Source organism: Labeo rohita, chromosome 24, assembly GCF_022985175.1.
Source record: "Labeo rohita strain BAU-BD-2019 chromosome 24, IGBB_LRoh.1.0, whole genome shotgun sequence".
Lineage (NCBI taxonomy): Eukaryota > Metazoa > Chordata > Actinopteri > Cypriniformes > Cyprinidae > Labeo > Labeo rohita.
The window spans coordinates 27,583,201-27,716,664 of record NC_066892.1 but is presented as its reverse complement, the minus strand read 5'-3'; the positions used below and the strand labels follow the sequence as shown (position 1 = coordinate 27,716,664).

The window sequence follows — 133,464 nt, the reverse complement described above, 5'->3', positions numbered from 1 at the left end:
TTTTTCTACATTTTTTCTATTTTTTAAAATGTTGACAACATGCAGCTAACATGTTTAGCACTGCTAAAGTGTTTTAGCACATTTCCTGCACAATGCTAACATGTTTTAACACGCGGTTACAATGTTTTACCACGTTTTTAACATGTTTTTACCATGCTTTAACATTTTCATAATGTGCTAATACAATTTAAAACTTTGCTAATGCTTTAACATGTTCATAACATGTTTCTACCATGTTTTAGAATTTTCGAAATATTCTAATAGGAATAAACTTTGCTGTTTTAAAATGTTAATAACATGCTGCTCATGTTTTAGTACAATGCTAACATATTTTAGCATTTTGCTAATGTTTTAACATGTATACGTACTGCCAGAATGTTTTAGCATATTGATAGCACAACAATGCTAACATGTTTTAACACCTTGTTAAAATGTTTTACCATGTTGCTAGCATGTTTCTACCATGTTTTAGCATTTTCATAATGTGCTAATGCAATGTAAAACTTTGCTAATATGTTAATAACATGTTGCTAACATGTTTTAGCACTGTTCACATATTTTAGCATTTGGTTAACATGTTTTAACATGTTTTACCACATTACTGCCACAATAGTGGTAACACATTGCTAACATATTAATACACCGCTAACACATTTCTATCTTGTTTCAGCATGCTCATAAATTGTTAATGTTTTAACATGTTAACAAGCTGCTATAATGTTTTAGCACATTGAAAACATTGGTACATGTTAGAATGTTTATACCATGTTTTACCATTTTCATAACATGTGGTAATGCTTTAACATTTTCAGTGTTTCTAACATGTTTTTCCACATTTTTCTTTTAAAATGTTGATAACATGCTGCTAACATGTTTTAGTACATTGCTAACACAATGATAACATGTTTTATCACGTTGTTACAATGTTTTACCATGTCCATAGCATGTTTCTACCATGTTTGAGAATTTTCATAATATTCTAATAGGTTGGAAAACTTTGCTAATGTTTTAAAATGTTAATAACATGCTGTTCAAGTTTAGCACATATTTTAACATTTTGCTAACGTTTTAACATGTAAATGTACTGCCAGAATGTTTTAGCACATTGATAGCACAACGCTAGCATCTTTTAACACCTTGCTAAAATGTTTTACCATGTTACTAGCATGTTTCTACCATGTTCTAGCATTTTACAACACAACTCAGTCCCAACAATGTGCTAATACAATTTAAAACTTTGCTAACATGTTTTAACATGTTAATAACATTTTATGTTTTCTAACATGTTGTTAACAAGCTGCTAAGATATTTTAACATATTATACACATTATTATTATGTTCAATTGTATACACATTTTTTAATGTTAACATGTTTTAACACATTGCTAGCATGCTGTTAACATGTTTTAATAGGTTTCTAACTTGTTTTAACATGCTGTTATGGATTTCTTAAAGGGTCATGAAACCCCGGACTACTTTTTCTGAGATTTCATCAGAGGGGTTTGCAGCCGTTCATCCGTTCAGTTTGCATTCTGTTGGAGAAAACTGGTTAATTTTGAGCTTTTTTGCACTATTTTCAACTTTTGGGTTTATAATCTACATTGTGCTGACGTCACAGTTTTTGACGTGGCAACAGACCATAGTACATCGATGACGCGTCGGTGTCTCATAATTATTCATGAGGCTGCGTGTTCTTATCCTATGAGAAGACGCTTCGCCTAATTACTCACGACAGCGTGTGTTGATTTGCTATGGCAGACGCTTCAGACTTGAGATTGCGTATATTAACTGAGAGAACCGTTCATGGATGGAAGAGTGTTTGTTTTTGTTTGCTTTGTAAGAGTTTGCACAAACGCGATTCATAAAGTGAGTGTAATAGCGGTTTTTACAACTCCTTGATGCAACCCGTCAAAAGAATTATAAACGCAGCAAAATAGCCTTAAAAAGTTAATAGAGGTACAACAGCATGTTCATATATATATGTTTTCGATGTGGCGTGCAAATGGCTGTGCATTTATTTGTGTTGTTTACTCAATGGGAGCGAAATGAAACTGTCTGAACCGTCTGAACCTGAAGTTGACTCTCTCCCCTCTTCCCCCTCCGCTCCGCAGCGCACCACGCCCTCTTTTGCAGCATTTTTCAAACCTGTGGTGAGAACTCACTAGTGCTGAAACGGGGGTTTCATGACCCTTTAACATACTGCACGTATAACAATGCTAGCTTGTTTTAACACATTGCTAGCATATTGACAGAACTTATCAAAATGCTTGGCCAATAGCTTTTAGTTTGCATTCCAAAAAGCCAGCCTGCAAACCAGCTATGACCAGGCTGGAAGACCTGGTTTCAACAGGATTTTAAGTTCTTCTTCTTCTATACATGTGGATAAATCAAGGCATGGGCTCACCTTCTGAAACACATCTTTGTCGTCAATGTATTTGAAGACTGTGATGAAGCTGGTCAGTTTGTCTTCAACCTCATTCTCTGTCATTCCTTTTGCAGATTTCTTCAACAGATTGTCACAGTACTTAGCCAGCTGTGCCACAGCATGAGAAACACCGGTAAAGAGGAAAAGGAGCGTTAATGTTCTGACTGCATGTGTTCATTAGGTTCATTCAGAGTTTATTTAGTCATCTTGATCAAAAGTTGGTAGTAGCTGAGGATAAATAGCAATTACACACCAGCTCAGGCGCTTTGCAGATGGATTTGGGCTCTCTGTAGTTCACTACTGAAGTCAAGGCCTGGAAGGAAATGAGCAATAAAATCACAAACCACAAACCAGTGTTTCTAAACACACACATGAACCTGAGGGCAATGCATACTGATGCCAGATACCCCCTACTGGACTAAATGGAGAAGAGTGCCAAGTATGTATTATACTATTTTTGTATTCCATAATTGCATTTGTATTAATAAAATGTTTTATGCATTTAATATTACTGTTCTATTATATTATATATTAAACATTTCCATAATTGCATAATTGCATTTGTATTGTTTAAAAATCAGTAAGACTTGTAATGTTTTTTGCATCAAGGCTGTATTTATTTGTCATAAATACAGGAAAAAAAGCAGTAATTCTGTGAAATGTTATTACAATATAATGGTTTCTATTTTAATATACTTTAAAATATAATTTATTCCTGTGATGCAAAGCTGATTTTTTAATCAGCCATTAATCCAGTCTTAAGTGTCACATGATCCTTCAGAAATAATTTTAATATGCTGATTTATTATTTGAATTATCTATATTGGCAAAACTTGTGCTTGCCAAATATTGTAATACTTTTTTCAGGATTCTGATGACTAAAAAGTTAAAAAGAACAGCATGTATTCAAATAAAATCTTTTCCAATAAAATAAGGCTTTGCTTTCACTTTTTATCAATTTAACACATCTTTGCTAAATCAAAGTATTAATTTCTTTCAAAAACTATTTTACTGACCCTAAACTTTTGAATGGTAGTGTATATTGTTAAAGATTTCTATTTGGAATAAATGCTGTTCTTTTTAACTTTTTATTCATTAAAGAATCCTGAAAAAAAGTATCACAGGTATCACTGTTTCCAGAATGTGTACTATTTAAAAATACTGTTTGATTATCATTGTTATACTATATTTTATTATATATCAATAATTACCATAAATGCATTTGTATTGTTTTAAAATACTGAGGCTTTTACAATCATGTCATTTTATTATATTACATTAAATTATATATTGAAGGAGAACGCCACTTCCAGAGCAACAATTTACAAATAATTTACTCACCCCCTTGTCATCCAAGATGTTCATGTCTTTCTGTCTTCAGTCGTAAAGAAATTATGGTTTTTGAGGAAAGCATTTCAGGATTTTTCTCCGTATTTTTCTTGAAAGGGCTCTTAACGATCCTAGCCGAGGAAGAAGGGTCTTATCTAGCGAAACGATCTGCCTTTTTTTTTTTTTTTTGAAAAGCACAAAGCACAAAAGCTCGTGTAGCACAAGCTCTGGGATGTGCGTCCACGATGCTACGAATTAGTGATGGGTCGTTCTTGAACGATTCTTTCATTCTTTCGATTCGAGTCGTCTCGGGGAGTGATTCGTTCAGTCACGCATGCGCAACATCCTATTAGGTTCTGTACTGGAATTAGTTCACCTGTTTTGAGTCTTCGGGTTTTTCGAGTTGTTCGTTCATCTTATGGGGCTGTCATGTGGTGAACGAACGACTCGAACCCGAAAACTTGAAGTGAAGGTGAAGTGAGCTAATCAAAGACTAAAGACCCAGGTAAACAATGAATTAATCTTTTCTGTTTCTTATAGCATTATAGTTTTGTCTTGTTCGTAGTGTGATCAACGTTTGTGTAAGCAGTAGATGTGTTAGGGAAGTAACATGTAACATTTTAATTATATTTTGCTAAAATGAACGAAAAGACTCAAAAAAAGATTCGTTCATTTTGCTGAACGAGACTCAAAGGTCCGAGTCGGTAAAATGATCCGAACTTCCCATCACTACTAGGAATTACATCTAACTTCATTGTCTGTATACTCCGGTTTAAAAAGACAGAGTATGGCGAAAACACCATCTTATTTTCTCCTACAACTTCAGAATCGTCTGACATTGTTGTACCTTTTTGTCTGTAAACAGCGTCTGACTTACTTGCACTTTCTTAGTCTTTGCACCTTCGCTTTGACCTTTCGACATGATTCAATAGTACGTAGCGCCGTGAACGCGCATCCCAGAGCCTGTGCTACACGAGCTTTTGTGCTTAAAAAGTATACACATTTTTATTTTCCGAAAAAAATGATCAATCGTTTCGTTATTAAGACCATTCATCCTCGACTGGGATCGTTTAGAGCCCTTTGAAGCTGCATTTAAACTACATTTTGGAAGTTCAAAATTTGGGCACCAGTGAAGTCCATTATATGGAGAAAAATCCTGAAATGTTTTCCTCAGAAAACGTAATTTCTTCACGACTGAAGACAGAAGACATAAACATCTTTGATGACAAGAGGGTGAGTAAATGATTTGTGAATTGTTGTTCTGGAAAAGTATTATATTATATTATATTATACAAATTTCATAACTGCATTTGCATTATTTCAAAGTACTGATGCTTTTACTATTATTCTGAAATACGGAAAACTGTAATAATGAGTAAGCGTGTCCAAATGCTTAATACTGTATATAAACGGTGTTGAACTGTAAGTGTACCTTATCAAGCGCACTCATGAAGTGTTGGTCCCCATTCAACACTGTGTTAATCAACTGGACAAATTTACTATGAACCTCCAACACCGACTCCACAAACTGCGTTGGCATCTGCAGGACAAAGATCACTGCAATTAATACTATATACAAATAATTCTGTGCATACAGCTGTTTTACTTAGCTGTACATCACGTTTAGACACGTTTAGAAGTATTTTTAAACAACCCAGAGCACTCACGTTTTCCTGAGAGAGGTTACTCGTGGCTCTGAGACCCTCATCGTGAATGTGAACCTGGAGCTCCTGGATCATGTGAGGTAAGCCGCTGGACACGGCCCGCAGTAGCGTGTACATATTCGCCATATCTAAAACCAAACAAACCATCAGGACGTCCTACAGTTATAACACGCCAACTGAAGCACATACATAAAAACATAAAGCAATAATTAGAATTGTGCTGACCGTCTCTCTTTTCCTGTCTGATGATATTTTGACACTCCCCGTGCAAGAACTGCAGGTGATCGGCCACCATCCTCTGCTGACATTCATGGATGACTTTGGCGTAAGAGCTGGGGTGCAGATACTTCCGACATCTCACCTCCTCGTCTTTCAACCGGCCTAAAACCTGCAGAATCAGAGAGCATCAGCCACTGGCCAGCAAGACCACAATAAAGCTAGATATCAACCAGCAACATGGACCAAAAATCAGAGAAACCATGTTAAAGTAATGGCTCTAAATGTAAAAGATGGTCATGCTGTGGTTACACCTTCTCACCTTCTCCATATACTGGGAGCAGTTGGACTCCTGCAGTAGATTGGAGGCTTCCTGTTTGTAATACTCTCCGGTTTTTGTCAGGAACGGCCCCTCAAAGATTTCCTGATAAAACTGGATAAAGAGAAAAGAGGGTGTGGCCTTTAAATGAGATGCATGATTGCTGATACACAAACTCTAAGCATGCAAATATGTACACAAATATGTACACAAATGTTTGCGGTCTCTCTCACCAAGACTGCAATAATTTGATCAAAAATACAGTAAAAACAGTAATATTGAGAAACATTATTACTATTTAAAACAACTGTTTTCTAAGTGAATATATAGTAAAATGTAATTTATTTCTGTGATGCAAAGCTGAATTTTCAGCATCATTGCTCCAGACTTCAGTGTCACATGATCCTTCAGATATCATTCTAATATGCTGATTTGCTGCTCAAAAAACATTTCTGGTTATTATCGGTGTTGAAAACAGTTGTGGAAACTGTGATGCAATTTTTGCAACACATTTTAAAACATTAAAAGTACTATTTGTCTTTAAAAAATAAAAAAAAAAATCTAACTGACCGCAAACTTTTGAACAAAATAAAAAAAAAAAAAAATGAAATATTTTGAAAGCTTCATGTTTGCACAAACACAAAAAAACTGACCACACTTACCTTTAGAGGAAACTTTTTCTTGTACTGTTCAACATGAACAAAGGAGTTGATAACCCCATGGATTACCTTCTGATTGGGGTCTTCCCCACATCGGTCGCTATAACAAAAGAAAACAAAAACAAAAACAAACAAAAACAAAAAAAAACATTGAAACTGAATAAATCTGCAAAAGTTTCCTCAAACAATGTATAATGGAATATAATCAATAAAACTGAACTTGGGTTCAGGCCATGCAATCGTAACAAGTCAATGGAAAGTATCTGTGGTACCAAAGATAATTACATTTTTTGTTTCTAAAAACAAACCGTAAATGCATTTACAGTAATACACAACAAAAACAACAAGCAACTGGGCAAAATAAAATAAAATAAAATAAAATAAAATAAATATTTCAGGTCAGAGTAAAAATGTAGTGAAATAAGCAGCAAAAAAAAAACAAAAAAAAACAAAAACAAAAAAAAAGGTTTACTGTTAAAGTTGTATTTAACCTGAAAACATTTTCAAGTTTAACCTACTTCTTGATCTCTTTCAGAAGCATCCCGATCAGCATCGGTTGAAGGGGCTCAATCATTAACTTCCGCCACATGTCAAGTGCAAGCTAAAAACAGAACAAAAACACTACTTATAAACCATTATACTGTTTATGAAAGAATAAACACCAAGCTTGACATTTAAAATGTTAACAGTGTGTCAACATGAGTTCACATGCCAACAGCCTGTGTCATAAGAAACTGCTTACGAAACCATGCATACCTCTCCAATCTCCATTAACGGCTCATTCATATCCACCCCTCCATATCCATACTGCAGGTCTGCTTCGGTCAGCTTGTTCTTCTTAATAAACTGTGTGTTAAGATACCTGCGGGAAATTCACAAAAACACTCATTAAGGAGGCTATTATTTTAGATGAGTATGTGCGTGTGTTGATGCACATTAAAGCTGTGGATGACGTCAATTCAATAGCTCCTTGTTTTCACAGCTGACCAAGACCAGCGGGACAGTGATGGGTTCAGTCCAGCATGGTGAAATCAAGCTGAATTTGACCAAAGGCCTTGGTGAGGCCGAGGTCTGCATGCCAGAGAAACAATACCTTGTGCAATCAAACTAGCACATGATAGTAAACCATCAGCTTGAGTAATAACAAAATGTATGACTTCAAATAGAATATAAAAGAAAACAAATAAAATATTGTCCCCAAGTATTATCAACCAACAATATCAAAGTATAGGGAGTGTGTTTTCACAATGGCATTCAAATGCACTCTTACCTAGAATGTATTATGCATACACAGTATGCACATTTTTTGCATAACAGAATAACCAGATTAACTGCTAATACGTTTGCCAAAATGTGAATGAACCAAAAGCAACACCAAACGTGATTTTAATATCTCTTTGATGACATATTCATTTGTTCCATCAAGATTTTACTAAACTAGATTAAGGATTGCAAAACTAGTCTATTACTTTAAGTATTTATCTTTGATAAGACAACTACCATTCAAAAGTTTTGGGTCAGTAAAACATTTTAAAGAAATTAATACAAAATGATCAAAAGCGAAAAAGACATTTATAAGGTTACAAAAGATTTATATTTCTAATAAATACTGTTTTTTTGAATTTACCATTAATCCTGAAAAAATGCATCACGGTTTCCACAGAAATATTGGGCAGCACAACTGTTTTCAACACAGATAATAATCAGAAATGTTTATTGAGCAGCAAATCTGCAATTTACAATGATTTCTGAGGATCATGTGACAGTGAAGACTGGAGTAATGATGCTGAAAATTCAGCTTTGATCACAGGAATAAATTACATTTTAACAGATATTCAACTAGAACATGAGTTTTTTCAAATTGCAATAATATTTCACAATATTATTGTTTTTGCTGGATTTTTTAACAAATAAATGCAGCAGAATGAGCGGAAAAGACTTCTATATCAAAAATATTTACAATTTACTGACCCTAAGCTTTTGAACAGTAGTGTGTACTAATATACTGCAGGTTTTACGTTACTACTTAATTGAAATTGACTGACTTTCTTATTCTAAAGCCCAAGAAAGTGTTAAACTAAGGTTAAACACAAAAAAACAATCATCTAATTCTTCAACATCCACTCAGTCATGATATAAACACTTTTAGACCATTATTAAATAAGCATTTGCCATTTAAGTATCACACCCGCATTAACAAGAATACCATTTACCACACAAAAACTCTGGAGTCAGTACAGTTTACGTGCAACTTAAAAATGAACTAGCCATACCAAACAGAACTGCAAAAATAATGGCCGTTCCAAACAGATCTGATATTTTTGAGCAAAACCAGTCAACCTATGAATTGCTTATGTGTAGGCGTCTCTGACATTAAAGGGATAGTGTGAATGTTCTGTCATCATTTACTCACCCTCATTCCGTTGTTTCTTTCTTCTGTTCAATACAAAAGAAGACATTCTGAAGAATGTTGGTAACCAAATTGTTTTACTTTCCCCTTTGACTTCCATACTAATTTTTGGAATGTATGGAACTGTTTGGTTACCAACAGTGTTGGGAAAAGTTACTTTTAAAAGTATTACAATTTTGCGTTACTCCCTGAAAAAGTAACTAATTACTTTACTTAGTTACTTTTTTGGAAAGTAATGTGTTACATTACTTTTGCGTTACCTTTTAAATCTGGGCAGGACTTGCTTCTTTGTTTTTAATATGAAACAATTCTAACGTACAAACCCTTTTATACCAAAAGTGAATAAATTCACCTCAGGCTGAAATAAAAGTACATTTATGCAGGAGATCACAAAAAAAAGATTAAAAAAAAATGAAGCACAAATGTTAGTTTATCTAAAGTAATTTTTGCTTATTAGTATGGTTGAATTGCATCATTGAAGGTCAGCAGCAAAGACACTGGTTCATAAAATGGCATTAAATACATAAAGGATATTTGTTTTATTTAACATATTTAATTATTGCATGGTGGCGTCATATTCTGAGTTTGCATTTCACTGTTTTTACTCATTTTGAGGAATACTCAATCCTAAAATACAGTAACATCATATTTACTCCCAATTTCCTGACAGGGGACTTGTCAATCAATGAATGGGGGAAAAAGTAGCTGGTGTTACTTATTTGAAAAAGTAACTCAGACATTTTCTTAGAAATTCAAAAGTAATGCGTTACTTTACTAGTTACTTGAAAAAGTAATATTATTACGTAACTCGCGTTACTTGTAATGCGTTACCCCCAACACTGGTTACCAACATTCTTCAAAATATCTTTTGTGTTCAACAGAAGAAACTCACACAGGTTTGGAACAACATAAAGATAAATGATGACAGAACTTTCATTTTTAGATGAACTATCCCTTTAAACTTGGCTAGGAGAACTGTAACATTGAAAAATATTGCACACATCACCTTTAATTTCCACAAGAATTCCCTGTGCTGCAGTAACTGAATTTACCTGTATAAGCAATCCATGTACTCAGCACCTTTGCTGTATTCCTCCCAGTATCTGTGATACATCACCAAAACCTTTTCCTCCGAATCCAGGACTCTCTGAAAGACACAAACCGCAATGATGGAACATATCCACAGTTAAACCATAACGACACCGGTCTGAGCCACGAGCATCGCCCGTTCTTACCTTGAACAACTGCCGGACGTGATTTTCCAGAAACACCTTTGTCTCAGTGTACAGTTTTTCCCCTAAAGGCTCTGGATATGCAACACACAGCGCATATATGTCACTAAAACGCATGTTAAGGAAATTTTAATCCAGGATACATTAAGTTACACTACTGTTCAAAAGTTTAGGGTTGATAAGAAGTTATAATTTAAAAGAGCTGAGTTCTATTTTAATAAAAATGTAATTTATTTCTGTGATGTAAAGCTGGATTTTCAGCATCATTAGTCTACTGTCACACAATCCTTTAAAAATTATTCTAATATGCTGATTTGCAGCTCAAGAAACATTTCTGATTAGTATTAATTTCTTTTAATATCTTACTGACCCCAAACTTTTGAACAGCAGTGCACATAAAAATGAAAGTAAACTAATTATGGCTTTGCACAGTCATAAAATGAATTTACAAAAAAAACTAATTGCAAGAAACGAAAGGAAGAAAAAAAGAGGAAGCAGTAGTTTCATTGCACTTTCATCTAAATTAGGAAAGATGTGTCTCTGCTAGAACTCGAATCAGCTCAGTGAAGGATACGAGAAGCGGTCGTTCCATGTTGCTCTCTCCACGTAATCAAGCATCACAACCGCTCTGATTGTCGTTAGGAGCTTGTTCCACGTCTCATCGAAATCCACCACCCGCGGTTTTAAGGACATGGTGTGTGGCTTCGGCTTAAACTGGGGGGAAAAGACATGAAAAAGTGGGTGACAATGAATTCATTACAGCATTCTCATTAGTGTTGTTATTGTTAACTAAAACTATAAAAAAAAAAATAAAATGAAACTAAATAAATCGGAATAAGTTTACACTGAAGTAATAGTGAAACTAAACTAAATGACCAAAACTTAAACTCAAATTAGAATAAAAAAAACTAAATACGAGATAATTAAAAATATAAGGGTCCAAGATGAAAAGGGGTTTTAGTTTTTTTCTCCCATACATTTGAATGCATTCAGATTTTTTTTTTTTTTTTTTATCATATACCAAAAAAAAAAAAAAAAAAAACCACCATATCACCATATCACACCAAAAAATCTTATCAGGTATATTTAGAACAAGAATCATTAGATGACATTAAAAGAGTCTATCATTGACCCTGGACCACAAAACCAGTCTTAAGTCGCTGGATTATATTTGTAGCAATAGCCAAAAATACATTGTGGGTCAAAATTATACATTTTTCTTTTATGCCAAAAATCATTAGGAAATTAGGTAAAGCTCAAGTTTCATTAAGATATTTTGTGCATTTCCTACTGTAAATGTATTGAAACTTAATTTTTGATTAGTAATATACATTGCTTAATTTGGACAACTTTAAAGGCGATTTTCTCAATATTTTGATTTTTCTGCACCCTCAGATTCCATATACTGAAATAGTTGTATCTCGGCCGAATATCGTTCTATCCTAACAAACCATATATCAATGGAAAGCTTAATTAGTCAGCTTTCAGATGATGCATAAAGCTCAATTTCGAAAAATTTACACTTATGACTGGTTTAGTGGTCCAGCGTCACATATAAGATCACAAAAACCAATGAACTGTAACTTTTACCGATCAGAATAAATAAGCTTTCCGTCGATGTATGGTTTGTTAGGATGGAACAATATTTGGTCGAGATACAACTATTTCAGTATATGGAATCTGAGGGTGCAAAAATATCAAAATATTGAGAAAATCGCCTTTGAAGTTTTTAAATTAAGTTCTTTGCAATGCATATTACTAATCAAAAATTAAGTATTCGTATATTTACAGTAGGAAATTGACAAAATATCTTTATGGAACATGATCTTTACTTAATTTCCTAATGATTTTCGGCATAAAAGAAAAATCTATCATTTTGACCCACGCAGTGTATTTTTGGCTATTGCTACAAATATACCCCAGCGACTTAAGACTGGTTTTGTGGTCACATATTGTATACAGACCCCCCCCCCGTTCTCAATATTTCGACACTGGTATCACCCAGTGAAAAACCTACAGCACTTGTGCTGTTTGATTTCATTTGACAGGTCTGTTAGAAAGAGTTAGAAGACATGCAGATCTTGCTTCTACACTAAACAACCATAAAACCAGGACCAAACCTCACTAGCAACTACAAATTTAAAGAAAAACTAATCATTAGAGTAACTGATCAGTGATCAGTGCAGATCTACGTTTATAATCTCAGTGTCAACATCCAGTACAGCTGTCAAACCACATCTAAGTACAAATCTCACCTGATTCACGTAGAAAAATCTCCATAATTAGTCAAAGCAAATGAGCTTACATCTCAAACAAACCCACATCACAAATTCTGGATCTAAAATAGAGTCACCCCCAAACTGCAGAGGCCTAACAGTTAGTTACACATATCTATGACATAACTGGATGAAAATAGCGGCTGCTGAGCTATTATAAGCACGAGCGATTGAATAACAGCCGTGTATCGTTGTAAACAAACGCATACACGTGTGTTTATAAGTGCTCGGTTTGTGTTTATGACATAAATACAGTGTTGTGGAGCAGAAACAGGGGCTAACGTCTGTGCTAACATGAGCGCTGCTCATTCACACACACACCTGAGATTAAGAAAGCCCTGCTGAGCTGCGAGTCGCGGGCGGTCGGGAGGCTCGGGTGTGTCGGGTCTGGATGTGCTGTCCACTGGTCAGTGTGTCAAAGGTGTTGAGTTTGAAGTGAAGCTGTCAGGACGCTTGATTCCTCTCTCTCCCTCTACACCTCTGCCATTGCCTCTCACGGACCGCACCACTGCATCAGCTGGAGGGGTGGACGAGGGCGGTTAAGGATGGATACAGTTACTGGAAGCTTTAATCAACGCGAGGCGTTTAATCGAGGTTTGTTCGAAAATGTACATAAGTATTTTGTAGGAATGCGGTATGTTGTGCATAAAATTAATGATAATAGAGTAAGGCAGGTTTTACCGGACTCCCCCTTTTATTGGTGGTACGAGCGAAAAGTACGGCGACTGTTTGCGGACATTAATCGTGACAGAAGAGGTGTGAGATGAGATGGCATTATGGACTCGATGTTAGAGATGGGAATCGACTAAAATGTAGCAATTCCTCTGAACAATTCCAGGTGCATTAACGATTATTAAAGTCTTTTTTTTAGAAAGTAAAATGTTTGAAAACGTACTTACTGCATTAACTGTACTCATCAGTTTGTTGCCAAATGACATTTCAGTCGTAAACAGAATATAACAAACCACAAATAAACTGAATTCCGTCAGAAGGTCTTTATTATGGCTTTTCACAGCACTTTAAATGTGGTACAAAGTCATATTTCTTTCTACAGTGTGTGTCCTAACATTAAAAACTCTGTTTTTGTGTGAACTTTTTGTTTAAAGTCAAATGTGCAATGCTTTGTAGGACATAAAGATATTATCCCAGGTGTTTAAATATTACTGAGGTATATTAAAAATTAAATAAAAGCTTAAATAATAATAAAAAAAAAAGATGTTAATCACTGTTAACACCTGCTGTACAGATTAAAGCACCTTAGGATATGTGCATCATTTTATTTGGACAGCAGTATATGAAGAGTTCATTTGCAATAACAGAACTCGGTTTTCAAAAATCATGTTTTTTCATTGTGCATTTCAGTTAATCTCAATCAAACTTTAGTTGGGTTATTCTGATTAAGTAAAAATACAGCTAACACAATAAAACATGATTTTTGAACATTTAAAACAACAGAGTTATCTGTTTTTGCAAATAAACTCTTCATATTCAGTCACGTCTAGGAACCAACAAACATCAAGAAGGATTTATGTAACCCTGGACCACAAAACCAACCATAAGGGTCCATTTTTATGATTTATGTTTATGATTTATTCATCATCATTTACAGCCGATATACAACTATTTAAAAATCTGGAATCTGAGGGTGCTAAAAAAATCAAAATATTGAGAAAATCGCCTTTACAGTTATCCAAATGAAGTTGATGCATATTACTAATCAAAAATTAAGTTTTGATATATTTACTGTAGGAAATTTACAAAACATCTTCATGGAACATGATCTTTACTTAATATTGTAATGATTTTTGGCATAAAAGAAAAATCAATAATTTTGACCCATACAATGTATTGTTGGCTATTGCTACAGATATTCCCGTGCACTGTTAAGCAAACATATATTGTTTTTCATAATAACTATACACAATTTACACATTCACTGAGAAAGGTATAAGCTGAATGTGCCATTAAATTATCTATAAGAATGTTAAAGATCAGAGATTTCCTTGCAAACCAATTGTATTAAACTCAGGATGAAGAAATGTTCTTCTTTGCACTTTTATTGTATGAAGTTATTAAACCTGTGAGAAAAGGTTTTCTGTAGCTTCCTCTAGTGGACAACATATTTCAGTCATTCACTGATATAAATAGCCGATCAAGTGCTGGTCAAGTGCTGTACCAAGTTTTATGAACTTCTGACATTTTGTTAACGAGAAACTGTAGTTAGTCATTACAGGCCACAACACAAAAAAATACTGGCACGTATCTGGTTGGTAGACATTTAAATGAATCTAAATTCTTTTGATATAAATAGCGAATAGTAATAGTAGTAAAGCGTCAGGCCAAACTTTTCAGAGATTATAGATTATAGCTCCAGTGATGTCAGGTGGGTAACGCACATCAAATTGCTAGCCCATTGGCAGGTTATGATTCATAAATTATGACCTGTTAAACATGCCGTTTTTGTCCCATATTTTTCTAATGGTATTATCATGAACTTTATCATTTAACATTGGTGAAAAAACAGCATATGCTGGTAGGCATGTTTTGATGCTGGTTTAAGATGGTCCTTTGCTGGTTTATGCTGGTCATGTTGCTGGTCAAGGACCATCATAAACCAGCAAAGGACCAGCTTAAACCAGCATCAAAACATGCCTACCAGCATATGCTGGTTTTTTCACCAGGGAACTGAGGCCTGTAGAGTCTGAGGTGTAGTTGTTGGGTTGTCTGCCATTTCTCTGAGCTTTACACGGTCTGATCTTGGGGTGAATCTTCTGGGACGTCCACGCCTGGAAGGAGAGGTGTCTGTTTTAAATGTCTTCCAGTTGTGAATAAACTTAAAGTTGTTTGGAAATGGCCATATTACTCTTCTCAGATTGATGGCAGCAACAATTGCTTCTCTAAGATGATTGCTGATGTCTTACCTCCTTGACATTGTGTTAACACACACCTGAAGGCTCCAGACCAGCAAACTGCTAAAGCTTATGCTTTTATAGAGTCGCTCAGACTTGCCGATGATCAGTTAATCAAAGGTATTTGATTAGCAGTGCTTGACTGTTATTTACCCTCTTAATTCCAATGTTAACAGTAAGGGTGTCCTAACTTTGTCAAACATGGCTTTTCCATTTTGGATTTATTTTTGTTCAGTGAATAATGACACGGTGCAATTTGTCATGTGTTGTTGTTCATCTGAGGTTTTGTTTTCAGAATTTTAAGACCAGCCAAGGACCAGTTTTTTTTAATGATGTCCTGATACGGAAAACCATGGAAAACCACGGGGTGTCCACTTTTTCACATGACTGTATGTGTATTGTGCATTTTACTAACAGGTTTGTTTTGTACTATCTTTAAGACCTGTACACTAACAATTGCAAAACTACTTCAGTAGTAATGATTGATATTCAGGACTTGTCAGCCAGTACCACTGTAGACTTACTTACTTACTTACAATTAACTAACTTTCACATTTCAATATGCTCCTGACTTCTAAGGGGTGTTTTTAATTTGTGACTAGTCCCAAAAGCATAGAATACTATCAGTAGAGCTTCACTTTTTTGGCTCAATTTGAAAAAGGGGATATTATTTTTACAGATTAATTAAAAACCACTGCGTGGATTTTTATCATTATAGAGTAGATTTGTACATACACTGCCAACACACATTAATGTTCAAACAACATGTAAAAGTAAAGTTTGCATCCGTTGACCTCTTTAAGGTTTTTTAATGTTTTATGAAAGAAGTCAAACCACCAGATCCTCCTGTCAACCCTATTGGCAAATGGCATCTCAGGAACCACACTCCAGCGGTTTCAGTCTTACCTCTCAGATAGATCCTTCAAGGTATCTTGGAGAGGTGAAGTATCCAAGTTGCAACATCTAACTACTGGGGTGCCCCAGGGCTAGTTCTTGGACCTCTTCTCTTCTCTATCTACATGGCATCATTAGGTTCTTTCAGAAACATGGCTTTTCATATCACTGCTATGCTGATGACACTCAATTCTGCCTTTCATTCCATCCTGATGATCGGACGATAGCTGCTCTCATCTCAGCTTGTCTAACAGATGTTTCTTGCTGGATGAAGGACCATCTCCTCAACTCAACTTTGGTTGTGGTTCCATCAAACCCATCGTTTCATCATGGCACAACCATAACTCCTTCAAAAACAGTCAGAAACCTTGCAGTTGTGATTGATGATAGCTGATTTACTCAGAACACATTTCTAAAACTGCCAGGTTCTGCAGATTTGCTGTATTTATTTATCATTTATTCAACATCAGGAAGATCAGCTCTTTTTTTTCAGAACATGCTTCACAACTCCTTGTTCAAGCTCTTGTTCTGTCCAATCTGGACTATTGCAATGCTCTTTTGGCAGGTCTTCCAGTCAGTTCTATCAAACCTTTACAATTATCCAGAACGCAGCTGCAGAATTAATTTTTAAAGAGCCAAAAAGAACGCACGTCACACCTTTGTTTATCAATTTGCACTGGCCACCAATAGCTGCTCACATAAAATTTTAAGGCATTAACGTTTGCCTACAAAACCACCACTGGCTCTTCACCCTGTCACGGTTCATGAATCCACTGTGTTCTTCATGTCTCGTGTTTTGACGTGTGTGTGTGTGTTGTTGTGTATTACGTCACCGCTCATCAGCGCGTCTGCTGATCTCGTTACTCCGCACCAGCTGTTGTCTATTATCTCTTCTATAAAACCTCACTGCAATCTCTCCCGTTTGTCAGATCGTTGTTTGATGTCCGTGAGTGCATGTCTTCAGTGTGTTTCGTCGTCTTGGATGTTGATCGTGATTTCGTCTCTTCGTGGATTCTTCCCTTGGATTATTACTCACCGCTGGATCATCACTCTTCTCTGCACTTCACGCTGACCATCTTGTCCCTGCACCACCCATCCGAGAGACATTATCTGTGACTGTGTTCTTGCCCATTTCATCTTTCTTAATAAACCTGGTTTAACTTGCATTTTTGCTTCCTCATCCTTTTCACGCGTTACAGAACGATCTGACCAACATGGAAGCAGCAAGTGCCACTCCTTCTTTGTTGGAGGAGTTTATTCGGGCTAGCGTTTCTCGGATGGACGCCCAGGATAAGAGCATGAATGAGTCGGGCAGGCTATTCGTGCTCTTGTGGTGCAGGTGTCCGAGCTCACCCAACGAGTTCAACAGCTGCAACTTCCCGCTGCGCCGCCCATGCCGGCCACTCCCCTCGTACCATCCAACGCTGTCTCCCAGTCAGAGCCCCGCCTTCCTACTCCGGAGCTCTACAGCGGTGAGCCGAATTTTTGCAGAGCTTTCCTCACTAGGTGCTCTATGCATTTTTCGTTGCAGCCACGAACTTTCGCTAGTGAGGAGAGCAAGGTGGCGTTCGTGCTCACCCTGTTGACTGGGAGAGCAGCACTCTGGGGAACGGCGGTGTGGGAGAACCAGGATCCATGCTGTGCCTCGTTCCAGACACTCTCCGCCGAGATGAAGAGGGTGTTCGACCGCGCGGTCGCGGGGAGAGAGGCCGCGCGGGTTCTGGCGGATCTCAGACAGGGGGAGAGATCCGTCTCGGATTACTCCATCGAATTCCGCACCCTGGCGGCAGAGTGCCAGTGGAACGAGGAGGCGCAGTGGGATATGTTCCTGCATGGGCTGGCTGATCGCGTCCAAAGCGAGATCTACGCCCTGGACCTACCCGCCACCCTCAACGGGCTCATCGACCTGGCACTGCGGGTAGACTCTCGACTCTCCCGAGCCGAACGGCGGAGGTTACCCGTTCGGCTCCCCCCTGGGGAGACATCCACACTTCGAGCCAGCGGCGGGGACGCGGTCAGCCCCGTCTATGATCATGAGCCCATGCAGGTCGGACGAGCTTGGCTTTCTCGGGAGGAGAAGGAGAGGCGGAGATCCCAGGGATTATGTATGTACTGTGGGGCGGCGGGGCACTTCGCCTACAGCTGTCCGGTAAAAGGGCCAGCCCGGCAGTAAGTTTGAGGCTACTGTCGGGTGGGATCTCCGCTACGAAGACCTCATCCAGATCGACCTCCACACTCCTCCTGGTAAGACTAAGATGGTCAGACCACTCACACGACTGTTCAGCACTTCTTGACTCAGGGGCCGAAGGTAATTTCATGGACTACACATTTGCACACAAGATTCAAGCTGCACTTCTACCCCTCACCCACACTATTGCAGTCCACGCTCTCAATGGCCAAACCCTACCCACCATTTCATTTACCACCGAACCCATCACACTCACTGTGTCTGGCAACCACAGTGAGATCATATCCTTTTACATTCTGGACTCCCCCCTTGCACCCATTGTATTAGGACACCCCTGGCTCACTAAACACAACCCCAGGATTGACTGGCAGCAGAAGTCGGTATCAGAGTGGAGCAATAAGTGTCATGAGTCATGTCTTGTGTCTGCTTGTCCGTCTGTCGCTGTTTCTGTGTTTCAGGAGAAGGCAGTGAATTTGTGTAACGTGCCCACGGAGTATCTAGACCTGAAGGAGGTGTTCAGTAAGTCTCGGGCTGCTTCTCTTCCTCCTCATCGTCCCTATGACTGTGCTATAGAGTTACTGCCAGGTACGTCTCCGCCCAAGGGCAAATTATATTCACTCTCAGTTCCCGAGAGAGAGGCTATGGAGAAATACATTTCTGATTCTCTAGCAGCGGGGTTCATTCGACCCTCCTCTTCTCCAGCGGGGGCGGGGTTATTTTTTGTGGGGAAGAAGGACGGTTCTCTGCGACCTTGTATTGACTACCGGGGGCTGAATAATATTACGGTAAAGAATACTTATCCTTTGCCGTTAATATCTTCAGCCTTCGAGAGATTGCAGGGAGCGTCGGTCTTCACAAAATTGGATTTAAGAAATGCTTATCATTTGGTCCGCATCAGCAGGGGAGATGAATGGAAGACTGCCTTTAACACCCCCAGGGGGCACTTTGAATATTTGGTCATGCCCTTCGGTTTGTCCAACTCCCCAGGGGTCTTTCAGGCACTCGTCAACGACGTGCTGCGAGATATGGTCGACCGGTTCATATATGTTTACCTGGATGACATATTGATATTTTCCTCTTCTCTCCAGGAACATGTGCAGCACGTTAGGCGAGTGCTTCAGAGGCTGCTAGAGAATGGGCTTTTTGTCAAGGCGGAGAAATGCGATTTTCATGCACAGTCTATTCCTTTCCTAGGGTACATTGCGTCGTCTGAGGGTATGCGCATGGATCCTGAGAAGGTTAAGGCTGTGGTGGATTGGCCAAGTCCAGATTCCCGTAAGGCCCTACAGAGGTTTCTGGGGTTCGCCAATTTCTACCGGCGTTTTATTCGCAACTTCAGCCAACTAGCCTCTCCTCTGACCGCCTTGACCTCCCCCAGAACTACGTTCAGGTGGTCAGACGCAGCCGAGGCTGCGTTTGCCAAACTGAAAAGCCGCTTTGTTTCGGCTCCCATCCTTGTCACCCCTGATCCGTCACGTCAGTTCGTGGTGGAGGTCGATGCGTCAGAGGTGGGGGTAGGTGCAGTGCTATCCCAGCGCTCACCGACAGACGACAGGATGCATCCCTGCGCGTTTTTTTCCCACTGTCTGTCGCCTGCCGAAACTATGATATTGGTAACCGAGAGTTGTTGGCAGTTAAGTTAGCATTGGAAGAATGGCGCCACTGGTTAGAGGGGTCGGGGGTACCTTTTATCGTATGGACCGATCATAAGAACTTAGAATACATTAGAACTGCTAAAAGACTGAACTCTAGGCAGGCTCGGTGGGCACTTTTTTTCGGACGTTTTGATTTTACTCTCTCGTACCGCCCGGGTTCCAAGAACATCAAACCCGATTCTTTGTCACGTATTTTTGACCGTTCCGATCGCCCGTCTACTCCCGAGTGCATTTTTTCTGAGACGTTAATTGTCTCCACACTCACATGGGAGGTCGAATCGAAGGTCAAAACAGCCTTACAAGGGGTAACGCCCCCGGTCGGTTGCCCACCGAACCGTTTATTTGTGCCCGAGGGATTACGGTCCGAGGTCATTCAGTGGGGACATTGTTCCAATGTGGCTTGCCATCCAGGAGTCAATCGCACCACACATTTGGTCAAGCAACGATTTTGGTGGCCACTCATGGCTCGTGACGTTCACAGTTTTGTTTTGGCTTGCTCAGTTTGTGCCACTGGTAAGACTTCTAACAGACCCCCTGAGGGGCTCCTTCAACCGCTGCCGATCCCTTCGAGACCCTGGTCCCATATCGCTCTAGATTTTGTTACCGCCCTCCCACCCTCCCAGGGTAACACGGTAGTTTTGACCGTGGTGGACCGGTTCTCGAAGGCGGTCCATTTCATTCCCTTGCCCAAATTACCCTCAGCCAAGGAGACAGCGTTGACTGTTGTTAACCACGTCTTTCGGTTACATGGCCTCCCGACGGACGTGGTTTCCGACAGAGGTCCCCAATTCGTGTCCAAATTTTGGCGAGAGTTTTGTAAACTACTGGGTGCGACTGTTAGTCTGTCCTCTGGGTTTCATCCCCAGAGCAATGGTCAAACTGAGAGAGCCAACCAGGGCTTGGAGAGAATGTTGCGATGTCTGGTCTCCAAGAATCCTTCCTCATGGAGCCAACAACTATCAATGGTGGAGTACGCCCACAATTCGTTACCAGTATCATCTACGGGCCTTTCTCCGTTTGAATGTAGTATAGGTTACCAGCCACCAATTTTCCCTAGTCTGGAATCCGAAGTCGCGGTTCCCTCCGCTCACGCATTTGTCCAGAGGTGTCATCGCACTTGGACTAGAGCCCGTGAGACTCTACTCCAAGTGGGAGCGCGCACCAAGGCTAAGGCCGATCGCCACCGGTCTAGACCTCCCGTATACGTCGTTGGTTCCAAAGTGTGGCTTTCTACCAAGAACATTCCTCTCCGATCCGTGTCTAATAAACTTGCTCCTAAATTCATTGGCCCGTTCTCTGTCACCAAAATCATTAGTCCGGTGGCAGTCCGCCTTAATCTTCCTCCAGTGTACAGGAGAATCCATCCCGTGTTCCATGTATCCAAAATCAAACCCGTGTTTTTTGCCCGTATTAATCCGCCAGCCCCGGTTCCCCCACCGCCGCGACTCGTAGAAGGGGAACCCACTTATTCGGTAAATCGCATTCTGGACTCTAGGAGGAGGGGACGCGGATTCCAGTACTTGGTGGACTGGGAAGGTTACGGTCTGGAGGAGAGAAGTTGGGTGCCTGCTAGAGACATCCTGGATCACTCCCTTATTGATGATTACAATCAGCAGGTAAGGGAGTCTGGAGAGGAGGGTACTGTCACGGTTCATGAATCCACTGTGTTCTTCATGTCTCGTGTTTTGACGTGTGTGTGTGTTGTTGTGTATTACGTCACCGCTCATCAGCGCGTCTGCTGATCTCGTTACTCCGCACCAGCTGTTGTCTATTATCTCTTCTATAAAACCTCACTGCAATCTCTCCCGTTTGTCAGATCGTTGTTTGATGTCCGTGAGTGCATGTCTTCAGTGTGTTTCGTCGTCTTGGATGTTGATCGTGATTTCGTCTCTTTGTGGATTCTTCCCTTGGATTATTACTCACCGCTGGATCATCACTCTTCTCTGCACTTCACACTGACCATCTTGTCCCTGCACCACCCATCCGAGAGACATTATCTGTGACTGTGTTCTTGCCCATTTCATCTTTCTCAATAAACCTGGTTTAACTTGCTTTTTTGCTTCCTCATCCTTTTCACGCGTTACACACCCCTTTACCTAAATTCACTACTTCAGACTTACGTGCCCTCTAGAAGCTTGCGTTCTGCAAGTGAGCAGTGCATTATTGTGCCACAAAATCACTTTCATGGACTTTTATATTACATTAACTGTTCCCTGCTGGTGGAAGAGTCCTTATCCGTCTTCAAGAAATGGCTATAAACACATCTCTTACATCTTCATTGGACCCTATAACTCTAGCACTCTTTATTCTAATTCTATTCTTATAAAATAAAAAAAACTAAACCCAGTAAATACTAATACTAGCTTCTCTAACTGACTTCTTTTGTATTCTATCTATTTGTTTTCTTTTTATTTATTCTATAATTAACAAAAGGCTAAAATATGTATATTATTTTAGTTATTTATTTTTACAGACTCTCCAAGGAAGGTGATTATCAAGGGATTGACAGGGCGTCCTGTTTCTTGACGTTTCCACAGCTTTAGATCTCTCTCAACCAAGTTATTTGGTGAAACACAGATTTCAGATGTCTTTGTGGTGTTTTTGTGCTGCTGTATGACGAATCACATCCGCCTCACTGTAAAAACAAATAAATAAAATTGTTAACAGTTGTGTACATTTTTCCCCCAGGATGGTTGATAAAATAGAAAGTGCAAACAAAGAGCTTTTATCTGAAATAGAAAGATTTTGTAACAATATGTACTATTGTTCAAAAGTTTGGGATCAGTAAGAATTTGTTTTTTTTTTTTAATAAATTAAAGAAATGAATACTTTTATTCAGCAAGGATGCATTACATTTTTTAAAAGTGACAGTAAGGACATTTATAATGTTATTAATGATTTATACTTTTTTGAGCAACAAATCACGATCATTATTAGCATAATTTCTGAAGGTTCATGTGACACTGAAGACTGAAGTAATGATACTGAAAAGTCAGCTTTGATCACAGGAAGAAATTACATTTTGACATATATTCAAACAGAAAACAGTTATGGTAATATTTCACAATAATACTGTTGTTAATGTAGCCTTGTAATACATGTAATAAATGCAGCCTTGATAAGCAGAAGATTCATCTTTCAAAAAATATTTCACAAAACCTTAATGTTTCCATATAACTGTAAGTGTGTGTTTCATATGATATTTTTATGACCTTTGCAATGCACTGTTTTGAGCATAGTCAGGTAGGTTACCATAGAATATGACTCAGATTAGAACATGGTCCCTTTTAGGTGTTTTTTAAGCTTTAATGTGAATTACTATTACTATTACTATTACCATTACCTTTCTCCACAAAAGTTGCCTCCTCTATCAACACCAAATCTTTTTCCTGCAAACAGAAAAGAATGTGAAGTTCAGCTGATAGACTTCTAGGCTGTTGGGAGTAGTCACAAATAAAATAAATTAAAGTATCATCAATAAAAAAGTAGCCACAAAGAATAATAAAGATTTTCGAAGATTTAAGATTTTTTTTTGCAATCTTTTATTTTTTTAATGACAAAAATATATATATATATAGTTTTACTCTCATACACATTATGTTTGATTAATCAAATATGTGTCATTTGTGATGTCAATGTAGTAGTAAGAACAGGACAAGGGAGGAACTGGAGGAACTAAGTTAACATTCAAGTACATTTTAGACCATCTGTATGTTTGTGGCAAGATTAAAATGAACATTACGTATAAAAACGTATTATAAAAAAATAACGATAAACACGCTCCAAATGTTTTTGCGTTGACTTTTATTTTGAAAAGTCAATAACGTCTCCAGTCATTTCCGGGTTGTCAGTTCGTGCAGACGTGCATGATAATTGTGTGATGAGACACAGGAAAGGTGAGGCTTCTTCTGCATGAACTTTACATCAGTGTCTGAGTCTTGTGGCGCAACTAATGTTTATGTTTCTCCTTCATCTGTCTGAATAACAGCTAACGCATCCTTTACTGTGTGTTGACATGTAACTAAAGCGAAATGCAACTAAAGGAGGTGTGTTCAGTCTCCAGCTTTGATTTTGTTATTATATATATATTAAGACATGCATAAAACAATATAGTGCAATATAATATAATATAAAAATTTCTAACAGATATAGATTGTTTAGAGTATTACCATTTCTTTGAACGTGTACCATGGTAATACTATGGTATTATTTCAAGTATTATGCAATTACCACATGACAATGATAGTAATTTAATGCCACACTGTTACACATTTTATACCACAACCAGAGTACTAGCCTAGTATGCTTTCTAAAAAAGAAAAATACAAAAATGTATTTTTTTTTCCTCTAGATTTTCAGTGAAACATGGATCTGAGCATAAACTCATACAGTGATCCGAAGGAAGTGGGCGTGTTTCCATCAGCTGCTCGTAGTGCTGAACCACAGGAGTCGGATTTAGAAGAAGCAGCAAGGACACTTGATCTGCACCCATCAGGTGTTTCCTGTGATCTGGGTGAGAATGCATGGGTTTACGTTATGCATTATGCAAAATGCATTCATGCATTGCAGTATGTGAACCTAGAGATTTTGATACTGCACCACCTATTTGTGAAAAGTCCAAACTGACCTTGCTTTTGATTTCAGTTGGATAAGCTAGAGTGATAACTGGATTCCGGCATATTTTAGCTGTCAAGTATATTAAACACATCCATATGGGCTATTCTACAGAATTGGTGGAAACTGCTGTCCCACAACCAAAAAACACATTTAAAGAGCATTCAAGAATTCAAATCTTAGATGTTTACTAAGATCCTTCTATTATCTATTGAACCCACAATAAAATTTAAAATGACAGTAAGCTTAATATATATAAAAATCATAATTTAGTGGGGACTTTCAGTTGGCTGTCCCGAACTCTAACCCCTAAATTACAATTTATGAAAATTATATTAAAATTAAATTTGCATTTTATTCCATTGTTTTTTTTTTAAATATATTTTTTGATTTATATATTTTATTCAAAAAAAGTTATTTTCTTTGTAAATTATGAAACTTTATGTAAAAAATTCATGTCATGTCACATTTTCATGTCACTACTGAAACAAGTGTATGTTTTAGTCCATTGGCCGAGACTGATTTGAACTACACCCCTACATTTATGATCAGGAAATATTCCTGTGTCTCTCATAGCTACAAGGTGTGAATAAATAAGTCTCATCATTTTGAGGTAAATGTGTTCAAAAGTTTGAGAAACCTGTGTGTAACTTTAAAGTGTCACTACCAAACACCATTTTTGTATAATTAAACACACTTTTTTGGAAGTTATTCCATAACATTTAGTTTTTATATGTGTACAAATGTTCAGAACTGTGCTAGATAACCATGTGCCGATTAGCATCTTTGAGCTAGCTTCAAAAGTACCTAAAATTGTTACTACTGAGATTTGGTGAAGTTTTTTTTGGGGTGTTATCCCATGAAATTGTCTTGACTAAAACATGTCATTAGTGTTTCGGTAGTGACAAAAGGGAACACATAACCCTTTATTTGGGGGAAATAAACAAAATTTTTGCCATTTTTTGTATTTTAGTATGTTGTGGGTTAAATTTCTGTGATTCTGTAATTCTGTGATGTAGTTGCTACCAAAAAATTACTGTCACTACCAAAAATGTGCTGTCACTACCGAAAAATGGGATGTTTTGTCAAAAATAAAGTATACTAAATTATCAACTAAGATGTTATTATAGTGTTTGGTTCAGTGTATATTCAAACAAAAGAATCCTTAAGTTTGAAATCAGTGTGATCAACCTTTTTTTTTTTTTTTTACAAAGAAAAATTTGATTCAAAATACAACAAATCTCATAAACCACACATGCAGTATTGATAAAATTGTAATTGTTTTTGATTTAAACACTTTTTAATAAAATAGAAAAAAATAAAAATATATATTTACAAGGAAAATGTAAGCAAAATCTCAATAGTTCAATATAACCCTTCTTATTAAATTAATTAGTGTATATATTACTGTGTTTTGGTAGTGACAAATTTAGGGAGAGGACAAATATTCTAAAACTTTCTGAAAATACAATATGAGAATTAGCTGCACAATTGCTATACTGACCAAAATTATAAACGCAACACTTTTGTTTTTACCCCCATTTTTCATGAGCTGAACTCAAAGATCTAAGACTTTTTCTATGTACACAAAAGGCCTATTTCTCTCAAATATTGTTCGCAAATCTGTCTAAATCTGTGTTAGTGAGCACTTCTCCTTTGCCGAGATAATCCATCCACCTCACAGGTGTGGCATATCAAGATGCTGGTTATACAGCATGATTATTGCACTGGTGTGCCTTAGGCTGGCCACAATAAAAGGCCACTCTAAAATGTGCAGTTTTGTCACACAGCACAATGTCACAGATGTCACAAGTTTTGAGGGAGCGTGCAATTAGCATGCTGACTGCAGGAATGTCCACTAGAGCTGTTGCCCGTGAATTGAATGTTCATTTCTCTACCATAAACCGTCTCCAAAGGTGTTTCAGAGAATTCGGCAGTACATCCAACCGGCCTCACAACCGCAGACCATGTGTAACAACACCAGCCCAGGACCTCCACATCTAGCTTTTTCACCTCCAAGATCATCTGAGACCAGCCACCCGGACAGCTGCTGCAACAATCGGTTTGCATAACCAAAGAAATTCTGCACAAACTGTCAGAAACCGTCTCAGGGAAGCTCATCTGCATGCTCGTCGTCCTCATCGGGGTCTCGCCTTGACTGCAGTTCGTTGTCGTAACCAACTTGAGTGGGCAAATGCTCACATTCAATGGTGTCTGGCACTTTGGAGAGGTGTTCTCTTCCTGGATGAATCCCGGTTTTCATTTTACAGGGCAGGGAGTGGCAGACAGCGTGTATGGCATTGTGTGGGTAAGCGGTTTGCTGATGTCAACGTTGTGGATCGAGTGGCCCATGGTGGTGGTGGGGTTATGGTATAGGCAGGCGTATGTTATGGACAACGAACTCAGGTGCATTTTATTGATGGCATATTGAATGCACAGAGATACCATTTGGGATGCTCTGGATCGGTATATACGACAGCGTGTTCCAGTTCCTGCCAATATCCAGCAACTTCGCACAGCCATTGAAGAGGAGTGGACCAACATTCCACAGGCCACAATCAACAACCTGATCAACTCTATGTGGAGGAGATGTGTTGCACTGCATGAGGCAAATGGTGGTCACACCAGATACTGACTGGTTTTCGGACCCCCCAGACCCCCCAATACAGTAAAACTGCACATTTTAGAGTGGCCTTTTATTGTGGCCAGCCTAAGGCACACCTGTGCAATAATCATGCTGTCTCTAATCAGCATCTTGATATGCCACACCTGTGAGGTGAATGGATTATCTCGGTGAAGTGCTCACTAACACAGATTTAGACAGATTTGTGAACAATATTTGAGAGAAATAGGCCTTTTGTGTACATAGAAAAAGTCTTAGATCTTTGAGTTCAGCTCATGAAAAATGGGGGCAAAAACAAACGTGTTGCGTTTATAATTTTGGTCAGTGTAGAAATATACACCTTGGATATTATACAGGATATTTGTGGAAAAATTGTGTGAAAACTTTTTTCAAGATGTTTCCAACACTGACTAATTTTGTAGAATGGCCCATATATTTGTTCAGAAAGACAACTTCACATTGTGAATTTTCTTTCAAAGTTACTACAGACGACCACGCAAAGAGTCTTTCTGCCAGAGCGAAGCCTTTTCAGTGCTCTCAGTGTGGGAAGGGTTTTTCCCGTATACAGCATCTGTCCGAACATGTCCGGATTCACACAGGCGAGAGGCCTTTTGAGTGCTTGGTGTGTGGAAAGACTTTCACCAGGGAAAGAGACCTCAAGACTCATCAGATTGTCCATACGGATGCAAAGGCCTTTCACTGCACGATCTGTGTTAAAAACTTCGCCCTCTTATCCTCCTTGAGAAGACATTTGCGCGCATTTCATCAAGGTATGAAACGTTGCCATGCACTGAATGTGACAATAAGACATGGCAGTAGTTTTATTTTTGCCATGTATTGTTGTTAGGCCCAAAATGAAGTGGACTGACAAAACTGTTGTGGTATGTTTAACTCTGTAAAACCTACTTGAGGTAATAAAAACATCTGAAAATAAAAAAAAAAGTGATTTTAGAGTCAGAATGAACCATTTTATAAAAATTTACTGTTACAATGTATTTCCAATTACATTCCAATTATATATAAACACAGAAATTTGTGATTAAATTTGCTGAAAGTAAGTATATTTAGATGAGTTTGATTTCTTATTGGAACACATTTGTTGAAAGAGAAAACAGATTTGAAGAAATGTAGCATTACATCACTTGCTCACCAGTGGATCCTCTGCAGTGAATGGGTGCCGTCAAAACGAGAGTCCAAACAGCTGATAAAAACATCACAATAATCCACAAGTTAAAGGAGAAGTCCACTTCCAAAACAAAGATTGACATATAATGTACTCACCCCCTTGTCATCCAAGATGTTCTTTCTTCAGTCATAAAGAAATTATGTTTTTTGAGAAAAACATTTCAGCATTTTTTTTTCCATATAATGGACTGATATGGTGCCCGATTTTAAACTACCAAAATGCATTTTCAATGCGGCTTCAAACAATCCCAAATGTGGTTGTAAACGATCCCAGCTGAGGAAGAAGGGCTCGGTCGGTTATTTTCATTAAAAAAATACAATTTAAATACTTTTTAATCTCAAACCCTCGTCTTGTCTTGCTCTTCCTGAACTCTGTGTTCTGCCTCAAGACAGTTATCAAGGGTATGTCAAAAAACTCTGATCGTATTTTCCTCAACTTCAAAAATCATTTCAAAATCATCCTACATCGCTGCAGAAGTACCGACCCAGTCTTCGCAAAGTGAACATGCAAAGAAGATCAAACACCCTTAACAAAAACGGTAAAACAGCGATATAGGACCATTTTGAAGTTCTGTCATGAACCGGAACAAAAACAGTTCAGGCAGAGTAAGACAAGATGAGCGTTTGACATTAAAAAGTATATAAGTTGTATTATTTTTTTATGAAAATAAGCAATCATTACGCTAGATAAGACCCTTCTTTCTCGGCTGGGATCGTTTACAACCACATTTGTGATCGTTTGAAGCTGCATTTAAACTGCATTTTAGAAGTTCAAAATCAGGGCACCATATCAGTCCATTATATGGAGAAAAATCCTGAAATGTTTCCCTCAAACAACATAATTTCTTTACGACTGAAGAAAGAAAGACATGAACATCTTGGATGATAAGGGGGAGAGTACATTATCTGTTAATCTTTGTTTTGGAAGTGGACTTCTCCTTTAATAATGCACAAGTCCACCAATTCATGTCTTATGAAGCGAAAAGCTATATTTGTAAGACACTAATGCATCATTAAGACATTTTTAACATTGAATTGTTGATTCTGGCTAAAATATGAGTGAAAAATGAGAGAAAAATGAACAGATCAAGCACTGTTTACAAACCAAAACAGTGCTCTAAACAAATCTGTGGGTGGATTTTGATGTGAGAGACAACAGGAGATGGACTTTTTCAATGCAGGAAGCATTATTATAGATAATGGACTTTTTGGATGGTTTACCGATACACTGCAGAGGATCTATTAGTGAGCAAGTGATGGAATGCTGTTTCTCCAAATCTGTTTCTGTGAAGAACTAACTAAAACTTAAGTCTCCTCTGTCTTTGCAGGTCAAGATGTCAGTACGGAGGGAAAGTGCTTAATTTGTGTCGAATGTGGGAAAAATTTTGAATGCCAGCTGGAGGAACATGAGCTGACACACACAGGAGAGATTTCCCACCGCTGCCCCGACTGCGTCAACAGCGTCGCACATCTATCCAGTCTCGTATCTCCTGATCAGACCTTCTGTGAATCCGACAACATGTGCCATTTGGATGCTAATGACAGTGAGAGGCCTTGCAGTTCTGTGGCCTCTGAAGGTCTACTCAAGCACATACAAACTAATGCACTTAAGGACAGTAGCGAATCACACTCTGTAGAACTTATAGATAATATTGAGAGCAAGGCACCTAATGAAAACATTTCTCAAAGTCAAGAGAAAGAGGCTGAGAGAGCTCCATCTCCTTCATCCGAACTCTCTCACGACTCTACACATTCTGCTGAAAAGGGTGAGTCTAATAATTGCAAAAACCTTACCATAATCATAGTTCGTACCAGAATACCATATGTTAAAAATGTTAAAACTGAACCAAAATCTCACTCCAAATAACAATATAATCTCTTCCCAGGCATTGAAACACCAAATCCTCTTCAAGAGGAAGAGTTTGCAGCTCACCAGCAAGCGAGTGATGAAAACAAGCCGCACCAGTGCAATCACTGTGGAAAGAGATTTCATAAGCAAGCAAAGCTTCGGATCCATCTGCGCGTTCACACCGGAGAGAAGCCGTACCAGTGCTCCCAGTGTGGGAAATACTTCAGCCAAGCAGTAAACCTTAGAAAACACCACCGTACTCATCATACGGAGGAGAGACCGTACCACTGTACACTCTGTGACCGGAGGTTTTCTCTCTCCTTCTCCCTGATAAAACATCAACGTGTTGCTCATCCAGGTGAGATCAGCCTATTAAGTTTTTAACTAAAGCTGAGAAATAGCAGAGCCACCAGAGTATGGATGTCAAACTGCCAAATTTGAGTCCTCTAAGGTTATATGGCGTCGTCTAGCATTCAAAAATGACATATGTTGGTTAAATCAGGGGTTTTTAAACTTTTTATGCCACGGACACCTAAACATGATGGGACCCCCTTCCTAAAATATTAAGGCAGCATTAATTCTGTCAAAAATATATAAAATATTTACTTTTTGTTAGGTTTCTTTTTTGTAACTTTTTTTTTTTGTTAGTAGAATAAACTAAATTGTCATTATTAAAATGATCATCATTAATCATATTCTCAGTAGTTTTATTATTATTATTTATTTATTTATTTATTTATTTTTTTTTACTTTTTGAATCTATGGCACAACAATATTCAAAGGCCCATTGAAATTTATTTATATGTATAAATTTTAAATATTTTGTGTTGTCATTATATAAAACTATTAGAGCATAACTGGAAAAATGTATATACATATAAAAATGCCATTTTGTTTTAAAAAGTTTTTAATTGATTTTTTCAGGTCCAAAAGTCATTGCCACTAAGCCCAAAATTCCTGTCCAAAATGTTAAAAAATAAATACGACCTTACGTTGTGTAGATCATGTTTACACACTGCCTACAAAACTTTTGCCCATCATAAAAAATGTTTTGATTTGGTTCAGTTGTCTGCGTTTTCGCATCTGTAGCAAGCATTTTGAGGTTCTGTGCATGACTTAGTGTGCAAGGACCTTAAAAAGCAAAGTTTTAAAATTAGGCTTTATATTTAAGTTAGAATCCTGGTTCTTCAAAGAAAAACAACAGTTGATCCAAAATAACAAATATTAAAATTTTTAAGTTGTTTTAACTTAATGTTCATTTTAAGTCTTCTTGAGGCCCCCTTGAAGCTTGCTGAGACCCTGCTGGCCAGTTTGCAAACCATTTTGTTTAAATCACCAGTAGCATTGGTACAAATTGTATGGTTTGATGTTTTCCATTTCATATTATCATTGAAAATCCTGTTGATTCATTTCTTTCAACAGAACATTTGAGTGTTGCTGAAAGGACTCGCTTTACCTGTCCGTACTGTGGAAAAATATTTGGACGACATCAAGATATGGAGCAGCATAAACGCATTCACACTGGCGAGAGGCCGTTTCGCTGCACCGTGTGCAACAAAAGCTTCAGGCAGCGTTCTGTGTTGATCGTGCATCGGAAAATTCACACTGGAGAAAAGCCTTTCGAGTGTTTCATATGCTTCAGGCGGTTTTATGGTTCAGGAGATCTGAAGACACACATGGGAACTCATACCGGCGTGAGACCTCACAGTTGTCCTTTGTGCTCCAAAAGCTTCCCGCGGCCCAGCAGCCTGCAAGCACACATGCAGTCCCATCTGAACAAGCTGCAGGAAGGTGATGATGTGACCGGCGGAGCTGATATGCTTATTCCTGAGGAGGAGGACGAGGGTGAACTTGATGACGTGGAAGGAGTCTGCGGTGTTTCTGCTTCATCGCAGCTCTCAGCGGTGCTTTCTGGAAATCTTGGAGCTTTTGAAGACAGTATGATCTCTAGTTGTTTATTTATGGTTAGATTATTTATGTCTCTGTCACATAATACTGTCTTATTATGTTTTCAGAAATAAGCATAGGGGAGTGTCTATCAGAGACGAGATTCAGTCCATCAATGAATCAAGATGATGATGCTGATCAGAGTTCCAGTTCAGAACTGACAGATCATCAGAAGCCATATCATTGTGCCATATGCAATAAAACCTTCTCTCTCGCAATTTCCCTGAAAAGACATCAACTTATATTTCATCCAGGTAGGATGGAACTGCATGCACTAATTGCAATTTTGGTATTCATTTTGTTAAATGGAGATGTACAGTTGTATTGTTCTACCTTTAAAGAGTTCACTCTCACCCTTGTTCCAAACCTGTATGAATTTCATTCATCTGCTGAACAAAAAAAAAGAAGATATTTTGAAGAATGTGGGTAATCAAACTGTTGCTTTTTATGTTGGGATGGTAACAGGGTTTGCTGATATTTCTACAAATATGGAGTAATTGTCATTTGATTACAATAATAACTAGTAATAGGGTTGACATTTCAATAAGTTTATGGTAAATAGGCAAACAAACCTGTCATTGGCAATAAAAGTGTTTATTAGAAACAGAATTTAATATAGGTAACTCTTAGAATACCCCCATTTTTAACAATCATTTGTTTAGTATGCAGAATCCTGGTAACAGGGTTGACTTTTTAACAATTCATGAAAACTAGGCAAAAATACTTGTCTTTGCAGAATTCAGTTCCTGAAAAGATGAAGTATTTTTTGATATGTAAAATACTACAGTATTGTAACAGGGGTGAGGTGCTGATGGTATTAGGACTAGCAGCCATTTCTTAGTCTCGACACTACAAATGTTTATTAAAAAGATAATTTAATGCTGATATTTCTACTAATATCCATTTTTCTACCAATATCCATTTTTCAATAGTCGTTTGTTTACTAAATTCTGGTAACAGGGTTGTCTGTATAATAAGTGATGAAGAATATTTGTCTTTGGAGAATACACATTTTGAAACGATAGTTTTACAACACTGACAGTCATTTATTTGTCTTGGCACTAAAAGTGTTTATTAGCAAGATGATTTAATTATGATATTTCTATGAATATTCATTTGTTTAGTATAAAAAATCCTCGTAATAGGCTTGACTTTTTAATAATTGATGAAAAATAGGGATAGGGAAATATACTTTTTTTTTGGAGAGCTTAATTCCTGAAAAGACAGACAGAACTGTTGTGTAAAATACTATAGTATTGTAACGGGGGTGAGATGCTGATGGTAATTGGACTGACAGCCATTTCTTAGTCTTGACACTACAAATGTTTATTAGAAAGATAATTTAATGCTGATATTTCTACCAATATCCACTTTTCAATAAAGTAATTTGTTTACTAAATCCTGGTAACAGCGTTGACTTTATAATAATTAATGAAGAATATTTGTCTTTAGAAATTACGTTCTGAAAGGAGATTTTTACAGAATTGTTTTCTGTAATACTGCAGTACAGTAACAGGGGTGAGTGATGATGGTAACAGGACTGACAGCCATTTCTTTGTCTTGGCACTAAAAGTGTATATTAGAAAGAGGATTTAATGATGATATTTCTATGAAAAGTCACTGGAATAATCATTTGTTTACTATACAAAATCCTCCTAACAGGGTTGACTTTTTAATAATTGAAGAATATTTGTCTTTGGAGAATCATTTCCCAAAAGGATAAAGTAGTTTTACAGGATTTTTTTTTCAATACTACAGTACAAGGGTAAGTGATGATAATAATAGGATTGTTGTTTCTACAAATAACTGCTTTTCCATATTTATATTCTATATGAAACCCTGGTAACAGGGTTGAATTTTTTGTAATAATTGATGAAGAAAATTTGTCTTTAGATTCTAAGAGGATAAAATAGTTTTATAGAATTGATTTCTGTAATGCTACAGTGTTGAACAAGGGTGAGTGACGATAGTAACAGGGTTGATGCATAACCTGGAGTTTCAGTTATGCTCAGTTTAAGTTTTATTTGATAGTGGTTTTGTTAATATGAATTCTTCTTTGTCATTTGAACAGATCAACATGTTGACAAAGAGGGGAAGTGCTTCCCCTGCTCTTATTGCGGAAGGAAGTTTGGTCGACGCCAAGGCTTGTTACAGCACGAACGAATTCACACAGGTGAAAGGCCCTTCAACTGTCCCACCTGTAACAAAAGCTTCCGTCAGAGATCGGCTCTGGTTGTGCATATTAAAACGCACACAGGAGAGAGGTCGTTTCTGTGTTTTGTGTGCAGTAAGAGCTTTTATACCCCAGGAGACTTAAAGAAACATCTAGAAATTCACACAGGAGTGAGGCCGCACAACTGCCCTGTGTGCTACAAGGGATTTGGACGTCCCAGTTTCCTCCGAGCTCACATGCGCATCCATGAAAGTAAGTTTGTCTGTATGTATCTTTATGAATTTCTCTTTTTTTTTTTAAAGATTCGTTTGATGGATTGTTTTCTCTTTGTTTTCCAGAAGCTCCAACAAAGAAGCAAAGTGAAACAGAGAAACCGACAGGTGGTCCAAAAGTCGACTTGCAAGAGAAGCCGTTTGAATGCTCTCATTGTGGGAAGAGATTCAGTCAGCATTGTATGTTAAAAATCCACCAGCGGATTCACACAGGAGAGAGACCTTACAAGTGCTCTCAGTGTGGCCTGAGTTTTCGCTGGAGGAGAAACCTGATAGCCCACCAGAGCGGCCACCCGGGGGGAAAACCCTCTCCAGTGTTCAATGTGTGATGAAACATTTGTCTCTGAAGCAAATCTGAAAAAACATCAAGATGCATTTCATTCAGGTAGGAAATTATGAGATGGCTAGGTATATGAAGCATGCATTCCATGAAAAAGTGTTATTATTGTTATTAATAATAATGTTTTATTATATTACATCTAATCATTTCAGGGGTCTCTCATACATGCAGTTTGTGTTTGAAGACATTTACTCAAGCAGCTGGCCTCAGGAAACACGTGCGGTATGTTCACGAAGGAGAGCGACCGCACAAATGCTCTGAATGCGGGAGAGGATTTGTTAAACTTTCCGACCTCGCACGTCACCAGCGCCGCCATCATTACGACCGGGGCGACGAACTCTTTCAGTGCTCGCAGTGTGAGCGAAGCTTCAGTCATCCCAGCAGCCTGGTTCTGCACCGACGGACACACACAGAAGAAAAGCATGAGTGCCCACAGTGCGATAAGATTTTCAGTCAGGCGGGACACTTGAAGGTCCACCTGCGCACTCATACCAAAGAGAACAAACCCAAATTCGAGTGCCCTGAATGTGGGAAGAGTTTTGGCCAAGCTAAAGATTTGGTAGTTCATCAGAGGGTTCACACTGGGGAAAAGCCATACCAGTGCCCTCAGTGCAAAAAGAGCTATCGACAGTTTGCGCATTTGTCTGTACATCTACGAAGTCACACGGGGGAGAAGCCGTACCAATGCCCCATATGTCTCAAATTCTTTGCTCATTCATCATCCATGAAAAAACATCTGCGTGTAATGCATGCAGGTACAGGATAGTTCATTTAGAAATGAAAATTCTGTCTGTACGACTTTGTTTTCTCTCTAATTTAAAATGAATGTTTTACAGAGGGGAAAAATTTACCCGTACCAAAGGAAGTTGTGAAGGTCACTGTTGGCGTAGGCCCATCTAACACAGCTGTAGAAGTTAAGCAAGAACCAGAGTCTGGGGATGAATATGGTAAGTATGACAAAGGTTATCTACAAACAGCAAATGTTGATTAAGGTATGTGTATTTTGAAGACTTTTCTTACATCTTGAATAGGTGCTGGAGGGTGTAGCTACCAGCCTCTCCTTCAAAACCAAAGAAATGTGTCTTCATAAAGTAATGTGTATTTCAAGAAACGTCACCCTTTTCAGCCTTTCTTTTAACATAAACATGCTATTGTTGTATTTCTTGGGTACAAGAATAGTATTATTTTCTTTATGTCTAAAAACAGCACTGACGTTACTCTGCTTGATCCAACACTTCATTTCAATAAAGTTTCCTTTGTGCTTTTGAAATAAATGCTACATCATGCACCTACGAATATCCACTTCTCAAAAATAATTTGTGTACTAAATAAAATCCTGGCAACAGGGTTGACTTTTTTACTAATGATGAGGAACATTTGTCTTTAGAGAGTTCACTTTCTGAAAGGAGAATAGTTTTCAAATACTACAGTATGGTAACAGGGTTGACTTTTTAATAATGAAGAGGTATATTTGTCTTTGGAGAGTTCACTTTCTAAAAGAAGAGTAGATTTAAGATACTAGAGTATGGTAACAGGGTTGACTTTTTTTAAAATAATGATCAGTAATATTTGCCTTTGGAGAGTTCACTTTCTGAAAGGAGAATAGTTTTCAAATGCTACAGTATGGTAACGGGTGAGTAATGATGATAACAGGGTTGACTTTTTAATAATGATGAGGAATATTTGTCTTTGAAGAGTTCACTTTCTGAAAGGAGAATAGTTTTCAAATGCTACAGTATGGTGACGGGTGAGTAATGATGATAACAGGGTTGACCTTTTAATAATGAGGAATATTTGTCTTTGGAGAGTTCACTTTCTGAAATGAGATTAGTTTTCAAGTACTACAGTATGGTAACAGGGTTGACTTTTTAATGATGAGGAATATTTGTCTTTGGAGAGTTCACTTTCTGAAAGGAGAGTAGATTTCAAATACTACCGTATGGTAACAGGGTTGACAATTTAATAATGATGAGGAATATTTGTCTTTGGAGAGTTCACTTTCTAAAAGGAGAGTAGTTTTCAAATACTACAGTATGGTGAGTAATGATGGTAACAGGGTTGACACCCAATTTCATTGTCTGCTTTTTGCATTCAACTTGTTACAATTTGCACCTCATTCACAATATAAAAACTTGTAAAATAATTTGCATGTGGAAATCTGCCTTCACAGACAATACCACATACAGAGCATGTCAAATTAATTATCACTTTTTGCAATATAACTACACTGGTATGTTTTCACAGAATGTCAAGTGAAATCTGAAGAAAACTGCTTTGCTATAATGGACGATGTGAAGGCTGTTACAGTCTCTTCAGCTCCTTCCAGTCCAGTATCATCAGTGACTTTTAAAGATGAAAAATGAATGTGGATGGGAATGAAGGTTTCTCACCAACAATCTGCCAAACATGAGTGCGTTGAAGAACCTGCAGCATCAACTAGTTTACTGATGCCAAAAAACTGTTTTAATAAGTAGAATTACATTCTACACTTACTCCAGGAGGTGATCTCCATCTTTGAAGACTGCAGCCTCCTTAATTATGAAGAGTCCATGCTACTGTCAGTGCTCCTGATCAGAACTATTCAACCTAAAGAACTTTGTTGTGCTATACATGCACTTTTGCCAAATGGGAGATCTTAACCAAACTCAATCTGGAGAGAAGCTTTGACATTTGGTATCTACTGTGAGTACAACTTCCATCAGGCAGAGCACATCAGACTTCATCAGAGAAATTTCCAGTTCTCAGACATGCAGAAATGACATTGATATAGTATAAGATTCTTTGTTTATGCTCCTGGAGGTCCACTTAAGTTCCAGCCCTGATTAAACTCACCTGCCTGTAATTTTTAAGTAATCCTTAAGACCATGACTGGCTTCTTTGGGAACTAAACACTCTTTTTGAATAACCCTAATATAGTAGGAAAACTTGGTCATGTTCTAGTATAACTGTTACGAACAGGCCCACATTGAATCTGTGTGCTTGTCATCCTACACATTCAATGCCCTTTACATTTTCATCAATTAAGTATTTAAGATCCATTCAACATAAATCCATTCCACTGAATTTTCCTATAAAGTCAGTGTGGAAAATGTGAATTCTGCAGATTCTAAATCTGCTTAGAAGCCATGCAAATATACATCCACCAACTCATTTCACTAATATGTTGTGTTACAGCACCCACCCAAGTTTTTGTAATCATTTATTTCTTGTATACGCAACATCTCAGATGTAAATTAAATGAACAAGTTCAAATGTTTAGTCTGAGAAAGCTATTATTTTGAAACATTTCAGCTTATTGTCTACCTGCTTTTATGTCAAAGTCAGGGTTGTTTACATAATGGTGTAGTTACAGCATCTTCCAGCAGGGGCTGAACGCTGAAACCAACCAACCAATCCTGAACCCCTACCTGACACCTGTTGGTGTGGATGCAACATCACAAACTTTATGGGAACAATCCCAATACAAAAAACGCATACTTGCGTACAACTCAAACCACTTCTGTCATAGCAAGATACAGTAAAAAGTGTAGTATGCAGTTCTGAAATGAGCACCTTTGTCCGAATGTGCCTTCCTCTCTACTATGCACTACATAAAAACAGTGAAATTGAAGTGTCCAAATTTACAGTATTCATAAAACACCCAAATGACATACGTTTGCAGGGATTCTGAAGCGCATATTCTATGTAAGTTTGTTCCTCATCAAATGTAGCCCCCACACAGACAGTATGTGACTTCAGACACACCTAGTGTCAACATTGGCTGATAAAAATTTATAGACCTTCACCGCTTGTCAAAAACATTACCAAGCCCATTATAATTGCAGACTGCAGAACACGAACTTGTGCATTAAAATGTCAGATTGCCTTTGGGAGAAAATGAAAAAAAAATCCTGCCACACCTTTCCTTTAATATATCTTTATTGCTTGAATAGTTTTGATACAGAACAGCTTACATTTCTGATTCTGAAGCACTCATTCGAAGAACAAGAGTAGTGTACCAAAAATGTTCTGGTGATTCTGGTTCCATTCAAGTCCAGTAGAATTATTTTTGGGGATGTAGCAGCGACACAAAGCTCCCTTTTACATCGGTCAGCACGTCAAACAGTGACAGGTCTCCATTCCTCTGCATTTTTCCAAAGAGACAGGGAGGATTTAAAAAAAAAAAAAAAAACAAAACAGAAAAGGGAAAACATGTCTTGTAGAAAACCCATGAGTGGAATGTGGATTTGATAACTCCACCCTGTTCATCTGAATTCACAGTCAAGTGCTAAAAAAAGTAGTGATTGACGATTCAACATATTCAGAAATCATAGGTGATTTTTGTTGCAAGAAAAATGACGATGAGAAAGCCTTTTGTATGAACCCTGAGAGTGAGACAGAGCGGGGCGGCAGGTGGGGCGAAAACAGAAAAACAAAAATGATAACTGAACAACATAAAAGGTTATCATGCAAAACTACCCTACAGATTCACCCATAGCAGAATAACAGTAAATTTCACAGTTTTATATGCAAAAGAATATATCAATGAAAACAACTTGTATCTCTCTGACAAACTGAAATAATCATCATAATAATAATATAATAAAGATAACAGAAACAGACCACACATTCTAAAAAGAAAAAAAAATGCATACAAAGATCTACATAAAGCTTTCAGATCAAAAGTGATTATTATCATCATCATCATCATCATCATCGAGGACCCAGATCAAAGCTGGGATGCTAAGTATTGAATTTGAATAATTTTTTATGCAGCATAATTGTGTTAATACATGGCTTCTCCACATTTACTTCTTCACCCGCACTGGGTCATAATAAATACATTAAAAACAGTCTGTGAGCATTCTTACCAGGAAACCAATCACTTCGGCACACAACCAACACAAAACACACTCACGTGAACCCAGGAAAAGGCATTGGGAGAAGCAGAAGTCCCGGAAAACACAGATAAAGAAAGCGATTGCAATTGCATTCAAGTTCATCCAATACTACAAGTCTCGTGCCTGAGCAGAGATGTTAGATCTTCACCACTAGGGGGCGCACACAACCTGATCTCCAATCGGGGGCAAACCCTCTCTCACCATCCCCACTATTGGTTCAATATGACTTTTCCTTGCTTTGCTTTCTTTACGCATACTGTCGGTGCAGGCATCCATTTGGTAGACAGCTGCTCCAGGAAGTCAGGAGACCTATATTCGAAGATGCTCGCCAGTCCATACAATTTCAAACAGTCTCCATGCCCTTTGAGGTTTGCTTTGTTTGTGTCTTGAGGTTTCTTTACAACACGAGTTCATAAAACTGAGAGGTCAAAGAGATCCAACACTACAAAAGAACTTGTGATTGACATGGTGGTCCTCCTAGTTGAGGAGCGCTGCAGGACGACGTCCTGACAGGAGGCAGCAGGGCGACAGGGTTCAAGTACACCATGAATTCTAGCTCGTGAGCCCGGCAGAAAGCGAGAACCTGCCTGAAACTCAGACGAAAGAGTAAGGCTTAAAAAGTGATGTTTTTGGAAGACGGTAACCCTGGATGCAGGTACACATTTCATTGTATTTTTGTCAAGTAAATCAGATTTGTAACTCATGGGCTTCCTGTAATTCCTTATTGCGTTCGCTTTTTTTTATATTTTCGTATTCTTAAGTAGCTGAGACAGGGCTTGAGCCCTTAAATTAAAAACATTGTCTTCCCTCATTAAAAAAAAACATCCTTTTGTGCCAAAAAATGGAACGGTAATGCTAAGGACATTGACACAATCAGCACAGCTGGACATTCATCACCTGTTTTGGGCAAACATTGCCCATATAACTTTACGCGACAGCTGCTGAACATCTTTCCGAGGATGACTCTCGGATGTTTTGCTTGGCTGTTTCCCCAAAACATCTTTACACGACGCAGCACCCAGAACAACAGAGCTCTATAACGAAAAAAAGGGGAAACTCCTGGTAAACTAAAGAGGACAAATGGCAACAAAGAAGCTCTACGATGAACAAATCTTCTTTGCGTATTCCAGTTATGCACTTGGGTGCAAGCCTCTCAGCAGAAACATGTCCTCTTGGTAATCCCAGCCGTCGCTGGATGAGGGTATAAACTTGCTTTTCAAAAGACAGGTTTCACTGTCGCTGAACTGTACAATATGATATGCAAATTTGTTCATATATTGTTTAAAGTAGTTCTCTCAGGATTACACACAAAAAATCATTGTAAAATACTATAAAAATCAACTTTAGATCATGATAAATGCTGATAAAGATATAGCAAAAAAGTAGAAAGGCACTTGGAAAGAGTCATTGCTTCTTTTTTCTCATTGCAATGTACTTTTGTTATATGGCACTGCTTCTTGTTGCAGCACGTTTCACCACAAGACAAGATAAACTAGAGATAAAGAGTCGCTCTTCACTCCACGCCAAGAAGTGGCGGCTCGGGGGTGGGCAAAATGTGCTCAGTAGTGGGCTCGGTGTGGATCTCCAGTAAGCCTTGGACGAATCCCTCCGACGGCTCTTCGTCGGAAGCGGTGGGTGAATCCGATGCTTGTTTCTCTACTGGAGGTTCTTTGGGTTTAAACTCTTCAGATTCCACAGCGGGTACAGAGGGTGCACAATCCTCCTCTTTCTCCTGTGATGCTGGTTCCCCCTTCACAGTGTCTGTTAATTCACTTTCGTTCTCTGAGGGTGGATTGGTGCTGGTGGGTGTGCACTCGCTTTCGCTAGCCGAACGCCCACTGAAGCCGTCCTCGTCTGGACCAGCTGTGACCCCACAAGTCGAACCATCGCTATCCAGTCCACGTAGTTTCTGGTGGATTCGCTGATGTCGGACCAAACTGTGCTTGAGGGTGAAAGTGCGCTCACATGTCTGGCACTTGTAAGGCCTCTCGCCTATTAGAAACAAAACATTTTAATAAGAAACAAGACCTCTATGTTCTGATGAATGATTCTATACCAAGTTAGTATTGTCATTACCTGTATGAGAGCGCATGTGTCTGGTGAGGTCCTGAAGGCTCCAGAAACGTTTGTTGCATATACTGCACACCTTTTTCCTCTTGTCTGGCTTGCTGCCAGGTTCTTCGGCCTCTCCCTCAGCACTCTTTGGTTCAGTTGCAGCTCCCTCTTCATCACTTCTCTCCTCTTTATCCTCCTCAGACCCACTCTCCGCCACACTGCCCGTTCCCTCGTTCTCAGCTGTGCCCTTCCTTACACTCTCCACCTCTTCATCTGTAAGCTCTTTCTTGTTTTCACAAGGCACAATTGGATCTTCTGATTTCATGAGGATTTGTTCAGGTCCATTCGCTGAGTCTGATGCTACATCCAGCTGGTGAACTTTCTCATGTCTGGTCAAGGTGGCAGCGTAGCGGAAGCTCTTCTTGCAAGTCTTGCAGGTGAATTTGGACTCCTCCTGAGGTGTTGCTTTGTCAGACATATCACCATCTGTTGCAGGGGAGGACTGTGGCTGGTCTTTCTCAGTGATCTTGAAATCCTTTGGCTTGGAAACAAAGGTCAAGTCAAGACTCTTATTGCTATGGGAATCGGCATCATCTTTTTCTGTGTCAATGTGCTTCAAAGACTCGAGGGCTATTGGGTCTTCATCTTCTTTGTGAGGAAGAGGCTCTACCACGGCTGCCTCTGTCGGCTTAGCTGGTGAAGGTTTCTCAGCATCAGATGCTACAGATTTCTCAGGGTCTGATCTTGTGAGATCCATTGCCTCACTCACAAGAAGCTCAGTCTCAGATGTGCTCTCTGAAATATACATCGATTCATTACACTTCAGGTAATAAAGTGCAGTTAACTTAGTCTAAAGTACATAAGCAATACAAAGTTTCTATTGTATATACACACATACATGTATATACATATACATACACATACATTATATATATATATATATATATATATATATATATAATTTTTAATACCTGCACTCTCTGGTGAGCCTTCCTCTGCTTCCTTAGTCTTGGGTATTGCACCATTGCGTCTAAGCACTCTGTTGGAAATGCCATGCTTGCGTAAAAGATGCCGCTCACAGTTAGACTTGGTCGAGAAGAAGGCATCACACTGGGGACAAGGATATGGCTTCTGACCTGTTTAAGGAATACAAAATAAAATCCCGAAAATGAATTACACATACTATAAGGGTAAAACAGAATGTGTACACATTAAAACTTATAGGACTCACCTGTGTGTGTTAACATGTGGCGTTGAAGTGAGCTGGCCCAAGGGAAAACTCTTGGACAAAAGGGGCAAGTCATCTTTTGCACAGAATTTGAGTATGCGTTCTTCTTTCCTTTGGACTGTTGGGGTTGGATAGTCTGCTGGGCTGGCAAGTGTTTCTCATCTTTAACCTCTTTCTCGTCACTAGCACCTGGCTGCTGCCCGCCTTTTCTTGCCAACTCAATTGTGTTGGTCTGAAGATAGGCGCTGAACTTGTTGGCATCAGTGGTTGCCAACATCCTCTCAACACTAGCAAACTCCCCACTAGACTCCAAATCTATACTTGGGTCTGTGGCATTCATCACAGGTTTTTCTTTCAGTGTGCTGTTGGAAGGCCTTTTCCTGGACCTCTTCTTTGAGCTCTCTAGTGAGAGCTCTTCTGTCAAAATATCCGGTGATTCTTGCTTGCCATGTGTTTCAGAATCAGCCTGAAGACTATTAGTGTTGTCTCGTTTAAGAAGGTCAGGGGCACCAGAAACAGAGGAAATGATCTGAGCAATGGATGCTAGTGGTGGAAGCTCCTTCACAGCAGCAGAGGAAGGTTTAGGAAGCAGGGGTTTCAAACGCAAGAGCCTTCCTGCAGCATTAGTGCTACCAGACAGGGACGACAAAGCAACAGGGACCTGGTAGCATCCAAGAGGTTGGGACTTCTCATCAATGGACTTTTCGGCCTGGAGAGCCTGTGCAAGTATGCTAATGGATGACTGTTCTTTCTTAACCTCTCGTGGCAATATGGCCTCAATGTCTTGTTTAAGCTTCTTCACAGGATTCTTTGGAATAGAGAGGTCAATTGGTTCCATGCTAGAGTCATAGTAGACAGGTTCAATTTTGATCCCAGGAGATCCACTCACACTTCCAGCACTGCTGCCCCCGCGACTTTTGTTAGAGAAGTCCAGAGGTTGATCCATATCTACGTTGTAAAAGCTAAGGTCCTCAACTTTGATAGGCTGCATTACAGTGCTAGGAGAAACCCCATTGAGAGGAGATGGGTTTGGGCTATTTTGGGTTGATGGCGCTAGAAGAGTGATTATGTGCTCTTCAATATCCTGCTCTTGGACCTCTGGATGTTGTTTGAGAAGGTGATGGATACAGTTGCGCTTGGCAAGGAAGGCCGCTCCACAACGCTTACACTCAAATGGCTTTCGCTGGCAGCCATTGTGTGTGCGCAAGTGAATCTGCAGGGCCCGGAAGGTCTTTAGGTCGTCCCCACAAAAGCGGCAAGTAGTTTCACTAGTTCCAGCCTGCTCCAGTACGTCTGCTGTGGAAGTGGACGAGGTAACATACTTAATGTTTTTCTCGATCTCCTTGCGATTGTTTTTCATGTGCTTTTTGCGAAGGTGCCGCTCACAGTTAGCCTTGACAGTAAATGGGTAATGACAGAGCCGGCAGACATAGGGACGCTCACCACTGTGCGTTCTCAAATGGCGGATCAGCGTTGCCTTGTCTGGGGCGACATAGTCGCAGATATTGCATTGGTGGGGTAGGATGCCCAAATGATATCGCATATGTGCCTGCAGCACACCAGAAAACGCAAACACCTGGTCACAAAATCGGCAGGGGTACGAACCTTTTTGAGATGTTCCCTTCTTTCCAGTGGTCTCTTCTAATTTGCCATTCTCCTGTTTGATATGTCTTTCATCCATGTCCATTGGGGTATGGGCATCTCCCATGCACTCGGCCTCCATTTGTATCCTCTCTGCAGAAGCTTGCTTGTTGGCAGAAGAAGATGAGGAAGATGAGGAGAGGTCCCGAACTGTCTTGAGAGGATGGCTGGCAGGGGGTGGGAGGCTAGGGCTGATACAGCCCAGGGAAGCTTGTTGGGTGTTCAACAGGGGTGGTGGAGTTGAAGCTACCAAACTGGTTCTGGGAGCCACCAAGGGTTTTGGCTTAAGCGGAGGCATTTGTTTGTAGCCCGACTGCACAGCACTACAAGGCGCCTTGGATAAGGGTGGAAGAGTGATCTGGTTAGGAGCAGCGGAAGCTACTTTGATTATTTGCTGTATATCAGCAAGTTCCATACTGGATTCACCACAAACTGGCTTCACTACCATGCCACCATCTGGCTGCACCAGAAAACCAGTCTGGAAGGGCTGAAGGGACAGCAGTTTGAGAGCCTCCTGATGGGACAGACCATGAAGAGTCGCTGGGTCTACAAGGGACAGGTTAACCCCTCCAACAAGGCCAGCCTCCTGAGGTACACTGGACTGATTCTGGTCCACGTGGATAACCCGAATGCTATCTAGCTTGGCCTGCAGGATATCCTCTTCTGAGGGGGCAGGCTTAGCCTGAGAGATGTGCTGCAAGCCCAAGGAGTCCATGAAGCTGCTTTTCTCAGGAGTGGGAAGCTCCTCTTTTATAATTAAGGGTGAAGTTGTCTCTTGGGTGCCACTGGAAGTCTCATGTGAGGCTTTGTGCAAGTCCAGAGCTGAGCTAAGAGGGAATGCCTTATCGCATGTGTCGCATACAAAACGATGGAATTTGCCAGTACATCGCCGAAGGTTGGTTTCACACCAAATCTGTGGGATACAATAAAATTGAAACTTAACAGAAACTCTCAGATATGACAGACAAGATAAAGAACTTTTGCAAACTGTGCAGATCAACCACAGTAAATTTGACCGTGGCTGTTACCTGGGCAATTTGAGGGAACTTCTGGCATGAGAAGTCAATGAAAGCCAAATCATTAAAGCCAAGAGGGATGGATGGGTTGTTCTGAATAAATGGTCGTCCACTGGGGTCTGTGGGTAGCTGCTTATGAGTAGCTGCATTATGGCGGAGCAAACTTCGGTGTGTCCGGAACGAGATGCAGCATAAGTCACATCTAGAAATAAGAATACTAACGTGAGGTGTTGCATGTTATATATGCAAATATAAGACTCACTGCTCAAAAATAAATACAGCGTCCAATCTACAGTGTGCTGTGGAGACATCCATACAGGAAAAATAGAGCTGGGATTTCCTAAGTGAAGAGCTGGAAAGTTGATGATAACCACACCCTAGCCTACAATGGCTCTCTCTCTCTCTCTCTGCTTGTAGGGTGCAGCATAAGACAGCTGGCTAATGTCTGTGACGCTGTGCATTGGTTTGTCACATGCCCTGCCCTTGATCAAGATGACGACGTGTCCATAGGAACACTGTAAGCTGCTTTTATCTTAGTAGACATACACAATGCAATGCAAGGCAGAGCATGGCATCGCATCCACCTGAGAAGTTGAGAATGTTTAAATTGTCAGTTTTGTATGAGAAAGCTGTTAGTTAAAAAGGAGAAGCAAAATTTAGCTTGCCTGTTACAAAGAGTTCAAGCACTGTTACCTATAATTACACTAAGCACTAAGTATTCCCTGTCCAGGATGCTGTTGTTTCTATTGGCTATTTTGCAGTGGGTTCATCCAATCAGAGTTCAGAGTCAGAACTGTTCATTATATTATAGCATGCATGTATGGGAGTGTCCGTCTTGGCTGTTTGGCTAAGACAGATAACACGTCTGTATCTTGAAAAGCATTCTTTGGTCTGTTTGTATGTGCATTTGTTGCTTTTAGAACTCTTCAGAGTGGAACCCAATTCACAGCAGTCTAGATCCTCTTAACTAGCACTCTTAGCTCTTGTGATTACACAGGATTAGTGCTAAATTTGCAGTACTTCAATACAACAATAATGCTGCTCTGAAACACAATCAGACAGGCCCTGCCAACTTCCTTCTTTTAGAGCTGTGCCGTACAGCTATCCATTAACTAGAGGGGTGACTTTAGAGGGATACTCTGCAGTGACGTCTCCAGGGATACAGCTACAACCTTACACATGCATGCATGCATGCACACACTACTACAGAGATGTCCTGCAGAATGCATCTTCCTGAAGTCTCCTCCTGTGTCTCATTAAATCCCCCCCAGCCACACAACCTCAGTGGTCCCACCCTCCTCCATTTTTCCCTCTTTCCCCCTACATGCCACTCCCTTGCCCTAAGCCTGGGGGCCACATGCGGGGGGGAAGGGAAGAACCTCTTAGACCTCTCACGAGTGGGAGGGGGACACGTCGACAGGATTACAGCCATGTAGGTATGATCGTTCTCAGCCAATAATGTTTCGGCATAACATTTCAATAAGCAAAACAAATACAGTTCCAAACTCTCAAGGTCTAACCTGTTCAACGAGATAAAATATTTCTGAACCAAACATGTACCACAATGTGAAAGGCATATCCCACTGAAACAAAATCCCTTCGCATAGTTTGTAAGCAAGAGGAGTTGCTCCGTCTGCATTCGGATGTGTTAAATTATGACTGTTCCAGCACAAAGCATGCCACTATATCTCCCAGCAACTGCAGGGATTCGGCCTAAAGCCCCAGCTACTGGCGTCCCCCTGCAATACAACTCTCACCTCGAACAAAGGGACAACATTCCTGTCTGAGCTTAATGGACAGCTATAATATAGTGAACGGAAAACTGAGTGTAGGAAGGGCTAGAACTGTTCCATTATCAAACCCTAAACAGGCCTTTGTTACTAAACCTGTCAGTTCTGAATTAAACTCATGCCTTTCGTATTTGTGTTCGTGTTACATGGTTTTTGGAAGCACTTTTCAGTTAAATTAATCCACTGATGTATGGGTTTGTACCTCAGTGTAGTGTCAGGATGGGTTTCCATGTGGGCGTCAAAGTCGTTTCTGCAGGTGAGGTTCTTGAAGCAGATAGGACAGGTCAAGACTTCTTCCTGTCCTTTGTTCAAACTCTGCTCATCTACCATGCTATCCTCCTTGACCTGCAGCACACAGGTCATTGTCAGCCCAATCTGAAAGCACCATCTTGGGGTGCAGGTAGCACCATGGGAAAACGGTGGGGCTACACTTACCTTTTTGCTGGAGGTCTCTTCGGTCTTCTCAGTGTCTTCATCATGGCTTAGTTTGCGTTTGTGTGCAGAGGGACGCCGTCGCTTAAGTGGAGACAGAGTTGGACTGTTGGGGATGGAGCTGGCCGCGTCCTTCTCGTGGATCTTCATGTGTCTGAAAACAAAAGAAGTGTTTTTTAGCATTTTGTTTCGATCACCACAAATGTTCCAGTTCTCTGACGACTGGGAACTACAGGGTTAATGGTTGTGGAACAACCATTGCATCTTGAGGACATTTACAGATGCCTCCCGCTTGTTTGATGGACGAGCAGCTTATGAATAATACTCTAGAAATTAGGGTAGAGGAACCCCTGTTCTTCCCTTTGGGAGCCAACAAAAAGGGCTGTAATGGGAAGATGCTAATGGTCTGGAAACTCATGCAATTATCCCACAGCCTCTATATGTGCATATGTGAGTCCAAGATGGCGGGTAGAGATCAGCGGAAAGAGTGGTAATGTTGCATGGAGAGTGCCAGAAGTTGATGCTCTATTTTCCGGAGAGATCTTGAGGAAACCAGTGAGGACTGGAAGGAATTGGATGACAAGGATGTCAGACATTAGTAAAAGTTTCAAGCCCAAAATATCACACATACAACATCTGATAAAAAAAAGATTTATTGTACTATCAAAATGAAACAAGTGTGCTTGGTGAATCCAAGAAGGGCTCTAACCAAGGTTTATGTGTGTGTACCTATAAAAGTTTATCTCATAAAAGTACTGTATGTATGTGCAAGTGTAAAAAAGGTCAGACATCCCATGGTCTTGCAGGTCTCAGTTTTCACTCTGCAGTCAGTGGTTTATTAATAGCAGGCAGCATGTTGGACACCCGTGAGAGGACCTGACAGGCTGTTATATCTCTCTGCTCTGGACTCTGACCTTGCCTCTGACCAATCACAGAAAACCAGCTCTGCCAAGTCAGCAAACTCTGATTGGATGGAAATCATCACCACAGTAACCTCATATAGGATGATAGCTTCTCCTCTAAAAAATACTAACTAGTTGAGTATTGCTAGTTTGAGTCAGTCATGCAGAAGAGTTTCAATTGTAATGTGGCAGCAGTGTTTTTTCTAACAGCACCAGACTGAAGTTTCCTGTCCTTGAATGAAGGATGTCAGTATGGACATTTCATGAGCAGCCTGGCTAATCTGTAAAGGATCATAAAACTTGTTGATGCATAAACAGGTTCATTCCATCCAATCCAAGCATTCCATCGTGCTCCCGCAGAGCACAGACAGAGGGCACTGTGGTGCCAAAAAGTTTCTCTTTTCCAAGCAATGTCAGAGCAAGGGCACCCCCTGCAAACCTGTGGCTGTTCAGTGGTGTAACTAAGACTGAAAGAGTTAAAGCAAATAAAAGCAGCCAATCAGAATGCACACTGCTCTGTGAAGTTGTGATCTTTCTCTATGGCAACATCGACTCCCTCCTCCTCACTGCCACTATCTAACCATGTGATGCTTTGACACAAGATGGATGCCTGTTTGCTAACTAGATGAACAGCTTCCTTGGACATGTACGAGGCCTTAAAACTATCAGTCAAATATTTAACTTTTTAACACTTTTGGAACTTTAATACTACTAAAATTAAAAAAAAGGAAAACAACAACACTATGGAAAAGATGAGATGTTATCAGGACAGTAACAGCTGATGTTGTAAAACCAGATTCCCTTCACATCCGTCACAGCCGCACATTCCATGCAAATTAAACTTAGCGTAGTACTTCCAATTCCGCCCTACTATTTCACTGTACTTCTGCTACAATTTACAAAGCGTTTATTCAAGCTGTCTTACCCAGGGGCCCTTTAACAACTGCTAATAGCCATCCACGCAAAAGCACACATACACTGATCCCCCATATGCACTTCACCATCAACCTTCACAACCTTGGGAGGAAGTTCATGTTTACCCCCTCCATCAGCAAGGCCTGCTGGGAGAAGATACCATGACCAAAACTGGGGGAAGCGACGGGTGGGGGAGGTGTTTTAAAGTCGCTCTTCACTTCCTGCAAAGCTCTCTCTCCTTAAACAAAAGCAAAGGCTGACGAACCCCAGCAGTAGCACACGTATGCGAACACCAGCATACACACACAAATCGACCAACGCCTTTTCATTTATCTTTGTGGCGCACTCATCCTCTGGGCAACTCTTCAACACAGGCAGAGGCTGGGTGAGGCCTGAGGGATGTAATCAACCAACAAGCTTTCACTTCTCTAAAAACACCAACATACATATCTGAACTTCTCAAATGATGCTTTTACAAACGGATGTTATTCTGCACTGTGCTGCAGATATAAAAGAAACCTCTAATGTACGCACATAATCTTGGTGGTGGACTTTTTTTTGGCAACACCCTAGCAACCACATAGAAACATTAGCAAGCTGTACAGCAATGCATGAACAACCAGGTAAAACACTGTAGCAACTCTAAAACACCATACTAACCACTTAAAAAAATCTTAGCAACCATAGAACACCCTCGCAACCACTCAAAACACTCGAGCAAGCTGTCCAGTAATGCATTAACAACCAGGTAACACACCGTAGCAACTCCAAAACTTAAAACACCTTGACAATCCTAGAATGCCATAGTAACCACTAAAAACACCTTAGCGACCACCCGAAACACCCTAGCAAGCTGTACAGCAATGCATTAACAACTAGGAAAAACACTGTAGCAACTTTAGAACACTATAGCAGCCACTTAAAAAAAAAACCTTAACAACCCTAGAACGCCATAGCAACCACTTAAAACACCTTAGCAACCACTAAACACCCTAGCAACCACTCAAAATACCATAGCAAGCTGTATAGCAGTGCATTAACGGCTAGATAAAACACTATAGCAACCACTAAAAACACCTTAGCAACCCTAGAACGTCATAGCAACCACTTAAAATACCTTAGCAACCACAGAACATCCTAGCAACCACTCAAGAACAGCACAGCAATGCATTAACAACCATGTAAAACACTGTAGCAACTCTAGAACACCATAGCAACCACAGAACACCCTAGCAAGCTGTACTGCAATGCATTAACAATCACTGTAGCAACTTTAGAACACTATAGCAACCACTTAAAACACCTTAGTAACCACAGAACACCCTAGCAAACACTTGAAACACCATAGCAAGATGGACCGGTGTGCATTAACAACCAGGTAAGAAACTGTAACAACTCTAGAACACCACAGCAACAACTTAAAAAAAAAAAACCTTAGCAACCACTGAACACCCTAGCAACCACTCAAAACACCCTAGCAAGCTGTACAGCAAAGCATTAACAACCAGGTAAAACACTGTAGCCACTTTAGAACACTATACCAACCACTTAAAAACCTTCACAATCCTAGAACACCATAGCAACCACTTAAAACACCTTAGCAACCACTGAACACCCTAGCGACCACTCGAAATATGTTAGCAAGCTGTATAGCAATGCATTAACGACCACTTAAAACACCTTAGCAACACTAGAACACCATAGCAACCACTTAAAACACCTTAGCAACCACAGAACATCCTAGCAACCACTCAAAACACCATAGACAGCTGTTCCACAATGCATTAACAACCAGGTAAAACACTGTTGCTGCGTCCGAAATCACATACTTCCCTACTATATAGTACGCGAAAAACAGTATGCGAGGCGAGTAGTATGTCCGAATTCATAGTATTCGAAATTCAGTAGGCGAGAAGTACCCGGATGACCTACTGCTTCCGCCCGAGTTCTGTAGTACGCATACCATGGACACTTTCCTATCCCATGAGGCTCCGGGAGAGGAGGCGTCATATTCGAAAAATGGCGGAAAGTGGAGACGCGGCTCATTTCAAGTGTAAGTACCTCAGGAAAAAACGTTGTTTATTGTGATTAAATTACACTTGTTTAACACAATCTAAATAAACGGATGACTTATTGAAAGTTTAAACATTGTAAATCGAAACGTTATTTGATAAATAATCTAGAAGCTGTCTATGAAGGCGTGATCTGCGAGCAGCTGACCGACGCCTTCTCTGAGCTGTCTGTCCAATCAACGTTAAAACGCCGAACATTGTTCGTGCAGTAGAGCAGTCTCTTTAAATTTTCGCGCTGTTGTGACGACGCATGACACATGACAACATCAATATGGCGGATGTAGTACGTCCGAATTCCATTCATACTACCCACGTTCATACTATATAGAATGTACTTTTTACCGGTCGGGTAGTACGTTCATATTTAAATGTAGTACTTACTTAAGCAGTATGCGATTTCGGACGCAGCATGTAGCAATTCTAGAACACTATAGCAACCACTTAAAACACCTTAGCAACCACGGAACACCCTAGCAACCGCTCAAAACACCCTAACAAGCTGTACTACAACGCATTAGCAATCAGGTAAAACACCCTACCAATTCTAGAACACCACAGCAACAACTTAAAACACCTTAACAACCCTATAACACCACAGCAACCTCTTAAAACATCTTAGCAACTCTAGAACACCCTAGCAACCACTCAGAACACTCTAGCAACTGCATAGAAATGGACTAGCAACCACTTAAACACTATAGCAACATCCTGGCAACCACCCATGGTGGCACATTTTGCACCACTCACAAATGACAGCCTATGATTCATTTTGCTTGCTCACAAACAAACATTTATTAAATCCACCACGACACAAAGTCAGCTCTAAGCTTAGGATTACAGCTCATTCAGCAGTTAAACAGAAGGTGTGACGACACATCAGGGCGGATGGTCGTGCTACTCCTGCACATCTCCCTTCCCTTAAATCACACACGTACAATTACTCACCGCTATTTATCACCGCATTTAAGACAAGTTGAGTTTGAATACTCAACTGTTCACAAAGGTGTGCGTGAATGAAATCACGCACTCAATCCTTAGTCAAAATAATAACTTGATAATTACACTTTAATTACGGGTGGAAAAAAAAAAAAAAAGTTCATCCTTTTCTTCACATTATGAAAGTTGTGTTAAGAATCAGTTATGTTGTGCAAATCAAAATCTTCAACCTAAGTGACACATTTTTGCTCATTTTTTTTTGTTTGAAAACCCTGACTAACCTGTGCATGTTGCCATTGGTGGTGAAGGTTTGATGGCACACACTGCATTCGTAGGGTCTCTCTCCACTGTGCACTAGCATGTGACGATCCAGAGAGCTAGCTGAGCTCAGAGACTTCCCGCAGATACTGCAAGAATGGTCCGAAGTCCCGCTATCGGTGTTGTGCTGGAAAAAAAAAAAAAAAAGACATTTGGGTCAGCTAGCTCAATAAGTTATTTAACATTACAGGCCAAGCTCTTCAATACATTGTCTTGTCTAAGTGTATTCTGAAAATGCTCTTGACTTTCTGCAATTTTTGCTGACTGAACAAGCATGGGTTACCTGGCGGATGTGCATGGTGAGCTGGTGCTGGGTCTGAAAGCTCTTATCGCACAGAGGACAGACGATACACCCGCTCTCATCTTTGGCTTCCTAAAACAAATATGAGATGAAATGTATGTAGTTATAAATCTCATAGCATTGTATTATACTATGCAACAAAAGCTTATGTTTTAATGCACAAGATTTGGCGAGGATGCAAATTTGACATCTTGTTGAAACAAAAGCTGTTTTGGGGACTTGAAAGCACACCAAAAGTACACTTAAAAACAAATATTTTATATATACATTATGTGTAGTTTATTTTGTCAAATTATTTACTAACTTACTTTACTTGTTTACTTATTTTGTCAACCAGTACCATAATTTCTGCTCACCAAAGCTGCATTTATTTGCTCCAAAAATACAGTAAAAACAGTATAATTGTAAAATACTATTACAATTTGAAATAAGTATTTTCTGTGTATTTTTGTGATCAAAGCATCATTACCCCAGTCTTTAGTGTCACATGATCCTTCAGTAATCATTCTAATATGCTGATTTGCTGCTCAAGAAACATTTCTGATTATCAATGTTGAAAATAGCTTTGCTGATTAATACTTTTGTGGAAAAATTAATACTTTGTCGAATAGTTCAAAAGAATATTTATTTGAAATAGAGCATTTATATAAAATGTGAGCCTGGACCACAAAACCAGTCTTAAGTAGTACAGGTATATTTGTAGCAATAGCCAAAAACACATTGTATGGATCAAAATTATCGATTTTTCTTTTATGACAAAAATCGTTAGGATATTAAATAAAGACCATAAAGATATTTTGTAAATGTCCTACTGTAAATACATCAAAACTTAATTTTTGATTAGTAATATGCATTGCTAAGAACTTCATTTGGACAACTTTAAAGGCGACTTTCTCAATATTTTGATTTTTTTTGCACCATCAGATTCCTGATTTATTATAATATTGTCATCCTAACAAACTATACATCAATGGAAAGCTTATTTATTCAGCTTTCAGATGATGTATAAATCTCAATTTCAAAAAAATTGACCCTTATGACTGGTTTAGTGGTCCAGGGTCACAAATAGAAATTCTTTGTAGCATCATAAATGTGACCCTGGACCACAAAACCAGTCTTAAGTCGCTGGGGTATATTTGTAGCAATAGCCAAAAATAAATTGTATGGGTCAAAATTATTTTATTTTATGCCAAAAAATCATTAGGAAATTAAGTAAAGATCATATTCCATGAAGATATTTTGTAAATTTCCTACTGTAAATATATAAAAATGTGATTTTTGATTAGTAATATGCATTGTTAAGAACTTTATTTGGACAATTTTAAAGGCAATTTTCTCAATATTTAGATTTTTTTGCACCCTCAGATTCCATATATTCAAATAGTTGTATCTATTGTCCTCACATCAATGGAAATCTTATTTATTTAGCTTTCAGATGATGTATCAATCTCAATTTTGAACACAAATGTCTTTACTATCACTTTTGATCAATTTAATGCTTCCTTGCTGAATAAAAGTATAATTTCTTAAAAAAAAAAAGAAAAAAGAAAAATACTGACCCCATAATTTAAACAGTAGTGTTGATTAATCTCAAAGCTAATGGAATGAAAGCCACAAAACATATTAATAAAACTCACAATATTGTAATTTTACATTAATAAACAAAAACTTATCTTTTTATATAAATTCTTGTGGTCATCACTTTTCACGCGCAGTAATAATTTAAGGAGCGTGGGTAAAAACCCATATGCAGGAGGCAGGGAATGAGGCCTTGTCTTTCGACCTTGAATGTCTTGTCAGAACATGTTGTATGAGTGAGATACTGAGCTAAATTCACTCTGTTAAATAAACACTTGCTCAACCCCAGGAACTACATCAGTCACTGCTGCACGACCACAGAGCACAAACACTTCACTGTTACACATACACCACAGCAATACAGCTATTTTTTACATGAATGGGTGCATTTTTAATACAGATGACAATCATGAATCTGAACATCTTCTGTTCTTTAGATTTTAAATCAAATTCTCTCCTCATGCAATTATGTTTTGGGGATTGCGCATTTAACGCAGAGCTTCTTAAGGGAGCAAGAGCTGTTTCCTCTTTCTCCCTGAGTGGAAATCTGTGTAAACTGACAGCAAACACACTGCCTTCCTCTCTACTGACAGTACGTCAGATCTTTAAAGGGATATTTCACCCAAAAATTTAAATTCTGACATGATTTACTCATCCTCAAGTTATTTCAAACATGCATGAGTTTCTTTCTCCATTTTCGATCCCTACCGGGGACAAACAAATGTTTGGTTACCCACAATCCTCACAGGTTTGAAACAGCTTGAGTGTGAGTAAATGATGACCAAACTTTCATTTTTGGGTGAACTATCCCTTTAAATGCAAACACAGCGTTCAGTGAGACCAGTTCCTGTTGTAACAGATCTGATGCTGTCACGTGACAGAATGCCTTGTATGCATACTCATATGATGTCATAAAAGAAATGTCTAGCTATCTCATAATATATATATTAAAAAAAAAGGGCGGTGCATGAGTCATCACAAATTCAGCCCTAAATAGACAACCACGTGATCCACAAACACACAAGTGGTTAAACTAGACTGGAATCTTCAAAAACATCTCTAGGAAGAGAAGAGCACTTCCTTTTCCTCCAGTGGTACGCTGATGCAGGGTTTGTTTTCCTTCTGCGACTCTCTTGGCTTCAGTTCAGGACCAGCGAGCGCCGACTGCTCAAGCTGACCGTATTTATCATTCAGCGTGTTATGAGGGGAAGTGTCATTCACAGACAGCGTTTGCTTTTTGACCTTAACTGGCAGTGATAGGTTTGTCATATAAGGAAGTCCCATTCATTTCATCGCCACGATTCACTGAGTCATAATGACCTGCTTAAATAAAGTCCACAGGTCATAAATTGGGTTAAAACACTTTCTGCACAGTTCTGTAAGACTTTTTGAAAGAAATTAATACTTTTATACAGTAAGAATATATTAAATTGATTTAAAATGATGGTAACGACTTTTACAATGTTACAAAAAACTGCTGTTCTTTTTAGAACCTTAAAAAAATATTAGAATGATTTCTGAAGGTTCATGTGACACTGAAAACTGGAGTAATGATGCTAAAAATTCAGCTTTGATCACAGGAATAAAGTACATTTATTTTATTTACAAGGCTGTATTTATTTCATCAAATAAATGCAGCCTTGATAAACATAAGAGAGGGTTTAAACAACAAAACAAAACAAATCTTTTGAACTTGAACTGAAGTTGATATCCGTGGATGATTCAAAAAGAGGATGTAAATGCTATAAGGCATTTTTCTCTTTTTTGTTTCTTCACCAGTTACAACTCATAAGGTACACCTGAGCAAACACCTGTTAGCAATTTTTTCTTTTTTATCCATTTTGTCTGAGCCTGTTTGTGTTCAGCAGTACCTGTCTGCAGTGTTCTGTACTTTGGCGCGTCTCTTTATTCTCAGTTAATCCAGTAAATTACACAACGCCTTGTAAGCTTCTTTACTTTTCCTCAAAAGGAGCGAAAGAGGCCTGAGAACAAGACTACGGCCTCTCCAGGTGAAACACTGCCTACTGGCTAAAAGATCACACACTCACATTTCTATTCTGCTCTCTAGATATAAATCATCTTAAAGGCAAACATTAAAACTGGTTTTTCAAAAGTGGTAGGAACACACATAAGGGGGATGGGCGCTGTGGACCCCAAACTTCAGAGACTAAACTTCCACAGAAGTGTTAAGGGGTTAAAAGCGACACCTGTTGCCCCACACCGGAGTGTTAAGGGATGAATTGCATGCTCTAATGGGAGCCATGTGATGCAGCCGGGCGGACAAAAGGTGGATTGAGATGCCAGAAGACCATTTGTCACTTTCCGTTTTAAAAGCAGGATGCTGCATCCATAAAGTCCTTCCCACCTGTACTACTTTCTAAACACAATAACACGCGTATGCAAGCAGCAGCTATTCATTACTTAGAGCTGCATCCCAGTTAACTTTAATCTGAAATAGTGTGCAAGATTAAAATTAGTATGTTCCATCATCATAGTATGTTAAAATATTTTAAATGCATTAACCTAAAATAGACATTACACAATTTTATGACGTGGTAATAAGCCACAATGGCGGACTCTCTGCTTACATATTTAAAACTTTCTCATCAGCAGCAAAGTGCAAACTTTTGTATAATAGAAATATGTGAATTGGAAAGCAGCCAAGGACACTGCCATGGCTCGCCTGGTTTGCTCATTCGTGGACTGAGTCAGTGTGAGTTTGTTTTGAGATTATGAATCAGTGTTGAGTTTGGATCATAAATATATTTTGTTTTATAACCACAAACTGTTCTCGTTTCCGACCGCAAAATGACATCAGCACTGTCTCTGCTGCACAAAATACTAAGAAACATCTATAAAAATAAGTTAACCTTAATCATTGTTTTACTTCTACTTTCCTGTTGTTATACACTATATAATTCACAAGTTTATGTATGTAAATCCATGTTTATTCACTAATCTCACATGTATCATGTATGTATGCGATTTTTACTTTTATTCTTCATAATCTCTTACCTGGATTTTTCTCCCACTGCGATTGGTGCTGGGGCTTTTGACAGGCACCTTATTGGGCGTGGTGTGGGCGGAGTCTACGCTGCCATTAAGCTGAGCTGCTTTCATCACAGTGTTCATCATGGAGTTAATGGAAGACAGGTCCACTCCGTCTGATACCTCCATCTCTCCGTCTACTCCATTCTGTCTGTTCTCCCATTCATTTGCTTCCTCCTCTACACTGGCAGAACCCTCTGTGGATATTTTAATTTCTTTGTATTATTTTAATGAATGATAGAATGATATATAGAGCAACAGACAGAAAACAAATGATGGATGGATTGATGGATAGAACAATAGATGGGTTGAAAGATCGATGAATCTATAGATCAACAGATAGAATGACACAACAAATAATAAACAGAAGGAATGAGCAACAGATGATAAATAGACAGATGATAGAGCAATGATAGAAGGAACGAAAATGGAAAGATGGATATAAGGAAAAATGGATAGAGAGAAAGATGATAAAGTAAAAGTGTTTGACTGATAGAATGATAGATGATAGAAAGAATGGTCATTAATAGATCAATACATTGATAAACAGAATGATAAATAGAACAATGGATGGATAGAATGAATAGAAAGATGATGAAGTGATAATAGGAGGAATGATGGATAGAAAGACAAATGGATAGAGCAAAAGGATCAACAATGGACAGACAGAAAGATAGATGATAGAGTGCAAGAGAGTGATAGAATGAACAACAGATGGACTGATAGATCAGTAGAAAGAACAAAAAAAATGGAATGATGGATGGATGAATAGAACAGTGGATGGATAACCCAATAGATGGACAGAAAGAATAGTGGATGGATGGAACAATAGATGGATAGAACGATAGATGATAAGAAAGAACAGTGGATGGATAGAATCATAGTTGGATAGAAAGAACAGTAGATGGATAGAACGATAGATGATAGAATGATAGATGATAGAATGCCTGTTGGATGGAAAGAACGGTGGATAATAGAACGATAGATGATGGAAAGAACAGTGGATGGATAGAATGATAGATGGATAGAACGATAAATGATAGAAAAGTGGATGGATAGAATGATAGATGATAGAAAGAACAATGGATGGACAGAATGAATGATGAATAGAAAGATGATGAAGTGATGGATAGGAGGAATGATGGATAGAAAGACAAATGGATAGAGCAACAGGATCAACAATGGACAGACAGAAAGACAGATGATAGAGTGAAAGAGAGTGATAGAATGAACAACAGATGGATAGAAACAATGATGGACTGATAGATCAGTAGATAGAACAAAAAAAACTGGAACGATGGATGGATGAATGGAACAGTGGATGGATAGAACGATAGATGATAGAAAAAACAGTGGATGGATAGAATGATAGTTGAATAGAAAGAACAGTAAATGGATAAAACGATAGATGATAGAATGATAAATGACAGAATGACTGTTGGATGGAAAGAACGGTGGATGATAGAACGATAGATGATGGAAAGAACAGTGGATGGATAGAATGATAGATGATAGAACGATAAATGATAGAAAAATGGATGGATAGAATGATAGATGATAGAAAGAACAGTGCATGGATAGAATCATAGTTGGATAGAAAGAACAATGGATGGACAGAATGAATGATGAATAGAAAGATGATGAAGTGATGGATAAGAGGAATGATGGATAGAAAGACAAATGGATAGAGCAACAGGATCAACAATGGACAGACAGAAAGACAGATGATAGAGTGAAAGAAAGTGACAGAATGAACAACAGATGGATAGAAAATGATGGACTGATAGATCAGTAGTTAGAACAAAAAAAAAATGGAACGATGGATGGATGAATGGAACAGTGGATGGATACAGATGATAGAAAGAACAGTGGATGGATAGAATGATAGTTAAATAGAAAGAACAGTAAATGGATAAAACGATAGATGATAGAATGATAAATGAGAATGACTGTTGGATGCAAAGAACAGTGGATGATAGAACGATAGATGATGGAAAGAACAGTGGATGGATAGAATGATAGATGGATAGAACGATAAATGACAGAAAGAACAATGGATGGATAGAATGAAAGATGAATAGAAAGAACAATGGATGATAGAATGAATGATGAATAGAAAGATGAGGAAGTGATATAAGAGGAATGATGGATAGAAAGACAAATGGATAGAGCAACAGGATCAACAATGGACAGACAGAAAGACAGATGATAGAGTGAAAGAGAGTGATAGAATGAACAACAGATGGATAGAAACAATGATGGACTGATAGATCAGTAGATAGAACAAAAAAAAAATGGAACGATGGATGGATGAATGGAACAGTGGATGGACAGAACGATAGATGATAGAAAGAACAGTGGATGGATAGAATCATAGTTGGATAGAAAGAACAATGGATGGACAGAATGAATGATGAATAGAAAGATGATGAAGTGATGGATAAGAGGAATGATGGATAGAAAGAAATGGATAGAGCAACAGGATCAACAATGGACAGACAGAAAGACAGATGATAGAGTGAAAGAGAGTGATAGAATGAACAACAGATGGATAGAAAATGATGGACTGATAGATCAGTAGTTAGAACAAAAAAAAAAAAATGGAACAATAGATGGATGAATGGAACAGTGGATGGATACAGATGATAGAAAGAACAGTGAATGGAGAGAATGATAGTTAAATAGAAAGAACAGTAAATGGATAAAACGATAGATGATAGAATGATAAATGACAGAATGACTGTTGGATGGAAAGAACAGTGGATGGATAGAATGATAGATGGATAGAACGATAAATGATAGAAAAGTGGATGGATAGAATGATAGATGGATAGAACGATAGATGATAAAAAAAGAACAGCGGGTGGACAGAATGATAGAATGACAGATGGATAGAGTGATAGTTGGATAGAACAGTGGATGGATAGATAGAATGACAGATGATAGAACAATAGACGGATAGAAAGAATGATCTATTGGTCCATCATTAGATAGAACTACAGATAGAATGACAGAAAGAAACATATATGGATAGAGTAAAAAATAGAGTGATAGATAAAATGACCTGTAGAACAATGGATCGGTAGCTAGACAGACAGACAGACAGACCTACCTGTGTGCGTTCTTGTGGGGGCGGGGCTCTGGCGCTCATCGCTTTGCTCCGCCTCTTCCCTAGTTCGGGTGCAATTTGCAGATTCTGTTCTTGTCTCCTCTGTTGAATTTTCCATAACTATGGAGAAAAAGGAAATAAAAGGTATGCAAATAAACAAAGGGTGCTTTGAGTGCACTGGAAGAACAGCTGGTATCTTACAGTAACTTGACATTCTGAAAACTGATAGTTAGAGAGCAGCTTCCTTACTTCTAAAGCATCTGAGGGCTAAAACGATTGGAAGAATGGAAAATTGTTCAGCGAGTGCACTACACAGAGTACTTGGTAGAGTCAGTGGAACATAACGTGTGTTCTCTAGATGAGGCACAGCACACGCATTCTCTTTGTGCTTTACGGCTCCAGCACCTGTCTGGAGAGCACAAGTGAGGGGAGCGTGTCCGCCCGTCTCATGACCACACGCGTATGCACAACGCAAGTGTGTGAGCGTCATCAAAACAAAGCGTGATACCACGATGAACTATGAAGTTTCATTCTGTGTTCTCTTTCTAGCGAAAAAACAGATCTGACTGGCTGAAACAACTGGCAACATCATAAGTGTAGCCTATGAAACCATGACTGGTTTCATCCAATTTTTGGACAACTACACAGGAAAATCTCTGCGCTGGTGGGCGCCAGCATGGCAGATGGCTGTAGATGCTAATCTGGGTGAGCAGGGGGGTCTAAACAGCACTTTTAAGAGGAGAAGGTCATAAGGGGTTCATTCCTGAGGGGAGATGCTTGAGGTCCAAAAAGCACTCTAAGTGGTGGTTATGATTTAATAAGTGTGCTAATGAGTAAAAGAGATTGTTAATGTGTTAAAAAACGGGAGGGAGAGCTGGAACGGCAAAGATTTGGGAGGGGAAAAAGATGGAGAAAAGAACAAGATTCTCTCTTTGCTAATTGCCATTTCCCATCCACAGCCACACAGGAAGCTTCTCTTCGGTCTGGGCCGCTTCCTCTTTTGGAGAGAGGATAAGGGAATGCGAGCGTGTGTGTGTCTGGGTGTGTGACGAGGCAGTCGGACAACAGGATCTGCTGCTGGCTGGACCATAACAACATGGTAGATATGATCAGGGGGGCCAAATCTGCACCAACAACAGACACTTCACATACGCCTTGTGGCCAAATGGAGGTAAACCAAATTCCTCCAAAAACAGCCTGCTAGCCAAGTACTGAACACGCTCGATTATACACGTACAGCTAAATACGGAGAGTCCTTACTCCTCAAAATAACTAAAGAGAGGGTTGACAAGCACATTCATCAACTTAAATTCACTTTAATGACAACAAATAAAAACAAACTGAGAAATGATATCATAGAAAAAACCTCTGCAGATGCTGTGGCCTGTATAGTAGGAGAAAAACATGAAAAGCAGTACTGTTCAAATTGTAGTTTTCCTAAAACAGGGTTCGTACAAGGTGCTTGAAGTGTTGAAAGTACTTGAATTTGACTTTTTGAAATTTAAGGCCTGGAAAACCCTTGAAAATAATCCTGAAGAGGTTTTTGAAAAGTGCTTGAATTATTTAAAAACAATGCATCTATAAAATAAGTGTTTAATTCTGTCAATAAGCACATATCTTTACAGGCAAATGTGAAATTCAAAAAATATACCTTATTTCAGTTAATGTCAGAAAACAATCAAGCTATGAAAGTAGTAGTACTGGCAGTGTTGTGTAAACATGGCTGAAGATGCAAAAAGAGGAACAGATGAACCAAATCAATTGAGTTGTTTACGCTGGAACCGCTTGGATTGATTCAAATTGTGACTTTGATCATTCATTTTAAGCGATTCACTAGCAAAAAACAGATCAAATTAAAGGAGCCATTCATTTTCGACATCGCTCGTAACAATTTTTTTTACTGTGATGGATGAAACTAAGCTTTTTGAAACTCTGAATCTAAACCATTGCGTCACAAAATGATTCACTATTTCGAAGCCCTCCAATCAGATCGTGCATCATGAATCACTTGATTCAGACTGGAACTTCACATAATCACATATTGTGAATCATTTGATTTAGATTGGAATGGGTTTGTGAATCATTTAGCGAAATGAATGATTCAAATCAAAAGATTCATGATACACCATTTGAAATCAAATTCAGATTGGGACTTCAGAGCGTGCGTTGTGAATTATTTGATTTAAACTGTAATTTCGAAGCGGGTTCGCAAATCTTTTGCTTTAGATCAAAGCTTTGGAGCGCACACTGCAAATCAATTGACTCAGATCGGGAATTCGGTGCGGGTTCGCAAATCACTTGTTCATCATCTTTTTTTTCCCTCTTAAACAGTAGAAAACATTGAACCATTAATGCAGTACAGTTATAAAAAGAAAAAAAGAAAGTAGTATACACAAATACAAGTAACAAAAAATAACAGTGGTTTTACTATAGTAAAAGTGTAGTATGCTTTGTAATATTTTAGTAGTAATACTTTGCATGTGCTACATTTTATTTTTGCCATTTTTTTTATTAGTATATTTTTATTTTATTTCCTGGAAAGTCCTGGAATTTTATTTTACAGTATCTGTACAAACCCTGTTAAAAAGAGAAGGTACGGTGATCAACTTCTTCTGAAGTGCGCATCTGACAGACACTTTACTTTCCAATGAAGTGATGACAAATCTGGTAGGTCACATGACAACGGGGCTATTTACACTTGGCCACTTCAAGTGTTTTCTGTGATTGGATAGTTATCAAATTGTGAAAAGACAAGGTTTAAATGTGCAAAAGGTGTCAAATAGGCCCAACTACAAGATGCTGGGCATAGTTCGTCCAAATTTCATTAATACTACACACATTCATAGTTTGCAAGTTTGTTCCAATGTAGTACCTACTCATCTGATTTCAGACAAAAAAATGTGTCTTAAGTCTCTTAAAATATCTGCTAATTTAACTTTTCATGACAAGGCAAGTTAGCTCAGGTTGTAAAATGTCATATGGTCTCTAAAAACAATGATATTTATGGATGAAAAACTCATGAGGTTTAAAAAAAATAATAATTTGACAGACATTTGAAGACTTTTTGATGATGGCAATTTGTATGGAAAAAGTTATTACTTTTTACTCAACATTAAACAGTTTTAAAACTAGAATTTAATCTGCTTTTCTATAGTTTTTGCTAGTTTATATGAAAGGATCAGTAAAACTTTTCACAAAGATAAAAGGCATCATCTTAAAACTTGAAGTGAATGGAAGCCATACACAAGCATCCAATCACACAAGATAACACCTCTCCTCTGATAGGACGTTTGCATGATGGGCAGGGCGTTTTTCGTGAGAAAATTAAAAACAGTTGATGAATGTTGCGGGGGACAAACAAGTATCATCAATTCAAGAGAAAACCAGAAAGATGCTGAAAACAAGAAGTTGACGGTGAGAAAAGGGAGAGGAGGGAAAACCTGTATTTGTAGAGATGGGTGTGGAAAGCCGAGTAAGATACTGCAGGGTTCTGTTGATGATTAGAGGTAGAAAGACAAGGGATTACACAACAGCAGGGCAGGTTTCGAGTTGTGCAAGGATTTGGGGTGGGGGTTTGGGCCGAGAGTGAGTGAGAGAGAGCTGTACTTGTCATAAGATTCTCGCTCCCTTGCCGGGAGAGATAGTGGGGGTGGAGGGAGTTTGGGGGGCTGCTGTTACTACATCTGTTCCCACCCATCACTCTCACTTTCCTGCACACACACACACACACACACACACACACACACACACACACACACACGACAGAAAGAGCTTCTTGCACATCCTTGTTAAAACAAGTCAAACAAAAGAGAAACTGTGGGAAAGCACAGAGGTGATTTTGGGAGACTATGAGGACAGAATATGTTACGGTCATGCTGGCGTGTGCGTTCGCGTATGACCGTATGTGAGCTTTTTGAGCGTTTGTGTGTCAGTCAGAAGCACACAAGGGTGGAAAAGTCTTCACACGGTGCCAAACCGAGCAAGCAAGAATGCCTCCGCTGCTCCCTCTCCCTGTCTCTCTCCATCTTGTTTCGTCTTCCATCTGTCCCTCACTGCTTTTTCTCTTTCATCCTACGTAAACATCTTCAAATGTAAATGCTTACAGAAAACAAACAAAACTACTTATTTTAATAATGCTAATCAAAATTAGTAATATTAAAACAATTCTTTCCAACGAAAAAAACTTTTCACAACAGGGTGTTGGCTGGAATAAGCCATTAGATTTAACCACTGGAAAATCTTAAATGAGACATTACAAAATTAGATTAAATATTTACTAAACTAATATGCTAGGCATTCAAATGATTGTTTCTGCAAGTGTGCATTTGTGCAGGCCTTGCATCGCAATAAGGTAGTCTAATCAGTCTAAACCAGACTTTTTAAAGCTTTAAAATTAGCTAAAAAAAGGAAAATATGTCAAGGTATGTCTTATTTTAGAATAGTGAGAATTGGACCTTAGAGTGAGACAAAAAAAAAGTTGAAAACCACTGGTTTAACATTCATGGCCAACATATTTGTGATGCTAGGATCAAATTCATCTAAAAGCTGAATAAATAAGCTTTCCACTGATGTATGATTTGTTAGGATAGGACAATAATTTGGTTGAGATACATCTGAAAATCTGGAATCCTGCAAAAATAAAAAAATTCTAAATATTAATAAAATCACCTTTAAAGCCATCCAAAATAAGTTCTTAGCAATGCATATTACTAATCAAAAATTAAGTTTTGATATATTTACGGTGGGAAATTTACTAAATAAATGCATGGAACATGATCTTAATATCCTAATGATTTTTGGCAAAAAAGAAAAAAAAATCAATCATTTTGACCCATAAAATGTATTGGTAGCTACTGCTACAAATAAACCCACACTAATTAAGACTGGTTTTATGGTCCAGGGTCACAAATGACCAATCAGTGCAACAAAAAGTTAGTTTCAGCTGAACATTTTTTTAAATTATCGATGGCTTGTCCTTCCCTCTACTGTACCACGAGACACGCATATGATGCTGCCAAGTGCAAATAGCACCTGACTATTTATTAGAGAAGCATTCCCAATCTAAATTTACCTTAAAACTTGGGCCTGAAGCCAAAGCCTCCACTCCAACCACAAAGCTGCCAATGCACAATTCAGTCAAAAACCTTGGCAACCTTATAAGATGCCGAAAGTTCAAGCTTGTATTCAGTAGGAGCTCTTATTAAAGTAATTGGCCTGGCTTCGGGGATGCAAATGACAGAGTCATGCGAGGATGGCTGTCAGACAATAGCTCCGAGCCAAACTGCCAAAAGTGACACGTGCACTTCAAAAGCAAACAGATATTGCGAGCCCGTAGCGTCGACTCTCAGCTACCTGGTGGGAAGAGGTCTTGAATTGCTTTTATAAAAGGAAAGGAAATATAAATGTGCTCGACTAGAACTGAGAAGCAGCAGAAAGGTCTGAAACGAGGCGAGGGGGTTGTGACAGCAGTAAATCCAGTGGCCATATGTTGGCTGTTTATTACAGCCTCCAGTGTCTTCCTTGACATTGCAGCGTTTAAAAGGAAACGGGAGAAACCCAGAGTCTCTTGTGTGAAATAAGTATTAGCTAACACAGATAGATGAGGCGGTAGAGGAAGGAAGCTACACTCTGGTACGCTTACAGGAAAATAACTGCCCAAAGCTCTTGGTGTAAAAGAGCTTTGCATCTTTCCTCCCGACTGGGGCCTTTCCTCCACCCTTCAATGAGTAGGTATCCTGTCCTGACTTGCCAGACCGAGCTATACAAAACCTCGCACACAAATGACAGAGTGCATTCAGTCATCGGTTTATGGACGTTTAGTCGGTTATTCACATTCGGTTTCTCTCACTCTCTGAGGGCAAAGATCAGGGTATCAGTGGAGCACTGTGTTTACAGAGACCAAAAGAAAGGGGATTGGTCTGGGGCCAAACTAGCACAGAGTGGAGGGAATATTACTAGTACTCCCTCTCTTATTCACGTAAATCACCCATTCAAAGTCATTCGCTCTAGAGTTGACTGTTGGGTATTACACAAGTGATGGCTCAAAGGGGAATAAGTCTCTGAACTTTACGTAATGGCCTACTGAACTAGCATTGTGCTTGAGGCAAAATGCAACGGGACGCTATAAACCTCGTCTGAAGTCAAAAGAAATGCCCTGAGGCACAAAATTCTCCTAGCATGTATTGTGTGGACATCCACTATGATCAGCCAAATCCTGTAACCTGATGCACAAGAACGGTGATTGTTCTAGACAATTAAAAGACATATGTGAGATGCATCCTGTTAAAGTTGGCATGAATGAAAATTTTGACTGGATTGTAAAATGTGTTGTTTTGTAACTGCTGCAGTCATTGCGTGTTGACTTAAAACTGTTTGTTGCGGCTGAAATATGGCACTTTTATGTCTTTATGTCTCTTGACTCTGGATCACAAAACCAGTCTTAAGTAACACAGTGATATTTTTGTAGCAATAGCCAACAATACATTGTATGGGTCAAAATTGTTGTTTTTTTTTTATGCCAAAAATCATTAAGATATTAAGTGAAGATAATGTTCAATGTTTGTAAATTTCCTACTGTAAATATATCAAAACTTACCTTTTGATTAGTAATATGCATTGCTAAGAACTTCATTTGGACAACTTCAAAGGCGATTTTCTCAGTATTTTGATGTTTTTGCACCCTCAGATGCCAGATTTTCAAATAGTTGTATCTCAGCCAAATATTGTCCTATCCTAACAAACGATACATCAATGGAAAGCTTATTTGCAACATTTTGTAAATCAATATGTAAATCTCAAATTCAAAAAATGTACTTTTATGACTTGTTTTGTGGTCCACAGTCACAAATAAATAAATGCATAAACAAGTAAATAAATAAATAACATTGCAATTTTTTATATCACAATTTTCGGACTTTTTTCCTCACAATTCTTCCAACAAAAGTTTTTATTGCAATCTTGCAATACATTATTGCAATAAATCTCTACATTTTAAAAAATGGACTCTTATTGAATGCTTTTGTGGTCCAGCGTCACAACTAAGATTAATAAAACTTACATCTTCTTCCCTTTATGTTCAATATGAATTCTTATTAGAATATTTTAGTGTTGCATTGTTTTTAAAGTAGCAGAAAAAATGATTATGCAAATTATTTTTCATAATTTACTGAAAAAAAGTCAATAAATTAATGCGACCTCAGGTCTTGTGTGCTTGTGATGAGTCTTGAATATTTTTTAAGGACGTGTTGTGGTTCACAGAAGATGAGTTTCTGGGATTCCTCACATGTTAGGGTGTTACCGGATGTTACAGAGAGTGAACTGAACTGGACTAACCAAAGAACAACCGGACAACGTATTTAAACCATCACGATTTTGCAATTGGTTCAATGTGACCTAAACAGCCTAATGTAGCAGTGTGAGAAAAACAGACCTCTTATTAAATACTTCCTCTATAAAATCAGTTCAATGCACCAAGAGCAGAACAGAAACAGATATGCTAAGCAAAAAAAAATAAAAGCGGGTGACTGAGCGCAAACGCACACTAACCTAAATGCTTCTTTATGACAAAAGAAGGTTGTTGTTTTTTTTCTTCTAATACTCAGAATTATTCTCCAACGCTGTAAATCTCAGTTGCTTTAATGAAATGTTTGCCACAAGTCTTTTGTGTGGCTGTTGTTTATGGTGAGATCCCAGTATCTCCTTCATCTCTGCAGCCACTCAAACAGGTTTTCGGTGGATGACAGACTGCCTCGCCTCACAAAGAGGCCTCGGGCCCACACAACCATGCGTCACCACCAGCTCAACATCCTACCAAACACTGAGTGAAACAACATATTATACTAGAATGGAAAAGTTTCCACGGAGCAGAAAAGATGACTTCTTTAGGTTGATTTAAGTGCGTTTCTAACTTTATCTTGGCGACATCTAATGATATCTGTTATCACTGTTACATGCCCTGCCGGTATGTGATAAATGGTTTGGTCCTGTTCCGTGACTTTCAACAGATGCGCCACAAGTCTGAGCATGGGAGACTGCAGGCGCTCGAAAGAGCGGTTTGAGCAATAGGCCATGACTCACAGGAGCGCTCGGAGTCAGTTATCTGAAAACTAAACATGCTCCTATGAATAGATGTTAGCTTGAGCACATCCAAAGTAACAATCTAACACCCATAAGAATTTCATACCATCACAAAGAGAATAATAAAACTGCGGGACCAGATGAATGGCAGTCAAAGGACGCTTGTTCCGAACTATAGTTCAGTAACTCGGCTGTATTTTCTGTAAAAGAATGCCTGTCTTTTAGGAGCATCATACTTTCACCTAGATAAGACAGCTGTTTTACAGAAGAGAATGTTGACCTTTGACCCTGCTACCTGAGAACACTTCAGAACGAGCAAAGGAAAACGTAGCTAACAACTACAATTTAGACTGTACAAACTGTTTAATGAACAAACTAGACGGCTAACAAGTGTACTGGACGGAATTGTTTTTTAAATACTTTATGCTTTATGCTTATGCTCATTTAGTTAACATTAGTTAATGCAATAGTTGAAGTGAAATAACAATGAACAATATTTAAAAAAAAAAAATGTATTAAGCTTGGTTAAAGTGAATCTTAATAGCTAAAAGCTAATAGAAGTTTAACATTTTTTAAATTATAAGTGGTATAAAATAAACGGTAACACTTTACAGTAAGGTTCATTAGTTAACTACATTAGTTTAAATAAGAATGAACAATACTCATATTAATCTTAATTTCAGCATTTACTAATGCATTATTAATACCACAAGTTTGTGTTTGTTAACATTAGGTAATCCACTGTGAACGTAAACAATGAACTGTATTAACTAACATTAACAAAGATTAATAAATCGTGTAATGTATTCATTTTTTGTTCATGCTAATGTTAACAAACGACATCTTATTGTAAAGTGTTACCAAATAAACCAAATGAATTAATATATTATAGACAAAAATGTACAACAGTATATAAATTAACGTTCATAAATGCTGTAAAATTAGTTTTTGTATGAATGAAGTAATATTACATTACTTTCACAGTAAGGAATCTTTTGTTAACTTTAATGTATTAACTAACAAGAACTAACAATGAGCAATACATTTTGTACGATGTACAAAATAATTGTGATAATTTATAAAAAAATACAATTGTTCATTGATTGTTCATGTTAGTTCACAATTTGCATTAATTAATGTAAACAAATATAAATAAATCTTATAATAAACATTAACTAATATATATTAAGATATGCTGTAGAAATATTGTTTTTTGTTAGTTTACACCTTACTGTAAATGTGTGTCACCACAATGGTAGTTTCTATCTTTATCTTTGACGTAGAACATCTTTTTTCCCCCATTATCAACGCATGTTCTGATGACACAATTTAAGTCTACTTTTTAAGTCTGGCCTTTGTCTGGTATTTTGTCTTTACATCTATTCGCATTCTTTTCAAAGCAACAAACACAAATACATTTCTTAAATTCCTGCCTGCATCTCGATGCAAAGTCATTCCATAACCACCCAACTGAACCGAAAACCATCTCACGTTTTCAGCACAGGAGTCTTAAAACAAGACAACGCAACACTGATAGATCCCAGCTTCATGCAGCGGACGTTAGCATGAATATGAAGTGTGTGAGACGTCTGAAGAGCTGAAAGCAGATTAAAAGTTCAAGCTTAAAGGTTTCCGTGCTTTTATGAAGCAAAATAATAAACTGTGACTTGACTAATAGATTCGCACATCTGTTTACCTAACTCAGTTTAATAAAGTTTCAAGCCCATTAAGCTGCTTCGCTGTTTTTGCAGTAATGGGACGCATGCACACTGCAAAAGAGTGGAAGAGCTGAATTTGATGAGTGATAGAGCAAAGGATGTGTGGCATACTATGGAGTCGGGCTGTGACTGTAAAACAGCGAAGACGAACAGACATGTGGATGAAAGGATGAAATAAAAAGGAGAAGAGATAAAACTCAAAGTTTCAGGTGAAACTTGTGGGCGGGACTTGATAAGCAGGCCAGTCATCCATGCTGCATGTGCAAACAGTGAGGATGCTCACGCGGACAGGCAGCCTCGGCTCGGACCGGACCGGGCGGTGAGGTATATTTACCCGTCCTCAGACGAGGTTGTGTTATTCTGCTGCCGTTCGGGGGTTGAAGAGGGGCCGCAGTGCACCTCGTGTGTCAGCAACCACTGCTCACACTGCGGGGAGACCACAAAGAGGGAGTTTAATATGCATGCCTATGAACACACACACACACACACTTTCTTTCGGGATGAGACTTTTGACCTTGAAATCTGTTATAAAGTAATAAAAGCATTGCAAAACCTGCTGTGTTGAATCACAGCCCTATGAAACGACCCACTCTTACAGACAATCTCGATCTCGATGGCTGGAGTTTGACCTGCAGTCATGGTACAGTTTAACTCAAAAAAGGCTGCTTTGAAATCAAGACACATTAGTAGTTCAAGATCTAGAAGCCACAGTCCTCTTGAATGTTTGTTTATAAAATATTTTGGCCTGGTTAAAATGATAAACAGCAGAAATTTGTCAGTTGCTATAAATGTCTGAATATCACTTTTATTTTGGCTACGCCAACAGTCTGGTTTAATTCACAAACAACTGATTCTTATGAAGGAATTCTTTTGAAGATTCATTCAAAAGACAAAAACTCTGAACCTACCAGTTTGAATTATTCTTAAAAAAAAAAATAATAATAAACAAAAATCCTGTACTGAATCATTCAGAGCAGTTACTGAATCAACATCTGACTCACTTATTGACTTACTTTCAAGTCAATAAGAAAGTTTTGTGTACTGAAGGTTTGTGAAATCATTTTTATAGGTTCAAATATTTTCACATTTTCAAAAAAAATGCATAGTGATATAACACTACTGTTTGAAGGCTGGGGGGTAATTTTTTTAATCAAATTAATATTTTTATTCAGCATGGTTTTATTAAATTGACCAAAGGAGCCAGTAAAGACATTTATAATGTTACAAAAGGTTTATATTTCAAATAAATACTGTTCTTGCTATTTCTAACACTCTATCGGTTTCCACAAAAAAAATACACTACCAGTCAAAAGTTTTTGAACAGTAAGATTTTAAATGTTTTTTCTGCTCATCAGGCCTGCATTTATTTAAAACAAAGTACAGCCAAACAGTAAAATTTTGAAATATTTTACTATTTAAAATAACTGTTTTCTATTTGAATATATTTTAAAATGTAATTTATTCCTGTGGTTTCAAAGCTAAATTTTTAGCATCATTACTCCAGTCACATGATCCTTCACAAATCATTCTAATATTCTGATTTGCTGCTCAAAAAAACAAGTATTATTATTATTATTATGCTGAAAACAGCTGAGTAGATTTTTTTAGGTTTCTTTGATGAATAGAAAGTTTAGAAGAACAGCATTTATTTTAAAATTTAAATATTTTGTAACATTATAAATGTCTTTACCATGACTTTAGATCAATTTAAAGCATCCTTTCTAAATAAAAGTACTAATTTCTATAAATTATACTTACTCCAAGCTTTTGAATGGTATAGTGTATAATGCTACATGCTGATCTTTGGATCTTTCTATTCATCAAAGAACCCAGAAAAAAAGTACTCAACTGTTTTAAATACTGATAATAATAATAAACATTTTTGAACAGCAAATCAGCATATTAGAATGATTTCTGAAGAATCATTTGACACTAAAGACTAAAGTTATGATGCTGAAAATTTAGCTTTGATCACAGGAGTAAATTACATTTTATAACATATTCAAATACAAAGCAGTTATTTTAAATAGTAAAAATATTTCACAATATTACTGCTTTTGCTGTATTTCAGATCAAATAAATGCAGGCTTGGTGAGCAGAAGAGATTCTTTAAAAACAAAAAAACAAAACTCTAAATATGTTATCGTTCAAAAAGTTTTAACTGGTAGTGTATAACAATTTTTTTTTAAATGGATGTTTCTTGACCAGCAAATCATATATTTTTTTTCAAACAGAGCATTGTAAAGTTATTTTAAAATGTAATATTTCACAACATAGTAAGACTAATTAACTACTAAAAAAGGAATGTCAAAATAATGTCAAAACTATTGAATATTATTATTAATATAAACGTATTTTAGAATATTGCAAAAATACGTTTGCTTAGACAGCCTATTTCTATGTAGTTTTATGTGATAATACTGTCAGCGATTACTAAGAGTAGACCAGTGTAGACCATTTTTAACTTACAGCTGCTAAAAATATAAAAAGAAAAAAAATGACCCCAACTAAGAGCAGACTAGACCATTTTTAACTTGCAGCTGCTAAAAATATAAATAGAAAAACTTGCTAAATTATATATTTGTTAGAAGGCTAGTATTTAATAGTAACATTTTATAATAGTACAGTTATTATATTCCCGACACTGCCTAATGTTTAAATAAAAAGCGCTTATTTTTGCATAAAACTTTGCATATCTGTCTAGGCCTGCTCCTAATAAACACAGTAAAGAGTTGTTCAGCATCATTTGTTGCATCACTAATCAGTGATTGGCCCGTTTAACGTCTGTTAGCCGTTCGCAGACAGGATGGAGGGATACAGAGATGCACAGATGAAGAGGAGGAGAGACTTACGTAGCTTTATCCTCTTTGTGCAGGAGCTTTTCAAAAGAGAAGAGACGTGCAGAGGGGGTGATGGAGCGTGTGTCTTTAAATTAGAGAGAGGGAGAGGGAGACTTAACTGACTGAAGACAGATGACCATAAAAAAAAGTTCACAGGAAACTTTGCCGTTGGTGGTGGGGGATGGAGACGAGATGGAGAGACAAGCGAAGGAGTCGTCAGAGGAGAGATGTGAGAGAGATGGAGGATGGGATGAGAGAGACAGGACAGAGATTATCAGATTAGTAGCTGGTAAGACTGCCTAATTGAGAGGCAAAGAGGCAGGTATAATGGCCTGGGTGGAGGAGACATTTTAGGTTGCTGTGGTCTTTAGCCACGCCAGAGTTTGTGTGTGTGTGTGTGGATGGATTTTAGGCTCTGCCCCCGTCAAACACACCCAGATTGCGTGTCTTCTTCCACGTTATACTGCTCTGATGATGATGACAGGATACTGACTGTATTCAGCTACTGTTATTGGCTTTGGTGTGAATCGCACAATAGTCAGAGAAGAGGAGGAAACAAAAGGAGAGACAAAGAGAGGAATACACCAGCAAATGAGCAAGCCAGATTGGTTTTATACAGCCAGCATCCCTTATGCATCACCAGTGTGATTTAACAAGTGCATTTTAAAAGACAACATTTATATGTGATTAAAAAAAAATTATACATTTGTAGCAAATGCTTCCAGTCTGCCCCCAAGTCTCTGTAATTAACTTTACATTCACATATTTTAATGCACATTTTAGGATAAAATTGCAAATATGCACATAAACTAAGTTTATGTAAAAAACAAAAAACCAAAAAAAAAACTATGGATCAAAGACGTTAAGATGTCCACTACAAAATAAATTTACAAAAGTGATTTTATGTGCATAGAAAGCACATTAAATCTAAGTCAAGTGTCTACTTTTAAGGACACTTAAAATTTGGTTGAAATAATGTTACATCGTCATTTAGTGTAACAATATTTATGTAAAAATTCAAACAAGCTTATTCTTGTTTGTACATATTAAAATATATAAAAGAATAAGGGAGCATATTACATTTTATGGTGATTTAAATGAGAAAAACACTTTTACTGACAAATTGGCAAAACCTAGGATAGTGGCAAATTTAAAAAAAAATGTAGAATTACAACTAATTAGTATTAGGGGAGAAAGTAATTTGTCTTTTAATAACCCATAAAATGATTTTTGTTGTAAATATGCCTGACAAGATTGTTACACTGAATGACACTTTAGTGGGTGTCTTCTGTAAATTGGGGATACATGCATAATATTTATTTTTTTCTCAGAAAAAAAAAGAAAATAACATTTTAAAATGAATCATTTAAAATTAAATTCAATAGAAAGCTTTGAATTTTAATTTTTTTTTCAGTTAATTTGTTTTTTTTCTAAAAAAAAACAAAAAAAAAACAAAAAAAAAAAACTTTAAAACAGTACTACACTTATTGTTTTTATGCTTAAACCCTTTTTCGTCTTTGACCCATATACATACATATATATATATATTTCTTTAAGCAAGGATGCATGATGCATTAAACTGATCAAAAGTGACAGCAAATAATTTTATAAGTCTACAAAAAAAATATTTTTCAAATAAAAGCTTTTGGACTTTACATGCAAAGAATCCTGCAAACATGCATCACAAAAAGCAGTACAAACTGTTCAACGTCAATAATACATGTTTCTAGAGCTGCAAATCAGCATATTAGAATGACTTCTGTAAAAAAATCAGCTTTGCCATCACAAGAATAAATTAAAATAGAAAACAGTTTTTCTAAGTTGTAATAATATTTCACAATGTTACTGTTTTGCTGTATTTTTGATCACATGAATAAGACTTCTTTTAAAAACATATGGTAGTGTAGATTCTATGCATCAAAACAGTGATTTTGTCTATGGCTTGTGGCTTAATTTGCCATTTATTACTGAAGCACAAGTGCAAAGTTATGGCACTAAGAGTTTAATGCTGTGGTTATAGAGTGTGTTCAAAGTATGAGCACCAGTATTAATGAGACTTCCTTTGCAACCACATCTAACTAGATGAGTCACTAGAATTAGACTTCAACAAAAAGTTAATGCAGTTGCAAAAAAATAAAAATAAAAAAAAAAGCGATGCCCTGCGATGAACCACAATTAACTGCTACAGGTTACATTTTATCCCTTCGTGCCAGGAAACAGTTTCATTTAGGCTAAATTTATGTGTTTAATGAGTGCAGGTATTGGCTACATCCATTTTTGGGTTAAACCTGTTTGTGTACGCTCACTATGTGATTACCTCCGCCTCCATGTGTGAGCATGAGCACTTCACTGTGTGTGTGTGTGTGTGTGTGTGAAAGAATGCTACTGCTCTGTTTCAGGGCTGGATGACAGGCACGGACAAGTGCAGGAACCGTCGTGTTTGAGAGCAGTTGGCGCGCTGAGATAGCGCTGCTTTCTGCCTAGCACATCACCCCTCAATATCAGTTTCAATAGCAAGAGGCCAAGATAAAAACCTGTGAAAGAAAGACAGGAGATGCGACCTGATGCAAAGACAGGAAGGTGGAGAGTTTAAAAGAAAGGGTTGGAAAAAAAAAAAAAACACTGATGAATGAGAGGAGCAGGTAAGGTGGTGCAGATAAAGCGAGGTGAGAATCTGGACAAACGGGACAGGCCAGTTTGCTCGTTTGCTGCTTGAAAGAGCGCACTGAGTTAACTGCTCACTCCCTGGCTTGTTTGCTTTGTTTCTACTAAACACCAGAGACACTGAGGGGGAAAGAGGGGGGCGGAGGACGGGAGTTACCAGAACCTGCACCACCCTGAGGTCTCGTATCCTTATCAATGCAAACCGTACACCCTACAAGACATAAACACAGAGAAAGGCTGATACTAATTACTTCAGTTAGACTATGCCACAAAAGACAAGCATTTGACACCAAGTCCTATTTGAACAAAACCTACATTCTACCGTAGATTGTTTTTTTTGTGGTGGAGTTTGCAAGCATTCCCATTAGAAATGGGCATTAGGCCAGAACACAGTCTTTCAAAGATGTAAATGCATAGCCAACACAATGCAATAACACCATCCCATTATATACTGAACATGCACCCTAACTCTACTGTGACGTATCTGACCTCCGGTACTCAAGGGGGCGGTCTATGCCATTAAACTGACAGTGTCGACATGTTTATAATAAGCTTCCTATATAATAACAGTTTAAGCACCAGTTTTACTAACAGTTGGGTCCTATGATTTCCGCGATGCGGAAAATGCAGACGGAATCCAATCATAAAAACGGAATTTACTGTACAACACGGAATGTCATGGAATTTGTCAAAGCTTCGATGAATTAATCAAAAGTAGGTCATTACACTTAAATCAAATCACGATATAGACTAGTATCTCTAAAAATTAAGCAAAAAGACTATTTAAATGTGAATCGTTCATGTTCTGCATACCTCTGTGTTTCGTTTGCTACACACAGACTGAAGTGCGCGTCGCGCTCACTGCCGTCTCGCCAAATGAGGACATAAATACATGAATAACACTTCCAGAACTGCTCTGAAGTTTACCTTTTTTTTTTTGAGAGAAACTACCGTCATATCATAACACACAGAAATGTAAAGGTATTCACGGCAACCCGTCAGAATAAAAGTTTTAATTAATTGCATTGCAATTTTAATAGTAACTTTGTTTGCCAAAAACTAGTTAATTTGATTAAAAGATAAACTAAATTAATATTTTATGCCTTTATTTGATAACCAGAAAAAAAATGTTAAATATTGTAAAAATAAACTTAAATTAAGTTGTTTTTATGCATTCAAATAATTAGACATTCTTAAACAGAATTTAATAACAATAAAAGAGAAGGTTAGAAAAAAAATTATATTTCTTAGGTCCCCTAAACGTGTAAATTTTGTTAAACTTTTTATAAATTGATGCTAAATTGTATAAGTTTCATAATTGTTATGAATTAGACTTGCTTTTTGATTAATTAAATGTAATTTAACCATTTACAAAAAAAAAAAAAAAAAAAAAAAAAGTCCAGAAAAACAGAATTTGGAAATGTAACGGTTTGCACCAGCGCAAACCATCTTTTGGAGTTAAAGCAGTACTAGCAGGATTTACTAAAGACGCGCATTTTTGCCCCTGACCTTATTGAATATGCATTTGTAGACGTTTCCTTTTCAGATGCAAAATTTCTGGGAGTGTTATGCAACGTGTTTTACTAATATTTGCGCTCACCAAATTACTGGTATTTGTGCCGTTATTTAACGTTATTTAAAAAAAAAAAACAAGTCTTAAAGCAGGCAGTAATTTGCATTGCTCTTGGTAGATTGCGCTGGTCATTATGACGCTAACACTAATCTGCCCTCTTTAGTAAAACTGGCCCTAACCATCTTCAAACAGTTGAAAAACAGTTGTCTTCAAATTGTTGCTAGACCATGACTCAAACAGACAGGTTTGTGCGAATGTTTGTGCTAAAGTTTGTTACAGCACCCCCTCTTGCAACTTCGAGAATGCAACACATGCTTGCTTCAAAGAATGCAATGTTAACACCGTCTGTTAACACAAAGTCTGAAAAACACAAAGTCTGAAAAACACAATCGTATTATCATGTTTCCAAGCTTAAAGATATATGGTAATACCAAAAATATGGTGCATTTTTGGTACAAGGTAATGGTCCAAAGCACTCCTCAGGATGTTTCTCAATCATTCGGCAGAAGTGCCGCAGATGCAATCAAAAGCAAAGACATAGTGAATTGAAATCATCTGACCAGCCATTGTGTGGCAACATGTGGAAACTCCAATGAGGTTTAAGTTCCTTTTACAGATGATGGTTTATATTAGAGCAGAACAGAGAAGAGATTTGCCCATCAAACCGAGGAAGACAAAAGCAGACACGTCACCAACCCCGGCTATTTTCTCAGCAGCGAAATTCCTTATTCATGAATTTCTGCTTCCCAGACGAGCTTGCAAAGATGCTGGCCTCAACCACTGACAAGACAGCACATCCAGTTTTGTCTGCTGACTGATTTTCATGGTAACATGACTAACAACAGGAAAGAAGAAACTATGAATGCAAGATGTGACTACGCCGAAGGAGCGACTTTCGCTGCAGCTTTGAGTTCTGCAACGAAGCTTTCGCATCAATCTGTGTGGTCGACTGTTTTACTCTTATACATCATTTAACACCTGAGTCAAGCATGCATCGTAACAGGCAACGTGGTAAACTGCGCTGCGCAGGAAGTGGCTTTCATTTCCAAATCAAGCCTGGCTGCTTCGCCCTGGGGTGAGCTTGCTTCATGCAAACAAGCTCTGTATCTGTGAGAGCATCTCAGATGCAGTAAAAAAAAAACGTTTCAAAGCCTCCAAATCATAGTTGGTTCTTCTCGCTAAACAACTTAAAGACAGATCCTTGAAGTACTGCAAGGATGCGGCAGAAGATTTGGTGCACATGTGTTCATTGGATGTTTTAAAGGGGGATGGGGGACCACTAGCCCCAGCTGTGGCGCAGGCTCGGTAGTTCCTGGCTCTTCAGAGGTTAAGAGATGATGTAAACAAGCATGCAAATCGAGGGGTCCTTGGCAACGGACGACTCAGCTGTCAAGCCTCACAGGTGCCTGCGACAGGGACAAGTCTTTACCCCTTCTTTCTTGCAGACGGCAGGCCTTTATTTGGGTCTATAGGACACATATGGTGCCTCGGGTTGGCCAGACTTCACAGTGGGGTACTGCGAGAGCGGTTGACTGGTCACATGGACGAGGTCTGAGGACAGGACGGCCTCGTATTCAGGCTCATCTCCATATCCATGCAAATATGCATGGGCGGAAAGAGAAAGAACTGCATTCTCTCACAAAAGAGAGGCTGCGTTTGCGAAGATAGAGTTCTTGTAAGCGAAGACAGACGCTGGCTCATGCCCGGTTTCTGTGGAGAGCCGTGGTGTGAGTTACAGAGGAGTGCAGATGCAGGGTCCATGCTGACAGATCAGTGTGCCATTGACAGCTGCCTGGAAAAAGCATACACTGTCCACCCTCACTACAGATGGTGTGTGCGTGTGCGCACAAGCTCTCTCAAAGAATATCGCTGTCCCCACCAATCCGTCCAAAACAGGGCAGCCATTTTAGAACGCTTCCTTGAGGGAGAAACAAGAGCCGCGAATGAAAAGAATTACAATGATGCAAGACTACATGGGGACGTTCATCCCAGGCTTACTCTGGTTAAACAGTGCGTGAGGTGTAGCGGACTGGGTGAAAGGAGGATCTGAGCATCTAATCTCCTTCCCTCCTGTTGTTCTTGTTGTTGCGATCGTTCCTTTATTTAGCAGACATGTTCCTGCAGGAAGACCAAGAGATCTTTCCCTCGTCCGACTTGCTTTGACTGCGATCTGTGGATATGAAGACATCCGCTTTGTTGTTCACTGACATTAATTTGAACGATTAAAGTTCTGCTTTTTTTCAATTTTGTTTCACATGTTTTATGTGCAAAACTGGAACTTTTGATTCATCCGTGGAAAAAGAATCCTCTTGGGAAGCAGTCACATGGGAATTCCTCCTATCTCCCTCCCACTTTCCCCCATTCCCTCTCTCTCGGCTGAGCTGGTCAGGGCAGCTTTTATGGCAGAAAGGACGCAGTGGGCCCATGCCGTTCTCCTTTGACAGTTGTCTATCTGTGCAACAAATGGAACATTCATCGAGGGGCAGCACTGACAGCTCAGCTCCATAAATCCAGAGGCACACAGAGGGCTCTCCAAACTTCACTGCGTACATGGCTCACATCAGCAACTAGAACAAGCGAATTAGGTTTGGGTCGTGCCGATGTGTAACTTCTGTTTGAACATCACTGGTGATAATAAAGAATGCATCAAACAAACAAATGTTGGGCATTCATAAAGCTGACTTAATATCATGTGGGTATTGTGCACATAAAAGTGGGCATGAATGCAAGTACATTTTTTAAAGAATATGAATCTAAAAAGCCACATAATGACTGAAGGCTTATAAGGTGGTATTAGCCAAATTGTGCTTTGCAATAAAAGTATAGAGATGCTTCCGATAACCATCTCTCTTTTGTGCACCGTTGAGGTATAGGTGTGGCTGCTGGTTTCATGAAGCAGACTCTAAATTCACTGTACACCTGAGAACACAAAGAGACAAGAAGTAGGAAGAGGAGGAGGAGGTGCGTGGGGGTACCTCCAGGCCTTTTCAGTCCTGTTAAACCGGCAAGCTCCTACAAGCCATCCTGAAAAAGAGGCCCACGATGCTGTGCACACACATCCTGAAATTGATCTGAGCGAATGTACCATTACTGCAAAGGGATTCCCTCGCAATTGCGCAAAACCACGTTCAAAGAGCAAAAACAAAAGTTGTGCAAACAAAGAAAATTTTAGTTGTACCAAGTCGGAACGATCTGATTCACTGTAAATGTGCTAACTGATCAGGTTTTGAGTCTGGCAAGCTGCCACAGTGGGTTCTCCATCATTTATTTGGAAGACTAAGAAAAGGAAAACCACTGGAGGGTGTTTGACAGAGAACTAGGCAGATATGCCTCTTACGGCATGCTATAATGGAGCTCTTTGTGAAGCCAAGAAGAATACAGCCTTCATCGAGCTGATGCTGAGAACATCTCTCTGTGGCTCATACGTGCACACATATGCAGTGACCACGCATGATTTGTGGCTGTCAAGACTGCTTTTTCTCCTCCCCTAAGAAAAAAGAAACTTGTTGGGTGAGAGAAAATCTAAGGCGAGATTTGTGAATGCTCTTACTGGACCCAGTTCTGACGGCGATATTATCGTCAGTCACTGTGCATTAACTCACTCAATCACTCTATCAATTCTACACCTCCCCTTCCCTCTGGCCCCCTTTTGGCTTCTGTTACAACGTTACACGGCCTAAACTCCAAAGCAAGGATGCAGGCTAAAGTACAAGGCCGAAACATCAGCCAACTGGTGCTGTGACGGCCGTCAGCCGCCCACTTTCATTGCTCCGCCCCCAAAAGCCAACCCATGTGACTCCCATCAGCCAATCGCACCCAGTGCTGCCAGCTGTTTGCTATTGCCGTTCGCCTGAGTGACAACCAGGCCGGCGGTTGCAGCAGGGGTCATCCATCACACTCCAGTGTGTGCTGACGCGCAGGGCTTCTCGGCTGTGCCGAAGCGACTCCCTAGCATCACATCACGTACGGCCCCCCCTCCCCTGTCTGAAATAAGAGTCACATTGTTTTTTTCCCTTTCGTACTGCTCCAGAGTTGCTGTGCAGGGCTCTCTCTACATAGGCGGCTGCCTGAGGACACGCTCCTACAAGGGAGCGATTCATCTAGAACGGGGGGGTGGAGGCGCTGGAACTTCATAGGAGAAATCGCAGGCCGAGTGCGTTAAAGTCACGATTCTTTCCCTAAATGTGGCAGCTTGGAGTTTAGCATCAGGTTGACCATCCTACAAAAGGCCGTAGAGCCAGTCTACAAAGAAAGAAGAACTTCAGAACTTCAGGCTAGAGGGTTCAATTCGTTTAGTGCATTTTGCTGTAATCACCAAATTTAATTGTGCATTGAAATACCTTAATTCTTACAAAGTACATCAGCTTCAAAAAAAAAAAAAACCTCAAAAGACACAATTTGGGAGTAAAGTACACAAAAATACAATGTTATCCACTAGACATTACATACACACTTGTATTGTCCTCTAAGTGTCAATTAGCTTGAAACCATGTTTAAATGACGAATCTGAATGACATCAGCCGGTACGAAATGAAAGAAAGTACACAAGCCCAGCAGCATTCAAAGAACGGGTGGTCATTACAGACCAATCTCTTTTGTAATTCCATGACATTCTGTAGAGGCGTTAGGGCACCAGCATTTCGGCTGCAGGGCCGCAAAGGCCTCATTTCCATCTCTATAGCCCCCTTAATGTTTGCCCACACATTGATAAAGAGGGTCCCATCAGATGTAAGGCGGCACCAGAGTGGGTACAGATTGGTGGGTGGGTGACAGCCCTCAACATTGTGAGGTCCTAAAAGGATAAAAGGGGTTAAAACACGCAGGAAGGGACAATTACAAGTTTCAAACAAAGGCGAGCAGGCTTAGCCAAACGGTCACATGACTCAACAATGGAAAAAAAGTTCTGGTTTCCTCCACTGATTTTGAGCTCTAAACACTTTTTTTCTCTTGGTGAGAGGTTCTTAGAGCACGACCTGATTAAGTATTTAATGTTTACCGCTAACAAAAGAGCCAGATTTGCAGAACTGACGAAAACCTTTCCTATCTGCTTTCCCCTGGCAAAGACTGAAACTATTTACTTCACTAGTTCTGATGAACAATTCCTTAAATGTAGCAAAATAGTTATCATAATTATGAGAACCTGAAAAAACATCCAGTATCCACTGTTTCCTGTTCAGCAGAGGTTTCACAGACTCACACACAGCCTTGTGGGATAGGCCATTTCCTTAGCAAGTCATGAAACACGCGGTTGAATCACAAACACAGACGTGTGGCTCGAAAAGGACCAATCATCCTGACATCATCGGTTGAGGAATTAAATGAAGTAACACCTGAAATCTGGAAACAAATCTACGCTAGTCTAAAAGCCAGAACAACACAAAAGTGCAACAATGTTGTCAGATTAGTAACTTTCTACAGGCAGAACAACACAAGTGCAACAAATGTTGCGAAATTTAAAAAAAAAGTCTTTTACAGACAGAACACAAAAGTGCAACAATGTTGCGAGATTTAAAAAGTCTTCTACAAACAAAACAACAAAAGTTCAACATTGTGAGATTAAAGGTCTTCTACAGACAGAACAACACACAAATGCAATAATGTTGCAAGATTAAAAAAAGTCTTCTACAGACAAAACAACACAAAAGTGCAAGAAATCTTGTGACATTAATAAAGTTTTCTACAGGCACTGTAGGATTGTCAATTTTCCTGTCAACTTTCTTTACGACTTATCAGCAGCCCACTGACCTTGTTCAAAGATTATGGCAGAATAAAATGAGCACAATCTAGGAGAAGACATTATAGGGACACTGCCCACTTTATGACTAGTTATGCAACACTGATTAAGACAAAACAGACACTTTGCACACCAAACACCAAGGGTGCAAGCAGGACTCTTCATTCAAATGAGGATGTTGCACATTTTTGAGCTTGATGTTCTGAAGGTTATGACCCTGCGGGAGTTTCAAACAATTTATAAAATTCCTAAACTCATCAATTTCAACTTGCACAACCACAAAATATAGACGAGTAGTAACCACAACCCAGAAGGATGAGCAAAGCAGCCATTTTGTCAGAATCCTGACGTGCATTTTGACTGTGCAAGTCTGTACTTTCATTCGGACTCTTGATCTGGTCCTTCCCATGAGGCATTCAACAGCCTGGTTATCTTCTTTGCTCTCTGATTAAGTTTATTATTGCCTCTGCTCTACTTTTTCCAAGCACTTGGTAACAAAGTTCACAAGTGGAGCCCTAACTCCCTGGTTAATGATAACACTCCTCGGACAGACAAGTTTTGTGGGATGCTCGGGATGGATGGAAACTAGATGAAGGAAGTAGATGTATCTGAATGGTTTTCTGATGACTAACTCTGATGAAAATGCTTTGAAATGTGGCAGCTACCACTCATTGACAGGCACAGGCAGGTCTACATTCAAACAAACAGTTGTTTTGAACCAGAAACCCAACCAGCCACTGTCAATATTTCAGCCTCACAGCAAAAGAAATTTAATTGAAAACAAACTGAAAATGTAGGACCACTAAGAACTGCAGAAAACTTAATGGTCCTAAAATGGGTTTTTGTTTCTTTTTTCTTTTTAAACATATTGTATTATTTTGGTCAGATTGTAACTTTTACATTCTTGATTCGTCTTCTTGGTTTAACACGTCTTCTAGGTGGGTCCCTCAGAAATATTCAAGCGTGTAGGCTTGCTGTGAAGTAGGTGTTGAAGGAGGGCAGCGTTTCTGTCTGCTCATTGTGTACACAGCCCCTGATGGGAAAGGCCAGGTTTCAGGAGAAGAAAGAGCCGTGCTCGCTGTCTTTTGTGGCGTCTCCTCAGGGGCGCGTCAGCAGAGCCTGCCCCATTGACTCCTTGTTTCCCATGGGAGCTAGATGGTGTACCATTAACCCCAGACCAGTGAGGCAGACACACCTTTACCTTTTCACCTGACCATTCAAATTCGCAGCCCAAAATTGGGCTTGAGCGCCCAGAATGGAGCCCAAGACCTCTCTAACCCAACCCCCTCCCACATCATCCTTCACCACGTCAGCCGGCTCCATCACAAAGACGCATTTATTTTGGAAACAGTAGCCAGCATATCAGCATCTCCTATCTTTTCTAATGCTGATGTCCCTAAACACAAGGAGCGTGGCGTGGTGTTGTTTCAAAATGGCCGAGCTGTCATCAAGGAGTGTTTTAGATCGGATTCTGGGAGATTCTTCTGAGTGGACCGGGTGTGGCTTTTAGGAAGAGTTCTTCAGCGTTGATGCTTGCTTAGTAACACTGACAAGCATCTTAGTCAGACTGTCCTGACTGGAAATGTCTGGTGGAAATGTCAGTTTCGAAGTCAAATGTGACTGTTTTGTCTAAACTTGCAGGTGCAAGACCAGTTTTATTAAAAGAAGTGTGAAACCGGAATGCTGGTGGAGCTTTAAAGCCGTGTTCGTCCTCCCTTCCTTGACTTCGCTTACTCCCCGTGTCTCCGCCTCCATCCCAAGGCCAGTCCGGTAATCTCATCCTCCTCCCATCCCCCTACACTCATAGCAGCTGTGCAAAGGGATGCTCTCAGGTGGAGGCCCATGTGTTTGCACAAGAGGTTGCAAGAAGGTGTGTGTCTGACTTCTTTACGAGTCTGAGGTTCAGCGGGACTAGGGGCATGCGCTCCAGTCTCTGTGGATACGAGGTGTGTCCTGTGTTTGCAGAACAAACAACAGTACCTTTTCAGCTCATGAGCGGAGACGGCAGGACATTTGTGTGCGTGTGGGGGTGTGGATGTGGATGGGTATGTGTATGTTTCGGGGTTTTGAAGAAGGGGGTGAACTGGAAGGTTGTGATGCACTTGAATTATCTGTTTCTTATCCATCACTGCATAAACAGCTACAGGGAAGCTTGACTACTTAAGTTCAACATGGAGGGACTTCAAATAAGAACAAGGGATGGACTGAAAACAAAGCACAACTTTCAACACATTTTCATGGCATTGCACTTTAGTGAAAGAAAGTGCAAAACTCACTGCTATGATTGTTATGAGATTGCTAGTAGTGATGCACTAAAATTCATTTTTTACTGAAACCAAAATTAAAGTTTTCATTTAGCCAACATACAAAAATAAAGTTTTGGTCAAAATGCATCTTCAGAGAAGCACTAATTAAACAGCACTGATTTTGGCCCTTCAAAACTATTTCAAACAAAACCAATTCTTCCAATTTTTCTTTTTGCTATTTCAGCCACAAAATTTGGGTGCATTTAGGTTATTGCCCATGTTACGGTCTGTTGATAATGCCTTATCTCATGCCACATGATTTAAACTAGGATTTTCCAAGTAAAAAAGATTTTTTAGTGTTGAATTTATAAAGTTAACATGTTAACTTAAAATATTGATTTTAATGTTTAACGCAAACACAAAAATGTCAATTCTGACATCACGCGTCACAGTGTCAGTGTTGCTGTAATTTCTGTATTCTTGCTTTTTTTTTTAAATAATAATTTAAAAAATACATATATTTTCAAGACAATATTTGTATAATTTACTTAAGTACAAAGGCAATATGTGACCCTGGACCACAAAACCAGTCATAAGGGTCAATTTTTTTTTAATTGAGATTTAAACATCATCTGAAAGCTGAATAAATAGGCTTTAGGATAGGACAATATCTGGCTGAGATACAACTATTTGAAAATCTGCAATCTGAGGGTGCAAAAAAAATCTAAAAACTTGAGAAAACCTTAAAGTTGTCCAAATGAAGGTTCTAGCAATGCATTTTACCAATCAAAAATTAAGTTTTGATATATTTACGGTAGGAAATTTACAAAATATCTTCATGATGTAACATGATCTTTACTTAATATCCTAATGAATTTTGGCATAAAAGAAAAATAATTTTGATCCATAAAATGTGCTACTTAAGACCAGTTTTGTGATCCAGGGTCACACATAAAAGCCAGTTATTAAATCTGGTAAACAATTTATTGTCTTAATGATAGTCACACTCAATATTCATCTTCCACAGTATAAAGAAGCAACACAAAGATGACACAATAAAGACCATAAACATATCTGCTCAACATGTGGTCGACATGTCATGTTTGCCGGGGCTGCATCCCAGGATTACATCTTTTCCCAGCATGCACTGCAGCCGCCAGGTAACATGTCATTAGGCCAGCTCATCCTTGCGGTCTATATTTGTTCTCCGTCAGGAGTCAAGGAGGCAGACCAGCTGAGCGGACGGGAGCAAACAGCCACCTCTTGGCTTTCGATTAGCGCCTGACATAAGAAGACCAGATTTGCGCTGTTTACACAAAGGCCTGTCTGCATGTCCTCAAACGTGGCAGATGCAAAACATGCAAGCGACAAAATACCCTTTTTGGAATACGAGGCGTCCCGACTCTCACTTAAGACGACGATTAGTGCAACTGTATCATTTGCGTGATCTCTCCCTCAACACGTAATCAGACAGAAACTGGTTGTGCGATGCTGTTGGCCTCTTTTTTTCTTTTTGCAACCACTCGCGTCTTGTCTGTTCCACCCTTTCTTTCCTCCCTCCCTCTTTTTCTCTCTCGGCCAGCTCCACTAAGCAACAAGTGCTGCCTGTGAGTACCACCCCTCCCCCTCGTCCCAGCCTCCAGAAGCTATCGCAAATCCTGCGAGCAACTGCCAGCTGACAAAACTGTTTAGTCAGCAAGAGAGAGGCAGGCAGGCAGGGAGGGAGCGAGCAAGCTTCAGGCTTGGGAGAGCAAACGAGAGCCGAGACAAAAAACGAGCCGTACATCAGTCCGCCTACACTTCAGATTTAGTTTAAACACTTATCTTGAGAAAACAAGAAGTGAGAGTTTAAAACAAAAAGTTTAAAAAAAACGGTGGCCGGTGGCGGTGTCAAAACCACCAGGAGGTCTATCCGTCGAGCTGTCTGAATCTCAGAGAGGGAAAACAGCCGTGCGACTAACTCGCTATTGTTCGAACACTTCCTTCATCTCTTTCCCCTCCACCTCAGAGAAGAGGCAAGTTTCACTTCCTGTCTTTCCTCTCATCTCCTCTTCTCAGCTTGCTAGAGCTCCATTTTTTTCCTTCCTTGCCCTGCCTCCCTCCTGTCCTCTCCTCCATTGTGACATTCTTTCACATCGGTGATAGCCGTTGGGTTAGACTTTGAACTCTTAGCAAATACCAACATTATTTGCTGGTTGGAGCGGCTCGGGGGAGAAGGTGATAAGACAGGACGCGGTAACAGGGCTTCAGAGGTGTTTGTGAGTCATCGTCAAAAGCAGAAAAGATGCATTCAATTTGACGGCCCATTAGCCTGATGACTGGTTAACATGGCAGATGATTGGGTCAGTGCTCTGATGAAAGGTTCTCAACAATTCTACAGCAATCACTCATTTTAATGGAACGTTTCAATACAATTTCAAATTAGACTTACAGAATACACTGTTATGCAGTTGCCAGAGTCAGTGTTGCCAAGTCCACTGTTTTCACATACAACTGGGCTACTTTCGCACTGTTTTTTAGTGTTTTTTAGTGTGCACATTGAAGCGAACCGCCCCACCTCCATCTCAAATGCAATTTTTTAACCAATTTTGATAGCCAGCTTCCCCCAGAGTACACTTGGGCTGTTTTTTTTATGCAGACCTTGCAACCCTGACCAGTGTTCCGTCTGTGCAAAACTCGACGGCTCAATGTTAGGGTGTTTGTTAGCCTGGTTTTAGTGTTTTAGTATGTTGTCCAAGTCTCTAGATATGACCAAAGTCCTTTCAAGGAAAGTCTGTTCACTCTGCGGCCATATTTGCAACGCCTCCGGGCAGCTCATACAAGGCCAAGTCCTATCTAAATGAACGGGGGAATCCTGAAAACTCAAAAACTCGCAATTAAATTACATATTTCAAATCAGCAAAAAAGTCTGAAATGAACAGCCCCACGAATGTTGTTTCTTATGCTCAAATAACATTTAAAAAGCTTATTATTCAGGCTAGACCAGCCAATGCCGATTTTGTTGTCAGTTTGATAAACCATTTGAAATGATAACATCTTTGTATGATTTAATGGAAAATACAAAGTACACAAGTTCAATATTTACATTTTTTGAACGGTTTTGATAAAAACAAAGATTTTATCCCAAAGCAACTTACAAGTGATTCATATGCTTGCCTTAGCAAGTCATTTATTAGGGCAATAAAGCATCAGAGTTATTCTGAACTACATATTGCATATTATAGTGCTTCAGCAGCTTCGCTGTTTCTCAACCAAACATGTTTTTCATGTTTTCACAGCCAAAGATAAATGCTGCCTGTGTGGGCCATGACAACAATCTCCTGCAATCACAGAGAGGATTGGCTGAATTTTTGAGGTTAAGCCTTCAGTTCCATATATGACACATCTAGACGGTTAACAATAATGAGCCACGGTGAGAAGGAGGCAGAGCAGCATTCATGAAATGTCTGCATTCTTCTTACTGCATTAACAAACAGTAGGCAGTGAGGGCTTCAACCAGGACAAACACAAATATAGCTGAGGCTAAAGTGTCAGCACCCAACACTATTCTAGTACGGACGTCCAGACAGAAGCATGCCTGTGTCACTCTGAAATAAACCACTCGTTTTAATAAAACACGGTTAATCTGTGTGCAAACAAAAATCAATAAACCCCTACGACAATCAAATCCACAACTCTGGATCTCTAGCTAACTGCTGTGATTCTTAAAAGAGTTTGTCAATTTGAATATCTAGTTGTTTTGTGTGATGCTAATTGAGTGTACTTATACAACAGCGTCCTAATATTTATGGATAAACACTATAAACTACAAATACACCTTAGGGTTCATTTTCCTCCATCTCTCAGTCCTGTACCCCCGCTGTGCTCCTGTCTCCGCTATATGCCTTACGGAGGGATGGAATATAATCTTATCTAAAAAAGGCAGGATAAATATAGCCTGTGAGCCAAAGGGCCAACCCATCATGCCCTAGGGCCAAAAGCATGGTCCTTCTCTCCATCAGGATAACACAGATTGCACATTTTCAAGGTCTCATTTAGAGCATTAGTAACCAATAAAACCACTAAGATGCGCAGGAAAACATCTTGAATAAATGGATGAAGAATGCATAACCAGGTACAGCTGCCTAACATTAGTAGCTATAAAAGGTATAACAAGATGTGATATTTCAAACGCAACTTATGCAATTGAATCTGGGATCAATTATTTACAAAGCATTCCAAGAAAGCTGGTCAATCGAAGACAGAAAAATCAAATGAAATGAAATGCAAATCTGAGAAGGTAATTGATGCAAAGCAGAGCTGTAAAGTGTTTATCATTTGGCAGCCACAACCGAGGCCTGCTGTGTGGGTATCTTGGGAATTACTATAATGAATTTAGATAGTGTCAATACCCAGGACACTCACTGAGACCTTAGGGAGGGTGATATACTTTTAATTAGCCATAGACAAAAAAAAAAATCCCATGAGGGACTGGACACCAGATTTCCAAGTGTTTGAGAATGCACGTAAAAAAAGCGTACTGTATGTAACATTTAAATGCATTTAAAAACACCAAATGCAAAAAATGTAAAGGATGCATGCACGGCTTTCTATTCACTGGGAACTAAAACAGAATCAGTTTAGCATCAATCTCCACTTCCTTTTAATTCTTTACATCCTGCATCTGAATACACTAGACTTTTAACAAAATATGAGTATTTGCACGACAGAATCTCTAAAACATGCCTTTAAAAATAAAGAACAAATATGAGAGCGAACTTTCCTATTAGCCTTAGCCAAAGAGGAAACAAACAAAACTACATGGAAACATCCTCTTTCTTTAGCCACAACATCATCAAGCTGATCCTTTAAGACTGGCTGCAAGGCCTTCGTATGGTCCTACTCATAACACGTCCGCTCTCTGCCAAACTTTGACATAACTGATTTGAGAGAGGAGCACAGAAAATGTGCGTACTGCTCCAGCTAAATACATCAGGTGGGGCTTTTATTTTAAGGGATCACATAAGATTTTATATTTAGAGATGGAGAGAGGCATGATGCCCGTGGAGTGATAGTGCATTGCTGCAGTTTGAGACTCTGCTCGTCTCCAGTGTTGAATTTCGTAATGGAATGTGAACTGCTCATCCGGATCCGTCCTCTCCTCACCGCCTTCAAAAAAAAAGGCAAGGGGAAACTTCTTTTGCCATGACCCCAAAACTAGTTTTGGTCATCTAATATGATTGGTTGAGCAATACTGGGACGTTGTATTATTTGCACCAGTCCACTGCAAACCAGAGTACGCAAGCGGTGTGCAGTAGAAGCGGAGCTTGGAATGGGTATTTTGAAAGTGCACAACGGAAAACCTGGAGCGAAGCTAGAAATGAGAGATTATAGAAATCTCTATTGCTCTGTGTCACTCACACTGGCTGTTCCAGACAGTCTTTTTGTTCGTGTGTTAAAACTGGATGCTTTGGATTAATTTTGGAACTATTCCTGGCTTCAAGTGCACTTGGGAAACTCGTTCCTCTGACTACTGTGTTTGTTATTACGACATATCACTAGATAGAAACATAACCTGGATGTAGTCTAAACAAAAAATAATTATATTGCAAATTCAAAAATGATAAAAATATTAATTTCTACCAACTTATCCAATGTGAAGAAATTGTGAAAGGTACATCATTTGCTTTCCGCTCACCGATCTCAATACAGATTAAAGATATATTATGTGATATTATCTATACATTTCTGCAACGCGTCAAATCAACACATACCTTCCAACATCACAACTTGGTAACTCGTGTATCATCTATAATGGAGTCTTCACTCTGTCGTTATGACAATTTCCAAATACAAACGAAGCATGCATATGTGACCCTGGAGCATAACACCAGTCTTAATTTGCATGGATATATTTGTAGCAATAGGCAAAAATACATTGCATGGGTCAAAATGATCATTTTTTCTTTTATCCCAAAAATCATTAGGATATTAAGTAAAGATCATGTTCCATTAAGATATTTTGTAAATTCCGTAACGTAAATATATCAAAACTTAATTTTTGATTATTAATGTGCATTGCTAAGAACTTATTTTTTTTGCACCCCCAGATTTCAAATAGTTGTATCTCGGCCAAATACTGTCCTATCATAAACAGTGATGGGAATAACGGCGTTATAAATAAACAGCATTATTTTTTCAGTAACAAATAATCAAACAAATTACTGTTTCCTACGTTACAACGCCATTACCATTACTGCCAATAAAATACGGCGTTACTATCATTTATTATAATATTATTATAATTTTATTTTTCAGTTAATCTGAATGGATGCGCAGCGTACCTGTATTTGACGAGCTGTAAACTCTAGTGTGAAGGCACACGACTAGCCGTCACTTTGTCTCACACACCCAAAGAAAGATACGGAGCGACAGAGTCTTATACCATGCAGAATTGACGCGCTACGTGTAAACGATATTCTTTGTTGTATTTTCCTCTCAAAACACCAGAGCTCCTTTGGAATACTTCAGCTTTTAAGAACTGCTTGTTTCTCCGGTAGCAGGCGGAACTAATGTGCAAACAGCAATCTCATTGGCTGGCGCTCACCTATTATCGTCCCTGTTTTGATTACAGCAAATCAGTTAGAGCGAACGCAGACAACGTGATTAATATTCATGAACCCAGCAGCTCATTAAACCTTAGTGTGTTTTTGTAATGTAATTAATTTAATTAAAATTTCATTCAACATATTTAATATTGGGGTCATCCAAGTTATTTAATATATTTAATTTTTTTTTTTTTTTAAAAAGCAACACAATAGTTACTTTCCCTGGTAATTAGTTACTTTTATAATGATGTAACTCAGTTACTAACTCAGTTACTATTTGTGAGAAGTAACTAGTAACTATAACTAATTACTTTTCAAAGTAACATTCCCAACACTGCCCACAACAACATTAAAATAGTGTAGATTAGTGTAAAATGTTTTATATTTATTTTATAGTTATATTAAATGAGATTTTTTTTTAAGTAACGCAATAGTTACTTTGCCTGGTAATTAGTTACTTTTATAATGATGTAACTCAGTTACTATTTGTGAGAAGTAACTATCAATTATAACTAATTACTTTTTTAAAGGTAGGTGCCCAACACTGATCATAAACCATACATCAATGGAAAGCTTATTTATTCAGCTTTCAGCTGATGTATGAATTTAATTAAAAAAAATTTACCCTTATGACTGACTGGTTCAGGGTAACACACGGTTATTGACAGAATACACATATGCACAAACTACCCAATTTGTGTAAAACTTAAGTTACTTGATATTAACTGAGCATGCATAACTCACAAATGTTGTTGTTGTAGAATTGTATCTATGGGTCCCAGAGGCCTTGTGCCAACCCTTGCTTAAATCCTACTAAGTAAGATACGTTTGACAGGAAAAAGCATCCTAAAACCACACAGACACCGTGTTGGAGGATGCACAAAATGTGTCGAGTGAATTTGCCACGTTTACCTTCGGCTCTCCTGAAGTTTCTGCCTCACCGAGGAGGGGCGGAAAAGAGACGAACACAAATGCCTAGCAACCATTATCTAACCGGCGCTAGCTCTGCTGCCGTCTCCCGAGAGACCGACTCATCCATTCCTTCAGTTCACAACGACGAACTTTTAAATAAAACTGTACAGAAACACTTATAAACAACATATAAAACACCTAGCGTGTTAACGTTGATGCTGCGCATCTTAACCAGCCCCAAACCAGCGTTTAAAAAAGTGACAGAATCACAAAACGCTTTCGACGATAAAAACCAACCGACTTTTCTTGACTCAAATTACCTCAGCAACTACCTGAACTGTTTCGCGATCAAAAATAGGCCGTGCGTAAAGAGATAAACAAACTTTGTGACGCAACAGGTTGCTGTCGAACTAGGCTAAACGATCAAAAAAGCGTACAAAACAAACTTTAAACATCAAAAACGACCGTTTTCGATAGTCAATAGCGATCGAAGCGTGGCAGGAGCAACTCGAGCCGAGGTGATGCTCCGCACGACAGCAGCGCGTTAGCTTAACGCTAGCTAACAGCAGCAGACTTTGAACCCCATCACCGCATGAAACAACTGCCATACAGCTTTAAAAAGTTGGTGAAGATAACCACAAAGTTGCTAGCACATAAACACGCCGATGTCTTAAATAAACGCTGTTGTTTGGAGCAGGTTTGGGCATCAGGTCTCTCCTCGCCGCGCAACGAGGAAGCTGAAGTTGGAAAAAAAGTGTCCTCTTACTCCGCATTAACTTTCCCACTGACTCCAACGCGAAGATACGCTACAAAACATCATATAAACACACGAAAGCAAAACGACAGGCCCACGAGAGAGTGTTTAGGACAGCCGAGTTACTTACGTTTGACTTTGTTGGGGTTGGGTTGCTTTCGCCGAGACATGATGATGATGGTGATGATGAGCTGAGGAGAGAGAGAAAGAAAAAAAAAACAGAAAGAAGCTGCAAAAGTTGTTCCGGAGAAGAATCAAAATGGCGTTTGTAAAAGATGTGCAAAGTTCGACAACTTTGCGTTTGAGTTCCCCACTCTCCCAAATTCCCCCCACGCCGAGATGCTTTAGGGAGGAGAGAGGAAAACGCTTATTTCGTTTTCCTCCCACTGCGTCTCTCTCTCTCCTCTAAAGCTGATAAGTAAGGCGGAGTATCACGTGTTGCTCCTGCTCTAGTCTCCAAGGGGACGTGTGTTACTGAAGCTGCAGCCACACACAAGCATCCCACACACAGAAGTTAGCCTGCTCTTTAAAAACAACAATGAAAACACATAAAAGCGCATCTTATCTGTGTCAACATTATGTCAAGTGGCTAGGAAGGCATAAAAAAGTTCTTTTTTAAAAAAGTAACTAACAAAGAAAGAACAATGGGATGTAAAATGTAATTAAAAAGTTTAAAAAATAGAAATAAATGTAAATAATAATAGCAGTACATTGTAAAAAACAATTTGTTGAGTCAACTTAAAATAATTTGTAACCTGGCTGCCTTAAAATTTAAAAAAAGTTTATTCAACTTCAATGTTAAATTATACTAAGTGACAACTTAGATATTTGAGTTGAATCAACTTAAAGTTTTAAGTTCAGTCAACTCAAAAAAGTTTATTCAACCTGAAACCTTAAATTATACTAAGTGAAAAGGCAGCTGGGTTACTTACCCATCTGTTAAGTTTAGCAAACACAAATATCTAAGTTGTTACTTAGTACAACTTAACATTTCAAGTTGAGTAAACTTACTTTAGTTGACTGAACTTAAAATTTTAAGGCAGCAGGGTAACAAATTATTTTAAGCTGACTCAACAAATTGTGTTTTTTATTTTTTTACAGTGTAGTAGTAAATCTAGGCAAACCCTCTGTATTAACATTACCCCATATGGTTAGGAAACATCAATAATTAAAATAAATAATGATATTAGGATAAGTAAATTAAATGCAAATGATTTATTATTATTATTCAAATCAATATATAAAAATAACATTATATTCTATAAATCGGAGAAAAATATGAAATAATATCTATAATACTAAATTATAAATAAAAAACATATTAACAATATAAATGACTATTATTGTAATTATTAAATAAAAGTAAAAACAATTATAGTAGTAAATCTAGTCAAATTATCTGTATTACCATTATTAATATTATTTATTATTTTTGTTGTTGCTATTAATATAAAATTAAAATAATCTTTAGCAAACAAATTAAATTTAAAAATATATAGAATACAAATTATTATTATTAGATGTACTTGTTGATATTTTATATTTTAGTGTTTTATTGGCACTGCGAAATGTAAACAAAAAGAGACAAAATACACAAACAGTGACAGAAAATAAAAAACACCTTTATAGAACTAAAATTAGTGATGAAGGTGCACAGAAATGTAAAAAATGTTAAGATCATTACGTATAATTTTATGGTTTTATGGCATGCAGTTAACTGTAGATGACGAAAGAAATATTGCACGATGATTGAATTGTGCAGGGTTTTATCATCTGTAAGGTTTTGTCTGTTGTCAGTGGTTAAAGCTGCAAATTCCTTGTGGTGCTGATAGCAGGATATTAGACCCTCCCCGTCCACCCCTGCCCTTCCTCCAGCTCAGGCTGATTAGACTGGCCAAACCTGCCCCCGCTACACCCGCAGCCAAGCATCTTTCCATTGTGATACTGGATATTATAATTGACTGACTACTGAGAACTTTATCATTCTGTAATTCTAATCAATTACTACACAAAACTCCAGCTGTGTTTACAGCTCACATTAAACAAAAAATACAGTCTGGCATTTCCATAGTGGCTTTTTTCATCCAGTTTTCCAGAATGTGTCCGTTAGGGAGGTTCGAGGAGTCACTGTATGGGTCAATGAATAACTTGTTTAAGCGGTTTATCATTTCCTCCAGAAGCCTACAAGGCTGTTGAGTGCTCAAGCCATGCATATTTGCAGACCACCTTCAAAAAAACTGTTAATTAGTAAATTAAAGTGATGGTTCGTTTCTTTCATTGTTATATAAACTGCGATAACGGGTTTAAAGCACATTCTGAAAGGCCAGTGCACACTATACACAAAGTAAGGCAAGATGCAGTGAGACCTCCATCTCCAAACTAGCCGAAACTTGAGAGTGATGTTATTTATTGACCGTTACCTAGGCTTCCAAATGCAACCCTGTTGCTAGGGAACAACCTTTCACAGCAACAAAAGGTTTCCTTTATCCTCTGTGAACGAGCCTGAAAGAATACCTCAGCAGCGCGGTCTGAGGACACCGACTCTGAGCCATCCCACACTGCACTGCAGGCCGCTCCATCACAACACACCACATGAAACACTACATTAGCTGTCGCTAAATTGAAATGATGCTTTTCCACAATTTAAACACGTGACCTCTTAATGATAATGAATACTGGAAACAACACACTGAAGTTCTCATGCGAACAAAACATGCGTGCTTAAAAAGAAGTTTGCACATGGATTTAGAGGAGTAACTGTCTAAATGTGGCAAAACCAGTATACCTCTATTATAAAACTGACCAGTTTAAGGCAGTTTTCAAATAAGCACATGCTAATGCATTGAATAGGTTGCATTTGTCGGTTCCAGCAGACTCTTCTCTAGCTTCTTCAAAGATACGGGTGGTTGGAGAAGAAGTGAAAAAACAGGTTTCCCATGGTGATGGATGATTCTTGGCTAACTGTCGTTTGTCCTGCTGATCCCTTTATGTTGCTGTGTTTGGTTACTGAGAGCCTGAGGAATTAATTCAGTTTATTAATAAATAACATTAATGGTGTACTGAGGATATATGTTCATGTTTGTGCATTTATCGGCCATGGAAACAGCCGTGGTTCTTCCTTATTGCAAAATAGAAAAAAATAACATGCTTTAACTGTCCTTTACAAAGTTGTTGATCCTGTTAATATAGCAAACTATATTATACTTACTAAACATATGCTTACCAAAATTTTATTTCTGAAATGTTCCCTAAACGTTCAAAACATCTATTTCTTAGATGTTTTAAGAACTTTTTTTCTTATATGAACGTCAATGAAACATTCCATTTTCTAAATGATGAGAATGTTACTTTTGAATGTTCTTTGAACATTCCGAAACAAGTAACATTTAAAAACAAAAACATTAGATGAACAACATCCAAGTAAAACTATAAATATTTTTGCGATAACATTTTGAGGACATTATTAAAAACCAGACTGTGAATTGACGTTCTGTTCATTTTATTGGCAGAACATTTGTTTATAACTTGTCAGAACGTTCAAAAAGCATTTCATGTTGGATGGCTAGTGTCTTAAATGGCTCAAAACTTATTTTTGAGCTTTCTAAAGTTGTCTGATAATGCTAGCTTTGACCACATATGAAAAAAGCCTTACACTGTATTATGAATCATCAAGCATAGAATGAACTAAATGAATTTCCCAAAATGTTCTACATTTACGTTTTCATTTTCTCAGAAAGTGAACTGTTTACTGTGTAAAACACTGAAGTAACCATGTGATGTATAGCTCACGATTATGCAATACTTTCCTGGGGGTTTTGCGATGGAATTTTAGTCTGTATGAAGTGAAATGATTAAATGTATTTGAAAAAAGGAAGGAGGCAGATGTAATCTCTGAGGACGTGAGAAGACACTACAGACACTTCAACCAGATCTGCCTGTTGAATTTTTCATGTGTACATTAGGACTGTATGTCTCTAGATTATCAGGTCTCATCACTCCAACTGAATGGAAGGTATGTGATGAATGTGTGTGTTGTCATTATGAATGGACAAAGACTGTAGTTTGTGTTGTTTGCAATTAAAAATGGTGTCTAATATCTTGTGCAATTGAAACAAGACTTTACTTTTCACTTCTTCATTCGGTAGGCCTTTACATTAACTTTGTTTCTATACATTTCTGTGACAAAATCTAATAAGGGTTTTTTTTTTTTTTTAATAGGACATCAATTCGTTCCATTGCAGCTGTTTGATTCTCAGAAGGTGTGAGAGGATGGGAGTGAAACAGCGGAACATGGCGCACAGCGGACTGATCAGAAGAGTTAATGGCGCCATCTATTGGTGACAGCCAGGATTGCGCTGTGTTACATTCACACTCCAAGAATACTTCAGTGTCTGAAGCAGTGTTATTTTAGTATCATTGACATGCTGTTATATTATTATCAATACTATTATTAATATTTTTAATTAAAATCAAATCCTGGACCACAAAACCAGTCATAAGTACTGGTATATTTGTAGCAATAGCCAACAGTACATTGTATGGGTTAAAATGATCGATTTTTGTTTTATGTCAAAAATCATTAGGATATTAAGTAAAGATCATATTCCATGAAGATATCCTACTGTAAATAAATCAAAACTTAATTTGTGATTAGTAATATGCATAAGAACTTCATTTGGACAACTTTAAAGGTGATTTTCTCAGTATTTTCTTTTTTTTTGCACCCCCCTTAGATTCTCAAATAGCTGTACTTCAGACAAATATTATCCTATCCTCACCACCCATACATCAATGGAATGTTTATTTATTCAGCTTTCAGATGATGTATACATCTCAATTTAATAAAAATTACCCTTATGACTGGTTTTGTGGTCCCGGATCATTTTATTTTCACATTTTTTTGTTTTCATTTGTTGAAATTAGTAACATTAGTAATTTTGTGGTGTGTTTTTGTCATTTTTTTTAGTTGTAGTAGTTTTTGCCATTTTATATATTCTAGTTTATATACTTCTATATTATATGTATTTAGTTGTATTTTAGTACATCAAGATAAAACTAAATTAAAATCATGAATGTTGACAACAAGCTGATTTTTTGTTTTTGTTTTTGTTTTTGTTTTATATAAAGAGATAATTCATCCAAAAATGAATATATCTTTTAGTCACCCTCAAGTTATTCCAAACCTGTATGAATTTCTTTCTTTTGATATTTTGAAGAATATTCAAAATTTGACAGCAGCCATTGGCTTTCATAGAATGGGGAACAAAAAGTACCATGAAAGCCAGCAACTGTTTGGTTGCCAAATATCTTCTTTTGTGCTCAACATAAGAAAAGAAACTCAACTTATACAGGTTTGGAACAACTTGAGGGTGAGTAAATGATGACAGGATTTTTGGGTGAATTTTTGGGTGAACTGTCCCTTTAAATAATTTATTTTATTTTTAGTTTCAGTTTCACAGTTAAATAATAACCCAGATGTAAAGTCTTGACAAAAATGACCCTTAAACTGTTGATGTTTGTAAATAATGTGCATTAAAAAACCCCAAAAACAAACAAACGGTAAAGCGCTACTGATGACAAAGACTTAAACCTGTTTACGAATATTTAGTTATTGTTTTAGATTTATTTCATACTGTTACCCATGCTGCTCAAGTTTAACGTTTTAACTATATTTATATATAAGTGACTATAAATCTTTCTCAGCCAATATGTGAGTTTGGGCCGTATACATACATCGCACAATCTGTCTCCAGGTTCTGTTATTTTTCTGGAAAGTCCGAAAAGTGTTAGTTTAAATTATTGTGCATTGTGTTTAACAGTATTCTGTGATGGAAATCTTTAACATTTGTGGAATAGAATGACTGATTGTTTTGTCGTGCTATGGTATATTTATAGCTAGCATTTTAGATATTCTAAAAAAAAAGTAAAAATAAATGATTATTTATTATTATTACTTTTACAATTTTTCAACTTGATTGAAAATAAAATATAATAAATATGTGGTATGTGATATTTACCTTGATGTTTTATTCACAGATCACACAGAGCCCTTAAAGGGACATGGTGATAGAAAATAAATTGTGATAGGAAAAATATAGAATATCTACGCAAGATGTTTAAAAAGAAGTCTCTTCTGCTCACCAAGCCTGCATTTATTTGATCCAAACTACAGCAAAAACAGTCAAATTGTGAAATATTTGTACTATTTAAAATAACTGCTTTCTATTTGAATATATTTTAAAACGTAATTCATTCCTGTGATTTCAAAGCTGAATTTACTGAATTACTCCAGTTAAATGATCCTTCAGAAATCATTGTAATATTCTGATTTGCTGCTCAAAAAACTTTAATTATTACTATTATTATGTTGAAAACAGTTGAGTAGTTTTGTTTAAGTTTCTCTGATAATCAGAAAGTTCAGAAAACAGCATTTATCTGAAATAGAAATCTTTTGTAACATTATAAATGTCTTTATCATCACTTCTGATCAAGTTAAAGCATCTTTGCTAAATAAACATATACATTTCTATAAAAAATAAATAAAAAATCATACTGATTCCAAGCTTTTGAATGGTGTATACTGTTACAAAAGCTTTTTATTTCCGATAAATGTTGATAATAATTAATATTTATATAATAAATATAATATATAATAATAAATATTTACTGAGCAGCCAATCTGAAGGATCATGTGACACTGAAGACTGGAGTAATGATGCTGAAAATGTAGCTTTTATCACAGGAATAAATTACATTTTAAAATATATTCAAATAAAAAACAGTTGTTTTAAATAGTAAAATTATCATTATATTACTGCTTTTGTTGTATTTTGGATCAAATAAATGCAGACTTGGTGAGTAGAAAGGATTTTTTTTTTTTTAAATATTATTATTTCCTATTTGCGTTTTTGGAGAAGTTTTTTGGAGAAATGCAACAATTATGTGAAAGAACACAAATGTACTTTCCCTCCTATCTCATGTTTTTGTTGCCTTCACCTACATATTCTGTAGTTTTCACAATCATTTTGGGGGAAAATGTTTTTATTTGTGGCAAAACTGGAACTGTGGAATTTTTTTTTCAAATGCTGAAATAATTTTCCCAAAAAATAGTTACAATTAAATTTAAAAAATATTTTTTTCTCACTTCCTTTTTTGGATAATCATGGTTTTCAACATGTAAAAATCTGTTCTTTTTCTTTTCTTTTATTTTTATGGTCCCAATAAAAATCTGGGACCAGGCCAAAAAACAAAAACATTCACTCAGTACAGTTCCTACAACTGAAGAAACACAGTCTCTCAAATGCAGTAGAAAAACATCAAGTTCAACACTATGTAATATAATAACATAACGTAGTACATGTTACAGGTCCTCAGGTCTTAAAGGATCCACGAAAGCTGAGAGTTGCATTCACACAGGCAATCAGGAAGCCATCTTGATTTGTTGCATGTAGTTTAAAATCAAAATTGGCCTGTGAAAAAACACACGTCAAACATATGGATCAACAGTGATTCAAAGTCTAGATTTTTAAATGGAATAAACAAACCAGACCTTGAGAGGGATATCTATTTTTGACCTAAAAGATGACTCAACGGTGATGATTTCTGGAGAAATCAAAATGTAACATGTCATTCTCGATAATGGCATATTGCAATCTATTTATTATTAAAAATGTCAAAGGTAAGGAACAAATTTCTATGCTCACCTCCTCTCCTGCTTCCACAAAACTTAAAACGAGGGAAATGAGGAAGACAGAGGGGCTCGCCCTGCTTCAAGAGAGGATTACTTTGACCACGCAGCCACAGCTCATATGATGAATAAAGCTCACTGATGGGCTGCCCTGCGGAAAACACACGCTTACTGCCTGACGGCTTCATGTCATTCATCGGAAATGTGTTATTAATATGCAAAGATGAAAACTCACTCAGAATCAAGGCCAATCTGATTTTTATAGGATCGGTCAATCTCTCAGGGCAAGGCAGGAAAGTGAAACCTACATCCTGTAAGGGGTCTGATGACATCAAAACAATTCACTGTATGTTTTAGATATAATAATTCTTTTATATAAAGAATTATATAAGAGATAATTCACCCAAAAATGAATATATCATTTAGTCACCCTCAAGCTATTCCAAACCTGTATGAATTTCTTTCTTCTGATGAACGCAAAAGAAGATATTTTGAAGAATGTTGATACCCTAACAGTTGACGGCAGCCATTGGCTTTCATAGTATGGAGGACAAAAAGTTCCATGGAAGCCAGCAACTGTTTGGTTGCCAAATATCGAAACTCAACTCATACAGGTTTGGAACAACTTGAGGGTGAGTAAATGATGACAGGATTTTTGGGTGGACTATCTCTTTAAATCATTTATTTTATTTTTAATTTCAGTTTCACAGTTAACTAATAACCCAGCTGTGAAGTCCTGACAAAAATTACCCTTAAGCGGTTGATATTTGTAAACATATGCATTTAAAAACAAACAAACAAACAGTAAAGCGCTTCTGATGACAAAGATTTAAAACCTGTTTTAGCTATTGTTTTAGATTTAATATTACTATACTGCTCAACTTAACTGTTTAACGTTTTAACTATAGAAGAATGAAAACAAAAAAGATAAAACAACACAAAAGCAGAAAACATATATATATACACTACTGTTCAAAAGCTTGGGGTCAGTAAGGGAAAAGGAAGTATTTTCTGCTCACCAAGGCTGCATTTATTTAATCAAAATCATAGCAAAAACTATAATACTGTGAAATGTTATTCCAATTTAAAATAGCTGTTTTCTATGTGAATGTTAAAATGTAATTTATTCCTGTGATCAAAGCTGAATTTTCAGCATCATTACTCCAGTGTTCAGTGTCACATGATCCTTCAGAAGTCAGAAACATTTCTGATTATTATCGATTTTGTAAACAGTTGTAAAAAAAATATTTTTTCAGGATTCTTTGATGAATAGAAATTTATTTTATCAGTATTTATTTAAAATAGAAATCTTTTGTAACATTTCAAATGTCTTTACTATCACTTTAACTGATTTGATGCATCCACAATGAATAAAAGTATTAATTTCTAAAAATATATATCGTACTGACCCCAAACTGTTGAACAGCAGTGTATGTCACACTGATCTCACCGCAGCTCCTGTAGGTCACCGTGATTCTTTCAGTGTCACAGACTGTGTGAACCGGCCACTGAGGATGCTGAGAGTAAACCCAATTCATCTGAACCACAATCAGAATCAGAACCAGAACCAACCACATATTGTCACACAGTCGTATCTTCATAGCTTTTCAGGTTGCTTTAAGACTTTAGACTTTAGAGTCTGACTGACTTCTCGTGAAGTTTAGGTGAAATACGTGGAACAGGACAACTTAACTTCTCATTTAGGTCAAACGCCTTATATAATGTCAGCGCGTCACAAGTTTCACTTCCCTGTACCTTCATGTCAATACAGCTTTATTGACATGCCCTTCAGCCACTTCCTAATGTCCAACAGAAAAATATTTATGTAAATTACATTTGTAATAGCACCTAATTTATTACACTATTGTAAGAACAACATCTTATACACCCCAACTTCTAGTTTGATGCCTCATGTAATAGGGTTTAACATTTCATTCAAAAAGCATCACAATTAAATCATTCATCTAAAAATTTCCTACTTCTGGTTTTTATTCCGTACTTTCTGTAATGAGTTTCAGTTTCTAAATTTCAAGTTTCATTTTTAAATTTTTATTATGCTAGTCTATTTGTTTTAACTCACAATCTTAATTGTGATTTTAAAAAAAAAAAAAAAAAAATGAAATTAACTCTTGAGAAATAATTAAGAGGTAGAAAAGCAAATTCACCAGCAAAATTCAAATTCTTCTTCTTTATTATGTACAGCATTGTTGAGCACCATTTATGTTGGTAGTATCAGTATAACTTTTTGGACTTTTATTTCTAGGAATCAATAGAGGATGAGAAGAAAAAGAGGAAACTTGATTTGGAAAAGTCACAAGCCAGGTTTGAACATTATATGGCAAAACAATTAACATTAACATTCATCATCTCCCATAACTATTAAGGTTTGATCTGCTAAACGGCCACTTTTTGTCAAGCTTCTGAAAATAAAGATATCTAGAGTTTATTAAAGGTATAGGCCTACATCTGATACAAATTGATACAAATAACTTTTTCATTATTATAAACAATATTTGCTCGCTTAAATTGATTTCTAGATTATTTTTCTCTAACCACATCAAATATATGTGTAAAAAACTCAATAAATTAAATTAAAAAAGTAAGACACTATACTATTAACAATCAAATGAAATCAGGAAAATCCCTCTTGCCGCAAAAGTCTGTATTTAGACAAAAACAGGTATTGTTTTGGTTTTAGTACAACTTTGATGAAAGGTTTTGATCCACTTCAAATGTTGACCACTATTTTATGATATTCCCAAAAACCAGCACTCTTTCTTGTGTGATGTTGCTTAGCCTGTAAAATATATTATAAAAACAAAAACTCATTCAGAGGCATTTTGACCCCATATTTTGACTTTTGGAGGCATTTTTGACCTAAACCCCCAGTAATTGCTGAGCCTGCATTTGATTCATCCCTGATCATTGGCTTTGCTTGCAACAGGAACAGGACTACACTTATTGGAGGAACTTTGATGTAATACAAATAAAGATTTTTTTTTTAACCAGAAAAAAATACCAACGAAGGCTACTTACCATACAGAGTAAAGATTACATTAGATTTAGTAAGTCAATACATAAACAGTATGGGTACACTACAATACACTAAACAATCTAGCTTTTGGAACTATATTAAATAACAAATTTTGAGGAAAATATTGATGCTAAACCATATGATTCTTGAAGGTGATTCTCAAGCAATGTTGCCGTCAACGGGCAGCCAGGTGAGGCACAGGGCCTATGACCGATCTGAAGTATCCAGATAGACATTCGTTGCCTATTTTCAATTGAAAAGTGCATAAGCAACATTGCTTAAAAAGTTGACCCATGTATCATCACCTTTAAACAACACTTGTTGTCTGATCAGTGATCATTTAAAATAAACCTTTAGTGATGTCTTCAAGAACCTGAAAGATGTTAAGGATTTATTAATATTATGATTTCATCTATGTTAGTGATGGTCTGGAATATGCTGCTGTCATCAACAATCAGAAACAAGGTCACAGATTTGTGTGTCAGACTGACATGATCTTGGGATCGTCTTGACTTTGGAGGCTCTGGTTCCATGGAGGTATTTTTCTCCAGTGGAAGAGGAAGTCCTGAGCCTATATTAATGAAAATGGGGCTCCTCATTGCCACATCTCCCCAGAGCTTCTCAGAAGACCATCAACTCTTCTACAGAAACGTGAGTTCAACACTTCTAATGAGTCTTTGCAGTTTTCAACTGCATTTCTGAACACTTCAGCATTATACACAAGGCAGTTTAGTTGTGCATGGATTTGTTTTATCAAAGGGTACAGCTGTTCAATTCCAATTTTTTTTGGAATTGACTTAGATTTCTGGTTCTGGGGTTAACCCTGTAATTGATTTCTCACTGCTGTTGTTCATTAATTTTTTAATAAATTTTAGGTTTAAAGAGGTTAAAAGAACATGTTCATGATGAATTACCTAGTATTTATTGATTATTATAAACACCTATCATCTCTTCATGTAGTCTAAAACAGCAATACATTTTCATAATGTACTCACCCCCTTGTCATCCAAGATGTTCATGTCTCTCCATATAATGGTTTTTCTCCATATAATGGACTGATATGGTGCCCCGAGTTTGAACTTCCAAAATGCAGTTCAAATGCGGCTTCAAACGATCACAAATGCAGTTGTAAACAATCCCAGCCGAGGAAGAAGGGTCTTATCTTAGCCAAACGATAGGTTTTGTTTTATTTTCATAAAAATAATCCAATTCATATACTTTTTAATCTCAAACGCTCATCTTGTCTTGCTCTTCCCGACCTCAGTTTTTTTCAAGTTCATGACAATTAGGGTATGTTGAAAAACTTCCACCTTCTTTGTTAAGAGTCTTTGCATGTTCACTTTGCAAAGACTGTGTTGGTACTTCTGCAGTGATGTAAGATGATTTTGAAATGATTTTTGAAGTTGAGGGAGAAAATACGATTGGAGTTTTTTGACATACCCTAACTGTCTTGGACCAGAATACACAGAGTTCAGGCAGAGAAAGACAAGATGAACATTTGAGATTAAATTGTATTTTTTAAATTAAAATAACTGATCGTTTCACTAGATAAGACCCTTCTTCCTCGGCTGGGATTGTTTACTACCACATTTGGGATCGTTTGAAGCTGCATTTAAACTGCATTTTGAAAGTTCAAACTCGGGGCACCATATCAGTCCATTATATGGAGGAAAATGCTGAAATGTTTTCCTCAAAAAACGTAATTTCTTTACGACTGAAGAAAGAAAGACATGAAAATCTTGGATGACAAGGGGGTGAGTACATTATCTGTAAATTGTTGTTCTGGAAGCTGACTTCTCCTTTAATCTAGTTTATTCTATTTATGTACTTTAGGCACCTAGAACTAACCCGTGTTTGTGTATCAGTGTGTGTATTGTGTGTTTTAGGTGCAAAACTTAAATGTAGAAAAATTGTCCAAGTTGTAGGCTAATCAGTATTTTTTTTATTTATCAGCAATATGTCTTCACACATATGGCTATATTTGAATGTTTCAGTGTGAAATATCTTGACATACAAATTATAATGATGGCTGCAATTATTTTTTGAACCGATTCATAGAAATGAAATGTCTGAAAGCACGGGGTTGCAGTTAGAACTATTGATCTGAAAAAGCTATTAAAGAGGAGTTTGATGGAATTGATTCCACATTTTGGAATCAATTCTTGATTCTCAATTGACTCTTTTTGGAATTGATTCCCAGCGCTACCAAAAGTCCAGTCTTTATAATATGGCTGCAGTTTTCTAACATCAATATGATCTGTCTTCCAGGCTATCGTCAAGACATTTTGTGTACATCATGTCACTTCCATCCTACCTCGCTTGGCCCTGGGGACCCCAGCGTGGCCGTATTCCCATTGACAAATCAAACTCAGATGAGACTAACCCACCTGAGTTTGAAGCTTTTGATGTGATGACGCCAAGGGGACCCACAGACGAAGGTAAAGTCTTATCCATGTGTGCATTTACACATGCCATTTGTCATCTGAAACATTTAAACATTTGCCACAGTTTGTGAAAGTCAGTCTTCTTTTTCTAGAAACAAAAGCTGCAGGTCTCTCAGTGTTGAGCGTTGACATGCGTGTGACAGAGAACAAAAAAGACCACAACACGGACAAGTACAAGAGTTCCAGCCTCATTGTGCGCAGGAATAAAGAGTTCACCATCATCATCAAACTTGACCGGGCCTTTAGTAAAGAGCAGGACGATGTGCAGATGGAATTCCTGATTGGTGAGCTTCTGAATTAAGTAACGAGCCCTAATACATGATAAGAAGCAGTATATTAGTGTATGAAATATCACCATAGTCTAGCACAGATAAAATCTCCTGATTTGCTTACGTCACAGGCAGTTCACCTGATGAAATTAAGGGCACCTACATCACTGTGTCCATCGGAAAAGAGAAACGCGAAGGAACCTGGAAGGGTCGCGTGGTGGACATCCAAGGCAATGATGTGACAGTGGGCATAACACCAGATGCCACCTGCATCATTGGCCGCTTCCGCACCTTTGTAACAGTCGTGACTGATTTGGGAAAACAACGCACTCAGAGGAACCCCGACACTGATTTCTATGTGCTGTTCAATCCTTGGGACCCCGGTGAGTACAACTGCAGTACAATGGAAACAAACTTTGAGCATGAATTTGACAAAAAATGGAACTGTGTATTTGCTTGAGACCGTCTTTGGAACATCATTATTTTACTACACGTGACAACGGCATGTATAATGTATGCGTTGCTACCCAGCGGATCAAGTGTACATGGAAAAAGAGGAAGACCGGCAGGAGTATGTGATGAATGATGTGGGGAGCATCTACAATGGAGAATTCAGCAACATAATCACCCGTTCATGGAACTTCGGACAGGTTGGTAGTAATCTGGGGATGTTTCCAGGGGTGTTTTCAGGGGTGTTTCAGAAGGCTGCAACCTAGTACAAGCGTTGTCAAAGCAGTTCGAAGGATCCTTCATTTCGCGTCCTTCATTTGGTGTATTTTTAAAGATGTATCTAGCAAATGTTTATATTTTTAAGCACTTTAAATTAATTTTTAATAGTATTTTCATGATGCTGCCTGACTTACTAGGTCCAGGGTGCCCAAGCATGGTCCTGGAGGGTCGATGTCCTGTAGAGTTTAGCTCCAACTTTCCTCAACACACCTCCCGGTAAGCTTCTAGCATGCCTAGTAAGAGCTTGATTAGCTGGTTCAGGTGTGTCTAATTGGGGTTGAAACTAAACTCTGCAGGACACTGGCCCTCCAGGACCGAGTTTGGGGATCCCTGTACTAGGTCATCTCATTCTAGTGTTCAATGCTGAGGAGGACGTTTGTCTAGAAACTTCAAAAAGAATGGTCTAGCACACAAACTTCCAATTGAGTGCATTCCACTTCGCTCTTAGACGCACACTCGCAAACTTCTCTAAACACTTCCCTTTTGGGGAATCCATAACACCATTTTGATGTACTTTCCACTTTGTCAGTTTGCCAAGTGGACAAGGGAAGTTCATACATCCCGATTTTGACTGAGGGAGTGAGACTACTTATATGTACACCTCAAGAAATTTTATATATCAATGCAATATGAATGTGACACAGCAATTCACACTTAATTTACTCCCACCCCACACAACTCTAGAGCAGTGGTTCTCATTTCCAGTCCTGGGGTACCACTGCTCTGCACATGCATGTCTCCCTTATTTAACACACCTGATTGAGATCATCAGCTCGTTAGTTCAGTTCATGGTCTCAAGTGATCTCAATCAGGTGTGTTAAATAAGGGAAACATGCAAAATGTGCAGAGCAGGGGTTCCCCAGAACTGGAATTGAGAACCACTGCTCTAGAATATAGATGCATTCACTCCATATCGTAATTACCGTAATTATGAGATACCAAAGCATTCACGTCCTAGAAGAACTCGTAATTACAACTTGTGAACTGGGAGCTTACTGAAAGCTACGACTTGTAACCAGCTGACCACCTCAGATACATTAGGAGCTAAGTTTAGGCATTGGTAGTGCGATAGTTCAGTGTCCGAGTCCAAGGGTGTGAACAGCTCCCAGTAGAACATCATGTGTTGTCATCTCAAAATTACAGTAATTACGATATGGCGTGAATGCAGCATATGATTTAACTGAATAATACTTGTAGCAATCTCACTTTTATGTTGTTCCAAACCTGCATGAGTTTCTTTCTTCTGTTGTAGAATGTGGGTAACCAAACATTTCTAAATAATAAATCATCACTATTGTGGATTCCAAGTGATTACGGGCTAAGGACCTTCCAATTCAACCCATTGGAATGGTTCTACCAGCAGTGGGCACTTGTGAAACATAGGCAATGAGGTACATTTGAGTGTACAAGACTTAGGGAATTTAACAAGGGAAAGGAAGTAAAAAATTAAACTAGCGGTGCGTTCTAAAAGGGATATAATCGTCTTCTGAAGGGCACTTCGGAGTGAAAACAATCATGGCCGCCATATTAAAGGGCCATTCCAAACCGAAGTGCTCAAAACACTTACAACATACAACGATGGACACTTCAGCCCCAATAATTCTTTGCCCAGATTCTTTGCATGATGACAAATTATTTGCAGTTGTTTGGTCCCCTGCACCCTTCAATCCTTCGAAGCTCTCAGTTCGGAGTGTAAACCCTTTGAAGGGATTAGGGCATAGGGATGAGCCCTTCCGAATGGAACGCAGTGTTGAACACAGCTCAAGTAATCCTAAAGACCTTGATTAGCAGATTCAGGTGTGTTTCATTAGTGCTGAAGATAAGCTTTACAGGAAGGTGGCCCAGGGGATTGGACTCCCCTGTATTAACTTCCTGTGTTGTTTTCTGTAGTTTGAAGAGGGGGTTCTGGATGCCTGTCTTATGGTAATGGATGCTGGGAAAGTACCACTACTGTACCGTGGAAATTCCACTGAAGTAGTACGGCAAGGATCAGCTCTGGTATGATTTGAGATTAGAAATCAAAGTATGGTCAGTTCCAAGAATAAGTACTTCATTTTCATATTTGGTGGTATATTTTCAGATGAATGCCCAAGATGATGATGGTGTCCTGGTTGGAAACTGGAGTGGTGACTACTCGGCTGGCACAGCACCCACTGCCTGGACAGGAAGTCCTGAAATCCTGCTCAAATATGCCAGTGAGGGTTGTGTGCCTGTGTGCTTCGCTCAGTGCTGGGTGTTTGCCGGCGTGCTAAACACTTGTGAGTATGACGACAGAGCACATTCTTGTGTAGAGTCATTTTGAGATGTTGGAAACATTATGAGAATGAAGTACTTGTAGACTATGTGCAAAAATTTTGTATTGACATTTAACATAATTTTTTTGCCATGTCTTTTCAAGTCGTGCGCTGTCTCGGGATCCCTGCACGGGTCATTACCAATTACTGCTCTGCTCATGACAACACGGGCAACCTGAAGACTGACATTGTGCTGGATGAAGATGGGAGAGTGGACCGAAGTCGAACAAGAGATTCAGTCTGGTGAGATTCCCTAAACAAGGTTAAATCCAAGTGGTCCATACTTAGTGGTTGGTTGATATACCAGTTTTATCTTAGAAATTGTAGGTTTTTTCACTATTGAGTTGATAAAGCAGGGATCATCAAACTCTGTCCTGGAAGACCTTGATTAGCTGGTTCATGTGTGCTTGATTAGGGTTGGAGCTAAACTCTGCAGGACACCGGCCCTCCAGGACCAAGTTTGGTGACCCCTGCTGTAAAGCAGATGTGATATAATTGACAGGTTGGTTAGTAATACGAATGTTTGGAATTCTGTGTTTCTACAGGAACTACCACTGCTGGAATGAGGTGTACATGAAGAGGCTTGATCTGCCAGAAAAATACTCTGGCTGGCAAGTGGTCGACTGCACCCCTCAGGAGACCAGTGATGGTATGATCCTTGCCATGATTTCTGCCACATCACAAACACACCTTTGGTTATCCACCTTATTTTTCAATGCGAAAGTAAGCTGTTTTCTGCTAATGTGTTAGACGTCCATTCATAATCCACCATAGGGAAATAACGAGAAGAATATCGAAGTGCAGTAAATGGTAAAACAGTTTGCACTACAAACCAGTGTGTTCATAATTAAGATAATACATTAAAATAATATGGTAAGACACACCAGTTTGCAATATCAAGCAGCAAAACAAGCTTTTTGTGCAGCTAAAAATAGCTGGAAGTGGATGAGACCGGAAGCCGGACACAAAAAATTTACAAATGGCTGCACACACTCTTATGGGAAAAATAAGGTGGATATAAGAGATATTTTACTTGACTCATTTAGGTCTTTACCGATGTGGCCCAACGTCTGTCAATGCCATCAAAGAGGGAGAGCTCAGCTATCCGTTTGATGCAAAGTTTGTCTTCGCAGAGGTAAGAAACATTTCTCTTTTATGCTTTTATCCCAAGATTAACGTGACAAGATGTGCCATTTTCTGGGTACACATTCTGGCCAGGATTTCTATATAGCGTAATATTATTTTGCGCTGCGCAGATTGATCGTTGTATGACCAGGAGAGCTACAAAAAGCAGAGCAGATGGCTCCTTATGCTTTCGAATCACCTTTGTGGTACTTTGCTATCAAACATGGATCGCAGCACCGCTTCAAGTTTCAATGTATGTGTACTTGCACGCTTTGACCTCATGCGCCATGATTGGTTGATTATGTACAATGCCTCCATGTTATGGTCAAATAACTTTTAGCTCATTAGGACGTTTGAAAATCTTGGCTAGAACATGTCCCCGGAAAATGGCATGTCTGGTCACCTAACCCTAGATTTAATTTTCAAAATCTTAGCTAAAATAAAATGAGCTTGAAAAAAGAACATTTTTTTCCATCTTCAGCTGAACAGTGATGTGATATACCATAAGTCCAATAAGTATGGGAAAACGAAGGTTATCTATGTAGACACTGCATATGTGGGAAAGCTCCTTGTGACCAAAAAGAAGGAAAGCAGTGAATATGAGGACATCACTGCTACCTATAAATACCCGGAAGGTAAGATTCATTCTGTATTAGTATACTGAATCAAAAAGCAATGCGACATTAGATCAGGCATGCTGACATGATTGAAAACTTTAGGAATTCGTGGTGGCTTACAGGGGTTCTTCCTGAGAAAAGTTAATCCTTCAAGTGTTGGAAACTAAATTTGGGCATGAGTCTTGGAGAAGCCTTGCTTTACCATTGTATTACTGACTAAGAAGTGATTAGAAAGAGCCTTTTACTTAATTTAGGTTGACATGCTTAACAGAATTCACATCAAATACCATGGTTTTCTAATTTGGCTGGGTGAATACGCTTTTGTTCTCAGCTTGGTACAAAAGAGCCTTGATTATTTATCTATCCTTCATACTTTCATATTCAAGATTCTTGTAGTGACAGTTTAACAACAGCTGGTTTCAATAGCTCAAGAGTTGTATAACATGTACACCAAACAATAGTGGTTTGCCTAAAGTGAAAAGCAGTGGAAAATCCCAATATTTTACATTCAACCCTCCTGACTCTAGGAAGTCTCAAAGAGAGAGAGGTCATGCAGATGGCAGAGCGTCGTGGCATTCCTACTAGGGATTACTTGCCTCTTGCCGAAGCAGGTGTGGACATTGAGCTCCAGGCCGACACCATCAAAATGGGTGAAAACTTCAAGCTGACTCTGAACATTAAGAACCAGACCAGCCAAACCTGCACCATCAACACCGTCATCACTGGCTGTGTGGTGTATTACACGGGTGTCACCAGCACAATTTTTAAGCTTGAAAACAAATCTGCAACTGTGGAAGCCTCAAAGAGTGAGTCAGACACAAGCGTTTCAGTAAAACTGCTCATAATCTTGAGATAACAGCTCTAAGTAATTCTAGGAACACTGTTAATGGATTAAGCTGTATTGTGATCATAATATCTTTACAGCTGAGTCCGTCACAATAGATATCAAAGGTATGGAGTATATACCGCACCTGGTGGAACAGTCCAACCTACTCTTTGTGGTATATGGGTACATTGAGGAAACCCAAATATCCCTTACCACGATGAAAGTTATCACTCTCCGTCCTCCTGAACTCACAATAAAGGTAAACGTCTTCAGTGATCATTCTTAGGGGAACCCGTGTGTATTGCTGTGTATTTATTCTGAGTTTGTTGCTGCTCTACATTATAATTCATCTACAGATGATTGGAACTCCTCGGGTTGGCAGGGAACTCATGGTCAGTGTGGAATTCATGAATCCCTACAATTTCACCCTGCAGAAGGTTCAGCTCCGCCTTGATGGACCTGGGCTGATACCAACCAAACTGAAAGAATACAGGTGAACTTTGTATTTAAATCATGCAAAAGGTTGTTGCATCAACTACTCCATTGTACACCATAAACAAAACTAAATACCCCTTTGGCTGAAATCTCAAAATGTTTTCTCTCTTTTGTGTTTGTTTCGACCTGCAGCCAGATATTATCTGGTGGCTCTGTGAAATATAAAGTGTCGATGGTCCCTCGAACTGCGGGGAAGGTGGTGCTGATGGCGTGTCTAGATTGCGCGTTACTGAGACAGGTCACCAATCAGCTGGAAATTGAAATAGTGAAAGAATGAACGCCAAGAGAGTCACAGGGAACAGGCGAGAGAAAAGACAGGGAAATTAAACAGAAGAAGAACTCAACTACAGAGTTGCCAATACCATTGCTTTTTGTTTTGCTTTGCTTTAGTAATATTGTTTTTAAAAAGAATCATATGATTAAATGTTCAGAAATGATGTTGGCTCTCAAGTTGTTCCATATCCTTATGACTGACTTTGTTCTGTGGAACACAATAGGCTTTTATACTGGTTTGGAACAACCTGAGTTTGGATAAATTAAGCCTTTTTTTTTGGCTGAGCTATCCCTTTAAATCAGTAAGTGTGAGAACTAAAATCATGAAAATCTGTAGTGATCTGCAACATAACCTGGGATCTTCCCTAACTTACTGTATGAATCACAATATATTGTTGTTTTTCTCTGCTGTAATGCCACTGACTATGTTGTACTAATGCAAAATAACAATAAATGTTTAGCATGGAACCTTTTTGATGGATGTTATTATTCATTGCGAATTTTCACTTTGACTCCACACCTCACATTTGCATATTTATGAGATTAAAAACATTAACTGAAACAAAATGGGACCTTTTAATAACTGCCTGTCCATCTGTGGAAAGGGAGCCACTCTAATTATGTTTACGCACACGTGGAGACATCTAGACTTCTACTGGTTATATATGTAGTTAGTTATAAATACATAACATACACCCAAACTCTAACAGAAAACGCTCTGTATTTTAAAATTAGGTTGTTTATTTTGGTCATTTTAACAAACGAGGATGTGTCGGCGGCAACTGCCTTGTGGGTAGTGCGCCAGCGTATGGTGCAACTGCACCTCAAGTCCTGAGATTAAATCCTGACTTGTGGACCTTTCCCAATCCCACTCATTTCCTGTCTCATCTCCACTGTCCTGTCAAAGAAAAATGGAAATATGCCTAATATGCCCCCAATTATTTATTTTTAAAATCTACTGCATCTAGTTCTCTCTCAGCTTGAGCATACAGACCATAGATTGTAAAAAAAAGATGAACAATGCAACTTCACTGTCTTCAATTGAGGAAAAGTGAAACCGCCAGCGCCCCAATACAGGGTATGCATGTGACGTCACCGTCAGCTGGTGTGGCTGCGGCTCCGGCCACTGAGGTTTTCAATGTGAATGCTGCGACAGAACACACAAAACACCTCTGAAAGCAGAACGAGCTTTGCGATTGACTGTACAAAAAGAAACCTGAGATATATTTTTACACACTGCTGAAAGCTACTGACAAGAGAAGCAAATTAATCGCTGCAATTCAAAGAAACAAATGGTCTCCAGGCAATGAAACAGGGATTTGCAGTTATCATTTCATGTTAATATGTTGAATTGTGCAGTAAAATCATATCGTATATATTGTATTACAGTATATTGTATTGACAACTCATCAACTCAATATTTACCATCTTAAATTCTGTATAACTGAATGTTTTTAAATAAACACTGACAAACTACAATATACGTTTTTCAGCATGATGATATGACGATATATATACAGTGTTGGGGAAAGTTACTTTCAAAAGTAATGCATTACAATATTGAGTAACTCTCTAAAAAAGTAACTAATTACGTTACTTAGTTACTTTTTATGGAAAGTAATGCGTTACTTTACTTTTGCGTTACTTTTTAAATCTGGGCAGGGCTTGCTTGTTTGTTTTTAATATAAAAAGTTCTATTTTTGGCAAATGTAAGAGCCTTTTTACACCAAAAGCCTCAGGTTTTGAGAAAAGTTAATTCACATCTGTACAGTAGATCACAGAAGAAAAAAAGTCAACTCTTCAGCAATGAAAAAAAGGAAAACAAATGTTAGATTATCTTGAGTAATTTTTGTTTATTAGTATGGTTGAATTGGATCATCGAAGGTCGGCAGCAAAGACACTGGTTAATAAAATGGGATTAAATGCATAAAGGATATTTGTATTATTTAACATTTAATTATTGCAGGTTTCCATCACATTCTCAGTTGAATTTCACTGTTTTTATTCTTTTTAAGGAAAACTGAATCTGTTTTTTGTGAATGAGATGAATTAATATATGTTCACATTTAGTCTAGAATTAACATCTTACTTCCAAATTCTCTCAACATGGGGACAGGAGAGTTTTTAATCAATAAATGGGGGGGAAAGTAACTGGCATTACTTATTTGAAAAAAATAACTTGTCAATTAAAAAGTAATGCGTTACTTTACTAGTTACTTGGAAAAAACAATAATATTACGTAACTTGTGTTACTTGTAATGCGTTACCCCCAACACTGTTTAGCAATGAAAAACTAACAACCGAACTTATTTTAAAAAACAAACATGTGAACTTACATCAGCATGATAAAAACTACATAAAATGCCAAAAACCATCTTTGGAAAACACTTATTTGCAGTGTTGGGGAGTAATTAGTTACATGTAATGGAATTACGTAATTTAATTACAAAATAAATGTAATTGTAATTAGTTACAGTTACTGAGAAAAAAATGTGTAATTAAATTACAGTTACTTTTGAAAAATGCCAGTGATTACAAAGGGGATTACATCTGAATTTTTTCACACACCCACCCCCACTTACAGATTTAATTGACTTCTTTCATAAATTGCATTGACTGCTCTAAAATGAGACACCAATGTTTCAGGAGTTTAGGACACATAATAGGACACATGCTTATTCCATAACTCTTTTATTTCCTCTTTGGGTTTATGCATAAACTTTATTTTTTAAGATTGTTTTTTCCAATGCATTGTTAGATGCTAGTGTTTTCTGTCATAACTATGCAAACATTTGATTTCAAACCCAGTATCATAACTATTAAACTACTTCTTGTTATGATTTCAAATCTGTATTTAACCTTGCAATGATCTCAAAGTAAATAAGAGCTTTTAAGTCTTGAGGCCCTTTGCCGATCCCGATCCTGCTCCCCTTTCTCCTCCCAGTTCTTTCCTGTCATCTCTCTACTGTTCTATCACAATAAAAAGCCCCCAAAAATAAGTAAAAAAAAAAAAGTCTGAATTTGTGGTGGCTGTGCTTTAAATTAAATTATTACACGGTTCTGTGGAATGCTTGATTCTGATTGGTCAGTCATGACATTCCAAGGTATGTTATTCCCTGATAACAACTGGTAAAAAACTCAGACTCATTTGGGGGAACTTAAGTCAGTGCTATATGCTTGATAGTTTTTCTTGGCAGAAGCTTTGCGTTTGGTTAGCTAATAAGTAATATAAATAATATTATTATAAATAAATAATATTAAAGCTTAATTCAGTATTATGTGGACAATTTCTTAATTTTGTCATCCTGGTATTGTGGACTCGCTCTGTTGTTCCATACAAATGCAGCTGCTTTGTACACTGTAATGGATTATAAGATAACTAACAAACTAGTACTACTACTTAATTTTTTATTTGGTGAAATGTTGTGTAAGAAAAGAGGTATGACTGCACTGTATCCCTAAAATGTCTAGTTTGAACCTGCTGAAGCTTCTGAAGCTTTGCGTTCAAATATTTCAGTGTTTCGTGTCTAATTATTTTGACACGAAACATCTAAATAATCTATCAAGCAGCTGTGTAATAAGTGGGATAATGTGCATCCAGCCAGTTGTTATCGCAAAATAAAGATGTATATTATCCCTTACTTATTACAATCTTAATTCAAGTGATAAAGGATTTTGAAAGTCTGACAGTAATCAGTGTTAAGTGCTACTGTAAGGTTCACTCTGCCCGGTTTAAATGTTTCAAAATGATTAACAGTTGACAATATTAGAAATTTAGAAAAGTAATCAGAAAGTAATTAAAAGTAATAAGTTACTTTAATAAAGTAATTGAAAAGTTACACTACTTATTACATTTTAAATCAAGTAACTTGTAATCTGTAACCTATTACATTTCCAAAGTAACCTTCCCAACACTGCATTTCATTTGAAATGAAATGTAATTATTTAGTTTGCCTCACATCCCATTACATGGAGAGGGCGGGCCACTTGGGGGCAATCGAAACGTTTTGGCTTCACTTTTCAAGACTTGTGCGGCACACCTGATACAGACTTTTGAACAACGTAATTTCTCAATCAATACAGATTCTTTCTAACTTTGAACTGAAAGACATGAAACAAGTAAACTTAATTTGTCATGTGGGTCAAACACATTTCCAAATATTTCATTTCCCAGTATATTCTAACACTGCTTTATTGCCCTTACAAACTCTTCCTGACATTCCACAGGTCACACAGTAATCAGTTTTAAAGGCATCAGAATCCATGTTAAAGGCATAATGTCTATAATAATAATAATAATAATAATAATAATAATCAAGTCTAAATGTATATATTTTTATATTAATTTGTTTTTCAGCATTAGTCCTCTTCTGCAGAGCACAAATGACCAGGTATTTTTAAGCATGTCATGTCGTTTCATAATGGTATTATAGGTCATAGAGGGACTCCTATCAAATTCATGGAGCACTGCGTGGTCCATTACAGCTATAGTTTACAGGCTTTTGTAATTTATTATACTTTTACAACCTAGAAAACAGCCAGTACAACTTTATGTGACCTAAATGTAATAAAATACGAAATTATTAATAACAATAATGCACGTGACATCTTAATATAAGCAGCGCCCCCTGCAGTCACATACTGTGAACACTTGACCATTCATCAGTCCGGCAGATTAAACTCCTCCTGCAGGTCACACGTCTGCTGAGAGCATTAGTGTTTTCAGCTACAGCTCAGCGAATGTGTTTTTAACGTTTCCAGTGGTTTTGTGAAGTATGGAGTACGCAAAAACCTTAGTTCCTACATCTCTAATGAGGTGAGACACTATTTGGTTATTTAGTCACTTTAAGGCTTTTTTGGTACAAGCTTGAAATTTTCCATAGAAATTTGGTATTATTTTACATCTGTTTTGATCTCTTAATAGTAACACTTTATAGTAAGGTTTGTTAAAATTAATTAATGCATTAAGCATATTGTAAAAAATGACATGATCAAAGCAATAACTCTGTGTTTTCCCGTTGCTTTAATTCATCAGATTAATTTAAACAATTTCAACTTCATTTATTAAGTTATATGAGACTCAACCTGATTTTTTAAAAGTCAGTTTAGTATATATGTAAGTTGAAATTACTTGTAGATGTGATGATAGTTAGCAGCTTAAGTTAAGTAAGTTTAACAGTATTATGAACTAACAATAAACAATACATTCACAGCATTTTTAATCTTAATAAATGGTCATTTGTACATACTGTATGCTAATACATTTTTAACGTCAAATGGTACATGAACAAGCATAAATGAACAAAGAATATATTTCTAAATTACAATTAAGCTAAATTAATAAATACTGTTGTTCACTGTTAGTTTATAAACTTAAGTTTAGTTTATAATCATATATGATGTCTAATAAAACAAACAGTATTAACATTTTAATTTGAAATTCCTAAATGCATCAAATAATTAAACCACTGTAAGTGAAATACAATGATAATACTATAATCTGTACTTTAATATACTCTGCTATGAAAGTATTTTATCAAGCACTGCATTATCACTGCAATAACAGAAGCAGTAAACAGCTCTCTTCCTGTTTACATAACCATAACTAACTGTTTATACTACCATAATAAACTAAATTTTTCAGTCAATTGCATATTGTCTGTGTCACCACAGTCTGTTAAATCCTTTCATAAAGCTGTTATTTCTGGAATTCAGAAAGCTGTAGCTTTAGATTTACCCCTAAATGGTGTATTACAAGTACATAATAATACTTTAAAAGTACATATCAGTACATATCACCTTTTGAAATAATACCACTCCAGTGACAGTGTTATCATTAGATTGCAGGTCTGGTTTAATAAAATAATTATTTTTCTGTCATATTAAAGATGTCAGCTCTGATTGTGTGTTGATGTGGTGCTGTAGGTCTGTGTCGTCAGTGCAGACGTCTCTTGCTCTGCGAATGCTGCCCCCTTCTCAGCCCCGTCCATACAGAGTCTGCACGCGGAACCGCCGCAAGAGGAAAGGCTTCACCGCCACCTCTCTAGCAGATCTCATGGAGCAGGTCAGATATCTGGATGCTGTGCATGATGCTTCATACTGCAGGGGTTATTCACAACATTCATTGTTGCTTTTATTTAAAGACAGTAAAAACAGCAATATTGTGAAGTGTATTATCGTGATGTATTATTACCATTTAAAAAACTGTTTTCTATTTTAATATACTTTAAAATGTAATTTATTCTTTTCATGGCAAAGCTGAAATTTCAGCATTTATTTATTCTATTTTAAAATTGCATTTAATTATACAAAATTTAATGGCTTGGCAAGCATGGCTTGCTACCTGAGATTAATATGTCTTAATATGCAGAGTCCTTATGTTTCTCTCTACAGGTGGCTGGGTCTTTCTCGATAACGTGCCAGTTCCTCACACTGGTGGTGGAAGATGATGGGACGGTGGTGGACACTGAGGCTTTTTTTCAGTCTTTACCTGCTAATACGCCATTCATGGTCCTGGAGAAAGGGGAAGCTTGGACACCCAGTAAACTGGTACACCAGTTATAATTTTAATTGCAGAAATCTGTGATTGGTTAACTTTAAGTTATCTGCATTATTTTAACAAAAAAAATGTTTTTTTTTAATAAATAAATAGTCACATTTTAATTTACAAAAGGGATTAATAAATTCTTGAAATGCTAAATTAAATGCATAAATAAAAAAAAAACAATCAAATAAATTAATAAAACTTACTTTATAAGTACGAAATATGTTATTTACCTGAACAACATGTGATCTTTAACCAGTGTTGCCAAATCCATGGTTTTCCCACGGAATTGGGCTACTTTTAACACTGTTGACGCGGGTTGTTTTTGATGTCTGCGGGTTGAATCGACCTTTAGCCCCTGAAATGCCCAACATCAGAGAACCATGAACATGAAAATGTGTTATTAAATTGCCGAAATATTAACTTCATATATTCTAATTTACATTTGAAGTGAAGGGATTCAAAGTTTGGGAATCCCTGATTACATGTCAGTCAACAAAAATCAGCACACTGCCATTGCTGCTCTCAAAGTTTACTAAAAATACAACGTTTCGTCCAAAAAGGTCTTCGTCAGGTCAGGCAAATAGCAAATAATCAAAAATGTACACTTTGTCATCATTTAGTCAACATAGTCAATACAATAATTATATAATTAATCAAATTAATCACCCAATCAGGGGAATTTTTTTTAAAAAAATCTAATCAAGTATATACCAAACTTATAAATCACAAAAAAGTTTTCAAATCAAATTCCAAATTTATTTTAATCCCTGATTTACAGCAAATTAAATTCTATTTAAATTTCCATGTATTTCTTACTGAAGTTGTTGAAATATTAAAATATTGTTATTAAATTATTATAAAAAAAACAAGTTTTGAAGAACTTACATAATATATTTGAAATGTTTTTTTTTAAATAAAATGCTATTTATCTAGACATTTATTCATCACTGCTGTTATATTTATGACCTGGTAATTAAACTTTACCGAACTGTGTATATTTTTTGTGTTCCATAAGCTGTGCTCATTAAGCAATCGGTGCAAACAGATTTGAATCTGAGTCTAATCAGGATTATTTTCCCTAGAGCTGATTAACTAGATCCCAAGTGTTGCTTCATTTGCAGCTTCATTTATCAGTTTTGTTAATTTGAAACTTTCATCAGTGTTTGTTATTTAAAATTATTCATTTAAAAATGTTTTTGATGAAACTTCATGAAACTTTTTGGTGCTTCCGTTTTTAGTCCACTAGGGTGCGGGCTTGCATTTACCCAGAACTCATGACATAAACGCTCATGTCAATCTCACAGATATTTGTTTTGCCCTCAATCCATATTCGACAGGTTCTGCCAAGTTTCAGACAGCCAAGAAGAAGTGGAATTGCCAAACTGAGCTTTGATCTGTACAAACTGAACCCAAAGGATTTTCTGGGCTGCCTCACCATTAAAGCCACACTCTATGAAATATACACACTCTCATATGACATCAAGTGCACCAGAGCCAAGTACTTTCTCAAGTAAGAGATTTGTGATAAAAAGTGGATTTCATAATGCCAGCCTGCAATGTTAATTATAGAAATGTTTGTCTGGACAATTGTGTAAGTGCATACAGCTGAGTCTGACTGTTCTCTATTGTTCTATTGTTCTTTCATAATTCAATACAGATGTTTATGTACTTCAAAGAGCAAATTTGGAATATTGTGCACTTTCAGAAAAAAAAAAGAGTATAATCTGTCACTGGGGTGGTACCCTGGGGTACAAATGCTAAAAGATACATCTTTTTAATTTAAAACTATACCCCAGTTTTGTTGCTGTACTAAAAGTTCTGTCTAAAAAAAGGGACCATTCAGAATTTTTTTACCTGACTTTTTTCCTTCTTCAGGTCTTTATTACAGAGTTTCTTGTACATGGCCAAACTGGCAGGTCAGGTTCTCCTGCGCGGCTCCACGTATGTGTTGCGGTATATTGGAGACGAGGAATCCTCTAGCTAAACGTCACGTCATCTGGTGACAGATCAAAATAGTGGGACAAAAATGAATGCTGCACTCATGTTTAGTTTTTGCTTACATGTTTAGACAAATATCAATATATTTTTGTCCTTTGTACATTGTTTTATGTGGCAGAATTGCTTATTTCTAAAATTCAATGTATGTAAATGTGTACTGTGAATTTAAAAAAAAATAGTGTACTAAAGGAAAACTAAAAATTTTCCATGTTATCTTTTATCAGACTTGTGCTAACATGATCTACAGTTGAACTCCAGTTGTGTGTCTGCATTTTTAAGACTTTATCTGATTTACTTATCCATCAGAATAAAACTCCCAAAGGTAAAAAAAGTACAAAATTATGCAAGCACACTTATTTTCCCTCACAATTCTGGAAAACTGTGAGAAAGACACACATTAGCAAGGAAAAAGTCTGCGAGAACTGCAAGATACAAAAAATTGCAAGATATAAAATTGCAATTCTGAAGAAAAAAAAATTAAATCTCACAATTCTGATTTTATTGCAATTTTTTGTTTCTGCAAGAGAGTAAAAATAAAAAAGGTGAATGCAACTTTTTATCTCAAAATTCTAATAAGAAAATCTCAGAATTATAAGATATAAAATTATGTGGGTTTTTTTTTTTTTTCTATTTTTATTCTGTGGTGGAAATGGGCTTCCGTACAAAATAGTGTCAGGGTTCAGGTAAAGGGAACAGGCAAGGACTCAGTACTGCAGAGTGATGGCCTTTTTATTTGATCAAAATAAAACAAAACAACTACAAAAACCACCCAGAGGGGAAAAAGGCAATCTGGCTGGTAACATAGCAGGGCAGGACAACGTAGGGCAGGACACAACAGGATGCATACAGAGATGAACTGGCCCAAGACTGAAAACACAAGGACAATAAATAGAGCCCTGGTGAAAAAAACAGCAAACTGGTCCTTCACTGGTTTTTGCTGGTTTATGCTGGTCATGTTGCTGGTCAAGCACCAGCATAAACCAGCATATGCTGTTTTTTTCACCAGGGAGAGCAAACGAGGCAGGTAACGAAGGAAACACAGGTGGGGCAAATTAACCAATAATCAGGAAACAAGATGGGTGGGGTCAAGACAATAGACATGAGAACACATAGCACATGGAAACAAGACAAAAGCCATGTGCTCACACAAAACAAAAACACGAGCACATGGCCATCAAAAAAATTCACCGGCCATGTGCAAAACAAGACACAAACACGCAGTGAATGAGAAAACTCGTAAACTGTGTGTTCACACAACACATGGCATGAAAGCACGCAGCCAGCGAAAAACCAGACATAACATAACAAGAAAGCACGAGCTGCATGCAACAACAACACAAGACAACACAAAACAATCCATGTAGACATAAGAGCATACTCAAGCTCAAGACCACATGCTCCCACAACAAGACCGAACATGGAGTATGAGTGTCTGAACCCCAACACGAAACCAAAACTCATCAAGACATGAGTGCCGGGATCCGAACACCACGCTCCAACAAGAAACAAGGCACGCAGACAACATGAAAACTAGACATGATGAGAGTGTCAGGGCTCTGTCACAGAACCACAAGAAAACTAGACTGAAGTGACAGAACCCTGACGAATAGTTAACGCAGATCAGGTTTTAGATTTTTTTTGGCAGGATTAGACACATTTATTGTGTAAAACATAAGTCTCAAATGTATTCTGGCTTTTCTGAGAACAGTTTTAAAATGTGACCCTGGACCGCAAAACCAGTCTTAACTAGCACAAGTATATTTGTAGCAATAGCCAAAAATACATTGTATGGGTCAAAATTATCGGTTTTTCTTTTATGCCAAAAATCATTAGGATATTAAGGATATGTTCCATCAAGATATTTTGTAAATTTCCTACTGTAAGTTTATCAAAACTTAATTTTTGATTAGTAATATGCATTGCTAAGAACTTTATTTGGACAACTTTAAAGGTGATTTTTTTGCACCCTCAGATTCCAGATTTTCAAACTTTATCTCGACCAAATATTGTCCTGTCTAATCAAACCATACATCAGCGGAAAAGCAAAATGTCTGTGTATCAAAAACAAACAATATAATGAAAAAGACAAAAAACAATGCAAAATGCAGCAGAGTGTCATCATAATTCAGTTGAAGTTGTGATAAAAATCAAGCTCATGTTTAAGACAGAGACTGCTCAGAGTGTAGGAAAGGAAAATACAAATAGCCTTCCTAGGTATGAATGCCTAGACTTTCTTTGGAAATATCAGATTTAGGTCATACAGGTTAGCCTGGACTCTGGGGAGCAACAGTAGAAAGTCGATATATTATATAGCAGAATATATTATTTTGCAAAGTAATGCAGAATATGTGACTAGACTGAGAAATGACAGCACACTTGTGATTGTGCAGCTGATATGCCATTCAAATTCCCACCAATCGTGGCGGAGGCAGAATGAAAGCTGAAGATCGTGTGTCAGACTGAGCTCATGATCAGCCTGCGGTAGAGCCAGAGCTCATTCAGAGGAGCATCTTTATACACCTACTGTACAACAATGAGGGAGATCGTTCACATTCAAGCCGGACAATGCGGCAATCAGATCGGAACGAAGGTCAGTTCAATGCATTTTCGTTTCCTATATAGTAAATATAGTAATATAGTAAATTTACAAATATGTAAAGTGGAAAATGAAAATGATTAGCCTATAATGATTTTACTCATGCCAGTTCTCTATCATACTAAATTCTACAGTAAGAGACACATTGTTTTTAGTGAATGCGAAACATACAGTGCGACCAGTTTGATTCTCAATCAAATGACTCGTGCGATCCGGTTCTTTTGAGTGAATCAAAACGCACTGCGCGACCAGTGTGGTTCGATTCTCCAACAAATGACTCGTGTGACTCAGTTCTTTTGAGTGAATCAAAACGTACTGCGCGACCAGTGTGGTTTGATTCCAGATCTTTTTAGTGAATGAAAAATAGTCCCATTTCCGACTCTTAAGATCTATTTCGTCTTTACCGTTAAACATTTCTAGTGCACTAAAAAGTTACTTTTAAAATGACTCGCAAACCCACGAATCCCATCGTTACATCTGGATTGATTATACCTAGTGTACCTAAATGTGATCAACCTTCGAGTCACGTTCAGGCAACAACCCGCTACATTTTAAGGGCACATCAGCTGCTTATGGGTGTGTCGGGATGCGTCCTGCTGAGCGCCGGTATGCTAAGAATCTGAACACTCGCGCTTTATTCTCACAGTTCGGTCTGAAATGGCATCTAAACTAACGCAAAACAACTGTGACACATTTAGTTCTGGGAAGTCATCAGCGACGAGCACGGCATCGATCCAGCCGGGAACTATGTGGGTGACTCAACCCTGCAGCTTGACAGGATTAATGTATACTACAACGAGGCATCCTGTAAGTATGTGTGTCAGTGTGTGAGTATGAATCAGTGTTCCTGTCTCTCCCCCTCACAAACTCACAATGACCTTAAACGTTTGCACGGTGCAGTCAGCTCAGAGGAATTTCCTGGGCTGCTCTGACTTCACTAGCATAATGTTATATTAAACGATTTACATTCATTAAAATAAATATGAATTAATTAATAAATTATACATTATTACTTATTTAGAAAGAGATTAGATTTCTATAATTCATTTAGAAATGATTTAATTCATATATCATCTGTTTTAATGCTAAAGTTCCACAGCATAACTTTTACAGCAAAGCCATAAAATTTGTGTGTGTGTGTGTGTGTGTGTGTGTACTTGTTTTTGCTACATTGTGGGTACCAAATGTCCCCACAAGGATAGTAAAACCTGAAATTTTTGACATTGTGGGGACCGGCCTGCAGTCCCCACAATGTTAAAAAATTATTAAAAATAGTAAGAGGTGTTTATCTGAAAGTGTAACGATGCAAACATGTTTTCTTTGAGGGCTAGGTTTAGGGTTAGGGTTGGGTTAGGGGATAGACAATATCATTTGGTCAGTATAAAATCTATAGAAGTCTATGGAAAGTCCCCACAATTCACAAAAACAAACATGTGTGTGTGTGCTTTTGGTTTATATATCCTGGTGGGGACTTAAACCTGAATACACACATACTAATGGGGACTCGTGTCACGATGGGGACCTAAATTGAGGTCCCCATGGGTACAACAGCTTATAAATCATACAGAATGAGATTTTTTGAGAAAGTAAAAATGCAGAAAGTTTTCTGTAAGGGTTAGGTTTAGGGGAAGGGTTAGGGTAAGGGGATAGAAAATACAGTGCGGACAGTATACAAACCATTGCGCCTATGTCCCCACAAAGATAATAAACCAGACATGTGTGTGTGTGTGTGTGTGTGTGTTTAGCTCACAAGTATGTTCCCAGAGCTGTGCTGGTGGACCTGGAGCCTGGAACTATGGACAGTGTTCGTTCTGGGGCATTTGGACAGCTCTTTCGACCAGACAACTTCATCTTTGGTACTGTGTCAACACGTCAAGCTCTTATCAACTAGCCTACTTATTACTCATAGGACTGTTAGCTTCAAGCCAAATAATATATACAAAACACATACACTACCTGTCAAAAATCTTTGAACAGTAAGATTTTTATGCTTTTTTTTTTTTTTAAAGAAGTCTCTTTTGCTCACCAAGCCTGCATTTATTTGATCCAAAGTACATAAAAAACAATACAATTCTGAAATATTTTTACTATTTAAAATAACTGTTTTTTTTATTTGAATATATTCTAAAATGTAATTTATTCCTTGATTTCAAAACTGACTTTTAGCGTCATTAGTCACCTGATCCTTCAGAAATCATTCTAATATGCTGATTTGCTACTCAAAAAACATTTATTATTATTATGTTGAAAACAGCTAAGTAGAATTTTTTCAGGTTTCTTTGGTGAATAGAAAGTTCAGAAGAACAGCATTTATCTGAAATATAAATTCCATGCAAATGTCAACCTTACCATGAAAAAATAAAACGTTTTTACCAAAGGTTTACTATACTGACAGCACAGATGTCAACATTTGGTGGTTCAAATACCCATGTGAGGTCTCTCTTAAAGTTTTTAAAGTTTTTTTTTTTATTTTTAGTGCATGATTTTTTATAGTCTGGTAAGTGCTATTTTCACGCTTGTCACATCCATAACAGTACATATTCCTCATAAATAGACACATCAAAAATAAAATAAAGTAACATTTATATGTTCTGTGAAGAGCCATCACTTCTCTATTTGTTGGGTATTATTGTGTCTGGTTTGCGCATTTTAATTCGCAGAAATCCTACAAAGCATGTAGTTTCTCAGAAATGGTGTCCTTTTTTTGTCACATCCAGAACACATGATTATTTCCCTTTTTTAACATTGAAAACTTGTGCTTAGAGACTAATATTTTTCTGATGTTTAGACTCTATCAACAAGGGTTTATTAAAATTTAAACAGATGGTTCGGTATATTGGTAACACATACATTCTCAAAGCATTTATATGCCCACAAAAAACAATAATAATAATTAAAAAAAATACTGACTTGATGCTTTTGAATGGTATAATGTATAATGTTACAAAAGCTTTTTATTTCAGATAAATGCTGTTCTTTGGATTTTTCTACTCCTCAAAGAATCCCGAAAATAATTTACTCAACTGTTTTAAATATTGATAATAATAATAATAATAATAATAATAATAATAATAATAATAATAATAATAAAATGTTTCCTGGACAGCAAATCAGAATATTAGAATGATTTCTGAAGAATCATGTGATGATTCTAAGTAATGAGTAAGTGATGAGTAATGATGCAAAAAATTTAGCTTTGTTCACAGGAATAAATTACATTTTAAAACATATTCAAATAGAAAAAAAACATTTTTACAATTTTTTTCAATATTAATATTAACATAAGATAAAATCCATAAATATGATGAAACTAATCAAATCTGATTATTATTTTTTTTTTTTACCAGTTATATTTTCTCTCTTTCAACACTTGTTTTGAAAGTATATTTTGACATATTTTCAAGAAACATTTCTTGTTATTACCAATGCTTTTCAGGGCTATTTCTTTTTTTAAGAAATTATTAATTTATTAATCAAGGATGCAATAAAGTTGTATTTCCAATAAATGCTGTTCATTTAAAAAAACATCCCAACAAGATAATAATAAGAAGCATTAATTGATAATTGAGCACCAGTAATATTTGATAATAATTAATAATTAATCATAATTATTCCAAACTTTTTACTGGTCATGTAGTTTATGAGGAACTATTAATTTAGTGTCTAAATATATAGCTGGTAATGTAAATAAACAGGCACAGTGCTCTCTCATTAATATCACTTCCAAAACTGGTGTGGGCAGATTTTATTTTGAAATGAGGAAATGGATGATGTTCATAATATGTCTGGAATGCATCCCAAGAATGAACATAAATGTCACCATAGGCTATGATGAATGCTGCACAATTGCTACACGGCTCCCTATAGCCAGTGGCTATTTTGTTTTCATTGCAAACCAATCTTCTCTTATTGTATTGCTTTTGCAGGACAGACAGGTGCAGGAAACAACTGGGCCAAGGGCCACTATACGGAAGGAGCCGAGCTGGTGGACTCAGTCCTGGATGTGGTCAGGAAGGAGTGTGAGCACTGCGATTGCCTGCAGGGCTTCCAGCTCACGCACTCCCTCGGCGGAGGAACCGGATCAGGAATGGGGACTCTTCTGATCAGCAAGATCCGAGAGGAGTATCCCGACCGCATCATGAACACCTTCAGCGTCATGCCGTCACCCAAAGTGTCCGATACAGTGGTGGAGCCCTACAACGCCACGCTCTCGGTGCATCAGCTGGTGGAAAACACTGATGAAACGTACTGTATCGACAACGAGGCGCTGTACGATATCTGCTTCCGCACGCTCAAGCTCACCACACCCACGTACGGGGATCTCAATCACTTAGTGTCGGCGACTATGAGCGGCGTCACCACTTCGTTACGGTTCCCCGGTCAGCTGAACGCAGACCTGCGCAAACTGGCTGTCAACATGGTGCCTTTCCCTCGCCTTCACTTCTTCATGCCCGGCTTCGCGCCTTTGACCGCAAGAGGAAGTCAGCAATATCGTGCGCTCACGGTGCCTGAACTCACGCAGCAGATGTTTGACGCCAAGAACATGATGGCCGCTTGCGACCCAAGGCATGGGCGATACCTCACGGTGGCCACCGTTTTCCGCGGTCCCATGTCTATGAAGGAAGTTGATGAGCAGATGCTGGCCATTCAGAACAAGAACAGCAGCTATTTCGTGGAGTGGATCCCCAACAACGTCAAAGTTGCGGTGTGCGACATCCCACCCAGGGGACTTAAGATGGCCTCCACCTTTATCGGCAACAGCACCGCCATCCAGGAGCTCTTTAAGCGCATTTCTGAGCAGTTCTCCGCCATGTTTAAACGCAAGGCCTTCTTGCATTGGTTCACCGGAGAGGGAATGGATGAGATGGAGTTCACCGAGGCTGAGAGCAATATGAATGACCTAGTGTCGGAGTATCAGCAGTACCAGGAGGCTACGGCCAACGATGGCGAGGAAGCATTTGAGGATGATGAGGAAGAGGTGAACGAGTGAACAATAGATGCATTTTTGCAGTTTTTTTTTCAGTTTTTTTTTTAAGCTGTGATGTTTATGTTTTGTATGTGTATGACCGAAGTCCTAGTAAATAAAGCATGTTTGCAATAAATGCATTTTGAGGACCACACGCACTTGTACTGTCTATATGTACTGTACTGTACATTTTTGGTTTTTTTTCTAATTTGCTACACTTGAATAATTTATTAATTGTGTTATTAATGGTACTAATATAACTTTTGTGGTTAAAATGATTCTGAATCAACTGTTGTGCAAGTACATAACCACCAATCAGTGTTCAAAACCAGCTCCTTAGCCCGACTCACAACGTTAAGCTTGTAATAATGTTTTCCAATTTGAGTGTTTCGGGTCGGATTCCATTGACTGGTGAAGTACAAGTTCTAAGGAACATTAAATTGCTTTTAAAGGTTAAAAGAGCAGTTTCTTATGATGAAATTTGAATGGCATGACAATTAGAGATTAAACTGTACAGAAACGCTAATGTTGATGTTGTTAACATTAACAATTTGAATGTGATCTGAGCTAACTTTCCAATCGTTAGATTTAATCACCATTGTTAGCGCGATTTATTGTACTTTTTTTTTTTTAGTTGGTGAAAACAAAACTGGCAAACATATTATGTACTTGTTCAGATGACATTTTCCGGTAAGACTTCTTATTTTGGACATAATTCCAAGACATACAGTGAATATCCACACCGGTGCATTTACAGCCACACATACACCTCCAAACATTAGATTCATCCACCTGAGGAGCCGTGCCTATACACAACCCACATAGATAATTCCGCAAATAACAGCAACTGCAGGTTTCAAACAGAGATGGCGGCAAAAAGGCAAAGCGTACGGACTGCTTTACCTATTGAACTGTTTAAATCAAAATAATAATTATAAAACGGATAGTTCCAGTCCTTGATTCTCATTGGTTGAGCCGCATTCACAACTGTTGTAAATTACTACAAACATACACCTTTGTTTACTTCTGTGTGTTGCTTGACAACCACTTTGTTGCAACAACAGCTGTTCCTGAGTAACTACATTATTTGTCGGAAGAATACTGTATTTATTATTGTCATTGCACTTAATTCTGTTTTATTTTGTGAAACCTTACTACGTATATAGAATAACCGTTTTATAAAAGCAATAAGCCCCGTGAAGCCGTGGTTTACAGTGAATTTATAACAGATAAGGGGCCTAACAACGCCCCTCGGCTGTTATAAATTCACTGTAAACCACGGATTCTTGGGGCTTATTGCTTTATTAAACACTACTCACAAATGTCTTTCAGAATGTAAAAAGTCTAGTTAAGAATTTAACATTTCCTTTATAAAAAAGAAGTGCACTTAACTGTATTGAATATGCACTTAGTGTACTTCAAATCTTAATTAAATGGTTTTAGCTGGTTGTTCCAGCTGGTCTCCCAGCCTGGCCAGCTAAGAAAGTGGCCAAAACTCCTCTAAAACCAGCCTGCTGACCAGCTAAGACCAGGCATGGATGACCATTACAAATGTGACCCTGGACCACAAAACCAGTCCTAAGTAGCACTAGTATATTTGTAGCAATATCCAAAAATACATTGTATGGGTCAAAATGATTGATTTTTCTTTGATGCCAAAAATCATTAGGATATTAAGTAAAGATCATGTTCCATGAAGAAATTTTGTAAATTTCCTACTGTAAATATATTAAAACTTAATTGATTAGTAATATGCATTGCTAAAGAACTTCATTTGGACTACTTTTTGCACCCTCAAATTCCAGATTTTCAAATATTGGCCAAATAGTGTCCCATACAAGAAATCTCAATTTTAAAAAATTGACCCTTATGACTTGTTTTGTGGTCCAAGGTCACACTGTAGTTTATCATAAATGCTTGTCAGTATATTTGCCAGTACTTAAACCATATTTCAAAGGCAACAGAATTATGAAATTACATACACATACAGTAAAGATGTACTTAAGTCCTACTTAAGTGGGTCAAAAAAGCATGCTAAAGTTTATTTAATTGCATTTTCATTCAGTTGCAATTAACATGCAATTTAGTGCTTGAAACGTTACATTCAGTTTGTACTTTAGTATATTCTTTCAAATTATATTATTTTTATAACAAATACATTTTTTTCTTTCTCTTAAGGTTTGAAGCAGGCAATGTAGGTACAAAAAGGTATAAAAGCTGTCACTTTGCAGTACATTTTCAAAACGTTCACCTTTATACTGTAAATACTACTAAAATGTGCATTTTGGTACATATTACTACCTAAAGTATACATATTAGTACCTTTTGAAAGGATACCATCCCAGCAACAGCTTTTGTACCTTTTTTCTGAGAGTGTAGTCAGAGAGATTTGACTTGCCTCGAGTTCAAGTTGACCTAAAATCCTATGGAGGATAGGTGAGGTTGGAGCCAGTTTTTCTGAATAACACATGCTTTGTTCATATCCGCTTGTGTCTCGTAACACACGGGCTCTTGTTCCAGCCTTGGACGCAAATCCTGCTCACTCAACCTTCTATTATTCTCAACAGCTGCTGAGCAAGCCGTTCTACACTTAGCAGCATGTAGCTAACAATAAAGGAAGTCCAGTCTCGACACAACTATTTAGAGCACAGTATTAACAAACACAAAGGGCTTTCAGCTGGATATTGTGTACCATCAGATGTAAACTAGGAATAGGAGTGATTTACAGAAGCTTTTCAAGTCTGAATTTTAATCCTGATCTCTGGATTCTGAACGCGCACAGAATTCAAAGTCGAGAAACAATATGGGAAAATAGGAATTGTTAAATAAATTAGCCCTCCACAAGAAAATAAAATGTATTAAAAAAATATAGGAAATGGAAAAAAAAAACAAAAAACAAAAACAAATGTAGTAAAAATATTTTAAGTTTAAATATTTTAAAGTTAATATTAAATATATACCTATTAATTATATCAATAACTAAAAGCTGTGTTTCTGTAATAGCAATAAAATACTATTTGTATATTTGATTTTATCAGGTTGCAAAGTGGTTTATTCATA

At 37.9% G+C, this 133,464-nt stretch overlaps 7 protein-coding genes and 1 long non-coding RNA gene across 10 annotated transcripts in view; 4 read left to right on the top strand and 4 right to left on the bottom strand.

The window, feature by feature from the left end:
- cul2 (cullin 2) overlaps positions 1-13,032 on the bottom strand; it is a 24,501-nt gene extending 11,469 nt beyond the window's left edge. The window contains exons 1-13 of the mRNA XM_051097549.1: positions 12,852-13,032; positions 10,829-10,968; positions 10,258-10,360; positions 10,075-10,169; positions 7,369-7,474; positions 7,131-7,213; positions 6,616-6,712; positions 5,957-6,067; positions 5,644-5,806; positions 5,422-5,546; positions 5,187-5,294; positions 2,679-2,738; positions 2,405-2,533 (exon numbers count right to left, since the gene is read on the bottom strand). Of these exons, the coding sequence (XP_050953506.1) occupies positions 2,405-2,533; positions 2,679-2,738; positions 5,187-5,294; positions 5,422-5,546; positions 5,644-5,806; positions 5,957-6,067; positions 6,616-6,712; positions 7,131-7,213; positions 7,369-7,474; positions 10,075-10,169; positions 10,258-10,360; positions 10,829-10,947 (1,299 nt within the window). The 5' untranslated portion in view covers positions 10,948-10,968; positions 12,852-13,032. The remainder of the gene's footprint in view (positions 1-2,404; positions 2,534-2,678; positions 2,739-5,186; positions 5,295-5,421; positions 5,547-5,643; positions 5,807-5,956; positions 6,068-6,615; positions 6,713-7,130; positions 7,214-7,368; positions 7,475-10,074; positions 10,170-10,257; positions 10,361-10,828; positions 10,969-12,851) is intronic.
- Positions 13,033-24,013: 10,981 nt separating this feature from the next.
- Positions 24,014-38,431, top strand: znf271 (zinc finger protein 271). The gene is made up of 13 exons (XM_051097948.1): positions 24,014-24,072; positions 24,528-24,689; positions 27,893-28,183; positions 29,927-30,364; positions 30,485-30,805; positions 31,870-32,385; positions 32,463-32,648; positions 34,466-34,819; positions 34,906-35,162; positions 35,229-35,247; positions 35,332-35,934; positions 36,016-36,126; positions 37,424-38,431. The coding sequence occupies exons 2-13, from the start codon at positions 24,542-24,544 to the stop codon at positions 37,540-37,542; spliced, it is 3,363 nt and encodes a 1,120-aa protein (XP_050953905.1). The 5' UTR covers positions 24,014-24,072; positions 24,528-24,541; the 3' UTR covers positions 37,543-38,431.
- A 633-nt stretch (positions 38,432-39,064) lies between these two features.
- Positions 39,065-94,977, bottom strand: rreb1a (ras responsive element binding protein 1a). Of its 3 annotated transcripts, none has more exons than XM_051097548.1 (13): positions 74,047-74,723; positions 71,529-71,620; positions 61,404-61,520; positions 58,259-58,488; positions 53,648-53,737; positions 53,328-53,491; positions 48,225-48,375; positions 47,992-48,134; positions 46,012-46,201; positions 43,346-45,896; positions 43,086-43,250; positions 42,136-42,909; positions 39,065-42,051 (listed from the first exon to the last, which is right to left on the bottom strand). In XM_051097548.1, exons 3-13 carry the CDS (start codon positions 61,516-61,518, stop codon positions 41,573-41,575), a joined length of 5,052 nt encoding a protein of 1,683 aa, XP_050953505.1. In that variant the 5' UTR covers positions 61,519-61,520; positions 71,529-71,620; positions 74,047-74,723; the 3' UTR covers positions 39,065-41,572. The 3 variants fall into 3 exon arrangements, with proteins under 3 accessions (XP_050953505.1, XP_050953503.1, XP_050953504.1); XM_051097547.1 differs by lacking the exon at positions 74,047-74,723 and adding an exon at positions 94,635-94,977 and having other exon boundaries at positions 39,066-42,051; XM_051097546.1 differs by lacking the exons at positions 71,529-71,620; positions 74,047-74,723 and adding an exon at positions 94,635-94,977.
- A 6,785-nt stretch (positions 94,978-101,762) lies between these two features.
- Positions 101,763-103,861, bottom strand: ly86 (lymphocyte antigen 86). The gene is made up of 5 exons (XM_051097551.1): positions 103,642-103,861; positions 102,427-102,513; positions 102,208-102,342; positions 102,054-102,106; positions 101,763-101,973 (listed from the first exon to the last, which is right to left on the bottom strand). The coding sequence occupies exons 1-5, from the start codon at positions 103,790-103,792 to the stop codon at positions 101,875-101,877; spliced, it is 525 nt and encodes a 174-aa protein (XP_050953508.1). The 5' UTR covers positions 103,793-103,861; the 3' UTR covers positions 101,763-101,874.
- A 1,976-nt stretch (positions 103,862-105,837) lies between these two features.
- On the top strand, positions 105,838-114,751 carry LOC127155393 (coagulation factor XIII A chain). Its single transcript, XM_051097550.1, has 15 exons — positions 105,838-105,876; positions 107,494-107,663; positions 107,762-107,953; positions 108,070-108,321; positions 108,470-108,588; positions 110,558-110,665; positions 110,748-110,925; positions 111,066-111,204; positions 111,507-111,610; positions 112,008-112,096; positions 112,568-112,721; positions 113,231-113,509; positions 113,628-113,788; positions 113,886-114,022; positions 114,157-114,751. The coding sequence occupies exons 2-15, from the start codon at positions 107,522-107,524 to the stop codon at positions 114,299-114,301; spliced, it is 2,199 nt and encodes a 732-aa protein (XP_050953507.1). The 5' UTR covers positions 105,838-105,876; positions 107,494-107,521; the 3' UTR covers positions 114,302-114,751.
- A 4,220-nt stretch (positions 114,752-118,971) lies between these two features.
- cidea (cell death inducing DFFA like effector a) lies at positions 118,972-123,367 on the top strand. The gene is made up of 5 exons (XM_051098590.1): positions 118,972-119,113; positions 120,223-120,361; positions 120,691-120,846; positions 122,182-122,354; positions 122,720-123,367. The coding sequence occupies exons 1-5, from the start codon at positions 119,073-119,075 to the stop codon at positions 122,826-122,828; spliced, it is 618 nt and encodes a 205-aa protein (XP_050954547.1). The 5' UTR covers positions 118,972-119,072; the 3' UTR covers positions 122,829-123,367.
- LOC127155962 (uncharacterized) lies at positions 120,785-122,775 on the bottom strand. Its single transcript, XR_007825664.1, has 3 exons — positions 122,699-122,775; positions 121,075-121,199; positions 120,785-120,843 (listed from the first exon to the last, which is right to left on the bottom strand). It is a non-coding gene; the product is annotated as an uncharacterized LOC127155962 (long non-coding RNA).
- Positions 123,368-125,300: 1,933 nt separating the features above from the next.
- On the top strand, positions 125,301-130,558 carry tubb6 (tubulin, beta 6 class V). The gene is made up of 4 exons (XM_051098861.1): positions 125,301-125,432; positions 126,137-126,245; positions 127,184-127,294; positions 129,365-130,558. Exons 1-4 carry the CDS (start codon positions 125,376-125,378, stop codon positions 130,426-130,428), a joined length of 1,341 nt encoding a protein of 446 aa, XP_050954818.1. The 5' UTR covers positions 125,301-125,375; the 3' UTR covers positions 130,429-130,558.
- The last annotated feature ends 2,906 nt before the right edge of the window (positions 130,559-133,464 follow it).

Coding starts and splice junctions, on each gene's coding strand:
- znf271 (XM_051097948.1), top strand. CDS start 24,542: ATGGATCTGAGCATAAACTCATACAGTGATCCGAAGGAAGTGGGCGTG. Junction 30,365..30,484: donor TACACATTCTGCTGAAAAGG/GTGAGTCTAATA, acceptor ATCTCTTCCCAG/GCATTGAAACACCAAATCCT. Junction 30,806..31,869: donor TCAACGTGTTGCTCATCCAG/GTGAGATCAGCC, acceptor TTCTTTCAACAG/AACATTTGAGTGTTGCTGAA.
- rreb1a (XM_051097546.1), bottom strand. CDS start 94,674: ATGTCTCGGCGAAAGCAACCCAACCCCAACAAAGTCAAAC. Junction 45,897..46,011: donor AGTTCCCTCAAATTGCCCAG/GTAACAGCCACG, acceptor TGTATCCCACAG/ATTTGGTGTGAAACCAACCT. Junction 42,910..43,085: donor AGGCTCACCAGAGAGTGCAG/GTATTAAAAATT, acceptor TGTATATTTCAG/AGAGCACATCTGAGACTGAG.
- ly86 (XM_051097551.1), bottom strand. CDS start 103,792: ATGAAGATACGACTGTGTGACAATATGTGGTTGGTTCTGGTTCTGATT. Junction 102,514..103,641: donor GGTGACCTACAGGAGCTGCG/GTGAGATCAGTG, acceptor TGATGTCATCAG/ACCCCTTACAGGATGTAGGT. Junction 102,343..102,426: donor CAGATTGGCCTTGATTCTGA/GTGAGTTTTCAT, acceptor TGTTTTCCGCAG/GGCAGCCCATCAGTGAGCTT.
- LOC127155393 (XM_051097550.1), top strand. CDS start 107,522: ATGTCACTTCCATCCTACCTCGCTTGGCCCTGGGGACCCCAGCGTGGC. Junction 110,926..111,065: donor TGCCGGCGTGCTAAACACTT/GTGAGTATGACG, acceptor TGTCTTTTCAAG/TCGTGCGCTGTCTCGGGATC. Junction 113,510..113,627: donor AACTGTGGAAGCCTCAAAGA/GTGAGTCAGACA, acceptor ATATCTTTACAG/CTGAGTCCGTCACAATAGAT.
- cidea (XM_051098590.1), top strand. CDS start 119,073: ATGGAGTACGCAAAAACCTTAGTTCCTACATCTCTAATGAG. Junction 120,362..120,690: donor TAGCAGATCTCATGGAGCAG/GTCAGATATCTG, acceptor TTCTCTCTACAG/GTGGCTGGGTCTTTCTCGAT. Junction 120,847..122,181: donor CTTGGACACCCAGTAAACTG/GTACACCAGTTA, acceptor CATATTCGACAG/GTTCTGCCAAGTTTCAGACA.
- tubb6 (XM_051098861.1), top strand. CDS start 125,376: ATGAGGGAGATCGTTCACATTCAAGCCGGACAATGCGGCAATCAGATC. Junction 125,433..126,136: donor GCAATCAGATCGGAACGAAG/GTCAGTTCAATG, acceptor TGACACATTTAG/TTCTGGGAAGTCATCAGCGA. Junction 126,246..127,183: donor ATACTACAACGAGGCATCCT/GTAAGTATGTGT, acceptor GTGTGTGTTTAG/CTCACAAGTATGTTCCCAGA.